The following is a 144,179-nucleotide window of genomic DNA, read 5'->3' as shown; positions in this document are numbered from 1 at the left end:
TCTGAAAGCAGACGGGTAGTGTGTTTTATTTTTCTCTTTTCTTTGTGCATCTACCATTATAGCACTTATAATATGGGAAGATGTTTAGACAGTGCAATTGTCATTTTTAAGGTAGCTAAAAATAAGACTTGGCGGTAGCTGTGTGCACGATTCCATGCAGTATATAATTGTGTGTGTTTTTTGAATGGAACATAATAATAACATAATGAAATAGCCTGCTGCTGGCGGTACATGAGTCAGCAGAAAGAGAGGCCCTGGACATAGTTCACTGATGTAGATAAATTGGTGATGAATACCACATGTTAGCTCGCTGTCGTAGATAAGTCAGTGAGAACAGCCCATGGTGGCACTCCAAATGAAAATGTGGTGTTCCTGAAATGTAAGCCTGAGGCCTCTCTAGTGATCACACGAACAAACTAAACAAAAATAAGGGGTTCTGGATATTGGGGCCACATATAAAACAAAGGAATTATGCTCACCAAAAATACCACCAATAACGCCTACCAACATGATGTATACCAATAAATGTATCTGTGTGCTGAAATAATGTATGTATACTGTAGTACTATATACCAAATCTAATCTGAATGCAAAGAGTGTTTATTTCTGAATTATTTTCATTTTGGCAGTAAGAAAATACCGCTAGGCCCCAAATCTATACAAAATACCCAAAAAAGCATGCCTGAAACAGTGCAATTATTTCCTGTAAGCTTTGATTTAGTTTTGTGAGTGGTTCCTTTAAAGATCCTATCAGTATAAAACTAAGAATAGTATTTCTTTTAAGAAAGGGCTCCACACGGACGAAGCTAGAGAGCCCAGTCAAGATGGCCACAGGCCTGTGAGCTCCTGAGCACCCCAAATATCCAGAAGAAATCCTGACAGAATTTGATGTGCCATGTTTTCAACTGGTACCTAGCATGATGTATAAACAAGTGGGGAACACCCACAGAAAATCTGAGGGACCTACAAGCCCAACTGGAAGAGAAAGAAGTGCCTACATTATCTACGATCAGCAGAAGAGGAGACCTGGCCCTGCTGATTCAGACACGAGGAGCAGGAGATCCGGTTTTGAAGTGAGGGACAGAGGAGCGTGTCCCACAAAACTCAGGGAATATTCCGGGAGCGCAGTGGAGAACGCAGCTTCGAGTTGAGGCACCATCTGACTACGAGGCTCGGCGTGGCCTGAAGCCTAGCGCTGCAAGCAGGAGCACCCCGCAACAACCGCCGGTGTCCTGGGTGCCAAGGGACCATTGTCAAGTAAGGAGAGACCACTGGAGGTGCTCTCTGGGGGCGTGCAGCAGCGCATGCCCCAGGGTGCCAGTCAGCATCGTGCAAGGACCCACTCAGGAAAAGTCTGCGCAGGGTACAGTGGCCCAGCTAGGGTTCCATGTGTTAATATCCCCGCAAAAATATCGCCATACAAAAATATCGCCATATTTTTGCGCCGATATTAAGTCATGGAACCTGCGGGGGACACCCCTGCAACTCCTGTATTATTATAAAAGGTGTAGAGGGGCAACCCCGCAACCCCCGCTTCCAAAAAACCTGAATATTATCCCCACTAAAAATATTGCCTATGGCCATTCCCGACAACCATATATACGGCGATATTTTTGGTGGGGATAATATTACCTGATATCCCAGCTAGGGGTCAGGAGTGTGGCAAGGTGGATTTCTCTGTCCATCTGAGGGCGGGGGCCTCATACAGCGCTACAGGGGAGAGAGAGTTTGCCATCGGGGCTTTCCCCTGCCTCTCCCCCCATAATGTGGACTGGAACAGACGATGTGCGATGGGCTGCATGCAGGGGAACTCGGATCCTCCAGTGGGAGTAAAACTTGCAACTAAGGGAGATGTCCAGACTGGAGGCACAAATCTGCACACACCCAGACGATTTATGGGAAAGTGACACCATGTCTAAATCACAGAAAACTGGCAAACAGCAGACAAAGCTGCAGTTCAAGGATCCCTGCCCGACAAAACATCTAGCCTTGTGGAAGGATTCCCCTGTAGTGCAGCTCAATCCTCCATTCTGGATCCAGGTGCAGCACTTAGTGACATGAAAAAGATGCTGGGTCAGGTGCAGGCAAGCATACAGTCACTAGATTTGAAAATGGATACCCTGACATGCAAGGTGAACCACTTACAGGGACACCTCGACAAATATGGAGAGCGTCTTGATGAGGTTGAGAGTCTGATATCCACCATTGAGGATGAATCCTGCACCTCCACGAGAGACCTGACCTTGGTGAAGAGGGCACTCAAAGAACAGACAAGCAGGGCAACCTTGAATCCCGGTCCAGTAGGAACAACCTGAGAATAAAAGGTGTGCCCGAGGCGTGGACCAATGAAATATGGAGTCAATGGTGTAGGGCCTGCGGAGGGAAATCCTTGGAGGTGAAGATTTTTCAGTGGTATTCATTGTGGAGAGAGCACACTGCATTCCCAATAGACCGGTAGCAAAGTGCAGTCATCCAGGAAGACTTTTATAGATGTTAAGAAAAGACTTCGGGAAAGGGACATTAAATATGCAATGCTGTTCCCCGCCAAGCTTAGCGTGGAGCATGATGGGCGAGTAAAATATTTCCACACCTTTGATGAAGCAAACACATTTTTAGAATTGCTGCCCCAAACATCACATTGTAGAGGAGAGTCCCATCACCTTCTCTCCTGGGCATTGGCATTTCTGGGGTCAAGAAAACACTGGAGCACATCAGCAGACTGAGGCAGAATTTTTCAAAATCAGCAAGTTTATTAGTTTAGCAGGCAAGACACAGGATACACAGGATATAGCATCAACGACATCTCTTGGACTCTGCTAAAATCACTAGGCTCACACTCCCTTATATACACTCTAGGGAGGTGAGGTGATGGCCTGATCAAAAGTACAGCCCCTTTCCTGCCTGTGATTCGTTGCCAATAATGGCATGATCAATGTACAACCCCTCTCCCTGCTTATGATTCGTCGGACTACCTGCCACTCAGACCTAATTTAGACCGGTTTTGCTCACTCATTCTCCCCACCATTGTCCTCTGGTTGAACTTTTATATAAAAAAAAGATCTCCACTGGTGTCATCAAGACTCAGAAATCCACCATTTTCGGAATCGCCTGACCTATCACAAAATGGTGGATCACCCTATTTGTGGTCATATTTTGATACCTGGTCAGTTTCGAGTCTAGTTGTTTAGTAAAATATACTTAAAACATACTACTTAACAAACATTCTATCATTCAAGAAATTCTGACCTCATAACATAGATCGTCCTTTAAAGTGCTTCTCTGTAAAGCACTACATTTCTAATTTCTATAACATTTAAAGTCAGTGATCAACCTAATAGTTTATCATCATTTGCTTTGAGGTGGAGGGGGTCGTGGAGGGGGTCTATATCCCCTACATTCAGTTTGAGGGGGGGAACAATGAATAAGGGGGTAACTCCCCGTAAAATGTGGAACATGGGTTACCAGTGACCATTGGCGAATATGACTATTTACGCAACTGGCAGATGGAGCTATGTACTCTAATAGGGGTTGCAAGGATGACTGTGCCTTTGTTATACCCACATGCCTGAGCATTTGTTTGTTGTTTGGTGGAGTACTGAGGGGGGGTAACTGGCAGGTTGGGGTTGCTGGTGGGAGTCACGGATGTGTGATTGAGAGGGGAGTTGGGAGAAGATAGTGGTTCCCGGAGTTGCTCTTCCTTGCTGATCAGGCGGGCTGTGCAATGTCACAGTTTACACAATAGGGAAATGTCAGAAAAGCAGGGGAGTTGCCACGACAAGATGGCTCAAACAATTAAGAGTATGACATGGAATGTCAGGGGCCTAAACTGTCCATCTAAATGTTGCAAGGTGATAGTATACCTGAAATCTAACCATGCGGACATAGCGTTTCTTCAGGATACTCATTTGACCCCAGGGGTAGAAATGAAATTTGGGCTGGGCTGGGGCTGTGACCGCTATTTTTCCTCCTATTCCTCTTACTCCAGGGAGTTGTGCATTCTGGTTTGAAACACGGTTGGTTTTTGCTTAACCTCGCAGGTTAAGGATCAGGAGGGGCGAGCCTCGATGGTGCACAAGACTATACCTGTCAGAGTATTCACCCTGATTAACTATTATGGTCCTCACTTGAAACCCTTGGGTGGATAATACGTCAACTAGAGGGTACTCCAACTGGGGAGATTATTTGGGCAGGGGATTTCAATCCAGTGATGAAACCTGACCAGGACAGGACAGAGGGTACCCATGGGCCACTGCCGAAAGTGACACGTAAGCTAAGGGATATGTGGTGGCCATGGGAAGTAGTTAATGTTTGGAGGACCAGGCACCTGGGGGAATGGGGTACACATTTCACTCCTAGTCTCAGAATTCAGCCTCATGGTTAGATTATTTTTGGTTTCTAACACAATTGTAGGCTGGGTATCTGAAGTACTCATCCTGGCGCAACTACTGTCGGATCACGCTCCAGTGATGATGGCCTTAGCAGTACCTGGTAGACCGGCTGTGAGGCCATCCTGGGTGTTCAACAGTGAAACCTTGACAGATGTGGTAATCCGGAAAGGGATATTGAGGGCTATCGATTACCTTTTTTAGCTAAATGTGGGGTCGGTGGAATCCCATGCAACACTGTGGGAGAGTTTTAAATGTGTTATTAAGGGGGGATGTATTTCCAAGGAGTCGTGATATTGAATCAGATTCGACAACAGCTGGTAGATAGCAAAGCTCGGATAGGACAACTGCAAGCAGACCAGTCAATGCCCACGCCGGCCATGCAGTCAGAGATTACAAAACAACTGAAGTCATTTGGAGAGCTAGCACAGAGAGAAGTGAGGTTTCCAATGGGGAGAGCAGCAGTGCGGCAATATGGGGAGGGGCAGTGACCCGGTAGGTTGCTTGCGAGAGCTGGGTGATCGAATGTGCCTAGGAAACATGTCTTCTCTATTAGGAATGAACAACTGGAGGAGAAATTCAGAGATGCAGATATTGTCCAAGAATTCTGCGCATTTTATAGTCACCTGTCTTCCTAACATACCCGTGTGTTGCAACATGACCTAAATTGTTACTTCGATCAGGTGGCATTGTGTTGGTGTACAGCAGAGGAGAGGGAATGTTTGGATCGCCCCATATTACTAGAGGAGGTCCTGTCAGCAATCAAATCATTTTCATCAGAGAAAGCCCTAGGCACAGATGGTTATATAGCAGAATTCTATAAATACTTTGTTGAATGTTGGCTCCACATTTGCTGGAGATGTAGCAGCAAAGTCTGAGGGATGGCCAACTACCAAAGTCATTGAGGGAGGCGGTGGTGGTTGTGCTATTGAAACCAGATAAGGCAGTGGATGATTGTTCCTCCTACACCCTACATCTCTTCTTAAAATGGACAATAAGAATCTGGCCAAAATTCTGGCATCCAGACTGGCCCCGCTAATGCACAGATGTGTGAAAGTGGACCAGTCAGGATTCATACCGGGGCGTTTGTAAAGACTGGAGGGGGGTGTCTGTACTTCTGCTCTCTATATGGTAGAGGAGAGGCACAGAGGACCCCAGCCAAGATTCTCTATTATTGGTATGTGGTCGAGCAATCAAGGCCTAGCTTCTCAGGAGGTGATGCAGACTGGTTTTTAAATACAGTGTAGTCCCCAATCCCCCACAAAGGAATGTCCACACACTGTATTAGTTAAAACACAGGTCTTTATATAATGAATGTTCAAGGTTATTTACAATATCACGATAACTCACTTTGTACTCGGTTATCTACAATGGCAAATCTATACAGTTCTATGTGGTACCACAATTACCATTCGATCTCTTTAAAGTGCATCAACTGTACGGTTAAATGTCACAGAAATCAGTTCATAAAGGAAACCAACAATAGATATAAGAGGAAAGCAATGGGTTAGAACAATAGGCAGAATACTGGCCCTGCTACCTAGACAAAGCTCTTTGTGGAGATCCCCCCTCCTGGGCACCCTGTAAAGTAAAGATATATCACAAGCCCAGTCCATATATTGTTCACAAGAATCTTTCCAATAGTTCAGCAACCCCAAAGTACCTGGTGTTGTACAGTTCCTCGTCAGGAAATCGGCGGCCCTTCTTGAGTGCACTCCCTTTAAGGCAGGAGCCACAGGTCATCGAGCGTCCGGCGATGAACACGGTGAAATACGGCGGTGAAGTGGCAGCTTTGTTCCTAGCGGTGCTCGTTGATGGGGAAGCGTAAACGTCCTGCAAGGAAGAGGCGTGCGGGGCACCTCGATGTCGATAGTTCTGGACCGCAAAGAGTTTGAAGAACTGTGGCCCAGCAAGGGCGTCGAGTCGTCGGCATCTCTGTGGTCTTTGGGTGGCGGGAAACCCACCAGCGGATGCTCCTTGGCGCATCAACGGCCTGGCCTTCTCCAGTGGGATAAGGCGGGCCGCGGTGCGGACGAGTGCATCCGTGAATCAAAAGTTCTTAGGCAACGGGAGAACAGTGGCTCCGGACGTCGACGGCGGTTGTCGACTGTGGCAGACAACAGCCAGGGTGCTTCTCTTTGGGATTCCGTGACAGTCCCCGTCTCCGGTCAGCATCCTGACGTAGGCCTGTCTACCAGGGAGCTTTGTCAAAGATCAGCTGGTGCACGATGGTCCCTCGTAGCTCGGGAAGAGGGCGCCTTACCAGGTCCTCTCTGGGTCAGTCCTTGGATACACAGCAGCTTTCAGATTGATGAAGAAGGGCAACAGCAATCCTTCTCTTCCAGCAGGGCTTCAATGTCAAGCTTCAGTTTCACTCCAGTTACTCTTCGTAGTTTAGACTTCAGCTTCTGAACACAAATTCTAGCAGTGAAAGGCCCCCAGATATACTAGTTGATCTCCCATTCATTCTGCGGGGTCACACTCAGGCAACCAATCAGTCAGAAAGGCATCCATGCAGGCAGACATCCAATCAGGTGCATAGTGCATTCAGGACATTCACTTCTCTCCAGACACTCGCAACAATGTATGTGTATTGGGACAAGTACTCAGCCATTCAACACTCCACACTGCATTCATACCAGTTTCGGGCAGGACTCTCTCAGTCATTGGCCCTCATTTAGAGCTAGGAGGTAAGGTAAAAACCATGGCGGTAATGATTTACCAGCATAGTTTACCGCTCCATGCCATTCTGACCCCTCAGACCGCTAATTACGGCACCGTAAACTACAATGCCGTAATCATCGGTCTTGGGTCTTGCGCGCGCCCAACCATGCCAAAATTAGCGGCATGGCGTAAACGGGTGCTGATCGCAAGTGAGGAGCACACGTAAATAACGGCCTCCACAAGGCCGTAAAGTACCTTACCGGCATGGAGTACATACAGGCATCTCAGAGAAGGAGTAAAACCCTGAGCTGTGGTTCCCAGAGCCACAGGTGCCCACATTCATCACTGGTGGAGGCAATGGAGTCAGCCACAGCAGAAAAGGAACACACCCACACACCACCCCCCTCCCACACCAAGATGACACCAATAGAACCAGTAAGGCCACAACCACAAGAACTTCTGCAACAACACCAGGCCCCCCACTGAGGAGACAAAGGGGTAGAAGGAGGGGGAGACAGGCCTTGCATGCAGCACCAGTGCAGCCTCCGTCACCACCCCAGCAGCCCCCATGCACACGCAGCATGTCCGGCCACTCAAGGAAAACCCTTAGCAGATAGACACCCCTGACCACCTTGACTGTGACACCGTTACCACCATATTTTGCCAGAGACACAAAGAGATAAGCGAGCAGCATACAAATATACAGTGCTAACCTGGCACAAGTGACGGTGTTGCCTGTGCCCCACACCCATGCCACAGGCACCTACCAGCACACAGTGGCGCCCATGCATGGCATGTCACAACCGTCCATTAGACGGCCACATAAACAAGTGCTGTTACACCTCCCCAAGCACACAAGGGCCTACCAATCCCCAACATGGATCACCCAGGAGATACACAACAGTAAAGCTGGACCTCATGCAAATGGAGGCATGCCAAATGACAATGGTCCCCCTGACAGCACCCATGGCATGCAGGCGGCGGATAGCAACTGCAAACACTACTACTCCCCCTACGTGCGGGTGGAATGCAATCCAACCAAGAACCGCACACATGGGTGGGCCCAACACCAAAGAACTAGACATGACTCAAAGGGCCAGCAGTTCACCACGCCACCGTGCCACATGCTCCAACATGCAGGATGACGTGCCTGGCTGGCTGTTGAGTCGTCTGACTGTGTCATGCAAGTGCATTGGTGCCATGAGGTGGGTGCCTGCATGAACCAACTGGGTCGAAATGATGAAGCCATTGTACGGTGTTCACCCCAACAACAAACCTGCCACAGAACCAGTGCAACGGCACATATAAACAGATTCCCACTTTCATGGAATAAGGCACTCACAATACACTACATCTCCACCATCTGACAAGGGCTAATCACACTACACTTGCACCACTCATTGGCGGCCACCACAACTGTAAGCGCATATCGGAAGACACACTGCATATGCACAATGTGGCAGCCCCCAGCATGGCACCATATCGGAGACCCATCCCTGGGAGTGGATTGAACAGAGGGCAGCAGGGATACCACACCACGTCACCGGCATGGCACACCCATAGGAATGTTGGGATTCACCATAGTATGTATTTGAACAGGATGATGACCATGAGCCACGGACTACAGCCATCACCCCCAAAAACGAATCTACACAGTACACAGCACCACATGGATCTAACATCAGGACAGCAGCATGCAACAACGAAACATGTACCACGAGATGTCCATGCCATCGTTCACGGACCATCTTGAAGACGCAACCCCCCACAGCATTTCATTGTATTGGACACATGTTGTGTCCATGATCGTGCGGAATGCATCCATGGACATGTACATATGGCCATCATTGAAAGCCTGCCATGACAGCCAAGTACTGTTCTCCACCATGACAGTCCAAACACTCACCTTATTTGGCTAGACATGCAGCTGTTGGTGGCTGTCCCTTGACAACATGGTACATGACCCCTGTCAGTAACCCCCATGAACATGCCCAGGGAGCACTCAAACAATGACCATACCCGTGCATGCGTGTAGATGAAGCAGTCACCTGGCTTGCGTAAAGCACATATGAGTTGGCGCCCATGTCATATGTGTAGCTGAACAAAGAGCACATCCCTAGATTAGTGTCTATCACCCCTGACATGGTACTGCTACGACCACATGACGATGCGGTGAAGGTGGAGGGGGAAGTGGCAAGAAAGCATCATGGAGGCAGTGCACTTGAGGGTCATGTAATGCGCCAAACTAACAGTGGAGAAGATGCCCAGGACACAAGTCAGCAGAGGGTGGCATGACATGGGCACACAGGGCACTGGACGTGTGTATACTTCTACACCATGCACTGGCAGACGTCAATAAACACATGCTCAATGATGAATGTCCACAACGGTTGAACTTTGCGACACCAATAGTGTATTGTGAAAAAAAGATTTAGTGAAAACATCATCAGCAGCCCCCCCGAAACTCAACAACAAACCATCACCCCCCTGAACCCCAACTCCACAACAAACCATCACCCCCCTAAACCCCAACTCCACAACAAACCCACACCCCCCACCCCTCTTCCCCCCAACTCCAGAGCAGTGGTCCCATGTAGGGCGTGAAGCACACATGTGGCAGAAATGCCTATTGTTTTTTGCTCCCCTTGCCCAGGGAAGGTATATCCCTGCGACGCATGGAGCGCCGAGTGCGTCTCTCTGGGCTGCCTTGTGTGGCCTCACTCGATGCGGCCGTGTCCGCCTGCTCTGGCTGGGTATTGGAAGGGCCTGCCTCAAGGGCATTCGCTATGCGGCCAAGGACATGACAGAGACGGGTCGTGCTGTCTGTCAGAGTGTCACCCAACCGGTTGGTGCAGGTGGTGAGGGACTGCCGCAGTTCTCTGACTCCATCATGCCATTGGACCCTGGCCTGGCGGTTGTCCTCCATGAATTCGGCAATGAGGTCTGCCAACTGATTCACTCTGCGCGTGCCAAATGATGGGAAACCATCGGCGAAACCACTTGCCCCAGCATGCTCGGGAGAGGGCTGTACAGGTGGACTCGGGAGATCATCCTCCTACCCCTGCGGTTCGAGTTGGGGACTGTGGACAGGTGCAGGTGCATCCCCACAGTCACTGCATGAGGCCAGGGGTACAATGCAGGGCTCCGGGGTGTGCACAATGTTTTGGCCCTCCTCCTCGGATGCCCCACAGATGGGTGACAGGCTGTCCACACACTCCTCAGGGACGGTAGCAGCAGCCTCACCAGAGATGCTCGACTGTGCCGAGTTAGGGGTTGGCATAGTGGCTTGCGCCGATGCTGGGACGGATTGTGGTTCGGCCGAATCCAGTGGCCTTTCCGGAGCCGGGTGGGCGGTTCTTTTAGGTGCTGGCATTGGCCTCACCCTGCCACGACCCGTGGAGGTGCTTGGCTGGCTTGATTGGGGCTCTGCGCTGTCATGGTCAGTGCCTGTGGGGGTAGAAGAGAGGGACAACATGAGTGAATGTGCGATGTTCTATTTGCATACATGGCTGCATAGACATTTCGGTCAATTAAGGTTTGTGGCATTTTGGGGGTAGCTATGGCAGTGGTACATGTGCATGGCTATGTCATGTACGCATGTTTGGGAGTGACTCATCGTGGCCTGGTCATGTGCAGTTTGGCTAGTGCAATGCCGAGCCGGCTGCACAGTGTGCATGATGGGCTGTGCAGGTTAATGCACTATGGTTGATGTGCGTTATGTACTCGCACTTGGACCTTCATTGCGTGGCACTTGCCTCAGCATTAGTTGGATGGGGGGATGCGTTTGATGGTGGGAGGGCAACACGAGAAGGTGCCTTTGATGGCCCTTGGGTCAGTTTGAATCATGCTATGGACATTGCCAGTGTACACTGTGGACACTCACTTCCATCGGCAGAAGTCGTTGCCCCGCACTCCATGTTCCCCACGCCCTCGATACATTCTGTACCAATGAGAGCCGCACAGGTCTCCTCCCACGGCTCCAGTTGGACAGGGGTACTTGGTCGACCTCCCGCCTGCATTGCCTGACTGCGGTTGCTGGAGAGGAGGCCCCGCACCCGCACCCGCAGGTCATCCCACCGCTTGCGGCAGTCCCTGGGGGTGCGGGGGGTGTTGCCTACGGTGCTCACCCTCTGTGCAAGTTCAGCCCATATGTTCTTCTTGCGGAGGATGGACTCCCTCCGCATGTCATTGCTGAAGACGATATCGGCATGTTCAGCCAGGAAGTCAACCATGGCCTGGAGTTCCTCGGGGCTGAATCTCCTCTTGCTGATGCGATCCGCAGCCTTCTTGGGTGCTTTGGGCATGTTGGGAGTTGTCTGGTCCTGTTCCCGACTTTAGTTAGCTCCCAAAGGTGCTGCCTGATGAGGATAACAATGGATTGTGTTTTTAAAGATGGCCGCCGCTCTCCTTCCCGTTCCTGTGCGATGACGTAATTTCCGGTTCCTTTTTTAGCGGTGGCCGTAATTTACGGGATCAGTAAATTACGGTCACCGTTATGTACTGATGCTACAGCTTCCAAGGCGGTGTTGTTATTTACGTGTAGCAGCATGCCGGTAGGGGTTTTGCAGGTCGTTTTGCGGCAGGACGCTCGGTTCTTTTCCGGCATGGTGAAAAGCGCGTGTCCGCGAGCTCGGAATGGGCCGCATTTAGCGGTCTGACACCAAGCCGGTGCCGTACTTTCCGCCATGCCGGAAAGTACCGGTACTTACCTCCTAGCTCTAAATGAGGGCCATTGTGTCAAACACCAGATACTAGACATCCACAACACAGAATGGATATTCGTCACACACTCCATTCACCCAGGTCCCACCCACAGGGTGTACCCACAACATACAGTAACTGGGAAGGCTCCAGCCAGTCTGGCCTGGACTTCACAACAACATCATATATGGAACTTCCACCCAACAGCCAGTCAGGGGGAAGGGACAGAGTCAGGGCTTCCCAGGACTTTGGGAAAACAAGGTAAGAGGCAATAGAAAGCAAGAGGCCACAGGGACCATCTTGTTTCCTATCAGGAATCAACTGATTCCAATGGCAGGGCCTGGGTATCCCAAAATGGAGGATACTTAGAGCACCTGTCAAATTCAGCCTGGAGCTGCCACCAGCCCATACCCTGCTCTGTGGGCCACACGCAGGTGCCCAAAAACATACACTAGGGGCACAGGGTTGTACCCCCACCCATGGGTGCCAGAAGGGTATCCCATGGGCCTCTACACCAAACCAAAAGAGAGAGCTGCACTGCCAGAAGTCCCACATGAACTCCTGCATGGAAAACACGACAGAACACATGATAAAAGGCAGTAAAGGACAAGGATACGGAGGCCCTGTCCCTCCGATGCATTTCCAGCATCACAGCGTTCCACTTCTGATGGGTTATGCAGGATATTTGGGCTGATGTTGGTGGTTCAACAAGACGAGTCTATAGTAGAGGCGCTCTTTGATGCTATGAAAGCATTCGACTCAGTGGAATGGCCCTTACTATTTACAGTACTATGCAGGAAGGGAATGGGGCAGGGATTCATCGCCCTGGTAACATTGCTTTATACGTCGCCCAGCGCCAGGGTTAGGGTGAATGGTCAAATAACAAATGTTATTTCACTGGAGAGAGGCACGCGACAGGGATGCACTCTCTCACCGTTGCTATCTGCATTAGCAATTGAACCCCTGGCTGAGGTGTTCAGGGAGCAGTACTTCCACAGAGAATACAACTATACAAACACAAGGTAGTCGTCTCCCTGTACGTGGAGAATATGGTTCTCTATGTCACAGACCCAAGGCATAACCTAGGTCCGATTATGGGAAGTGGGGGCTTTTGGGGATTTCTAAGGATTAAAAATGAATGCCACGAAATTGGTGCTCTTTCCTCTTACAGCAGGCACAAGGTAATTCAATGATGTTTGCAGATTCCAATGGCATGAGACCTACACTCGATATTTGGGTATAAATATTGCACGATCCTCGGAAGAACTATACAATCGCAACTATCGACATGTGCTAGAACAGGCTAGGTCATCAGTGGATAGGTGGATGGATATGCCACTTAACCTTTCTGGGAGGACATTGTTGGTTAAAATGGTGCTACTACCACACTTCCTATATGTGTATATGTGTTTCACAATGTGCTCCTGTCACTTCCAAAGGCATACTTCCGAGAGCTCTGATTGGAAATTCTGTGGTTCATTTGGGCAGACAAACAGGCGCGAGTGTCCTGGGAGAAAATGGCACACCCCATTTGATAGGGGGGACTGGCAATGCCAGACTTTGAAATATACTACAAAGACGCCTGTGGCTTAATTCCAGGCACCTGTGTTCATTTACCTCCAAGCTGGAGGTAACTGCACTGTGTTTTCAGTGGTGTTAGCACCGGTTTTCGGCGCTTATCCCTCCGAACATGGACATGGGATGCGGCTGTGTTTCTGCCTTGTGTGGCCGGCTGTAATTGTGCCAGGCTATAATAGCGCAGGCTGATTTTAAAGTTGGCGGTATTCGAAATGGCTCATGATTCGGCAGAGCGGTATTGGTGGCACTAATTCTGTTACCACCACTTTTTAGGGTTACCGCAAGACTTGTGATGAGGCCCATTGATGAATGTAGCAATGTCTGCAGTCATTACAAAGCACTGAAGCTTCTATCAGCCTTGCAGGACAAATTTGGAACAGTTAAGAGCATCAGCAGTGGCTTCACCTGTGCAAAGAAAGCTCTTTCAATCGGAAGGATCCGTGCAACAATGTCTACAAGTTCTGAGACTGAAAAATACTTGTTGATGCTGCATAAGGTTGTTAATTGTCCAGAGAGAAGGAAATATTTGATTTCTGGGTATTTAACAATCATTACAGAGCCTTTCAATGGTTGGTGGAAGAGTTTACTGGAAGAGAACGGAAGGTGGGGTTTGCGGGAGAGTGAAAGAAGGGAGTAGACAGGAGGAGAGTTGTTAACAAATTAGAGTGAGAGTGGTTGTAAAAAAAGAAGATCTGAGTTGGGGAGTATTTGAAAGAGGGAGAGTAGTCGCCGATATTTGGGTCAGAACAATAGCTCAGGGGCAATGTGCTGTTTTGGAAGGAAGACAAGAGGGAGCGGCATGGGTTCAGAACCCAGTCCTTTGCTTAGAGGTTGGACTCCGACATGAAGGGCAATATAAGAACCCAATTTTTTATAATGAGCATAATTAAGGTTGTCAGATTCTATTGCTCATTTGCCTATTATCATGCCTGCTGTAATACTTTAGACACCACATAGAACAAGTATTGATGAAGCCAACAGTTCTGGCTCATCTTTAACATTTTATAGGCATTGTCATAATAACTCTAGGCACTAATGCTAAGTATCAGCTATTTCCATCTCGAGCCCAGAGAGTACCACCGTTTGTCAGGTATTGCCATGAAGTGCTCTGGCACTCACATCATGTACCATATCTTGCTATCCTATACCAAGTAATGACATCAAAAGCTCTGGCACTCACCATTTCAAGGTTTTCTTATCGGAATTCAAAGTATGCACACCATTACCTGATACTGCCTTCAATAAACCAGTTTCTTGCACCCTTATCATTCAATACACATGTACCCACACCATTGTCAAGGCTATGCACAATTAGTATAACAGTGCCAATCTCCATGATTCCAATGAGGAGGCAGTGCCAGGTTCCCTGATGTCTAGATAGCACAGCAGTGAAAGATTCCAGTGTATGAACTATGTTGGCAGTGGAGTGTGCAGTGCAGTGGGAAGCTCTATATGCACAATGCTAGGTGGTGCAAGTGTGCCATGGAGTAGGGTGTATGTGCTGTGCAGGGCAGTGTGAGTGTGCAGTACAGTGGGTTTGTGTATACACAATGCTGGTGAGGTTTGTGTGTGTACGTGGCCGGAGGGGTGTGTCAGCTGGTAGTGGTGTTTGCGAATGTGCAGTGCTATGATCTCCATGATCAATTCTTGGGCAAATGTTGTACCTGTGCCATGCTTTGTAATTAAAGGAGGTCCATAATGGTGAACATATCTCTGCAGACACTTCATTTCAATGTACCTAATAAATCAAAAAGAAAAGCCTTCCTCACACTTTTTAAAGATGTTTTTCGCTTTGCCAACCTTTAGCCAAAATTAAAAATACAAGTATGTATATTCAAAATGTTGGATTGTTTTAATCGCTTCATGACACAATCATGCAGCTTCTTAGCACTCTTGTAATCAACAAATCTTTCTAAGACCCAATCAGTGGCACTCATTTTATCACTTTCAGTAGCATGAAAGTCTGATTTGGCTGTGATGGGATGGGATGCAGCTGGTGCATCTACCCACTAAGCCATGTTACCACCTACATCATGTCAATGTAGTAAATGTCCGGCAAATTTGCACAAGCACACATTTACTGAGCCTATTCACATGTGTTTATGAGCAAAGTAGCAAAGCTGGGTTCTGTAGAATTTGGGTCAGTCTGGCAGGTGGCTCTGGGTCAGGGCCAGCTGAAGATGTATCAAGACTGATGGGGTTTTCAGCATGATGTTTGGGAGCCCCTTTGTCTTACAACTGCTATAAACAGTCAGAGGCACAAATGGGGTGTTTAAATTTTAATAAAGTTAAAAGAATGCAGTGAGATGGTTAATAGCTGCATATTATCACAGGAAAGGCATCCAGCAGGGTACTGAAACACTAAATGTCCCCTGAAAAGCTATTAATTGCTATTTGGCAGCAGGATGCTAGTGATGGGAAGTTCTGAATAAAAAGGCAACAAGGTGCTAAGAACATTCCTAGAGACTGCCTTTAGGAGGTAACAGTGTGCAATGTGCATGCTGCACACATTTAATGTCCCAAAGTAAAGCAAAAAATCCTGTTTCATAAGACTTCTAACCCAGGGCACCTACTCCTGGACCCCGAAGATGCATGGTACATTTCAACTGAGAACATGTAAAGGCTCTGGACCCACCCCTTCTCTGGGGTGAGTGGTGAAGTCAGCAGGCAGCAGCTCCCCTTCAGGGGCAAGCAAGTAAGTCCAGTAGGACATGGGACCAAGAAATAGCATTTCCAGGGATGCAGACTGAAAAGCTCCTTCGGATTCCGGTTGGGAAACTGCAGCTCAACCAAGGCTCCACTTGTTCAGGTGGAGAATTATAAGCATCTGTCTTTTATCTGTTCTTTCAGTCTGTACCTGGGTTGTGATTTGCAGAGGAAATGTCCTCCCAACCAAAATGGTTAGTAAAAGTCACTCCTCTTGTTAAAAATGTGTCTTCCGGTAACAATTGTTGTATCTTCTCTCTGCGACAAACAGTAAAATATCAGTTTTGCAACAGATTTCTGGTCAGGTCCTCAGCATGAACTGCTAACAAGCATTGGCCAATAGTTTTGGAGTTTACTGGTGGTCTTTGCATGTTGCATTTATTGGCAGCTGAGTGCAAGGAGGAGAGTGCAAAGTTTTAAAGGAGGATGCAATAAGGGGTGCAGAATGAGAAGGGGAATAGAGAAAGGGAGGAAGCCATTGTTAGATGGTGTCATTGATGAGGAGCAAGAGGAAATATGAGCAAATGGGTCAGAGTGAGAGGTTAGGAAATAAGGTGTAAGTGGCAGGATAAGAGGGGAGAGGGGTTAATGTGAATGGAGGAATACATTTGTTACAGTGGGGTAAAGTGTGTGGGGGAATAAAGGGTGTAGGGTGGGTAGAGCCAGAGAGAGGGGGAACTGTGCATAGTGGGAGTAAAGAGAAGGGGTAGGGTTGAGTAGAGAAATGGGGTAGGAATTGGTGGTAATACAGAGAGGGGGGCTGTGTTTTGCATGGATTTCTGGGGTGATTTTTTATCTTTGAAATGGGAAATAGGAAACAGGCCCATAATCAAAAGGGAAAAAATATGACTTAGTGGCCTTCTCACTTATGAGCCCTGTGTAGTTTTATATGTATACGAGTGAGACTGCTGAGCTGGGACTGAGGAATACTTGATTTAAATATGTATTAAGCAGATGGAAAACGTGTTGGTGTGGGAGGGGTGAATGTGTTCGCTAGTGCAGCTGAGCCCACCTTCCCCTGCCCCCTCTCAGTGCTCTAATGCTGCTGGCAGCAGTCTCTAACCTCCTTTCTGTACTTGTGACAGTGCCTTCAGCCCTTGTGCATATCTACCTTGTCAGCTCTCCATTCAGGCCCTATCCGACACACAGGCTCTAATTTGAAACCGGGAATATATGATGGCTTGTCACACAGCCGAGGAGATTTGGAGCAGCCTCTATTCAAAAGAAGAACACCATCAAACTTCAGCCTCCTTCAGTTGCTTGAGCATATTTGAACTGCTATTAGACCATGCGTATCATACAAGATACACGGATTCCAGGAACAACTATGTGTCCTTGTGTTACATAACTATTTTCATGTGGAATCTGTTAGCACTAGTTTTGCCATTTTGTTGCACTGTAATGTCCATTTCCAATTTATCAATCTCGGAAGAGTCTGCCCTACCATATTTCAAACCATGGCCCGAAGTTTGCCAAAGGTCTCTGCAGCAACAGGTTAGCTCACTAGGCTGTTCAAGAGAATTAAAGATGCTTTGCATTCTGACCATAAAGGACCTTGGATGAATAGCCAGCAGTGTGGGCTGCACTCCCAGGGACCACACTGGTGTGGCCAATTTGTGATTTTCGGTTAAAGTAATTCACACAGTATCCAAAGTTATGTTTGAACTACTTCACTCAGTGCTGATTTATTAGACTTCAATCAGTATTGTTGCACTATTTTCATGTGGTTGCAGATACATCCATTGCTTCGCCTATGCATTTCGGATGCTGTTGTCCTTCATCAGGGCCTATATCTGGTTTACCAACATATAATGATCCATAATCATAATCAGGTTGCCCATAAATATCAGCCACGTGATTTTCACACACAATTTCAATTGAACCCAAATGTGGCATAATTTGCATTCCAATTCCATAAATGATACACAATTCACCAGCATATGTATCCCATAGCCGTGATCATTACAACAATATCCCAATCATCACAACGATTGACCAAATCATTATATATTGAGAGGTAGATGCAAACATTCCCAGCCATAGTATTTAGACATCCCATTGGAAACCATGCAATATAAGATACATAAGTAGTTACATCATGATCCAGAGAAGGATCATGTAAACAAAAAAGGATAAACAGGACAAAGTAAGAGTGATGCCTTCTTTAAATGACTGTAAATATTCTATTATGCACTTGTGTCTCTGTGCCATATAATAATTATCTTTGGCCACTGACCTGGAATGTATTGCCTGCTCTATATTCTGAAAGGAATAACAGAACACCAACATTACTTATGCCTTACTCCTCAAATACCTCAAGCTGATGGAATAAACGTTCAACTCAAGCTCTCTGACGTCTTCTTCTCCACCTGTGGTGTTCCCCAGGGATCTAATCTCTCTCCCTAGCTTTTCAACCACTACCTGTCACTCCTTGCTCACTGCATCGCCGCCCTCTGCCCCAACTTTCAGTGCTATGCGGACGATACCCAGCTCATTTTCAGGCTACCCTCGGCCTCCTCCTCTCCTTCCCTCATCTCTGACTGTCTGTCTGCTATCCAGGTATGGTATGCCGCCAATGACCTCTGCCTTAAAGCCAGTAAGACTGAGATTCTACTCATTGGCACACCCACTCCCTCCTTCCCTGCAGCTCTCTGGCCGGCCTCTCTTGGCCCTCTTCCTGCTCCTACCTGCAAGGCTAAAAACCTCGGGTTCATCTTCGACTCTACACTCTCCTTCTCTCCTCACATATCTGACGTCTCTAAGGAGTCACACTACCAGCTGCACCTCCTCAGAGGTATTCTTCCCTTCCTCTCCTTCCCCCAGAAGCTCACTGTCTCCTGAGCCCTGGTTCTCTCGAATCTGGACTACTGTAACAGCCTCTATCTTAATCTGCCTGCCTCCACTCTCCGCCCTCTGCAACTCATCCAGAACAGAACTGCGAGACTTGTCCTTGGCCTCAAGCCCAGGGACCGTATCTCTCCAGGACTGAAATCTCTACACTGGTTCCCAGTGGCTGCGAGGATTAAGTTCAAAACCCTCTGCATTATCCACAAGGCCTTCTGGGGCCTGGGGCCAAAATACCTTCAACTCTCTCTCCCTAAATATCTTCCTTCCCGAGCCCTTCGCTCATCCGTCTCCAACTCCCTCAGGGTCAGCCGCTTCTCAAAGCAACGAACTGGGGGTAGATCTCTCTCCGCGGCAGGGGCCTCCCTCTGGAACAGCCTTCCTGCCTCCCTGAAACTTGAGGAGAACCATCTCTGGTTCCGGAAGCACCTCAAAACCTTCCTCTTTGCCTCTGCCTTCTCTGTCCCTCTCCCCTGCTAAATTCTACACTGAAATTGTACTGAATCTGCAACTGGCCCACTCTCACCGACCTCGGTCCTGGGCCCAGCCACTCTCCACTTGCACTGCCTCCCTGGCATTGCATCCCTTGCACTGCGGGACTGTCTCTGTATCCCTACAGCCCCCCCTTCCCAGCACTTGCCTGCACTTACCTTGCACTTGCCACCAGCTGGCCCTATTTATTTATTTATTTTTATTCTACTTACTTGTACTGCACTTCCCCCTCCCCTTCCCCTTGCACTTTTCCCTTCCCGTACCCCTGCACTTGCGCGGTCTGAAGGATACCTGGCCTAGTAGGATCGTTGTCTGTCTTCCCCTTGTCCCCCCCGCCTCGTCGCTCCTTGAAACACTTGTGTATAGGCGCGTTACAAATGCCATATCATATCATATCATACCTTTTAATCACGTGTGAAGTGTATAAGCAAACACTCCCCCGTGTTAAAACTAAAACGAAGCGTGTCATGCGTTCGATTTTGCATCGAGAGACAACTGACGGTTCCATGTAATAATGTCACCACAAAAATCTCGCCATGCAAAAATATCGCCGAAAAATGGCCGTTTTTTGTGGCGACATTATTACATGGAACATGCGGGGGACACACCCGCAACCCCCAATTTTCTTTTTTTTTTTTTTTGCCCCTGTCCCCATATATATGGTCACCCATATAATATCGCCACAACCTTTTCCCGGCGATATTATTTACGGCGACCATATATATGGGGATAATATTACCTGATACCCAACTGACGTGCCTGTAATGTAAAATGGTGCATGTAATTCAGCTTACTTGTCATATCGGTAAGATTAAGAGTATGGTAAATTCATATGTCATGCTGTGCTCTGTCAGCGTTCTCCGCTCACCTCTTCCAGCAACTGGTGCAAAATGACCCAGCGCCTCAAGAGCGTGTGTGTTCGGGCATCTAAACTATGTGTTTATGGTTAGTGAGAGCGGGCCGCCATCTTGGAGTATGTGTCTGCCATACTACAAACCTGATTACTGGATATTGGAAATGTCAAAAGTCCCATCGTGTTAGTTCGCACCTTCTCCTGTTCTGAATAGCCCCTATCTGAAATCAACAGATGGACTGTTAATATTTACAAAACTTATGTGCTTTCTAATGGGTAAATCGGGAATGGCAGCTTTTATAAGGCACCGCATTATAGAGAAATCCTGTCATGGTCATTGCGAGCATGTGTTCCTTTCACCTAGAGATTATAAATTGCTGATCTTTCTAGTGGTATTGCAACTTCAGGATATCGATAGTCCCTAGTGAGAAAGGTAGTGTCATACGTTGAAAAATAAAAATATATGAAATTAGCATTCATTTCATGGGGTCTGTTAGTAACAATGTCATGAATTGATTAGTTAATACGCATATCATCAGAAAAATTAAAGTGTAATCCCTGTTCCATCATTAAAATGAAAGTGTGATCCCTGTTCCATCATTAACTCTCAAATCTAACATAAACTCTCAATGCTACTTGACAGTAGACATCTATCTAATAATATATTGTGTTCCAACACTAAACCCTCAAAAGTGTGTGCTTTTTTTTAAATTGTAAAATTAAATACCAAACAATGAGGAATCTATAAACAAACATTCAACCTAGCACAATGGAATATTCAGTACCCTGTGTGTATGTCTCATATTCGTGGACAATGTAACTATATGAGAAACCTGTAAACCATTTACACAAAACAACTGAAATCCAGTTCTTCATTCATTCCACCTGGGGATAACGAATTAAGCCTATCTATCCAATATGCTTCTACATGTGTTTTACACAAAAATATCTGTTTATTTTAATACATTCAGCATATAAAATCTCTACGAGATAGAGAAAAAATTCATGAGTTTACAGTCTAGAATACATAATAGATTGTTTTTTAGAAATTGGAGATCATAAATGATTTAAATCAAGACCTAATAGGATTCTGTCTATAGGCCGATTTATGTACTGATGTGAGAAATCCATTTGCTGTTTTTCTATTTTTTATATTATTGTGTATAAGTGTTTTGTCTTTATATGTAACGAGTATATATTTTTTGAATGTTGTGATGTTGATAAAGAACATGAATGTTGTCTCTATCTCGTAGAGATTTTTTATGCTGAATGTATTAAAATAAAAAGATATTTTTGTGTAAAACACATGTAGTGGATACTTATGATCACACTCAATCACGGTCTATAGAGAAAGTGGTTTTACTAAACAGATTTTAATATGTAAAAACATTTCATCAAAGCAGTAGAGCAGTACAAAACTTTTTTAATATGTTGATAGTAATCTCCAACATACAGAGGAAATTCAGTTTGATCACTTCCAGCAATTAAAACACAGTATCAAGTGTATAAGTCACAACAAAAGAAACATATAAGGCATTTTACATTAGATAATGCCAATGTACTTAGATTTTTCTAGTGCTATATCTGCACGTCAGTGTATGAATACTTTAATGGCCACTCAGGTGCCAGCGAATAGAAAAATCCAGTAGCTTGTACTGTGAACACGCGACACTTAAATTATAAAGGCACCTCTGAGCGAGGGGTCCTTTCTAAGGATCTAAAACTTAGTGTAGACATATGACATTGTATAATGTCTAAAGTTTTTAACACAGTCTATGGCAACCATTCTACACATAGATCTAAAAACACATGAGTCCTGCTCATGCTATATCAGAGTCGACCGGTTTCATAACCATATATCATTCTAGTTATCTTCGTCAGGACTTTGTTTGATAAGGTCTTGATTGCCTGTTCTGGGAACGCTGTCTTGCGCCCTTACGTGTCTGTTCCTATTCCACACTTTACTGTGGACCATCACTGCTCAGAAAGCATCTTGGAAAAGAGCGCGCCAGTTAGCTCATTGCCTATTTCAGCATTGGCTTATATACAATCTGTTTTGGGTTTTTTGTGCTCACACTCGAACACATTTTGAGTGTAAGCGGCTTCCTTGCCGTTAGTAGACGCTCTCATCCTTCTATTCGGTTCCCCGTCGCCTCTCGTCTGTCACTTCCATGGAGGAAGTAGAAGGAATAGAAGGATGAGAGCGTCTACTAACGGCAAGGAAGCCGCTTACACTCAAAATGTGTTCGAGTGTGAGCACAAAAAACCCAAAACAGATTGTATATAAGCCAATGCTGAAATAGGCAATGAGCTAACTGGCGCGCTCTTTTCCAAGATGCTTTCTGAGCAGTGATGGTCCACAGTAAAGTGTGGAATAGGAACAGACACGTAAGGGCGCAAGACAGCGTTCCCAGAACAGGCAATCAAGACCTTATCAAACAAAGTCCTGACGAAGATAACTAGAATGAGATATGGTTATGAAACCGGTCGACTCTGATATAGCATGAGCAGGACTCATGTGTTTTTAGATCTATGTGTAGAATGGTTGCCATAGACTGTGTTAAAAACTTTAGACATTATACAATGTCATATGTCTACACTAAGTTTTAGATCCTTAGAAAGGACCCCTCGCTCAGAGGTGCCTTTATAATTTAAGTGTCGCGTGTTCACAGTACAAGCTACTGGATTTTTCTATTCGCTGGCACCTGAGTGGCCATTAAAGTATTCATACACTGACGTGCAGATATAGCACTAGAAAAATCTAAGTACATTGGCATTATCTAATGTAAAATGCCTTATATGTTTCTTTTGTTGTGACTTATACACTTGATACTGTGTTTTAATTGCTGGAAGTGATCAAACTGAATTTCCTCTGTATGTTGGAGATTACTATCAACATATTAAAAAAGTTTTGTACTGCTCTACTGCTTTGATGAAATGTTTTTACATATTAAAATCTGTTTAGTAAAACCACTTTCTCTATAGACCGTGATTGAGTGTGATGATAAATTTAAAAATTCCCGGTAAGAATGGAAATAAAAACCTTAGTATAGGTATAAATAGACTTACCCTTGGTGTTTTAGTGGATACTTATGGACAGTAACTGTTGACCAAACCATTTCCCTACCTTCCTTTATACTAAAATGTGCTCTTCCCAAAACAAAGGTAGGGATCCATTCCGTCTAAGGAGTGGATTTTGGGTTCTCCCCCGAAGTTATTGTAGGTTAGTGGGGGTAGCCAGGTATCACAGAAGCTGTCTTGAAATTATACTACAAACCATGCGGGCTCTGTAAAAAACACATTTATGTGTTTAGATGCTCCCTTTAACCATAGCTCGTTCCACCCTCAGTCCTTCTCCCTCTCTCCAAAAAATGTCCTACGTTAGAAGTGTAGGAAAATTACTGACAAGGCTGTATGATGGTTACCCCGTCCTTCTTTGTTGTGAAGTAGATACTGTAACCATATGAAAAGGAGCTGATTTAGTGTCATGGTGTACGGTATGGTATGGTTTAGATATTTCAGAAATACAATAAGGATTCAATTGAGATTCCTGTAACTTTAAGCAGTTCAAACTCACCCTGTGAAGGTGCTTCTCTACGCTCGTGGGTAATGTGATACCAGGTAGGTATATCAGTGCATGGCTTATCCACTGGAGGCTTCAAAGTGGTGTCCGAGAGGCTATTAGATAGTAGAAAGTGGAGGAGATCATTGCGTTTTAGCTCCTAGGTGCCCAGTCAGTGTTTCTATAGAAACTAACACAGGCATGGCAGCATTTCTACCATCTCATAGAGTAAACGGGCATCTGTTTTTCTCTCCAAGAAATGTTGATTCTTTTTGCTTCCTGTCCCAGTTTTAATCCTGGAAGATTGCATTAGTAGTGTTCTGCATGAACCGGAAAAGCCTGGTTGAACCCAGCATTGTGTTCACCGCTAAACCTCTGCTGCAGCAGCTAAAACTGTGACATTCCACGGCTTAGCCTAAACTCCCCAATAAGTTCTGTTTTATTTTGAGTTTTTATTTTATGTAATCACCACACAAGCAGAATATACAATAAAACATAGAGAGCATCGCAACAATTACACAAAAATAAGACAGTGGGAGGGTGTGATTTACTGAGCGTTGTAATAGTGTCCATTCACCTACACCACATCTTTCTGGTTTTGTGCTGTGTGGAGGATACCCTCAAGGACTGTCTGGAATCAGGGGTTTGGAGATGTACACCATATGAAAAGGGGTCACTGTAAGGCATATTCAATGGATCCTTATCAACACTTGGGAGTAGCCAAATCCATCAATCCATTAATCATGCTGTGAAGTGTTTGCAATGAACGTTTTGGGGAAAGTATATAATACACTACAACTGACCATGCGCTCTGGAAAAGGACTCTGGCATCCAGTGCCAGCTTCTCACATCAGCCTTCCTGCGCTAATGAGGACAGATTATTCTGTAAATTAGTGAAATAGGAGCGGAAACCGATTATGTTGCGCTCATCTTGAAATTGTCACTTGCTTTATGTAGTAAAAAATAAAATATTCCTTGCAGTGTTCATTGTATTTTTTGTCAAAAATAAAAGTCTTATCAAACGTTTGCCTTTCTTGACAGAAGGAGCTTTAATTATTAGAAAATACTTCAAACAATGTTCTAGACTTCTTTACTTCAAGTTAAACCTGTGTTAAGGTCCTTGACAGAAGATAACATCCTTGACACGTGTTTCTCTGTCATGTGTTTGCTGGCAGTTCTTCAGGAGGAAAAAAAGCCTTACATTCGGCTTTAAATGTTGCAAAACAACTAAAATAAAGAGCAAACAAAATAGACTCAGTCAAGCCTTTCATCAATTCACAATTTACATCAGTCATGTGATTTGCCTATAAAAAACTCATATCTGTTGCTTGTTGGATTGACTACTTGCCCTTTCAAAAGAAAAGAAACAATACTCACGTGTATGTAAGCAAATTAGGTCTCTGATTTATAAACCACAGTCAGTGTTTACACGTTTATATATTTACTAGAAGTAATAAACACGTTGGGCCTCATTACAAGTTTGGAGGCAGCCATGCTCTTAATAAGGGCATGGTTGCCTCCAAATTCGGATCCGGGTCCGGGTTCCTTGAATGAGGAATTACCAAGCCATTCTGACCTAGGAGGGCCTGGTATTTCCCCATTCAGGGAACCTGGACTCGGACCATCCCCCTTCCTATTTGAGCCCCATAAGGGCTCAATAGGAATGGGGATGATGCTAACATCGGGCCTGATAGTAATGGGCCCGTTGTTAGCTCCCTGGTCCCCTCACGGGACCCGTAAAGAACATCTGGTCTGACCAAACGTTCAGAGCGTGTCCCGCGAGGGAACCTCATAATAGGGCGGAATGGGTTTAACGGCGCCGGCACATTCACCGGCGCCGTTAAACCCATTCCGCCAGGGTCGTAATGAGGCCCGTAGTATTAGCCCAGTCTTATTGTTGTGAACCTAGGTAAAGGGACGAAAATTATTACAGAAAATAGGCTAAATTGAATGCACTTAGAAAAAAGAAATGTGAGTTAGCCATTTTATACCTTGGCATTTCTGGTTGCTATGACAACCTGATATTCTGTCTTCAGAACCCCATTTACCTCTCTCTTTTAAAAATGGTTTTGGCAGATTTGTAGCTGGTGCCACAAGGATTCGCCAAAACCAATAAAGCACCCTCTTTCTTAAAGTGTGATGTTTCTGTATCCTGCAGGTACAAAAGCAAAGTTCTCCTTTCCAACCGTCACATCCAAAAAATAAACAGTATCAGTTTAACCAGAGAGCAATTCTCACGGTGTTAAATCTAAAAAAAGCAATTTAACGGTACAAAGGGGTCAATCTGAAATCATTTGGTACTCCAAAGATGCCCCCGCCTGTGCTTTTGTCACAGATCAGTAGATGTGATAGGGGGGAGGAGGGGTTAAATGGCTTTTATTTTCTTTTAATACATTCCAAAATTACAGCCATTCTATTTGAATGTTAATATCTTTTAAACTCTGAATCATACAAAGAAAATATTACTTAGACTGTGAGCTTAACATTAAAGTCTTCTCGCTATCTTCGAAAAAAGATGCTGCGAAGAATGCATTTGATTTCTCGGATCTGCCCTCCAGCCTATGATAGGAAGTTGGAAGAGGGTGTGAAACGTCCAGCTATGCGCCTACTCACTCTCTACTCCACAGAACAGTGACCTTAAGGGGCAATTCAAAGGAAGGAAAGCATGGTAGTCTTATAAAAAGGAGGCAATGCTTCCCATTTGGAAAGATAACCTTTCTTTTCACTTGCTCTAGATTCTGTGGGGGATAAATCATATTGTATCCCCCATGCTTAAAATTGTGGGGGGGTGAATCCTCCCTGTACCCAACACTTCCTAAACCCATGGATGGAAGGACTGCTGCAAGCACTTGTTCTGTCCTCCTCACCTAAAGAAATAGGTGTATCAGCTACTTTACCTGCATGTGAGCCAAATGTAGCTCAATACAAATCTTCACTCCGGTGTTGCAGTTTGCAGGACTCGGGAGGTGTGCTCAGTTGCTTAGTCTCTGCATGTGAAACGCAGGTCACAAGCATAGCTTATGTAAGAAAAGCAATTTTAAATGCATTTTTTAACAACATGAATCAAAATTGTGGAATAAAAGCTGCTGCTCACTTTTTTTATATGAAATGCAGATAAGGGGAACCCCAACTATCAAGTGAAGAAAATCACTCTCTCTAGATAACAGTACAGCAGAAGAAATCATAAAATAGCTGTGCTTCAAACACCTACTTGCAAAGAAGAAAACGAGCTAGAAGAGCGATGCAGTGTGCAGCCTGTCAGTGCACGCTTTGATCATGTGCTGAAGAGGATTAATTTTTATCAGCATAACTTCGCTTGATGTAGTGATTCCAATTGCGAGGAGTCGGAGGAGAACATTCTGACAATCCATGAGCGAGCTAACGTGCTGAGGTCTTTGAAGAAGTTAAGTGATGCCAGTACAAATGACATGACAGACAGTGACACAGCAAGAAAGGGCTAGATGGGCTGCCCCAAATCCCAGTCTAGCCAAGTAATAAACAGGGGGGGGAGGGAATCAAGTCATTGGGCTGTGTTCATGCTTGTAGAGAGATTCACAGACCCCCCCTTTGTTTCGCATAAATTAACTTTGGGTCTCACCCTAAGTTACTAGGGCAATCCAGACGTGGACCCCTTGCTCACTGTTCTTAGAGAGGCACAGCTTCACCTCACTGATGATGGCCAACAAGGCTGAAACACGTGTATGGGGTTGCTTTTGGTATTCTTGTTCAGAGGAGAATTGCCTAGCATGTCAGTGCTGGACTGCCCCTGGGCAGGATAAAGACTGATATGCAGGGAAATGTCTTCTCTGTGAAAAGGACAGTGAGCTTAAGACTTGATAGAGTCTGTCCCAGGGGTTATTCACCCAAAAACAGGTCATTGGGCTGTGTTAGTGCTGGTAGAGCGATTCCCAGACCCCCCCTTTGTTTTGCATAAATTAACTTTGGGTTTCACCCTAAGTTACCAGGGCGATCCAGACGTGGACCCCTTGCTCACTGTTCATACAGAGGCACAGCTTCACCTCACTGATGATGCCCAGCAAAGCTGAAACACATGTATGGGGTTGCTGTTGGTACTCTTGTTCAGAGGAGAATTGCCTAGCATTTTGGTGCTGGACTGCCCCTGCGCAGGACAAAGACTGATATGCGGGACATTTCTTCCCTGTGAAAGGGCAATGAGCTAAAGACTTGGTAGAGTCTCTCCCATGGGTTATTCACCCAACAACAGGTCATTGGGCTGTTTTTGCGCTGGTAGAGAGATTCCAAGACCCCCCTTTGTTTTGCATAAATTAACTTTGGGTCTCACCATAAAGTTACCAAGGCGATACAGACGTGGACGCATTGCTCACTATTCTTAGAGAGGCACAGCTTCACTTCACTGATGATGCCGAACAAGGCTGAAACACGTGTATGGGGTTGCTGTTGGTACTCTTGTTCAGAGGAGACTTGCCTAACATTTTGGCGCTGGACTACCCCTGGGCAGGACAAAGACTGATATGCAGGGAAAACTCTTCTCTGTGAAAGGTACAGTGAACTAAAGACTTGGTAGAATCTCTCCCAGGGGTTATTCACCCAAGAACAGGTCATTGGGCTGTGTTCGTGCTCGTAGAGAGATTCCCAGACTCCCGTTTATTTAGCCAAGTAATAACACATACCATGCTTGCTTTATCAAGATGCTAAGAAAGAAAACCATGCCACAGTAAGATAGGGCTAGCCTAGCTGACCCAAAATTCCAGTCGTGCCAAGTAATATAACATATAATACCTATGCATACGTGCTTCATGGCTCTGCTGTGCAATATAAAATGTCATGTACCAGTAAGAATCATGGCCAGACCGAATGCACCAATATTTCAGGCTAGCCATGTAATATTGCATGCTTGCCTTCTCAATACCTATAAATAAATACAGCACCTGACAAGCACCTCCCGCATGCACATGTACACTCACACACTTCATGCCCATTTGCCATGGATGGCGTCAGGGCATTTCAGTCTTTTCAAATGAAAGGGGCCTCGGGGGTGCCCTTCAGCATCTGCCCCCATGTTGCCAGTCAGCACTCAGCAGTCTTGGAACAATGCACTATATTAATTTCTCTCTACATAAAATGTGCACTTTGCAGCGCTCACGTTACAAGCTGTGTTTTCTCTTCCTACAGTAACTACAGAAGTATTATTACCTTGTTGGCTTCTCACACTGACAAAGAAGGGTTTAGAGCAATTCCTCTGGCATTTAGCATTTAAGCTCCCTGCTGGTTGGCTGTCTCATGATAATCAGCGACTATTAACCTTATCTTTGTCGACATTGTTATGTATGCACCTCACAGGTGCCTCAGACTTTTTTTGCTCTAATCAAGCCCCCCAACACACAGTGACACAACATAACATTCACAAACTTAATTCCACCCAAAACATACAACAATGCATTATCATTCATTCACAGACACAACAGTCAACACACATATGGTTGCAGACACTCACTCGCACACACACACCCAGCACCTCCACTCACATGCACTGTGTGCACACAACAAACGTGCATATGTGCATACACAGTAACACATACAAACAGTGTTACAATGGCCATTGACCAGGCCAGGCTTTAGCTCCTGCCCCCGAAATGTTGGGCTGTGTTGACTTCACCTGGCTACAAAGCCGTGGCATGACAGGACTTGCCACTGAAAATCAGTGCTTGGGTTTGGGGCTGCACTTTTAACAAAGGCCTGGCAATTCGTAATAATGTAAAGTGTTTCATTGTCAGCACCTGAATGTGGATGCATACATGTTTAGGCAATTGAAATCATGATGGGGGGGTTACTTAGTGCTTGCATGTCAGCGAAGTGATTTGCAGGGCATGGGAGACAGAAGACAGCTCATTCTCACAGCAGTTCTTAATTGTTTGTGAGAGAGTCAACAACTTTTAACATTATGCTGACTAGAATAGTCCAATTAGAATATGTGAAAGGTTAGATGCACCCACAAATAAGTTCCTCCCGCCCCCCCAGTCTCTCAAGTTAGCCCCTCACAGCCACCTGCTCTTCCTTGAGCTCTTCCTTGACTGCAAGCAGCAGTACTTGACCACACCTTCTTCTTTCCAGAACCTCTCCTTCGCTCTGACTGAGCTGCCCAATAACAGGTCATGGACTGGTGGCATTGCTACAGTGGCCAGCCTGGGAAGCAGTACCTCAAGCAACAGTGAAACCTGCCAACTTTTGGGAACTCGCAAAGGAACTTTTAGTGGGAATCAGTTTTTGTGTCTTGCCACATGTTTTTTATCATAAGAAATAGACCCCATTAGCGCAAACGTACATATCTCCACGATTTCGCGCGCCCCTGTTAAAAATTATATTTCCTCTTTCTCCCATTTTATTTTTTTAGAAGACCCATCTTCCCCCAGTACATGCCAAGGGCAGGCAGTGCCCAAAATGTCCAGAGGTTCGCCCCAGATCTCACACATCGATATTGTAAAGTATTTTAAAGTCCTGACAGTCTCGTGCATTAATTGGTGGTTAATGCTCGCGCTCGTGCATTAACCACATATGCTACTTTGTTATAACATAGCAGCAGTCTTTTTTTTTTTTGCAATATTTGTAAAGGACTACAACTGTTTATGAGTCTTCTTATAAGCTATCAGCAGTTACCTAACGCTACCTGGAACGGGTACGTAAGGTAAATCTATAACACATACATATGCCTGCATTTTGCCCTGGTTTAAGAACTGCTGAGTGATTGCTTATGATGCCCTTTTTGAAGCTTTGGCCCTGAAGACATTTTTTATTTGTGAATCAGAGTAGACATGCGGTTTGAAAAGACAAAGTAACCCGGAGGTGATCAAAGGCTCCTTCCAAGAAGGACGTCTAGTTTAATTAAGCTCATGTTTCTGCTATCAGTTATATTTTGCTCTCACTCTCTCTTTACGTTCATGCGTTTCATATGTGACTGCGCTTAAATACAATAAGTTCTATAAAAGGCTTGAGCTAACTAAGGTAGGCTAAAGACATTCCTCCCTACAAGGTTACCCGCCTCCCTTCACACACAGCCCCGAAATGTGTGCCTAGTTGCACACTTACTGCAAACACAAGCCCAGATAATTGGAAAAATAAAAATGTACCTATGTTTCAAAGGCCGGGTGGCGCTCCGTCTTTTTTTGGCCTGAAACTCTCACTCACCTCGACTCCAGTTAACATTAACACCTACCTGGCCCTGTGCTCCAGACAGAAAAGCTGAATGAGCTTCCTGGTTGCTCTGTGTAGCACAAGTGGGGCCGGAAAGCGTTGCTCGACTATGGCCGCAGAAGTGCTACGTGACAGCGCATGCACCGGCCCGCAACACACACTCGATCACCCTGGCGGTAGCTGCTGACTTTTCAGCGCGAACATCCCGGTGTGGAGCTCCGCACGGCAGCCGGCCACTTCATGTATTGGGACAATGCCTGCCAGGTTCGCTCTTTCCAATTACAAAATTGATGCGGCCGTAATGCTGTCACCCGGCCCACCCTGCCCTCTCCAAATGATGGAGGGGTGCAAAAAGACATGCCATAAAAGTTGGGGGGGGGGGACAAACAACTACATGCATGCCCACATCCCTATTTCTCGTGCCACTACTGAATAGTAATCTTACCTACATACTGACATACTTCTTCCTTGTCCCAGTAGTGAATAGTAATCTTATCTCTATATCCGAACATCCCTCTTCCTTTTCCCAGCACACAATGGTAATCTTACCTTTACGCCCAACATCTCACTGACTCGTAACAGTTCGCCACTAACCGGCTTATTCTTCCTCACCACATTCCCCCGCTACCACCACATCACTCTTCCACATCACAGTATCCCACTATCACCAACTCACTATTCCTCATCAGTCACCCACTACCACAACCCTATCACTCTTTCTCGTCACAGTCCCTCACTTCCACCATGTCACTCTTCTTCTTCTCAGTACCCCACTACAACTACATCACTCTTCCTCATCAGTACCCCATAACATCAAATCCCTTTTCGTCATCACAGTACCACACAACCACCAACTCACTCTCCCTCACCACAGTACATCCGATAACCACCAACTCAGTCTTCCTCTTAACAGCACCCGACTACCACCACATCACTCTTCCATGTCACAGTACCCCACTACCAGCACATCACTCTTCCTCATCACAGTCCCCAATTACCACCATCTAACTCTTCCTCATCACAGTGCCCCACTACCAACACATCACTCTTCCTCATCACAGGATCCAACTACCAACTCACTCTTCGACATCACAGCCCCTGACTACCAGCACATGACTCCTCTTCCTCACAGTACTACCTTAACACTACATGACTCTTCCTCATCACAGTCCACACTACTAACATACTATTAGTTATCACAGTCCCCACAACCACCTCACTCTTACTCATCACAATCCACCACTAGTAACATGTCACTCTTCCGAGTCACAGTCCCTGACTACCACCAATTCACTCTTTCCAATTACAGTATCCCACTGCCACCAACTCTCTCTTTCTCATAACTGTCCCCCACTACCAGTATGTCACTCTTCCTCTTCACAGTACCCAGTATCACAAAACCACTCTTCCACTTCATAGCCCCGACTACCACCACATCACTCTTCCTCATCACAGTACCACCCTACACCTTGTGATTCTTCTTCATCACAGTACCACCGTACCACCACATGACTGTTTCTCATCACAGTCACTAATACCACCAACTCACCTTTACTTTTCACAGTCTCATACTACCACCTCACTCTCCCTAATCACAGTACCCCACTACCACAATGTTACTATTCCTCACCAAAGTCCCCCACTACACCACATCACTCTTACTCATCACAGTACGCCAATACCACCAATGCAATATTTCTCTTCACAGTATCCCACTACCACCACCTTTCTCTTCCTTATCACAGTCCCCCACTACAAGCACTTACTCTTCTTTTTCCAAGAACTTAACTACCACCAAATCACTCTTCCTTGTCACAGTACTCCACTAATGCCACCTCACTCACTTTTCCTCATCAAAGTCCCCCACTACCACCACGTGACTCTTCTTCATCACAGTACCCTGCTACCACCAACTCAGTCATCCTCTTAACAGCTCCCCACTACCACCACATCACTCTTCCTTAAGACATTGCCTTGCTACCCCCACATCACTCTTCCTCATCACACCCCTCACTACCACCATCTAACTCTTCCTCATCCCAGTCCCCCACTATCACCACATCACTCTTCTATGTCACAGCCCATGGCTACTACCAAATCACTCTTCTTCTTCACAATACCACCCTGCCGCCACATGACTCTTCCTCAGTACAGTCCCCACTACCACAAACTCACTATTAGTTTTTACAGCCCCCTACTACCACCTCACTCTTCCTCATCACAATCCCCAACTACCAGGATGTCACTCTGCCTCATCACAGTCCCCCTCTACCACCAATGATCTCTTCCTCATCACAGTATCTCACTACTACCACCACCTCTCTCTTCCTCGACACAGTCCCCCACTACCAGAATGTCCCTCTTCTCCTTCACCGTACACCACTACCATCAAATCACTCTTCCACTTCATAGCCCCGACTACCACCACATACATTTCCTCATCACAGTATCCTGCTATCACCAACTAACTCTTCCACATCACAGCCCACAACTACCACTGAGTCACTTTTCTTCATCACAGTACTGCCTTACCACCATGTGATTCTTCTGCATCATAATCCCCATTAACACCTACTCACTATTATTTTTCACAGTCCCCCACTACCACCACACACTTCCTCATCACAGTCCTCCACTACCAGCATGTCACTCTGTCTCATCACAGTACCGCACTACCACAATATAACTCTCCCTCATCACAGTCCCCCACTACTAGCACTCACTCTTCCTATTCACAACATCCCACTACCACCAACTAACTCTTCCTTGTCACAGTACTCCAATAACACACCTCACTCGCTCTTCCTCCTCACCGACCCCCACTACCTCCAAATGACTCTTCCTCATCACAGTACCCTGCTACCACCAACTCAGTCTTCCTCTTAACAGCTCCGCACTACCACCACATCAAACTTCCTTGTCACAGTACCCCACTATTACCACATCACTATTCCTCAACACAGTCCCCCAGTACCACCATCTAACTCTTCCTCATCACAGCCCCTCACTACCACAACGTCACTGTTCCTCGTCACACTATTTCACTGCAACCAACTCTCACTTCCATGTCATTGACCCCGACAACCACCAGGTCACTCTTCTTCCTGGTGTCCGAAAATGTTCGAAAGTAAAAGGATTGAAAAAAAGGTTCAATTTTTTTTAATTTATTTATTTATATGTTTTTTTTAGTTTAGAATGTAAAACAAGTTTTTTTATAAAAAGAAAACAGGGGTTGCTGGGGGGGAACCCCGACCCCCCCATAAAAAAAAAAATGTGAACCTTTTTTTCGGTCCTTTGTCGAGAAAAAGGCATTTGAGCCTTTTGTTTTCGAAACTTTGAATGTGAACCCTTCTTCCTCATAGTACCATCCTACCACCACATGACTCTTCCTCATCACAGTCCCCACTACCACCAACTCACTATTATTTTTTTTTCACAGTCCCCCACTAGCACCTCACTCTTCCTTGTCACAGTCCCCAACTACTAGCATGTCACTGTGCCTTATCAAGGTAGCCCACTACCACAATATCACTCTTTCTCGTCACAGATCCCCTCTACCACCCATTCACTCTTCCTCATCACAGTATCCCACTACCACCAATTCACTCATCCTCTTAGCAGTACCCCACAACCACCAAATCACTCTTCCACTTCATAGCCCTGACTACACCATGTCAGTCTTCCTCGCCGCAGGACTCCACTACCACTAACTCACTCTCTTTCTCATCACAGTACCCTACTACCAGCAACTCACTCTTCCATGCCACAGTACTCCACTATCACCACATCTCTCCCTCTTCCTCATCACAGAATCCTGCTACCACCAACTAACTCTTCCACATCACAGCCCACGACTTCCACAAGTCACTCTTCTTCATCACAGTACCCCCCTAAAACCATATGATTTGTCTGCATCATAATCCCCACAAACACCTACTCACTATTATTGTTCACAGTCCCCCACTATCACCTCACTCTTCCTCATCACAGTTCCCCATTACCAGCATGTCACTCTGCCTCATCATAGTACCCCACTGCCACAATATAACTCTTCCGCATCACAGTCCCCCACTTCCACCAAATCACTCTTCATCATCACAGTCCCCCACTGCTAGCACTCACTCTTCCTCTTCACAACATCCCACTACCACCAACAAACTCTTCCTTGTCACAGTACTCCACTAATGCCACCTCACTCACTCTTCCTTTTCACAGTCCCCCACTATCTCCAAATTACTCTTCCTCATCAGAGTAACCTGCTACCACCAATTCAATATTCCTCTTAACAGCACCCCACTACCACCACATCACACTTCCTTGTCACAGTACCCCACTACTACCACTTCACTCTTTCTCAACACAGTCCCCCAGTACCACCATCTATCTCTTCCTCATCACAGCCCCTCACTACCACCACGCCACTCATCCTCATCAGACTATCCCACTGCCACCAACTCTCTCTTCCATGTCACTGGCCCGACTACCACAAGGTCACTCTTCTTCCTCACAATACCGCCCTCCCACCACAAGACTCTTCATCATCACAGTCTCCACTACGAGCAACTCACTATTAGTTTTCACAGTTCCCCAGTACCACCCCACTCTTCCTCGTCACAGTCCCCAACTGCCAGCATGTCACTCTGCCTCATTAAGCTACGCCACTACCACAATATCACTCTCTCATCTCAGTCCCCCTCTTGCACCCATTCACTCTTCATCTTCACAGTATCCCACTACCACCAAATCACTCTGCACTTCATAGCCCCGACTACCACCATGTCAGTCATCTTTGCTGCAGTACCCCACTACCACTAACTCACTCTTCCTCATCACAGTACCCCACTACCACCAACTCACACTTCCATGTCACAGTACTCCACAACCACCACCTCACTCCCTTTTCCTCAACACAGTCCCCCACTACCACCACATGACTCTTCCTCATCCCATTGTCCCACTACCACCAACTCAGTCTTCTTCTTAACAGTCCCCCACTACCACCACCTCTCTCTTCCTCGTCACAGTCTCCTCACTATCAGCACATCACTCTTCCGCTTCACAGAACACCACTATCACCAAATCAGTCTTCCACATTATAGCCCTGACTGCCACAACATCACTTATACTCATCACAGTGCCACCCTACCACCTACCTGGCCCTGTGCTCCAGACAGAAAAGCTGAATGAGCTTCCTGGTTGCTCTGTGTAGCACAAGTGGGGCCGGAAAGCGTTGCTCGACTATGGCCGCAGAAGTGCTACGTGACAGCGCATGCACCGGCCCGCAACACACACTCGATCACCCTGGCGGTAGCTGCTGACTTTTCAGCGCGAACATCCCGGTGTGGAGCTCCGCACGGCAGCCGGCCACTTCATGTATTGGGACAATGCCTGCCAGGTTCGCTCTTTCCAATTACAAAATTGATGCGGCCGTAATGCTGTCACCCGGCCCACCCTGCCCTCTCCAAATGATGGAGGGGTGCAAAAAGACATGCCATAAAAGTTGGGGGGGGGGGACAAACAACTACATGCATGCCCACATCCCTATTTCTCGTGCCACTACTGAATAGTAATCTTACCTACATACTGACATACTTCTTCCTTGTCCCAGTAGTGAATAGTAATCTTATCTCTATATCCGAACATCCCTCTTCCTTTTCCCAGCACACAATGGTAATCTTACCTTTACGCCCAACATCTCACTGACTCGTAACAGTTCGCCACTAACCGGCTTATTCTTCCTCACCACATTCCCCCGCTACCACCACATCACTCTTCCACATCACAGTATCCCACTATCACCAACTCACTATTCCTCATCAGTCACCCACTACCACAACCCTATCACTCTTTCTCGTCACAGTCCCTCACTTCCACCATGTCACTCTTCTTCTTCTCAGTACCCCACTACAACTACATCACTCTTCCTCATCAGTACCCCATAACATCAAATCCCTTTTCGTCATCACAGTACCACACAACCACCAACTCACTCTCCCTCACCACAGTACATCCGATAACCACCAACTCAGTCTTCCTCTTAACAGCACCCGACTACCACCACATCACTCTTCCATGTCACAGTACCCCACTACCAGCACATCACTCTTCCTCATCACAGTCCCCAATTACCACCATCTAACTCTTCCTCATCACAGTGCCCCACTACCAACACATCACTCTTCCTCATCACAGGATCCAACTACCAACTCACTCTTCGACATCACAGCCCCTGACTACCAGCACATGACTCCTCTTCCTCACAGTACTACCTTAACACTACATGACTCTTCCTCATCACAGTCCACACTACCAACGTACTATTAGTTATCACAGTCCCCACAACCACCTCACTCTTACTCATCACAATCCACCACTAGTAACATGTCACTCTTCCGAGTCACAGTCCCCCACTACCACCAATTCACTCTTTCCAATTACAGTATCCCACTGCCACCAACTCTCTCTTTCTCATAACTGTCCCCCACTACCAGTATGTCACTCTTCCTCTTCACAGTACCCAGTATCACAAAACCACTCTTCCACTTCATAGCCCCGACTACCACCACATCACTCTTCCTCATCACAGTACCACCCTACACCTTGTGATTCTTCTTCATCACAGTACCACCGTACCACCACATGACTGTTTCTCATCACAGTCACTAATACCACCAACTCACCTTTACTTTTCACAGTCTCATACTACCACCTCACTCTCCCTAATCACAGTACCCCACTACCACAATGTTACTATTCCTCACCAAAGTCCCCCACTACACCACATCACTCTTACTCATCACAGTACGCCAATACCACCAATGCAATATTTCTCTTCACAGTATCCCACTACCACCACCTTTCTCTTCCTTATCACAGTCCCCCACTACAAGCACTTACTCTTCTTTTTCCAAGAACTTAACTACCACCAAATCACTCTTCCTTGTCACAGTACTCCACTAATGCCACCTCACTCACTTTTCCTCATCAAAGTCCCCCACTACCACCACGTGACTCTTCTTCATCACAGTACCCTGCTATGCTACCACCAACTCAGTCATCCTCTTAACAGCTCCCCACTACCACCACATCACTCTTCCTTAAGACATTGCCTTGCTACCCCCACATCACTCTTCCTCATCACACCCCTCACTACCACCATCTAACTCTTCCTCATCCCAGTCCCCCACTATCACCACATCACTCTTCTATGTCACAGCCCATGGCTACTACCAAATCACTCTTCTTCTTCACAATACCACCCTGCCGCCACATGACTCTTCCTCAGTACAGTCCCCACTACCACAAACTCACTATTAGTTTTTACAGCCCCCTACTACCACCTCACTCTTCCTCATCACAATCCCCAACTACCAGGATGTCACTCTGCCTCATCACAGTCCCCCTCTACCACCAATGATCTCTTCCTCATCACAGTATCTCACTACTACCACCACCTCTCTCTTCCTCGACACAGTCCCCCACTACCAGAATGTCCCTCTTCTCCTTCACCGTACACCACTACCATCAAATCACTCTTCCACTTCATAGCCCCGACTACCACCACATACATTTCCTCATCATAGTATCCTGCTATCACCAACTAACTCTTCCACATCACAGCCCACAACTACCACTGAGTCACTTTTCTTCATCACAGTACTGCCTTACCACCATGTGATTCTTCTGCATCATAATCCCCATTAACACCTACTCACTATTATTTTTCACAGTCCCCCACTACCACCACACACTTCCTCATCACAGTCCTCCACTACCAGCATGTCACTCTGTCTCATCACAGTACCGCACTACCACAATATAACTCTCCCTCATCACAGTCCCCCACTACTAGCACTCACTCTTCCTATTCACAACATCCCACTACCACCAACTAACTCTTCCTTGTCACAGTACTCCAATAACACACCTCACTCGCTCTTCCTCCTCACCGACCCCCACTACCTCCAAATGACTCTTCCTCATCACAGTACCCTGCTACCACCAACTCAGTCTTCCTCTTAACAGCTCCGCACTACCACCACATCAAACTTCCTTGTCACAGTACCCCACTATTACCACATCACTATTCCTCAACACAGTCCCCCAGTACCACCATCTAACTCTTCCTCATCACAGCCCCTCACTACCACAACGTCACTGTTCCTCGTCACACTATTTCACTGCAACCAACTCTCACTTCCATGTCATTGACCCCGACAACCACCAGGTCACTCTTCTTCCTGGTGTCCGAAAATGTTCGAAAGTAAAAGGATTGAAAAAAAGGTTCAATTTTTTTTAATTTATTTATTTATATGTTTTTTTTAGTTTAGAATGTAAAACAAGTTTTTTTATAAAAAGAAAACAGGGGTTGCTGGGGGGGAACCCCGACCCCCCCATAAAAAAAAAAATGTGAACCTTTTTTTCGGTCCTTTGTCGAGAAAAAGGCATTTGAGCCTTTTGTTTTCGAAACTTTGAATGTGAACCCTTCTTCCTCATAGTACCATCCTACCACCACATGACTCTTCCTCATCACAGTCCCCACTACCACCAACTCACTATTATTTTTTTTTCACAGTCCCCCACTAGCACCTCACTCTTCCTTGTCACAGTCCCCAACTACTAGCATGTCACTGTGCCTTATCAAGGTAGCCCACTACCACAATATCACTCTTTCTCGTCACAGATCCCCTCTACCACCCATTCACTCTTCCTCATCACAGTATCCCACTACCACCAATTCACTCATCCTCTTAGCAGTACCCCACAACCACCAAATCACTCTTCCACTTCATAGCCCTGACTACACCATGTCAGTCTTCCTCGCCGCAGGACTCCACTACCACTAACTCACTCTCTTTCTCATCACAGTACCCTACTACCAGCAACTCACTCTTCCATGCCACAGTACTCCACTATCACCACATCTCTCCCTCTTCCTCATCACAGAATCCTGCTACCACCAACTAACTCTTCCACATCACAGCCCACGACTTCCACAAGTCACTCTTCTTCATCACAGTACCCCCCTAAAACCATATGATTTGTCTGCATCATAATCCCCACAAACACCTACTCACTATTATTGTTCACAGTCCCCCACCATCACCTCACTCTTCCTCATCACAGTTCCCCATTACCAGCATGTCACTCTGCCTCATCATAGTACCCCACTGCCACAATATAACTCTTCCGCATCACAGTCCCCCACTTCCACCAAATCACTCTTCATCATCACAGTCCCCCACTGCTAGCACTCACTCTTCCTCTTCACAACATCCCACTACCACCAACAAACTCTTCCTTGTCACAGTACTCCACTAATGCCACCTCACTCACTCTTCCTTTTCACAGTCCCCCACTATCTCCAAATTACTCTTCCTCATCAGAGTAACCTGCTACCACCAATTCAATATTCCTCTTAACAGCACCCCACTACCACCACATCACACTTCCTTGTCACAGTACCCCACTACTACCACTTCACTCTTTCTCAACACAGTCCCCCAGTACCACCATCTATCTCTTCCTCATCACAGCCCCTCACTACCACCACGCCACTCATCCTCATCAGACTATCCCACTGCCACCAACTCTCTCTTCCATGTCACTGGCCCGACTACCACAAGGTCACTCTTCTTCCTCACAATACCGCCCTCCCACCACAAGACTCTTCATCATCACAGTCTCCACTACGAGCAACTCACTATTAGTTTTCACAGTTCCCCAGTACCACCCCACTCTTCCTCGTCACAGTCCCCAACTGCCAGCATGTCACTCTGCCTCATTAAGCTACGCCACTACCACAATATCACTCTCTCATCTCAGTCCCCCTCTTGCACCCATTCACTCTTCATCTTCACAGTATCCCACTACCACCAAATCACTCTGCACTTCATAGCCCCGACTACCACCATGTCAGTCATCTTTGCTGCAGTACCCCACTACCACTAACTCACTCTTCCTCATCACAGTACCCCACTACCACCAACTCACACTTCCATGTCACAGTACTCCACAACCACCACCTCACTCCCTTTTCCTCAACACAGTCCCCCACTACCACCACATGACTCTTCCTCATCCCATTGTCCCACTACCACCAACTCAGTCTTCTTCTTAACAGTCCCCCACTACCACCACCTCTCTCTTCCTCGTCACAGTCTCCTCACTATCAGCACATCACTCTTCCGCTTCACAGAACACCACTATCACCAAATCAGTCTTCCACATTATAGCCCTGACTGCCACAACATCACTTATACTCATCACAGTGCCACCCTACCACCGTCTGACTCTTCTTCATCACATTACTGCCCTACCACCACATGACTCTTTCTCATCACAGTTCCCACTACCGCCATCCCACTTTTAGTTTTCACAGTCCCCCTTACCACCACCTCACTCTTCCTCATCACAGTAGCCCACTACCACCAACTCACTCTTCCATGTCACAGCCCCTGACTACCACCACGCCACTCTTCTTCATCACAGTAACACCGTAGCACCACATGTGTCTTCCTCATCACAGTCCCCACTTCCACCAACTCACTATTCATTTTCACTACCAGCATGTCACTCTGTCTCATCACACTAAGCCACTAGCACAATATTACTGTTCCTTGTCACAGTGCCCCACTACCACCACATCACTCTTCCTTATCACAGTACCCCTCTACAACAAATTCACTCTTCCTCATCACAGTATCCCACTACCACCACCTCTCTCTTCCTCATCACAGTTTCTCACTACCACCAACTCACTTTTCCTTGTCACATTACTCCACTACTGCCATCTCACTCACTCGTCGTCATCAGAGTTCCCCACTACCACCAACTCAGTCTTCCTCTTAACAGTCCCCAACTACCACCCCATCACTCTTTCTTGTCACAGTACCCCGTTACCACCACATTACTTTTCCTTATCACAATCCCCCACTGCCACAATCTAACTGTTCCTCATCACATTCCCCCACTACCAATACATCACTCTTCCTCCTCACAGTACCCCACTACCTCCAACTCAATTTTCCTCATCACAGTACTGCACTACCACCAATGCATGCTTCCTCATAATAGTGCCCCACTACCACCGCATCACTCTTTCTCATCATGGTCCCCCACTACCACCACATCACTCCTCCTCATCACAGTACTTCACTACAGACAATTCACTCTTCCTCTTCACAGTCGCCCACTACCCCACCCCACTCGTCCTCATCATAGCCCCTCACTGCTCCACCTCACTCTTCCACAAAACACTCTCTAACTAACCCACTTCAGTCTTCCTTGTCACAGTCTCACACTAGCCCCACCTCACTCTTCTTCGTCACAGTACACCACTAGTAATCGCTTCTTATCTACTTTTCACAACAATAATGAAATACTTGTTTAACCAGTTGTGCACAGCTGAAGAACACATATTGTTAACAACTGATATGACATCAGTTATGTTATCAGAAAAAAACAGACTTACGGGTAATGGAAGGTATAGCATAGCAAAACCCTTTGAATTCAGTTAAAAAACTTTAGTTAAGGGACAGTTAAGGTGAATATGTTCAGGGCAACAAAAAAAAAACACTTAGCTGAAGCACTATTAAGATGAAACAATCTGATGCAACATAGCCCTTGACTTGAAATTGAATGAAAAAAGCTTTAGTTGAAGTGTAGCGGGTGATTTAATGCTACAAACCCCTGAAATTCATAGGTGTTCGAAGATGTATCAACTTATCTATGAGGCTTGTATTGCACAGGCTGTAAGCACACTGATGATATCATAAATTACATTGCTGATGACAAGCAGTAAGCAAGGATAATTATTTTATATTGTTTGATAAAATCACTGATATATGTATAAGAGCCATGCATCTTTCCATAGAAAGAAAGAAGCTCTTCCTTAAAGTGCTGCCAGAATGAGGCAGAGTAAGTTTGAAAGGCAATATTTGACAACATTGAAACCAGGAAATCTGAGTTCTAATCTTATCCCTCACAATCGACTGTATTGTGTGCTCCAGTGCAAATGCCTACACCTCTATGGCCAAATTGACTTGATAAAAGTTAGCATAATGTAGAAGGGATGCAGTTCAGTTGGCATCATGACAAAAACACTGGTAATAATCTACAAATCAAAGGGGCGTATGGGAGTCTCTCGACCAGCACGAACACAGCCCATTGACCTGTTCTTGGGTGGATGGTCCCTGGGAGAGTCTCAACCAAGTCTTTAGCTCACTGTCCCTTTCACAGAGGAGAAATATCCCTGGATATCAGTCGTTGTCCTGCCCAGGGGCAGTCCAGCACCGAAATGCTATGGCAATTCCCTTCTGAACAAGAGTACCAACAGCAACCCCATACACGTGCTTCAGCCTTGTTGGGCATCAACAGTGAGGTGAAGCTGTGCCTCGCTGAGAACAGTGAACAATGGGTCCACATCTGGATTCCCCTGGTAACTTAGGGTGAGACCCAAAGTTACTTAATATGCAAATCAAAGGGGGGACTGGGAGTCTCTCTATCAGCACAAGCACAACTGTTAATAATTTAGCCTGAAAATGCAACCCACCCAGAGCTCATGTTCACGTTATTGCAATCTGCCATGGCTTGCGGGGACAAAGTAGGCTTGCCAAAACAAGAGGCTACACTTTGCATATTATGGCGGCATCTATGCATATGAAGTAGTAGCTTAAATATGATATCCATATCTGGCATATGAGATTTTAATTGGTGTATGATGACAGTATTTAATTATTTCAGGCTACGTTTAGCAAAGGGTGTTAGCTCTGGGGCACGTGAGGCTGTAACTTGCATATGATGACCATCCCAACAAATGAGGCTTAAAGCTTAACCTGCATAAGCTGACAGCAAGGACGGTCGCAGACTGTCGGCTGTGTGGGTGACCCAACATCTTCACCCACGCCCTTACCGACAGCCTGCCATGCCCTTTTCAACATTTATGGCCCAAATTCCACCAGAAGAGATAGGCCCTGCCAGGCTCCAGCATTGAAATTGCATGGTAGTGTGCTTTTTGAAAATGGTGCCACCTTTGTCTATCTGCCTCATTGCTGTGTATCTCTGTGCTCTGCATGGGCTGATTGGCCGACTTCTGCATTTTTGGGCCAGTCCTGGGGTGCTGGCAGGTGAAGCGGCCCCCACTAAAGCCCAGATCAAGGCCGTTTGTCTGTCTGATCTCTATTCTGCATGGAACAGCACCGACGAGGGTTGCAGGCTGTCAGCTGTTTGGGCAACCCAACATGTTCACCCATGCCCTTGCCGACAGCCTGCAATACCCTTTTCAACATCTAAGGCCCGGATTCCATCAGAAGAGGTAAGCCCTGCTGGGCTCGAGCATTGAAAATCAATGGAAGTGTACCTTTTGAAAATGGCTGCCTCCTGTGCCTGCTTGCCACATTGCCATGTTGCGCTGTGCTCTACATGGGGCTGATTGGCCGACATATGCTTTTTTTGGGCCAATCCCGGGGAACCGGCAGGCAAAACCGGCACTCACTAAGGCCCACATCAAGGCCGTTCACCTGTCTGGTCTGTATTCTGCATGGAAGAGCAGCAAGGAGGGTCGCAGTCAGTCGGCTGTATGGGCAAACCAACATCTTCACCCTCGCCCTTGGTGAATGGCCTGCAATGCCCTTTACAGCCTCTATGGCCCAAATTCCATCAGAAGAGTTAGGCCCTGCCAGGCTCCAGCATTGAAATTGCATGGTAGTGTGGTTTTTGAAAATGGTGCCACCTTTGTCCATCTCCCTCATTGCTGTGTTGCTCTCTGCTCTGCATGGGGCTGATTGGCCGACTTCTGCATTTTTGGCCCAATCCTGGGGAGCTGGCCGGTGAAGCGGCTCCCACTAAGGCCCAGATGAAGGCCGTTTCTCTGTCTGATCTCTATTCTGCGTGGAAGAGCACCGAGGAGGGTCGCAGGCTGTCAGATGTTTGGGCGACCCAACATCTTCACCCATGCCCTTGCCGACAGCCTGCAATGCCCTTTACAACATCTATGGCCTGGATTCCATCAGAAGAGGTAAGCCCTGTCGTGCTCCACCATTGAAAATGTATGGTAGTTTGCCTTTTAAAATGGCCGCCACCTTTGTCTACCTGCCACATTGCTGTGTTGCTCTGTGATCTGCATGGGGCATATTGACCGACTTTTGCATTTTGTGGGCTAATCCCGGGGAACCGGCAGGCGAAACCGGCTCCCACTAAGGCCCACATCAAGGGCATTCACTTGTCTGGCCTGTATTCTGCATGTAAGAGCAGCAAGGAGGGTTCCAGGCAGTCAGCTGTATGGGCGACCCAACCTCTCTACCCTTGCCCTTGGCGAATAGCCTGCAATGACCTTTACAACATCTATGGCCCGGATTCCATCAGAAGAGTTAAGCCCTGCCAGGCTCCAGCATTGAAAATGTATGGCGTTGTGTTTTTTTGAAAATGGAGCACCTTTGTCAACCTGCCGCATTGCTGTGTTGCTCTGTGCTCTGCTTGTGGCTGATTGGCCGACTTGTGCATTTTCTGGACCAATCCCGAGGAGCTGGCAGGTGAAGCTGCCCCCACTAAGGCCAGACATTAATGCCATTTGCCTGTCTGGCCTGTCCGATGGTGGCCAGTGTGCCATGCCGATCCTCCTCACTTCTCTGTCTGCCTGCCCTCCGGATGCTCTCTCAAGACATGCAGCCTGTTGTTCGTAGCTTCTATCTCTTTTCCTAAAGGTAGGAGTTGCCTCACTCTTCTTTGGCCATGCACCCTGCATTCTAGCCTTATTGACTCTCCCCCACACCTATGGTCATGTCTGTTACCTGACCCTGTTCAGTTCCTGTTACCGTGCTTAGAGCTTCATCCTTGCTTTTGGCTGCACAATTTTCTTCCTGCCTTCGACCCGTCCTCTCCTCCTGTGGGATCCATGCATCCCCCTCAATTGCCTTCCTACAGTAGTTCTCTTACTATATCAGTCTAGGATCCTGATTGCTCTACTAACTTTGACTGAGTTCACTGCTGCCACCTGCAGCCACCTACTGCCATTATCTTCACTCTGCTGCCCTGGTTTCTAATGGCCTATTTCCGTTCTGTGATCAAATGCACCTCAGTGTTTACTCATGGTTGTAATGTTCTCTTTCATTTTTGCTGCTCTTTGTCATTTTATCCTTGCATCCATTTAATACGCTGCTGCCTACCTACTGTGATAGTATACTGTATTTCTTGCATTGATTGCTGCCAATTTCCCTATGCTACCCTATTACTTTCGTTGCTCCTCACTTACTGTTGCTTCTTGTCTCTTTCGCCTTGCTTCCTCCTTCACTGCCCTTCCTCCCCTTCCCCAGTTTTTGTTGCATTTATGTTCAGCACTTGTGCATTTCAAACCATCTCAACCTAGTCAGAATGTTTTGTTTTGTTTGACCTAGTCATAAGGTTTTGTTTGTTTCTTCCTTTCTGTCACTTCCCCTCCTCCTCCTCTTCCCCTGACCTCAGTTTTTAGCACTTGCACGTTCCAAATGTTTTAAGACCTTTTAAGAACGCTGTTTTTATTTTGTACCTTCCTCATCCCTCCCCCCTTGTCTTGATACGCCTTGAAACACAATTCTTGCTGTATAGTGTGCATTACAAATGACCAATAATTAAATAAATATGAGTCTCAAGTATGTTATGGCAGTCCCCGGGCATGTGAAGTTGTATTTAGCATATTTTAACTGTACCTTTCATGTGAGGTTACAGCTACCTTTCAATGTTAGCAGCTAGTCATGTGAGGCAGGAATGGCATATGAAGGCTGTGCCCCGGGCTTTTGATGGTACCTGCTAAAAGTACCTTTGGCATATTAATACCTTACCATGGCATATAGAGACAGCATGCTAATATTGTATGACTGTCAACCAAAATTGTCATTAGTCTGATTCAGTGCTGTTATTGTATTAATTGTCCACTCATAGGGCCTCATTCCAAGTTTGAAAGTGTGGGAAAAAACGTGGCAGTAATTCCGTTAGTGCCACTATTTATAGAATTTGAAACCTTGGGCAAAGAAAAAGAAATTGTGTATGTGTCCAATTGTGAAAATAATCCTGGTACAAACAACAGCAATGGTGGTTTGGCCTCATGGGGTGAAGATTACTCATTAATCTCTCGTGTTTACAATTTTAGTCACACATTAGAACAAGATTCTTGGAACATAGAAAAGTGATAATGTGATTCTTTATATAATGAGTCTATAAAGGGTAAACCATTTTAAAGTTATAATGTTCCTCTCTAAATATTAAGCATAATATTACTGAAAAGACAAATTAATACATTTTGTGGAAAATGTGGCCCCAAGAGAAGGGTTTGTGGGTGCGCACCACTGAAATAACAAGAGCTACCGTTAATTTTAAAGGTATGGGAACGGCTGCAGCCGTGTGGTTAGACTGGTGATTTTCCACTATCACCTTTATAAAACTAAAGCTTGAGAGGGTGCTAACTCATAGACTGCGCTCAGTCATACATATGCCACAACAATGTTGTATTGATTTAGTAGGGTTTTGGATTTGGAAAATGAGTAAGTAAGTATGAGAGACACCTGGTAAGTGTTTAGAAAGTAGGGTTCCTGTATTTCAAATCCAACAAAAGGACAACAGTATTATTTGCATACATTTCGATTTTAACCAAAAAAAGGGTGAAAAGCCACGCTTTGGTAATCAATTAGTCATGCATAGAAGGAAGTTGGTCACACTTGATTTTTTACACATAAGCTAGATATACATTTAGAAAAGAAACTTGTTTTCACCAACACGTGCTTCATCCTATCTAGGCCGTCCTCAGGGCGTAAAGTTTGTAATAATTAGTACAGTTAACATATTCAATCGGCAATCCTGGTTTGCAGAGACAGTCTGGGGAGGGAACAGACACAGGCGGGGAGGGGTGGGGAAAATGCAGGAGAAAACCATGTAATAGAGGCAAACAAAAAAGAGAAAGTAATTGTTAGTGACAGGATAAGTGACAGGATAAAGGTTTACTTGAAGAGTTACCTGAAAGGTCAATATTTTTGTTGCAAGTAATTGCAAATGTCCAACATGATTTGCCGTTATATATTTATGCCGTATTCTGAAAAAATAAAAATTAGATGTGTGTAAGTCATGGGCATTTAGTTTGTTTTACCAGTTTCGTGCGATTATGGATGAAAGAGTGCCCGGCATGTTATTATTCGGAGTTTACCGGCTAGAGTGCAATTCACCGATTGTTATCTTGCGCCATCGGGCCGTAACTGAAGCATCGGCGAATATTTGCCGTTGCTATAGTAGCATGACAAATTCTTCCGGTCACATGATGCATCACGTGTCCCTGAAGTGGGTGAGGATAGCAGTCGAATTGTAAAAAATGCGTGCAAGTTTTGTTCTAAGAGGTAAACTGGTCATGTGATTGGTCAACTGTCCATGGTTGCTAGGCAACTGTAGTTAAACAGGAAGGGTTTGCCAGAATTCAAATTTTCCTGCACGGACTTGTTGTATGAGTTTGACTCGGATACAAAGTGGATAGGACTAATAGTTATTTGTTTGAAAAATAAGGCTTATAATGTCACTCGGCCCATTTTTAGGGAAAAAGTGCTTTAGTAGAAGTCAAACTAAAGTACGGTGCATCAACGGTATATAACGAATTTGCATCAGTTACATATATTTCTAAAGTGCATTTAGCAACCCAGATCTATATTGTTCAAACATATAAATTTTGCGATTTGCGTCCTATTCGGTGGCATTCCAGATATATTTAGCTGTATTTCTTGCATGAATTTGACAGACATTATTTGACTGCAAGTTATCCAAATGAGCGATTCTCTTGATATTTCGAACATTTCTTAGTGCAGTTCCGAGTTAGACATGCTGCAGTGTATGTACATTTCACAGAAAAACATTTAGCTCATGCTCTTTGTTGAGACCGAGTGACAGGCATCAGAGTTTGGAGATCATTTTTGCTTCCTGTTGGCTTAGTTTCAGCTCTCTGTCACCTCCTCTTGGATGTGGTTGAATCGGTTGGAGTCCGACAAATCTAATGTCTTTGGCATTATCCATTTGGTGATGTTCTTGCCAATGAGCTGCCAAAGGTAGTCTAATATCTTGACTGTTCAAGCTGTTTAGATGTTCCCATATGCAGAAGCGTACTTCTCTTATGGTGCTACCAATATACATTTTTTGACAAACACATTGTATTCCGTATATGACAAACTTTGATCGGCAGTTAATAAAATCCTTAATCTTAATTTCCAGGCCACCATGGCATTTGAATGTTTTTATAGGTGATAGTGTATATTTGCAAAAGTTGCGCATTCCACATTTGTAAAATCCTGCTGGCTGAGTCCTTGATGTTAGCCAGTGCTCCTGTCCAATTGGCTCTGATTTGAGGAAAGAAGGGCATAGTAAATTTCTGAGGGTGGTTGCTTTTGTAAAAATGATAATAGGGGATTCCGAAATGTTGTTTGTTAGATCTGTGTCCAAAAGTAGTAAGTGCCAGTGTTTCTTCAACATTTGGTAAATTAGTTTACTATCTCGGGAGTATTTGGTAATAAAGTTTACCAATTTGGAATATTCGGTTTTCTCTCCTTCAGGTTTTGTTTCTAATAACGATTGTCTAGTCACTTTTTGAATCGAATTGGTTGTTTGTCTAATTAGGCGTTTAGAGTACCCTCTTGCCTGAAATCTTTCACCAATGGACTTACATTCTTTTTGAAAACTGGTAAATTGGCTGCAGTTCAGTCTCGATCTGAGAAATTCTCCTCTTGGTATGTTTTCTACAACACTGTGCTTATGACTACTAGATGCATGAAGAATAGAGTTCACTGCAGTGTCCTTCCTATGTGTACAGGTATGTATTGCCTCACCATCAATTCTAATTTTTAGATCCAGAAACACAATCTCATGTGTATCTATTTGGCATGTGAAGTTAATTCCAAAGGTGTTATGGTTGAGATAATCCAAAAAACCCTCAAATTCATTACTTGTGCCTTCCCATATGGCTAGAACATCATCGATGTATCTTTTCCAGGTAATGATATTATGTTGGAAGGGGTTATTATTGAAAATGTATTTCTCCTCAAAGTATGCCATAAATAAATTGGCTAGACATGGGGCGTATTGTGCACCCATCGCTATAACCTTTGTTTGTGAAAAGTATTCACCATTGAAAATGAATTGGTTGTGTGTCAAGGTAAAGTCCAATAGATTTGTGATCATTTGTACATGTGTATAGTGGGAAACAGAAAAAGACCTGAAGCTGAAGTCTATTGTTTCCAAGGTCAGGGTGTGTGGAATAGATGTGTAGATTGCTGACACATCTAATGTTACTAAAGCATAAGTGGTTTTCCATTTGATATCCTTCAAAATTTGAAGAGTGTGCATAGTATCTTTAAGATATGCTGGAATTTTTGGTACCAGGTTTTTCATGCTGCTGTCAATATAGTCAGCTAGTGCCTCAGTGGCCCCTCCCTGTTCACTCATTATCGGTCTTACTTTGGGAGGTGCACATAAGGTTTATAAATTTTCGGCAGAAAATATATTGTAGGCATTATTGGTTTGGTTACAGATAAGTATGCCTTTTCATCCTCAGTTAGAAGACCTTGGTCATACCATTCTTGTAACGTCAGTTGTAATTCTCTCACAGTCAAATTAGTAGGGTTATTAGTAAGTTTCTTATAACAGCCAGGGGCTCGCCACTTAAACCACAGAGGGAATACTTACCAACCCAAATTTGATGGAGACCTATCACTAACTGCAATTCCAACTATATCACCAGTTACCTCTGATGCAGATTCTCAATCAGAAATCCCTGAGGGTACTGAAAACCCAGAACAAGCCACAACAGCTGAACCTTTACAATTCAAAAGGAGAGGTTTCCTTGCAGAAATTAAAAGATATAAGAAAGGGAACCAAACCTTGAATAACACCCAGAACAAACAAGTACTGTTCCAAAAGAATGTCCCTTTAGGACCCAAAACCCTAACTACTCCAACGTCATCAGAGGAGGAAGAGGGAGAGGAGCAAACAGGCGAGGAAGGGAGAAATACAGGTAAAAGATTCACCAGATCAAGACTCAAGAATGTCAGACCAAAACCCATACTGAAAGTTTAGTTATCAACTTATCTGACAAACACCTCTCTCATCAACAATTAGCAGTGCTAAACTATGACCAGTTTATCTCTTAGACCACTGAGCATTAACATTGCGGATATTCGAGCACGTAGATATTGGCTGCATTATTACCAAGTAAATCACTTATTTGCCCAACTCTCTCGAAATTGGCATACTGACAACAAAACTTGCATGCATTTTTTACAATTTGACTGCTATCCTCACCCACTTCCGGGACACGTGATGCATCACGTGACCAGAAGAATTCGTCACGCTACTATAGCAACGTCAAGTATTCGCCGATGCTTCAGTTACGGCCCGACGGCGCAAGATAACAATCGGTGGATTGCACTCTAGCCGGTAAGCTCCGAATAATAACATGCCGGGCACTCTTTCATCCATAATCGCATGAAACTAGTAAAACAAACTAAATGCCCATGACTTACACACATCTAATTTTTTTTTTTCAGCATACGGCTTGAATATATAACAGCAATGTTGGACATTTGCAAATACTTGCAACAAAAATATTGACCTTTCAGGTAACTCTTCAAGTAAACCTTTATAAAATAGCTAAACTCGCTGCAGCATCTATATCTCGCATTTCGTAATAGAGTAAGGACTTTTGCAACAATTAGGCTTACACCAAACTTTCTTGTCCTTTTAGGAAACTGATCTTCAGTATTAAATTAATTCTGGACTGCAAATGTGACTTATATATTAACGCCAGAAGAAAGTATATGATCTAAAGACGTTAGGCATAACTGCACATAAGGTAACTTATCACTATTTACTTTCTCTGAGACACGCTTATGATAAGCATGGTCTTTTAGATCTCTTTAGTCATGGCAACTTGTATGTATGGTGTTTTGACTGATACAAACTAACAATTCCCCCTGTTTTCCATCAATATGCGGAAAGTAAACACTAACATATTGGGAAATTGCCAAATGCCGGTGCTTTTTTTATATACAAGCTCCCTAGTTGAATATTAAGAACTATATTAACTGTTAAAAATAGAGTTAATTATGAAAATGTTAACCTATATGGTCAAGTTCACTTATCCTGTCACTATCACTTAATTACTTTCTCTTTTTTGTTTCCCTCTATTACATGGTTTTCTCCTGCATTTTCCTCGCCCCTCCCCGCCTGTGTCTGTTCCCTCCCCAGACTCTCTCTGCAAACTAGGATTGCCAATTGAATATGTTAACTGCACTAATTATTACAAACTTTACGCCTTGAGGACGGCCTTGATAGGTTGAAACACATGTTGGCGAAAACAAGTTTCTTTTCTAAATGTATATCTAGCTTATGTGTAAATAATCAAGTGTGACCAAGTTCCTTCTATGCATGACTAATTGATTACCAAAGCGTGGCTTTTCATCCTTTTTTTGGTTAAAATCGAAATATATGTGTCAGGAACTGTGAATGGAAGCTTTGGAAGCGCTGGAAGCGTTGACTTGCGCGCGCTCTAGTCCTCACCCAATATGGTGGCCGTGCCTTTAAATGCTGGCTCCTCCCACAAACAGATGCGTTGTATCTGTTACACTACGCTCCGGTTCATGTGTTAACTTCGTTTGTGATTTCCTCCTTACCAATCCTCCTCTTCTGCTGCCTTTGACTTCCCTGTGTCTACCTTCTGTCCTCACGTGCAGTATTTTCCCGGTGTACCTGTTTTCTGGGCTTTTCGCAGCTTCTACCTTGTTTATACTTTTTCCTCCTCGCCTGCTCTGGCGGCTCCGCCTTGCCTGAGCGACTGCCTTCTCTGTCTCTTTGTTTTCTGCCGTAGCATCTATTTCAGTGGCGTCGGCGATTTCAGGTTTTCAGCTACTCAGCGCTGCCATGCTTCTCGCTTGCAAGCATGCTCTTGCTCAGCATGCATCTTCCTTTTCCTTTCTACTTGTAGCCTGGGTATTTTCTTGTGCACTAATTTTCATACTTCCTCTTTTCCAGTCATCCTTTCACTGTTATTTTACGGGCATTCCTGTCTGTTCTTTCATTCTTTTCTTTGAACTTATTATTTGTTATTTTAGTTTACTGATTCATTCCTCTGTGTGTCACTATTGCGAATATCATTTTGAAAAGGAACCGCCATACTTCTTGCTCCGGAAGCCTGCACTAGCTCTATTGGAACTGTCGAGCTTAACAGACCTTCACCCTTCGAAGTTGGAAACCGACTTCCTTCGGTTTAAGCTGAAAATAGACCTCATTGCATTGTGAAGGGAACGGACTGCTCCCAAATTGGACCCATCTGGAAACAGGGTTTTTTCTGCCTTCATGCTTTTTCCCTGGAACTAGGACTGGCCCGCTGGTGTCCCCGCAGATAGGGTTCCATCTCTGCCAAGGTGGCCTCCGGAGGGGCCAGACCCTATCTACACGAAAAGAAGGTCAAGACACCAAAGGACAAGACTCCTACAAGGAGGAAGGACCGTAAGAAGACAGAGTCTAATCCTAAGGAATCCGCCTCTGAAGATTCAGGTGAGGAGGAAGGGGAGAAGGCCTCTAATCCAGACAGCATGCAAATAATACTTTTGCCCTTTTGTTGGATTTGAAATACAGGAACCCTACTTTCTAAACACTTACCAGGTGTCTCTCATACTTACTTACTCTATTTCCAAATCCAAAACCCTACTAAATCAATACCACATTGTTGTGGCATATGTATGACTGAGCGCAGTCTGTGAGGTTAGCACCCTCTCAAACATTACTGAAAAGACGAGTTTTCTCTTATGATGAGGTACAAAAGCATGTACTTGTGAATTGTTTTAACATAAGCAAAACAACTCATGGATCACATTGAGACGATTGTTTTACTACATGTGAATAAGGTCTTCAAAAACCATGTAATACAAAGGAAAAAGAGACACTAATACATCTGTGGCGAGATATTGTATTTATTTAAAAAATGTGCAGAAATATTTGGGTTTGGATGACATTTGGGCAAATTGGAACTATTTCCTCGATCAAAGGAACATATCAGGGTGTGCATAGAGTGCTCAGACTGAAGTAGAATAAAATCAGATTGCACTATCTGGGAGTAAGCTTTGCTTCATCTCCAGATGAAACTTTTAGAGTGGTATGTGAAGAGACCTTGGAATAAGTAATGGCAGTAGGCAATATATGGTATGTCTTAATGTGTGTTTGACTCAATAACATAATAATGATGATCACATGTATTGTACTTTATCACCTATCAATGCTCCTGGAATGCTTCATCATGAGTTCATTAACGATGTAGACTTTATGCTTTTAAAATCTAAATGGTACGTCACGAGGACATGAATCTTTCTGAAGCATTTGCAAATTATTGTACCATAGCTGGAAGAAAATGTATCAGAAAGAGTCAATGTTTCTTTTAACACAAGGCTGGATAAACTGCAGTTGTGATCATAATCACTACTGCATTGTGATCGAAAAACATCTGCTGGAACGTGTGACTCTTGACCTCTTCCCGTCAATGACATGTGGATGCCCCCCAAAATTATATGTGCACTCCACTTAATTTGCACTAAGCTGGAAAACGATAGCCTCCATCAGAACAGTAGATATGGTTATGTGGCAGGCAATGCAAAAATGGTAGGAACAGTACTAAATAAGAGATACTGGAAAAGTAAGGCCATTTTATCTATGCATGAGATTTTTAAGAATCTTAAATCGAGTGACTGTCTGAAAAGGGAATCTGGTTTAGGGACCGGGCAACGAAATAGGAAAATCCAACTTGTGTAATCAGTATCCGACGTTGGTCAGTTACACAAGAAGTCTCACTTAAAGACATATGCACTCCTCCGAATGCATCTGGGAACTCTTGTCATGCGCCGCTTTCTCACCTGGCGTCTTTGGCCCCGCTGCCGCTTACGGACTTCCTGATTTCCGTCACGCTGATGCTACGTTCACTAAGCGGTCTAGTCTTTTTCCGCTAGGGTGACCATAGCGTTATTTAACCACTCCTCTCCCTGGGTCCAGCGCGTTGCAACCTTCCACGGTCAGCTGCTTTTCCTCGCGCCCGCGGTCTTGCTACACGCTGTTTTCCTCTTGCTCCTCGAGCCTTTCCTCTTTCACCTCTCTTACTCTTCCCGGTCCTTCTCCGTTCCCCGCCTTCTGTTCTCTCCCTCCTCCCTACTTTCCCTCCTTTGTGCCCGGCTTTCTGCCTTTGGTTTTGTTTACTTACGCTTCCGGTGTTTGCTGGAGTTTACATATCCTGCTGGGTCCTGTTGCTGCCTTCTCCCATTGTTCATCTGCTTACACGCCCAGCTGCCATCAGGATACCTGCCGGTTCCAGGGGTTTTTTGCCTATTCTGGCTTTTTTCCCCCTTTCTTGTCCCTCCCGGGAGTGGGACACGGTCAGGGGGCATTTACACGCTCTCACTCTGGCTTCCTCTTGTGGGAGACACGCTCAGCCTCGAAAAAAAGAAAAGGACTACACGGCACATCGAGCGCTCAGCCCAGTTGAGGAGGATTTCGACTCCACAGGTGAGGAGGTTGAAGAGATAAAAAAGGGTACTACAACTGTATTAGAAGTTGGTGCTGACAACTCTACACAATCCCTATACTTTGGCATGCAAAGAGATCTTATGGGCCACTGGACTAGCTGATAAAATATCAGGAGAAACAAGTGGTATCTGCGGGACTGGGGGCACTTTGCCATTTGAGATTTGGCTGCATATATATGTTGCCAGTTTGGACACTTTTGTGGGGGATGGTACCTGAGGTCACTGGGATTGATCTGTTAGTGAGCTGGGACATCTATTCTTTCTGGATTTGGGGAAATTGTGACTGCCAAAAGGGATAACGTATGGTGATTGATTCAGAATGTTATAGATTCCACTTTAAGAGTTAAAGGCCAGAAGTGGAAGAAGGTGACCTCAATAACGTATGTAACATGGTGGAATATCTTCCACATATAACCTGGATAGAACATTCAGGAGAAGTCCTGTGAAAAACATGAAATATAATGCAATGTGATCAGCCTGGCAGTCTTCCTTGAGATATCTGGCAAAAGGGAAATTAATTGATGAAGTGCTCAGACCTCTGCAACGATGGGCCTTATTACGAGTCCGGTCGTAGCCGTGTCGATAAAACCGGCAGGCTGCCACCGGACCCCTAGGCATTTACCGGCTCCAGACTTGCTGGAATTACCGGGGCATTACAGCCCTGGTGATCCGATAAATCCAGAGCCGGCATTCTGTAAATCCCCATTCCCATGGAGTAGGACTCCATGCGAATGGGGAAGTGGAAACACCAGCACAATGTTGTAATGGTGCCGGTGTTTCAGCGTCCGTCTGTGGCCATGTGGTGTTATACCCGCCAGGTCCGACCTGGCTGGTCTATCACCACACGGCCACAGAACCCGTAGTATGCCAGTCCGGAAAACGGTGCCAGTACGGTTTTACCATTAGACAGCACAATCTAGTCCACTTAGCTTATGTTTGAACTCTTGAAGCATCCCTTTTAACCCATGATTCTGCTATGTGAAACCCCTTTTTGACTGTTGTTCTGTTTAATCAGCTTCGGGATGGTAGCACTACCTGTGAGGTGACCAGGAGAAGGGCAAACAAGTTGTCACCTGAGTCTTAAAGTAAATATCACACACATGCAGAACTGTCTGTCATAGTATATGAACAATTATTAGGAATTGGCTTCACCTACCAACAGTTAACTGCTGGTAGATACCCCCAAAGGCACCCCCCAATAGGGTAGACATTAAAAGCAATCAGCCCCACTAAGAGGACGATATTATGAACTCAGTGTCAGTTGATTTATTTAAAAGATGAACAGGCCTTAAATTTTGTCAACATTTGCCCAAAGATATATAAATATGTTAAACTTATTATGAGAACTGCAACTAATGGAGCTCTCCACCCTAGCGCAGCTCTATTCCCATGTGTGGGGACGAGGCGGAATGTTGCATTTCCAGAAACGCTTTGATGCATTGGAACAAGAGGTACAAAGAGGACTCCAAAGGGGGGCTTTTCATCTTCCTCTGTCTGATTGCTAAAATGCCCAATTGGGGTCCTCATGAGCATTTGTATTTGCATTTAATTTGCATTTTTGTGGCGCTTTCGCTAAAGCGCTTTACAATATGGTTAAAAAATGCTAAGCAAAATAGGTGTTCATATAATCAGGGATAGTTAAGTCAGAAACAAGTGACAATAAGAGATAGGCCTTGAGACAGGAGCGACATATATGAAGGAGGGAAAAGCACGGGTGTCAGGGGTAAGAGTGTTCCATAATTTATGAGCCAGAAAAGAAAATGAAGGAAACCGTGATAGAGCACAGGGAGGCTTGAGAGAGATGAGAAGGTGAAGATCCAGAGAACAGAGTGGGCGTGAGGGAGAATAAGGCGAAATAAGGGAGGAAAGCGCAGAAGGAGCAAGACCATTGTAGCATTTGAAGGCTATGAAGAGCAGATGAAAAAGAAGTCGGGAATCAAAGGGAAGAAGGGATATTGAAAGAAGAGAGTGCTTAAGAGAGGAGGCAGTTTAAAGAGTAGACGAACTGCAGAGTTAAATATAGAACATAGTTGCCCACCTGCGTCACATACCCAGGTCACCTACAATTGACACTATGTGAGGTGTGCCTATTCGATGGAAACTGGGAACTAGTGGAAGCCCTGAAGCACCTTTATACAAATAAGGGCATCTGCGAGCGGGACGAGGCTTAATATCCCAGGTTTTTGCTGTGGCACAAATTAATAAAAGGAGAAGTACATGGATGCCAGAATGCAGTGGCACTCTAGCCCAGATAACGGAAACATGAGGGGATGCTTGGAAGGTCTGTGAGCTGAACCCCCTTGCTTGACTAACATAAATAATGAGAGGCTCCTTAAAAAAGGCCCGTGGAACTCTCTCCTGGGCAAACATAATAAGGAGGGGATGCTTTGGAGGTCTGTGGAACTCTCTCCTATGGTGAACATAATAATGAGGGGATGATTAGGGAAGTCTGTGGAGTTCTCTCCTCGGGTGAACATAATGATGAGGGGATGCTTAGGGAGGCCTGTGAACCCTCAAACTCAATTAACATAAATATTGAGGGTATGCTTTGAAGGGTCTGCGGAACTCTCTGCTGGGGTGTACATAATAATGAGGGGATGCTTTGGAGGTCTGTGAACCCTCTCACTTGATTACCATAAATAAATAGGGGTTGCTTAGAAAGGTCAGCTGAGCTCTCTCCTCTGGTGAACATAATAATGAGAGCATGCTTAGAGAGGTCTGTTGAACCCTCTACTGTGGTGAACATAACAGGTAAGGGATGCTGAGGGAGGTCTAGGGAGGTCTGTAGTCTAATGGGGTGAACATAATAATGAGGGGATGCATCAGGAGGTCTGTGGAACTCTTTTCTGTGGTGAACATAATCAGGAGGGGAGGCTTTGGAGGCCTGTGAACGCTCTCACTCGATTACCAGAAATAATGAGGGGTTGCTTGGAAAGGTCAGCTGAGCTCTCTTCTATGGTGAACATCATACTGAGAGGATGCTTAAAGAGGACTGTGGAACTCTCTCCTGTGGTGAACATAATAATGAGGGGATACTTAGGGAGGTCTGTGGAACTCTCTCATGTGGTGAACATAATAATGAGGGGATACTTAGGGAGGTCTGTGGAACTCTCTCATGTGGTGAACATAATAATGAGGGATGCTTGGGAGGCCTGTGAACCCTGTCACTCGATTAACAAACATAACCAGGGAATGCTTAGAAAGGTCTGTGGAACTCTCTCCTGTGGTGAACATAAAAATGAAGGGATGATTAGGGAGGCCTGTGGAACTCTCTCCTGTGGTGATCATTATAAGTGATGCTCAGGAGGCCTGTGAACCTTCTTGCTCGATTAACATAAATAGTAAGGGCATGCTTAGGGATGTCTGTAGAACTCTCTCCTGTAGTGAATGTAATAATGAGGGGATGATTATGATGCCTGTGAACCCTACTGCTTGATTAACATAAATAATGAGGGGATGCTTAGAAAGGTGTCTGGAACTCTTTCATGGGATGTACATAATGATGCTTTGCAGGTTTATGAACGCTCTCGCTCGATTACCATAAATAATGAGCGGATGCTTGGAAACGTCAGCTGGCCCACTCTCCTCTACTGAACATAATAATGAGAGGATGCTTAGAGAGGTCTATGGAACTCTCTCCTATGGTGAACATAATAATGAGGGGATGCTTAGGGAGGTCTGTGGATTGCTCTCCTGTGGTGAACTTAATAATGAGGGCATACTTATGGAGGTCTGTGTAACTCTCTCATGTGGTGAACATAATAATAAGGGGAAGCTTCAGGAGGTCTGTGGCCCTCTCTTCTGTGATGAAGATAATAATGAGAGAATGCTTAGAATGGTCTGTGGAACTCTCTCCTGTGGTGAACATAATCATGAGGGGATACTTAGCAGGTCTGAGGAACTCTCTCCTGTGGTGAACATAATAATGGGGTGATACTTGGGAAGACCGTGAATTCTGTTGGTCAGTTAACAGAAATAATGAGGGGATGCTTGGAAAGGTCTGTGGCACTCTCTCCTGTGGTGAACATAATAATGAGAGATGTTTAAGGAGGTCTGTGGAACGCTCTCCTGTGGTGACCATAATAATGGGGAGATGCTTGGGAAGACCGTGAATTCTATCGCTCGATTAACAGAAATAATGAGGGGATGCTTAGACTGGTCTGTGAAACTCTCTCCTGTGGTGAACGTAATAATGAGAGGATGCTTGGGGAGGTCTCAGGATCTCCCTCCTTGGGTGAACATAATAATGTGGGGATGCTCAGGGAGATCTGTGGAACTATCTCCTGTGGAGAACGTTATAACCTCAATCTCCTAGCCATCATGGAAACCTGGCTCCATGAAGCCTCCGGCCCGGCTACAGCACTTGCCCTCCCCACCAGCTGCACCATCCTCTGACAAGACCGTCTGCATTCCAAGGGGTAGGTGGGTTAGCCCTCATTGCAAAGGAATCCATCTCTATTAGAAAGATCAAAAAATCAGTTACAAGTAACTGCAACCTCTTAAACCTCAAACTCACCACCTCCCACAGCTGCACCATCAGACTTCACATAGTTTACCGACCCCCGGGTCCATTTGCGGACTTCCACTCAACACCCACTGACCTCCTCTGAACAACCTGAAGACCTCCACCATGATCATCCTAGTAGGAGACCTCAACCTTGGGCTCTACAACAACAATAACACTCCAGCGAAATCCCTCCCAATAGCTCTGGAAACGCTAGGCTTCTAACAATCCATCTCCAATCCCACACACGTCAAAGGTCGCACCTTAGACTGGCTAGCACACCATAACCCTCCAGTCATTAGTGCTGACACCCCTCTACCTTGGACCGACCACCACCCTATCCTATTCACCCTCTCCATACACAAATCACAGAAACCGCCCGCCATACCACTCCCCTCCTCCTCTGCCAGAAGCGCTTGCCTTCTCACCAAAGAGAGACTACTACCCTACCTACTAGGCCCATCATTAGGGCCCTCTTCTCCAATGACCTGAACACACTAGCACTCTCCTTCAACACTACCTTAACAGAGGCAGTAGAAGCCATTGCCCCACTAGTCACCTGGAAAGCCAAACCCTCTAAACACTCGAACACATGGTTCTCCCAGGAAGTTCTAGACCTCCATTCACTGAAACAGGCAGCCCTACCTTCCTGGCAAGCCAATCACCTGGACTCAGCCATACTTAGCTTCAATAAACTCTCCAAGGAGTACAAAAAAGCCATCATCCAGGCTAAAGCCAACTCCTTTAACACTAGAATTGTGAATGCCCACTCTAACTCTAAAGAAATATCTGCCACCTTCAGGGAACTGGAAACCCCTGCTCCCCCCACCAGGCCATCTTCAAAAATACAGCCTGATGCTCGGCCATAAAATAAGCGATGCTCAGAAAGATTGACACCCTTCACACCAGCATCCTAGCCAACCAACCCCCCCCCGAAAAACCCCCACAGCCTCTCATACTTCTGTCTTCACACATGAAGCCCCCAAATACCACTCTTCTCATTCAGGAATGTTAATAAAACAAATGTTAACTTACTCATGAAGAACATCAAATCCTTCATGTCCAAAGGGGACATCTGTCCAGCCACCCTCATCAAAGAGTGTGCAGACACACTCGCTCCCTTCCTCTTTTCATTTATAAATGCCTCCTTCACATCAGGCTCCGTCCCACCCGCCCTCAGGGAAGCCTGGGTGCGACACCTTCTAAAAAGAAAAAATTCTAGACCTCAACAACCTTAATAACTACAAATCCATAACCACAGTCCCCTTCCTACTTAAAAACCTGGACAAAGCAGCGTATCTACAAGTACAACATTTCCTGGAATCTAAGCACATCCTCGGCTCTCGCCAGCCTGGCTTCCGACCCTGCCACGGAACTGAAACTGCCCTGCTTGACCTCAAAAACAAAATCGATGACATCAAAGTCCTAGGCAAACCCGCTCCACTCCTCCTCTAAGACCTGTCGGCCGCCTTCAACCTGGTGGACCATAAGCTACTTTGCCAACACCTCACCTTTCAGCACACTTCTCCGCTAATGCCATCACCTGGATCACCTCCTTCCTCCAAGGAAGGGTCATGCAAGTCTTCTCCGACCAAGCCTCTGCAAAACCAGTCACCATCCAATTCAGAGGGCCCCAGGGCTCATGCATAACCCCCACATTATAGAACATTTTCACTAGGTCCCTCTTCAGCATACTTGACTCGCTCAGCATTATGTACACTAACTATGATGACACTCAAGTTCTCCTCCCCCTGTCTGGCGACTACAAGCCGGATACCAAGGCCCTTAATTCCACCTAAGTCACCATCCACACCTGGATGGCAGAAAACTGGCTTTGCCTAAATGGCAAAATAAACAGAACTATTCATGCTAGGACCAACCAACACGTTAAAAAAACGTGACCACCGATATTCATCATTCAACATTGACAACACCAACTTCCCTGTCTCGCAGACAGTCAAAACACTTGGGGTTTACCTAGATGCCAACCTATCTATGTCTAGACAAGTCAACGCCATTGCCTTCCCTGCATCTTACTACTCCAAACTCTTAAACGCAGCTAGACCATTCCTCACCTCATCCAACTGCATGACCATTTCTAGAACCCTCATTGGCACTAGAGTGGACTACAGTAAGTTCATCTTTACTGGCACATCGGCAAAAAACCTGGACAAACTCCAAACCATCCAAAATAATGCCATAGATGCCACCTTAGGCATCCCTAAAAGGGAACACATCTCGGCAGCCAGATGGAAGGCCCACTGGCGGCCCGTCAGCGAACATGTCATCTTCAAAACACTTGCCATTACCCATAAATGCATTCACCAGTTAGCCCCGTCCTACCTCTCACAGAGAGTTAACAGACCTCTCTCCTTTAGACCTACTAGAACACCATACTCCAACCTTCTTACTGTGCCCAAAGTCAAGAGTGCCAGTGAAGGGGAAGTCAGCTTTCCTTTCATAGCTGCTAGGCAATGCAACTCCCTGCCTCTCACCCTCAGATCGGAACCCTTACACCTAGCCTCTGGATAGGAGAGCTGTTTTACTTGTACTAAGGAATCTTGTCCAGCTTGAGGCTCTGAGATCTTGCTCTATTGCCGAACTGACTTAAATTCACCAACTTTGATTTAATCATATTGATTTTAAAATTTGTTTCACTACAGTAAATGTACATCTTATCCAGCACCTTTGGTGTTCGTGCAAGAATGACAGAGGCATCTGCATTTAGCAGCATTGGCGTTTCTCTTCCAGTTAATCAAGGTTATCTCCTGTCACCTTTCCCACTCTTCTCAGAGGCTTGTTTATATACAGGGAAACGAGTATTGGGGCCAGCAAGCACCCAAGCTTTGCGCCTCTTGATGTACTGAAGGGTCCTACTTTATCTACCATTCGGAGAGTTGTTTATTTGCGACTTAGTGTCTGATAGAGGAAGTGTATCATGCTTAGCAGGGCTGAGTCTATGTGCATGTTGGTAAGTTTAGTTCACAATTTGTGGGAATTTACCAGGTCAGATGCATTGTTGGGTTCAAGAAATGCGGTGTGTAGCGGCATGCAATTTGCTGTGCTGAATTTCTAGGTGAACTGGAGTAAGACAAATACCTGGTTAATGGCCGAGAAGCATGCACACAATTCTCCCTGCACCCAGTGCAATAAATAGATCTCCTTTAACAAACGCTGCCTATCCTTCAGTATTATGCGTGTGAACAATTAACATTTGACATCAATTAGACTGATTGGTCTATAGGATTTTGGATCAATCGTCGGTCCATTTTTGTACAGTGGGACAATTGCACTGTTATTCCAGGATGCATAAAATGATTGTGTCTTCTCAAATGGCCCAAAAGCAGTGTTTCAAGATAGGAATCTACGAGTCTTGAGTTCACCTAAATAACTATGTGTGTATTATGTTTTTGTCCCCCGGGTATGCCTGCAATCAGTGTCTGAATCAGGTCCTTGATGTCTGCTCCAGAAACCAAGTGTCAATGTTTGTGCACCGTCAATTATGCTGTTTGGCTAACTGTGAAGAATGTCCTTCGTTTCTTGTCTGAGCATCAATTTGTTCGTCGACTGCTTAATCCTTAAAGACGTTTCTGAGGTGAACCACACATTTCGTTCCAAGGGATGTTCCCTTCTATCTGATTTTTGCAAACCTCCATGGCAATAAAGCTTCAGAGCATTTTAAAATGTCCAGATGCGCCTGCTGCAGCTAATTTATCACAGAACATGGGTTCAGAGCTCCCTTTCTGCTTATTTTTAAGGAAAGAGAGTGTGAAATAAATAGTTGGGTGAGAAAAGTGGACACTCGTTTGTCTGCCTTACTAGCTTTACAGGCAGATTAGAGTTGTGTGGCAGAAATTAAATGCCATTTCATGAGCTCAAATTTACCTTCCAATTAGTCTGAGCATTTCATAAATAAGGATTGGTAAAGCCAACATTTTTGGCTTGTGTGTAGGCATGGGACTGGCATTTGCAGACATTTTCTCATAATGCTACTGCTTGGCAATTTGAGGGCAACAGCTGGAAAATTGTTTGATTACCATGGCATACGATAGCAGCGCCTGGAATATTTTCATCTAATGCGTATACAGAAGCCAGAGCCGTTGGCTTTGTCAATGCTTGTTTTTTACAGGAGTTCAGGGCATGGAGCAGATATGAATGAAGTGGCTGAAGGCACACATGTTAAGAAATTGTTATCACACCAGAGGTGCAGTCACAGCTGCAATTAAGACATTACCTCTAAGCAGACTACTTAGAAAAACAGTGGCAGGCCAAATGTGTGATGCTACTGCTTGATAGAGCTAGATCAAAGACATTCCAGGAGGATGGCATTGCATGAGAAGGTGCAGGTATGGGCCATGAATGGGCATACATATTACCTCAGCAATGGGCAGTCAAAGGGTGGGTAAATAACCAGACAACACCCAAACGCTGTGTCACTCTTCACATGGCATCTCCTTCCTAGCTGTACACCAATGCAATAGTTTCAGTTCATGTATACTAAGTGCCATCTAATAACCCAAACTAAAAAGGGAGAGAATACGGAGGGAGTAGTCACCAAGGAAAGCCAGGGAACGGAAGACCAATTATGAAACCTCCACACAAAGAGCTAGGTTCGCATGTATGTAGGTCTTCAGCTTTACGCACGTGATAAGATGAGTATCATTTACATGATAATTTTTACATGCGGATGCAAGATTGTGTGAATATTTGAAAACACATAGAAACTATTCTTTCATGAATTTTGCTGCATGGTGGCAAAGCGTGGGTTGAGGGTGGGCAGTCCAGCCGTGGAGCTGGTGTGCGCCTTCCAGCTCTGCGCTTGCATCTGCACAATTTTGGATCATATTCACCGCATGGAGCAAGAAACACTGCAGGGCGTCAGCTCCATGTACGCAATCTGAACAGGTCTCCACCTGTGGCAGTATTATAATCTGGGTGGAGGGTCAGGGATCCGTATGGGCTCTGCGAAAATATAAGTGTGCGCTGGTGGCAATTCCACTCGCAGCAAAATCAGCGTGTGCCTGGAGTAAGCAGGCCAACATGCAGTGCTTCTGCATGTCTGCTGACCTGCTGCAAACCATCACACCAAAATAAAGTGTGGCTGTCCAGCAACACGCACAGAGACCTTTTCTCCATATGTTTTCTTTATCTCCCTGCAGCAGAATGGGGCCGGGAATGCAGCCGCTAGCGCATTGCCCTGAAGCATTAAATGGACCAAATCAACATTGAATTGTTAGGATGAATATAAGTAATTTATTCAGGTTTAAATCCCTTTTCCAATGTTACTTCTTTAAATCTTTCAATGCTAAGCCGCTTTGCCACATGATTAGGATTTGCATGCTGATGATGCTGGTTTATTAGAGTTGAGTGAAGCTTGTGAGTAAACTGTTTAATTGGACTGACTAGCTACTGACAAGGAACAGAACCGTTAGTAAAGTTTAATTCAAGCCAAGAGTTTAAGAACAGGTAATGAACGCCTTTTCACTGCAGAAGTGGAACTTTTAAACAAAATTTCGAATTCAAATACTTAGGTCATTTTTAGTGTTGGCTATTAGTTGGCGCTGAAAGCGCTGTCTTGAAGTTGAAACTATTGTCAATAAAATAAGAGCTTTAACATAAGAGCTTGGAAAGGGGCTTTGAATCAGGGTCTCTAATGCTTTTCAATGCAGATGACATATGAGGATGGATTTGTATGGTTGGGATATGTGCCCCACCCATATAACACCCATCTCTAAGTGAAATCTATATGATCTTCCTCCCATTCCCAATCATCCCACCTTAAGCCACACCGCTTGTTGCACTTTTCCACCACAGATACACAAGATAGAGGACATTTGCCTTCCGTAAACAGTTGAAGACAATCCTGTTCAAATAGAATAACTCCAGCTCTGCTTCTACCCTACTTCTATCTTTCGGCGCCTGGATGCCTGCAGGCTTTGGCGGGTTATAAACGCAATTAACATAACATAACACTCGTTACCTGCATTTATATTGTGTGCTGAAATTTTCAGCCATTTTTACTTCTAAAATATTAATTAAAAGTTATTTGACTGGATTGATGCTTTCAAAAATATGTACTACAGATTTTAAATAATGTTACATATGTTAATGTATTTTGTATTAAAAATAAACAAGTTACTGTTCTAGATAAGTTAAGAAGAACATTGGCTCTAAAAATGTCCATGTACTTACTTGTGGGTATTTTTCTAGTGTTTAGTGAGGTAAGAAGTACCTGATTGGATGAGTGATGTCAGTTGGATGTGATTGGTTCAGGAGTATGTGTTTTTTCCCCAGGGCAGTCATTTTCTTTCCGCAAGATTGCGTGGTGGCAAGGTGTGAGTTGAGGGTGGGCAGCCCAGCCATGGAGCTAGTGTGTGCCTTCCAGCTCTGCTCTTGCATACACAAGCTCTGGCTGCTGGGGTTCATGGGACAGGCGTCCCCCTCGCTAAGCCTGCGCCTCACATACCTGCTGACCGTGGTGTACGCCTGGACTTGCATCAGTGCCCTACTGAACCACACGGGGGCACTGCAGCAGCTGCTGGCCAGTGTGGCCTCAGGGGAAGACACCATGCAGACCCTGGACACCCAGCTGCTGGCTGCTACGGCCGCCCAGCTTTGTGCTCTGAAGCTATGGGCACTGCCTGTATTGGCGATGCATGGAAGGGCTGGGGCTAATTGCAGTATTAGCCTCACACTGGACTCTGGCACAGCGCTGGAGTAGAGTTTGCCTGCGACTTCAGTATGCAATGCACTGTGAGCCTGTTGCCCACCACCCGTGCACCACTCCGCCCGCATCTGCTGGCTCTTATCATCCCTGTGCCAGTGTATACAGGTGGGTGCAAGTCGTTTCTGCAGGGGGAAGCTGCTAGAAACAGTAAATGGTTGAATACATCAGTTGAACAATAACCCGCAACATTATAGGGGTGCATAATTTCATGATACCTGTGCGTGCCATGTCATCATCTTCAAGAGTCTACCAGACCTGTTCATTAAAAGTACATGTTTAAGATGCACTGTCATAGGACCATGATAAATTCATGTTGTAATGCTTGCATGTCTGGAAGAGGCACCCGGGCAATGCGTCGGTGGATGCCACACTGCAGGCTGGCTGGCTTCACTGGGGAAAGCCCTTTAACACAGTCACCCTTCTGTATCTCTGTGCATGGGTACATATCGGGAGGAGGCAAGAAAGGCTATGTTCACAAACGGGTGTAAAATGCATGCTGTAGTGGGTGTGTGAAAATGAGCTATATAATATGGTGCCGGTGCACAGCCATTTTGGACATTCACTCCCAAACCGCAATGAAAGTCTACATTTCTGCAAGCTCAGGTAGGAGGCAGACATGATTTGTGCAGCGGTTGCAATATTTTAGTGCAAAGTAGATGAGTTCACTGTGTAGAATAATTTGCGTATTGTTCACTCAAGGACGAGCCAAGAGGGGAGTCAGATATGTGCAGGTGCATTGATAAGGGGTGCTGGGAACGAGAACTCAAAAGACGAGCTGGGTTTTTCCACTGTCTGGATTTTTCCACTCTTGCCTCCCATACTTGCTGTCTGTCCTCCAGCCGGGGGCAGTCTGCAACCTAAGAGGGGAGGGGATTTGTACCCCTTAAGAGGAGAAGGTCCCTATGAGGAGACAGAGAATTTGGAACCCCGGGTGTTCAAGTCTTGCTGAGAGGGAGGATGCCCTGCTCCAGGCCCCATTAGTTGATGCGTGATCTCTCTGGCTACCTGCCTTGGGACTGGGTAGTGTTGTCGTGACCGAGATGAAGCTTTGTCCTACAACTGACCTAATAGTGATGTATACCTGTTATGTTCGTTCTTGTGCATGTATTCATGTGTAATCAGTTGCATTTATTCTATAGTTATATGTATGTTCATGAAATGTGAATAAAGGGGCTGTAAAGTGGCAATTATTTCCTAACTAAAGGTCTAATTGTGTATTATTGCCTTCCTGAGACCAAGAACTTTTTGTCCGTGTAATAGGGTGAGTAGTTCTGAGGTCATAACATGAGTCTAAAAAGCAATACACATGCCCAAATCTCACCCACTGCCCTAAATTCTACTGGTAAACCACTATTCTGCCCACCCCGAAAAGGTCCACCCACACTGCGATTGAAAGAAATACATCTTTCTGCAGTGCTTTGAAATGGACAGTGTGAGAAACCTGAGGGTGTCCTCACATTTAGACCCCCTGGATCCTTTGCTCAGGTGACCAGGCAAGGGCCATCGTGCTTGGATCCCAACCCCTGGGGTGGACAAGCGAGGGAGGATCACCCATGTAGGGGATCCGTGGAGAGTGAGAAGAGGATGCTGTTAGGCGAGACACGGTATTTTCCCTACTGGGAAAGTCATATTTCTCCTCATCGCTCTTCCTTTATGGAATACTGTCAACCCTGTCCCAACAGCCCCTCCTTACTCAAACCAGGCATGCGCATCCGAGACATTAGAGATAAGAACAACCTGATAGACCTGTGGAACATTAAATCCCTGAGTGTGGCAAACTTAGGGGAAGTGAGCCGGGTAGGAAGCTCCTGAAAGAAACTATTAGAGAAGGCCTACAGGCAGATTGGAAACCTAACCAGAGAAGAACTGTGAGCCGTTTGTATACTGTGACATTTACTTGGAACCCAATCTTGAAAGCTTATAGAACTTTACTCCATGAGTGTCCTGAACTTGGGGACGATGTACTGTGACATTTACTTGAAGTGAATCCTGAAACCTTGTGGAACTTTACTCCCTCCGTTTCTGGAACTTGGGAAAGGGAGCTGTGTGAGAAGCTCCTAAAAGACACTATCATATGATGTTGGTACACTTATTTAGTTTCAACATTCCAAAACATTGTTAGCATTAGAAGTAAGGGCAAGTTTAGATTGTGACACAGAGAGCATTTGCTTGGAAATATTGAGATGTGTTAAGGGAGACCTTAGCTCTTCTTTAGCATGATGGTCCTGGAGACGACTTTGCAGATTTGTGTGGGAGAGTGGGAGAAAGAGTTGGGATCTGTGGGGGTGGTGAGAGTGGAATACATTTATATTTCTCACTGCACATTACAGAGTAGGACTTTCACACTAGCATTTTCCAAGTGATGGTTACTTTACAAGAGAGGCCGAAAGATGCAGCCTGCGATACGGACAGCAGCCCAGGCAGGATGTCATATCGGTGCCCTGTGGCCCTGCCACTTGGCATGTGCTCTCGCTATAATGAAGGTCATGTTAATAGCGGAGTAGAAATGCACTGCCTCTGTTGGTATATACAGGAGGCAATGGTCTTTCAAAAGTCAGAAATCACAAAACTAGACACAAAGAGAGCTCAGGGAGATGTGTTTTGTTAGTGGAGAGACAGGTAGTCGGTGAGAATGCCCATAGCGAACAGCTGGGCTATTGGTGGTCAATATGGGGGCGAACCCCTAAACAATATAAGGTTCTGACTAAAATCAAAAGGGATGACATCACTGAAAGTGGCGGGATGGATAATTTAACTATGTGACTGCTACGTTGCTCTATTCCCCATCTCATTGCATTGCACACCTGCACTCCTTAGCGCATACTCCTTTAAATTGTTGCACTCCCCTTGCACCCTGATGCCTATAAATGCAAAGAACAGTAAACGCCAAAACTATTGGCTTTGCCACTGCTTGTTTTATTCTGTTTTTGATAACTCTTAATACACTGTCAGTCATATAGATGTACATGCAGTGCTCCTTTGGGGATTTTGGTTTGATGCTGTTTGATTCTGGAGCATACCCATGCACAGCAACGTTCACCAGGTGGGAAAATGATCACACAAGCCTATGAAGTGTAATCTGCCTTTATTATTTTTCCCTGGCAACTGCTGAACTCAGGGATCTGAGCCTCGCACATGCGCAGGGCATCAGTCTTCCCATTGGCTGTGTGTGCCCTGACAGCACAAGCTGCACTCCTTTAGCCGTGTCTCTGATGGACACAACCTCTTCCCCTTTCTGAAAAACAAAAATGGCTCACTCATAGTTTATCGTTATCATTTCTTCAATAAGACGTACAGGGTGCTTAATTCACGTCACAGGTCTTGCTGCGACTTCCGGTATCACTTCTGACTCCTGTTCGCTGGAGTATTCTTCGGGCGGCGCAATACCGCTCTCCTCCACGTCGGTGTCCTGCTCTTCTTCCTTGAACAACTTGAAATGAGACACATTTTGCATGACAACATTGCACAGAGATCTGGTGGTGATCATTGGGCCCTTTATGTGAGCGACCACCAGATGCATAGGATCCAAAATGCAGTCAGTTTTCTTGCCTTGTCTCTGATGCACACGGACTTTGTTCCTGCACTGAATGCTTGACCTCTTGGCCTGCTGCCTGACATAGGCATAATCTTTCATGACCCTTTTCTTGAGCACATCCACCATTCATAGTTCGTCCTCTCCTCTGATTGGGGTGGTTGCATTAAGCAGTAACCTCATTCATGTCTTTCTTCTGAATAACAGTTCTGACAGAGATTGTCCTGTCATTCCATGCGGCGAGTTTCTGTAATGCTGCTTACAGCTGATTGAGTAGTATGGACCTCATTTCATTATGTTGCAGTACCTTCTTAAGACTCCCCATGAATCTCTCGATTATGCCGTTTGCTTGAGGCCATAAAGGTGTTATCTTCCTGTGGTGTATGCCCATGTGATCCCTGAATTGAGCAAATTTGATGCTGCTGAACAGTAGTCTGTTATCTGACTTCAGTACCTCTTGAATACCCCACACTGAGCTGGCTGACATAGACAACAACAGCTGTACAAGAGGGAATCGTGAAAATTCATCCATAATGACTATCCAGTATTTGTTCTATCTGAATGGCCCAAAGAAATCGGTGGAAATAACGAAAAATTGATCAATAGATAAATGATAACAGGATGCTGTATATGTATAGTCGAAAGTGTTTTACCAATACAAAATGTTAATTTAATTTCATTAGACAATTCAAATTAATCATCAAAAAGATCACAAAAGTAACCCAGCCACATATGTCATTGTAGGGATGCTCTGCTGCGAACTGTGTCCTCACGGGATTTGAATAGACATCAATACGTGGTGCTGAGAAGACCGCCTCCATCATAGTGTATGAGATACATTTTGGGAATCCCAAACAAGTAAGTTCAGCAAAAAGGCCATAAAGAGACATATGATGGGATGCCAATTAGTCGTCAATATGTATTCATGTGGGTCTCTCCTATCTTACCAGGATGGGATATCAGTACCTGCATTAACACCGCAAACTCGCTCCACGGAAGTGGGACATTACCCGGACTCTGTGAGCTGGGACCGAATATCCAACCGCTAAGAAAGTGATTTACTTTGAATTAGTAAGTAGCATTCTCTTTATAAAATACAGATGGTTGACTACATAAGAAATTATCCAAATTAGAACATTGCATTTGTTTGTTTCTTCCTACTGTGTAGGATCTGGTACAGTGTACCGTGATCACGTGACACAATCCATTGGAGAGCACATTCATTGTCATTTGCATCACCACTGGAATTTGCACCCTGGGTGAACCAGGCTTGGTAACAATTTACCTCTTTGCTCACATTAATTGTGTTTTAATTTGAGATGACATGGATGCCAAAAATCAAAATTGTAATTAGTTGTTCATTATATTTGTAGATCATAAAGGCCAATTCCATCTATCATAGAGGAAACAACACTTCTTCGTTGTCCTCCGTCCTGAGGAAGGTCAGCTGAACAATTTGGAAAAGATGATCTGTACCCACTAAAATACGACCGAAACATGTGTCGACAAACTGTCACCCTCTATATACAGATAAAGGGATACATCTGTAAAAAGTTGAAATCTAGGAAATGTGTTCCGAATTTTGGGGATGGGAAGAATAGACACCCTGGAAATTTGAATGGAAGGGAACTATACATTGGGTTTGTGATCTTTTGATGATTCATTTGAATTGTCTAATGAAATGAAGTGAACATTTTGTATTAGTAAAAAAACTTTTGACTATACATATACAGCATCCTGTTATCATTTATCTATTGGTCAATTTTTCGTTATTTCCATATAATCTCACCTGGAGGACCAAAGATTTATACCAGGCACCCTTTAACTTTATTTATACCAAAGAAATCTATGCCAAGATGTGTCCAAGGTCGCTTCGGCAACTCAGACATCCGGAGTGGCTCAGGAGTATTAGCTCCCCAGGTGCTTTGGCAGAGATGACATGTGCGGACATGTCCAACATTTCATCTATTCTGAAGAACCACATGGTGTGCCTAATTTGCTGCTTGGTGGCCACACCCCCCTATGTCCTCCATGTGCAAGCTCAATAGAGTGGTGTAGATTCTTCAGAATTATCATTCAGTTCCCTCACATCACAAGGCCATCTGCTGATATTGACAGCTCCTCTTGCACCTGTTTAAATGCGGTTAGATCCACTGTTTCTTCTGTTGTGTCTCTGGTTCCTCTGCTGTGTGCTTCTCTCCACCTTCCAGATTGTATTATATCTCTTAACTTTTTAAGAGACCATCCTGTTGAGTGTGTTCTTGTAGAGTTTCAGTCGTAATCACCTTCAGAGTTCCTTGTTGCATGAGAAAGTTCACATATTCTTCTGCCATGGATGTTTCTGTTGAGTCACGAGGTAGCGGATGCCGCAACATGGAATCTGCTGGATTATACTTGTTGACTGGCTTATGCATTATGGTGAAGTCAAAGTCCTGCAATCGGAGATCCCATCTTTCTATGCAGGGAGGCATCTTGCACTGCAGATTGTCATACATGGTCAGTACTGCTTGATGGTCAGTTATGATGGTGAATGCCTTCCACCATTTGAAAGTGCTCACACACCCATACAACTGCAAGCCCTTCCTTTTCGAGCTGAGAATATCTCGTTTCTACATCTGATAACTTTTTGCTGGCATATGCGACCCCAGTTCTTGTTGTTTCTCTTCCCAGGTGGTGCTGTGCCAGAATGGCTCCTAGTCCTACCAGGCTAGCATCCACGGTTAGATCAGTGCACAGATCTGGATCGAAATACCCTATGTGCTCTGCAGATGCTATGTCCTGCTTGATCTGTGCAAATGCTTCCTGGCAATCTTGAGACCACTGAAAAGACCATCCTTGTTTTGTGAGTTCTCTGAGTGTTGCACTGATTGGGGCGAAATCACTGAATTTCCTGCTGCAGTAACTTGCCACCCCGAAGAATGATCTGACTACACTGACATCTTACTCAGGTCGGGACTGATTGCCTCTTGGCAAAAATATGTGTCCAAAGAACGTATGATGCCTTTTGTGGAAAGCAAACTTTTCATGATTCAGATTTAGTCCTGCTTCCACCAATGCCATACACACCTTATGTAGTGCTTCATCATGTTCCTCTGAACAGCACAATGTTGTTGCTGTAACTAAAATAATTTTTGATGTAGCGAATTACCTTCCTTATGCTTTCCTGAAATATCTTTGCCAACAAGGAGATTCCAAAGCTTAACCTCTTGTACCTGAATAGACCAACATGCGTGGCGAATGTGGTGATATACCTTGACTGCTCATCTATCTGTACCTGTTGATAGCCCTTGTTAAGATCAAGCTTCGATAAAAGCTTGGCTCCGTTCAGTAAACTAATCATGTTGCCCAGGTGCATCCTGGGGTGCCTCTCACGGCCAATGGCTTTGTTCGCCTGTCTCATGTCGATGGATATGTATATTGCACCAGGTGTGCCTTTTTTGGGAACTTCCACTAGATAAGACACCCAGGGGTAGGGCCACTGGTCAGTTCAATTATGTCCTGTTCGAGCAGGCGCTCTATCTCTTTCTCTACCTGTGCTTGAAGGTGAAAGGTTATTCTCCTTGGGTGCTGAGCGACAGGAGTGACAGATTCATTGATGTGTAGTGTTATTGGGTCCCCATTGAGCCACCCCAGACCTGTGAACAATGCTGGGAATGTCTGCAAAGTGAGGTTATCATGCTGCATGGTGTAGGTTACGGTCGCACTGTCCATTTCAAGTACAGTAGAGCGACCCAATAAATTGCTTCCAGGGACTTGACCCTGTAACACATGCAGTTCTGCAGAAGCATGTCATCCCTTATACCATAGGGTGGTGGAGAATTTCCCATGGTTGCGCATGGGGCCTTTTGCTACCCATTGAAACACCCTTAGCTCTGATGGGATTATACGTGGAGAATTTGTCATCTTCTTGTATTCTGACATACACATAACGTTGACAGTGGCACTTGTGTCAATTATGAAGTTTGCCGAGTGATCCCCTATCAGTATGTTGATGTCACTCTCAGCGGATGTTGTAACCGCATTCATCATATAGGCATAATCATGAGGCTCTGTTCCTCCCAATGACGGGGCAGAGTAGACCTCCCCTTTACCTGGTACACATGCCTTACCACGTCTCGCCAGGTATTCATATCCTTTCTCGGCACTGTGTTGTGAGCACTCTTTTCGTGCCTCGTGTGAGTATAGTTGGGCCCTTTAGGTCTACTCGGTGGGGTACTGCATACGACTGCTAGGTGATTTTCCCTCCCACGGGTGGTGCCTCTCTGTCCAAACGCCAGGCATTTCGAACCTTGTTCATGTGGAAACAGAGGTCTACAGGGATTGCATCTGCCTGTCGAGACATAGGGCCTCATTACGAGTCTGGTGGTAACCAGGCGGTTTTACCACCTCCGTACTCGTATTACCATTCCGCCTCCATGACTCCCGGAAATACCAGGGCATCACGACCCTGGTGTCCCGGGAATTCCGGAGGAGGAATTCGGTAAATCCCCATTCCCATTGAGTACCATAGAAGTCAATGGGAATGGGGAAGTGGAAACACCGGCACCATCTCGTGATGGTGCCGGTGTTTCCATGTCCGCCTGCAGGCGAGCTGTGTTAAACCCGCCAGGTCAGACCTCGTGGAAACATCACCTCCCACCTACAGGACTCAGGATCGGGCAGTCCGGAATTAACAGTGGCGGCGGGTTTACTGCCACTGTTAATTCCGGAACGCCCGACCTGTAATGAGGCCCATAGTTTCTTGCAGAATTGCTTGAGTTGCAGCGGTTCTGAACTCCTTGTGTCACTGAATATATATGTGTTCCTTTGCAGGTCCCTTATATCTCTCTATCTGACTCGCTTGCGTGTCGGCGCGCGCTTCCGCCCTGCCATCTGAGTATGGTGGTGAGAAGAAGCTGTTCTCATAGCAGTTGTTTTCTGGACGATGAGGATAGTCAGCCGCCAATGATCCTCAAACATATCGCTTCTTCTCTTGTGAACTTGTGAAAGTTGCAATGCGCCACCAGCTTGTAAAGCCTGGTCGCAAAAGCATCCGTGGTCTCACCTGTGACTTGACATGCACTGTTAAAAGTATCCCTCTCATGATCAATGTTTCTCTGCTGATCAAAACAGGTGCATGGTGCCTCTTTGTGACCGGTGTACGTTTTGACCTCATCAGGCGGGAAAGTGGGATGAGATCTTATACGTCATCTCCCACAAGATATATGAGTAGTAATCTCGCAAATTGATTGGGTGCATGTTCATCATGAGCCACTAGGAAATTCTCAAATCGCTGCATCTATTTCTCCCATCGTGGTCCAAGTGATTGTTGATCTTGCATGTCAAATGGTACCAGTGGCGTTGATTGGGGGGCACTGCAGAGGCCTGGGTCACCTCTGAAATCCTGTATCCCCCCTTTTTTACTCCACTACCGTAGGCGAGCAGTGACTGTGTTCTCTATTCGTGGTGTTATTTGTGACACTCACTAAGGCAAATGTCTGCATATCACAGGGCAAATACTCTCCTTTTGTCTCGATGCAGAGCAGCTTGCAGCCCCTCCTATCACAATGTAGTGCAGGAAACTGCTAATTATGGGCCATTAGTCACTGAATGGTTTTGTGCCTGCATTCTGATGGGAGGGGAGATGCAGCGGGGTGTGGCTAGTTGGTGTGAACAAAAGCATCACTGTAGGAGTGCTTGTGATGTCACACATTACCTTCCATAGGCAGCCCCCCCCACTTTTGTCTGTGGCCCTTCTAAATTTAATTCCTGGAGACGCCACTCAATGGTACTGGCCTGCGAAATACGCTCACACCTGGCATATCATCTTCAGGGAGTTCTTGTCCATGCTCTAACATCTTGCAGGTGGATTATGGGGTGATGTGCAGCTCCTATCTTCTGTCATTTTTTCTTTTTTTTCTTTTCTAACACAACGATGCTGTGACAGGAATCGAGAGAAAGATCTCGCATTCGTCGCAATTGTCTGATTCTGGAGCACACCCATGCACAGCAGCAACGTTCACCAGCCGGGAAAGTGATCATACAGAGTCTAGTGTAGTGTAATCTGCCTTCTTTCTTTCGCCGCTGCAACTGCCAAACTCGGGAATCCGAGCCTAACGCATGCGCAGGCCATCATCCTTCCCATTGGCTGCGTGTGCCCTGACAGCTGGAGCTGTGCTCTTTAAACTGTGTTCCTGACGGCCATAACAGATGTCACGTTGACGCTCCCATGGTTACGCAGAGGCGGGAGCAAACGGGGAAAAGGGAAGTGACGTGGGCGGGCTCGAGGAGTTCGGGGAAGCACAGGAATAAAGAAGACGTTTGCATGAAACGCTCCGTGTCCCGCGTATGATTCCCGCGCAGCGAGCCTCCAGTACCGAGCAAGGCGCGACAATGGCGACGAAGGTGGGATTAGGGGCAGGGCCGCGCTGCTAGGAACCCAGCAGCCCACCCCCGCCCTAACGCAGGAGAGGCGCTCGCAGCTGCGGGCCCAGCCAGCAGGCGGAGTCATACGCGGCCCGGGCCGCGACGGTGGTGCCGCATCAGGACGGACGCTTCGGTGCCTCGGGCGAGGCCCGGCACCCCACAGACGGACGCTTCAGTGCCTCAGGCGAGGCCCGGCACCCCGCAAAGAGGAGTAGCAAACCTCACGCGGACAGTTGGCCTGAAAGCACGACCAACGTGTCCCACGCTGCAGGGAGGCAACGCCGGCTCTGCAGGCCCACGGAGGGCGGAAAACACGTGAGTCCAGGCACCCAGCCCAGCAGGCAACCATAGAAGCCACAGTGCACCAGGCTGAGTGCCAAGGAGCCCCTGGATGAAGTAAGCAGGGTGCCCCCCCCCTCTTTGATGGTGCTCGTGCCCCGTGGGGCGGCCATCCAACACCAGAGAGCGGGGCCACGCCCCACAGGAAGAGCAGGAACTAGCCTCCCAGGCAAACCACGCATTTAAGGGCTCGTGGAATCCACAATAACAAGCACTATAACGCCACCATGTCAGGACAAGATGATGGCCAAGGGGGGCAGGCACAAGGGAATGCCCTATCATCTCCTGGACACCCTGGCGGCCCAGATGCCGGGAGCATTTGACGTAACGGACACAAGCAACATGGGCCCCCGGTGGACCAAATGGATCAGAGATTTCGACCTGTATATGGGAGCCACAGGCCCAGTCGCCGACGCACTCCAGGTATGTCTCTTAAAGCTAGCGGTGGGCCCGGCAACCTGAGACATAATCGATGAGATGGCCCAAGACTCCATAGACTCGATCAAAGACCTCAAGGAGGCATTAGCAGCATATTTTGCACCCCATACCAATGTAGATTATGAGAGACACTTATTTCATAGCACCAAGCAGATCAAAGGGGAATCCATAGATGCCTATGTGATGCGGTTACGCACCAAACTAAAGCACTGTGATTTTGCCAACTATTCAAATACCGAAGCACTACGATCGCAAATCATCTCAGGGTCCGAATCACAGACCCTCCGGCTGTTACAGAAGTCCCGCACGCTAGAGGAAATTCTGGTGCTGGCACGTGTAGAAAGAGCCATCGACTCCCAGGTCGAAAGTTTCGGCAACACCACCATAGGGGAGAACGTCAACAAATTGCAACTAGAAAGGAAACCTGAAGAACTTTTCTGCTACAAGTGCGGATTTGAGTACCCGCATGAGGGAACATGTCCAGCTATAGGCCAACGGTGCACCTCGTGCGGCAAAGAGGGTCACTTCAAAGCAGTCTGCAGACTATTTCGGGATTGCGGCAGAGACAGGCCCAAGGAAAGCACCTCTCGCCCTCGAAGCAGGCATGGAGGGTCGACAGGCAACAACCCAGGCCCCAACACGATGGCTGCTCAGCATCAAACCGCAGGTGACCAGAGAGACCGAGAGTCGGGAGAAGATCGGCAAAGGAGAAGAGAAAGAAGAAAACTCACCATGCGCCCAAGAACGGAACGCAGATCCCGGCGCCACGTGCAATACTTAGTGGAACAGTCCCCCACAGAATCCGACCCCAGCTCATCAGGGAGCGACCAAAAGAGGAAGGCCTACGTTTATGCCTTGGGAAACCCCACTGCAACCGCCCACAGCCCAACGCTCATCATTAAACTACAAGAGAGACCCACGGAATTTCTCATAGACACTGGAGCCACTGTCAATGTGGTAAGCGAGAAGGTCTATAACGACCTCCCACAAAAACCCAAACTGCACCCGGCAACCGTGAACATATACGCATATGGAGCCAAGACACCTTTGAGATGCCTGGGACAGTTCAATGGTCTGTGCAGATACAAGGGCCATGAAATGTAGGTGCCAATTCATGTACTAGCCACCGAGACAGATAGTGGTTGCGTTCTGAGTTTTAAGTCAGCCACGGACATGGGTGTAATTCACATTCTGTACAACATCATGGTGCACAAATATATAGACCCAGTGGAAATGGTGAACAACCTTTACCCCAAGATCTTCAAAGGAATAGGAAAGCTCCGTAACAGACAAATACGGCTCCACATGGACGACTACGCATTTGAGATTGTCCACAGGCCAGGGAAAGGCGAAAACCCGGCTGATTTTCTTTCCAGAAGGCCGAGGGGGGAAATCATGCCAGAACCGTCAGTGGCCGACAGATATCTACGATATCTGGTTCACCAGGCCGCCCCGGAGGGGATCCACATGGAGACACTAGCCAGGGATACGGAAAATGACCCAGCCTGCCGCATCATCTGTGAAGGTCTGAATTCAGGACAGTGGCGAAGGGCTAAGGAAAAGGGGAGAGCGGCAGGTGGCAAAGTGCAGGAAGACGTGGAACGGCTACTACAAGTAAAAGATGTACTTGCAGTATCAGAAGATCACATGATCCTAAAGGACTGCAAACTGTTCATCCCAGAGGCAATGAGGGCAAAGTTCGTCAAACTTGCACACAAGACACACCGCGGCATGGTGTCCACGAAAGGTGTGGTTTCCACACATGGATGAGCTAGTAGAGGCCACCCTGAAAGCATGCCCTACATGCTGCCTGATCACGCCAAACCGACACCCGGAACCACTGATCATGTCGGAACTCCCTCAGAAAGTATGGGAGGCTGTGGCAGCGGACTTCTTCGGGCCCATTGAAGGAGGGAAGTATGTTCTAGCAGTGATGGATGAGTACTCAAGCTATCCCGATGTGTGGCTCATATCCTCCACTGCAGCGCATCACGTCATCCCCGTCCTGGACCACATGTTCTCGGCCTACGGGGTACCGAAGGTACTCAAGACCGACAACGGGGCCCCCTTTTGTGGACATCAATTCACCCAATTTGCAGAATAAATGGGGTTTCACCATAGGAAAGTCACTCCATTATGCCCCCAAGCCAATGGGATAATAGAGAGATTCATGGCCAATCTGAAGAGAGCCCTTCAAATTGCCCGGCTCACTGGCCAGCCTTATGAGCAGGTACTGAATCAGTTGATGAGAGATTATAGAGGAACCCCTCACAGAACCACTGGAAGGACACCCGCCGAACTGATGTTCGGACGCAACACCCAGACACGCATCCCCCAAGCAGAAGGCACCACACTGTCGCCCACTCTGGACCAAGAGGTACGAGACAGGGACGAAGCAGCAAAGACTTGAATGAAAGAGTATGCTGACGCTCGCAGGCGAGCTCAGCCCTCCGCCATTGGGTTGGGTGATGTAGTAGCGGTCCGACAACCAGTGACGCACAAACACACGGCCCCTTTTCGAGAAGAACCCTTGCTCGTCACCCAAAAAAGGGGTCCATGATCACTGCCCAAGGGTTAGAGGGGTCCATCACGAGGAATTCGTCCCATTTCAAAGAGCTTCCACCCAGCGGAGCCAGGAGACTGAGCTGCAGGGTGCAGATGCATCTGGACTACGAATCAGATGACGCCTACCAAGCGGATCAGTGGGACTCGGAGGACGCTGAACCGGAAATAGCGAGTGCCAATGTGGAAGGCTGGCCCTCGCCCGGACCAAGTCAGGCTCGTCCGCAGTGGGCTCGGAACAGACCTCGCCGATGGATTGAGGAAATGGACTAGAAGCCCACCAGACCCTCGCCTGTTGCAAAGAGACTGGTAACTGTTTAAAAAGGGGGGAGATGTCACGTTGACGCTCCCATGGTTACACAGGGGCGGGAGGGAACGGGGAAAAGGGAAGTGACGTGACGGGGGCGGGCTCGGGGAGTTCGGGGAAGCACAGGAATAAAGAAGACGTTTGCATGAAACGCTCCGTGTCCCGCGTATGATTCCCGCGCAGCGAGCCTCCAGTACCGAGCAAGGCGCGACAACAGATACCTACATAATAAAACACCATTTGAGAAAGAAGCGTGCAAAAGGGAAAACATGAGCAACTCTTCCTGCTGCCCCCATCCAACGGTTTCACTTGGATGAAGAATTTACACGTGCACAATCGATGGCTCCATGCCCTTCAGAGCACAAGGAAACTCATCTGTTGATTAGCACTTGTTTCATATCGTTAACATCTCGAGAAACCGCCTTCCCTACTTTAACAGTCACCTGTTGCGGTAGCGCGTCTTCTGCTTTATCATCAACAGTAGATGACTGAAACTACTTCTAGCTCGGCTGTCCTGCGTAACTGACTGCACATTGTCGAAAACGCTGTAGCGCCTTTTATTTCACAGATTATTCATTTTCAAAGACATTTCACGGAGATTTCATTCGATGCATGGATTATGACTGTTTTTCGCGGCTTCTCCGGCTGCCTGCTTTATGCTGAGTGTGTTTGAGGCTACTGTGCCTGCGTGGCGAATCGGGCGTCCGTGAAACTGCCCCACATTTCTGATGGGGAAACTTCGGAAGTACCGCCAACGTTTCTTTTTGATATCTGGCTCTGCACATCTCCTGAAGGTCCCTTATAGTTTTGTAGGAAAGATTTAGGGGTCACGGCATTTTCAGTTCTTGCTCCTTAACTCTGCCATACTTTGTATTTTGGAATTTGCATCATGCCAGAAGCTCACAGGGGAGAAAACGTGGAGCCAAAGATTGCCAAAAAGGTACAGATTGCATTCAGGCAATATACTTTGTAATCAGCAGACCCCCCTGGACTCACGTGCACCTTAAAACCACGTGAATAAGACTCACTGATGCCTGCAGGGTTTGTGGTGCAGATACACGGTCTCTGAGGCAGCTATTGTTTGCCAGCAAAGGAGTAAAGGATTTCAAGCAACGAGTTCTCTTGGCTATGGAAAGGGTGACTGTGGTGTCTGCCTTGCATTTCAGATTTCAGAGTTTTGGTGGTCTCTTCTAGATACAGTGATAGAGTTAAGAAATCGTGTTTCACAAAATCCATGCACAAATCAATTATGGAGAATCTGAATACCTAAATCAGCATACATGCCTAATGACAGCTGCATTACTAGCGAAGTGTTGGAAGAGTGTTGGACGGACAAAGAACCTTGATGCTGCTGATTCTGCCGCTATTACTGTGTTGCTGGCGCTGAGTCTGATTTCCATTGCCCTTCAAGAAGGAGGGGCTACAGCTTTAAACACTTCACTCCTGATGCAGAGCATTGCGGAGTGTTGCCAGAGTGTTGGCCGTACAAAGAACCTTGGTGCTGCTGATGCTGCCGCTATTACTGTGTTACTGGCGCTGAGTCTGATTTTCATTGCCCTGCAAGAAGGAGGGGCTACAGCTTTAAACACTCCACTCCCAACGCGGAGTGTCTCAGAGTGTTGGCAGAGTGTTTCCAGAGGGTTTGCGGTGGGAATGGAGCCGCTTCCATGCCAGGAACAGTGAGCCCTGTCAAGGACTCACAGCCAAGCCGGGACCCAGCCGAATGGAGGTAATGGGGTGTGGGGGGGCACCTCTGTATCATCTGGGCCTCACTAAATTGATGCCACTAAAGCCAGCTGAGGGAAGTAGAGTGCCACCGTCTCCCGTTGGCACACACCCCCGTCCACCTGTCATGGCACTGCTTTCAGCGACCTCAGGAACGGATGCCCCGTCTATTTCAGCGCAGTCGACTTGTGATGACACGGAGCCCGCACATGCATGTACTTTTCTCTTACTAGCGGCTCTCAATGAGGATAACCACAAGCGTCCCACCAAGTTACCAGAAACATTTTCTACTCGTAGTCGTGGGGACCTTGCTTCGATGGAGGTTATTATTCAAACTGATGTTGATGCAGGTTTCATTAAGGAGCATGCTGATTGTGTGGAACGAGTGGAGGGTGGGGCTTGGGTTGCTCTTGATTTACCATCCAACACATTACCTTTGCTACCTGAAGTAAATCAACGAATCAAGTCAGGTGTTAATGCCCGGCTGAGTGAGCCTAACACCAGGGCAAGCAAAACAGTGCCAGGGGTTTCCCTGGGTAAAAAGAGTGGCAGCGTACAGCTGAAAACAAGGAGCAAATCTCTCTCAGAAGGTAAGACCATCAAATGGCACTTCAGTGAAAGGGACTCCGGCCAGTGGATTCAATTTAGCAACGAACCGAGGGGATGGGGGATAACAATACCGTCCCTCCACCCTTAGTGGAAGACTTGCTCAATGTTTCAGATGCAGATTTACTGGACAGTACACAGCAGAGCGTTGCTCCATGGGAGGAACACCACCAAACTCAACCCTCTGAAGGAAACACGGGAAGCGGAGGAATGGCCCCTTGAATAATGATGTTTTTACAAAGTCTGCAAGGGGACCCCTGCTGTCTATAGTAATGGAGCCCCGCTGTGCTTTTTAGAGGGGGGGCACAGCATTTGATAAACTTGAAGACCATCCGATGTCCCCGCAGAAGAATTTAGCGGCCCTTCATCGGTGAAACAATGAGCCTGAAATTGCCCTGGAGAGAGGTGAGAAACCTGTGTGACTGAATACAGCCCTGGCTGCTCACCTGGTAAAAGACATTGCAACATTAACTTTACAACTGAGTGCGAACATTCCGACAAGGTCTATCAGGGATGTCGAAGATGACATAGTCCTTGCCCTCCCGGCACTGCAAAAAAAAAGTTGAAATTAGACCGTGATCCCAGCATCCTCTTTAATCTGTACTGTCTAAAACCATCCCAGTGTGACATAAAAAAGAGGAATGTGAAAAATTGGAAGCATACATTTTGTCCCTGGAACCTGGTAGAAACAGGCTCCCGATTACCCCCAGGACAATTCCAGTGCTAAAAGCGTCCTTGAGGGCATGGCAACAGAAGCTGGAAGTGGGAATCGAATACGATACCTGTCTGGTCGCTTTTAGGGAAGAATCAGTTTGAGGTGGTAAAGCATGTCTTAAGGGAATGCATGTTTATGAAGAAACAATTGCAAACAAAAAACGTCAGCTATTACATGACCTCGGGCGCCTAAGATCTCTCTCATTAACAACAAGATGTTGGGAAAGGAAGTTTAGAAAACAACAATATAGGAACTGGGTCATTTCTCATAGAGCCATTATTTACCAACATGGTGCAGAACACATGATGCAGGCTTTGAATACGAAGAATCCGAAAGAATTTTTGGACACTGCTAAACGGTAAATTACAACTAAACCCCATACATGAATCTGGGTGGGTTGATCACTTGAAAACCTCCTTGGTCAAAAGACTGATAAAAAGACCACCTGCCTATCTGGAGTTTGAAAGAGATGAAATTAGAAACATCATCTCTAAGGCAAGTACCACCCGTGCTCCGGGCCCGGATGGCATGACGAACACCATGCTAAAAGAAGCTCCTGAAATATTTTTAAAAATTGCTCAACTTGGAAGAACAGCAGCCTCTTGGAAAAAGGTGATAGTGGTGCCTATTTACAAGAAAGGTGACAGACTACATCTTAAAGACTACTGGCCTATTTCCCTCCTGGATGTCCTAGGAAATGTTTTTGCAGGAAGCAGGGATAATACTGAAGCGACTAAAGGAGTGGATAACAAAACCAGAAAATGATGACCCTAGGCAAACCGGTTTCATTAATAACATAGATTGTGGTTTGAACATTCTACTTATTAGCCTTCTCCAAACAAGGATGCTGAAAGGGAACAAACGTATTTATAAGGCTTGTATAGACATGGAGGCATCCTTCGATTTTATTGACAGGGAGAGCCTATGGGCCAAAATGATTGCTAGAGGCTGCCCCAAGGATTTGGTGGTGGCTATCAAATATCTTTAAACTGGTACTACCTTGCAGATTAGACTGGACCAAGATGGGAACTTAACAAAGGATATTGAAACTTTTAGCGGCTTGAAAGCAGGGCTGTCCCCTGCCCCCAATAATTTACAACATATTTATCAGTGACTTGAAAGAGGTTCTAGACGTCCCCAGATCGTGTCCCCCAAGGATCAATGGAAATTTGGCGGGTTGGCTGCTGTATGCTGATGACCTGGTCCTTCTGGATAGAACTCTGATGGGTCCCCAAACCCCAAAATGGCCTGAAAATTAACACAGAAAAATCTGAAATTCTGGAGATTCAAAACTCAAGAGGGAGGAGAAAGAGAATCCCATGCTGGAAGCTGGGAAACAATCGAATAACCCCTACGGCATCAACAAAATACATAGGCATCATGATCCGTGCTAGCATGGGTGAGACAGCATGGATATCAAGACTGATCCTGAAAACAAAACAGCTAACAGCTCAAGGTATATTGATCGAGAGGAAATGTAGCACATTTTCACTCCTCCTGGCCATCAACTTCTATCACCAGAAAGGGGTGCCAATGCTAACTTATGCAGGAGAAGCAGGCCTGGGGTGCCCTGGGAAACCTGGGAGAAACTTGAGTGTACATTCTGGAAGAGGATATTAAGACTCCCAAACTCGATCCCGATGGCCATTATTATGCATGAACTGGGCCTCCGATCCCTACACATGAGAATTGCTTGAAGATCCCTGTCCAACTTTGGTATTGTCCACCACAACATCAGATCATAAAAATGAAGGAAGTGGGCATGAATCATTGGCACTTGAATCAGTGGAGAGATAAATGCCTAGAAATCTTGGCTAATTTTGAACTCTCTGTGGATTCCCTGTGTCGAAATCCTGTTCGGGGTAAAATGGCCTTATGGATGGCAGATTGGAAAGAAACAGAAGCTAAAAGATCTGCCTCTAGGATTCACATGTTATCAATATATCTCACTGGTCTCCCTAACATTACACCAGAGTATTTAAAAAAATCTCCTAATCCAAGATAGATATCTTGTTTTGATATTTTGCCTGAACGTGTTACATACAAAGGCAACATTATAGCGATATGGAATGGTATAAGGATGATAATTGCTGTCTTTGTAATGCTCAGGGGGAATCATTGCAACATCTGATCCTGAATATGTCTGTTAATGTTAAAGGATATTTATACCGCGTACTATCACCACCGGAGTGGTCCCCTGGAGGGAGGGATGGGGGTGAGTTAGTGGGAACGACCTGGAAAAGTGCAAGGGAGCAGTGATGTGCTGTTGGCAGCCTCAACCCTGTAACTCCGTTGGCTAGGCTTGGGGTGTTTTCCAGTCGTTAGTCGTTGTGTGCTGTTGTGCGAGTATATGTGTGGTTTGTTTAGTTGTTGCAGTGTAGTGAAGTTTGTGCGGATTGTTGTGTTATAGGCTTGTGGTTGTGTTTGGTTTGAGTTTGAGAGGTGTATACAGAAGGGTGAAATTGTTAATGGGTTGGTTACTTAGGCAAATGCTAACAATCACAGTTTCATTCAAGCGCGGCACATGCTGACCTCCATTATCCCATTCAGATGCGGCGCCGGCCAACGTTCACGACAACGTCCAGATGCGACGCCGGCCAATGCCCATGACCATGTCCAAGCGTGGCACATGCCAACACCCACCACTCCATCCAGGCACGGCACAATGCAACCTGAATACCAGACGGTGCAATTTAAGGAAGGATAGAGCTAAAGAGACCTGTACAGTGGGAGAGAGGCCCATAAATGCAACCTGAATACCAGACAGTGCAATTTGAAGAAGGATACAGCTAGATTTGAGAGACCTGTATAGTGGGAGAGAAGCTTATCAATGCAACCTGAATACCAGACAGCGCAATTTAAAGAAGGATGACAAAATGGTTGTGGTTCTTGGGGTTTCTACCTTGTTATAGGTCCCCATGTCATACTGGGCTCATCCCTAATCCACTATGCCACATCCATCCAGCAGTTTTGAGAGACCTGTATAGTGGGAGATAGGCCTATCAATGCAACCTGAATACCAGACAGTGCAAGTTAAAGAAGGATACAGCTAGATTTGAGAGACCTGTATGGTGGGAGAGAGGCCTATCAATGCAACCTGAATACCAGACAGTGCAATTTAAAGAAAGATGACAAAATGGTTGTGGTTCCTGGGGTTTCTACCTTGTTATAGGTCCCCATGTCATACTGGGCATATCCCTAATCCACTATGCCACATCCTCGCAGCATCCAGTGTAATATCTCATTTTGGACATCCTACTTTTGTGGTGCTGTTTGCTGGGTCACATCATTATGTGTGTGGTTTGCCACACTATGGCATGTTTTATGCTACGTGGCTGTGCTATGCTGCACTATGGTTTTTTGCTACGGTCTATAAGGCTTTGAAATGCTATGCTTTCTTCAGTTTGGTATGCTACTGTATGATATGTTATGTTATGCTATGCCATGTTATGCTATACAATTGTAGAGGAGGAGTCAAATATCCCTACATAAAGCTCAGCCCCCATGTTGCCTATATGTTGGGAACCAGAAATTATGACACGTGCAGTACCAGTGAGAATGCCTGTTCCACAAATAATCCTTGAAACAAGGTATCCATTGCGAAAGCCCTACATGCATGCACGAAGAAATAACGTTCTTCTGGAAGAAGTCCCGGAAGAAGTATGAAAATGAGTGAGAAAGAAGACTGGTGACGTCACGTGAACCAGAACTGACGCACCCAGAAAAGATATGCAAGACGAAAGAACATAGACATTATATAATATCTGAAGTGGAGATTTCAAAGATGAGCAACATTTCGGGCTCGAGAAGAAGCTGCTCATGCAAAGAAATGCTGAAGAAAATGCAAAGTTGTTTTACACTTGTACAGATGCAATAACGCAAGTAGACAAAGTAATTTTAAGGCTGGCTACGTAGTGAATAGTTTGTGGCGATGTGCCAATGTATATACATAGGAATGTACAGAACCTGGATGTTCCACGATGCACTATAACAAGTCTTGAAACCCAGTGATTGGAAAGGGTTTTTAGTGTGGCGCAGTTTGGAAAACAGCTAATGGCAAAGGAGAGATCCAAGAAAGGCTTGGCTGGCCCAGCACCAAGAATCGAGGCAGCCGTGAACCTGGTTGTCCATCAAGTAGTTACAATAAACGTGAGAAAGAAACTTCTGTTTGATGTGAAATGGAAAAACACTGAAGGTGCCAAAAGTTCATCATTCAATAGTATTACATTCAGCAAAGAGCTCGAAAACATGGTCTCCAGTCACATGGTCTGATGAAAATAGTCATTGGGTCGAGCTACACCAAAACCAGAAGCTAAGACCATGACATACTTGCTTTAATTCTCAGGCAGAGAGAGCCTCTGCAAGGCCAAGTTCAAAGCCTTAATTGAATGGAAAACGGCAAGAGTGATAATAGATTTTGGGCTAATTGGGAGGTGAGGCATGACCACGCCGATCCTCCCTGCACCTGGAGTGGTAGCCTGCGTGATGCTAGCGTGTGGAATATTTCAGAAGGGTACAAGCGTGCCAACCAATTGTAGAGGACTATGTATCAAGAGAGCCCTATAGTTTGTGTAACCAATGGAATTGTCGTGCATTTTATGACGATGAAGATGACTTGTACAAGAGGAGGGCTTAGTTGTCCACCTGATGTTAGAGATCCAAGCAATACCCCGTTAGTATGGAATGTATCCTTAGAGCTTCCCTGAGAGCCTATCACATCCTCAAGTAGGTTTTTGTAGTTTGCCACGTAGTGTGATGTCATTGGTGACAATTTTTGACTATAAAAGTAATGTTTTTTATGAAATGTATTGAGAACTCCAGAAAGGGATGTGATCTTGAAAGTCTTACGGGACAAAGAGAGACGTGAATGGCCGAGTATGACTATAGATATAGAATGAGAAATTAAGAGATGGAAGGGAGAAAAGAATAAAGCTGACGAGAGAGTGCTCATACATACCGAATGGGTGGGCGGTCAGAGATTGCTATGACTTGATGGGAAGAGCATCGAGGAAGTATGGCAAGGGGAAGATCAAGACGAGCAAGATAAAAAAGACCGGGAACGAGAGAAGCAATTGAAAGAAGACAAGTATAAAAGAAAGAGTAGACAAAAACGAGAGCAAATGTATCAGGAAGAACAGTTAAGAAAGGAAGAAAGAGCCGAAGAGCAAAGAAAATATACAATAGGCAGAGAACAATCGAAGAACAAGACAGGCTTGAAAAGAAAAGAGAAGAAGAGGAAGAACAGAAAGTAAGAGATAAAAGAATATAAAGAGGCAGACATGATGAGGTGCGTATGTCAAATGAGAGAAGGGAAGCAAAAAGACAGGAAGAGGAAAGCATTAGGGAAGAAGCGAAGAAACGAAGAGAATTTGATTAGGAAATGAAAATGAAGTGAAGGGAGAGGGCACGGAACATTGATTGCATCGAGAAAGAACTAATGGAACCAAATCCAGTAGTGGCATGGGAGGACATAGAGGAGTTCCTCCCATCACAAGAACCTATGCAAGGACCATCTAGAGTAAATCTAGAGGAGAATTTTGAGATAGGAAAGATTGGAGACGGAATTGAAAAAGCCTATCAGGAGATGAGGACAAAAAGTGAAATGAGAAATAAAGGGAAAGATGATCGATTTGAAATTGCCCAGTTACAAGGTAAAGAGGGAAGTCTGCTTAGTCTCGAGAACAGAGCTTTGTCTTTGGACAGGCTGACTTTAAACAGGGACAAGAAAGAGGACAGCCATACAAGTTGGGGAAAGGATATGACAGACGAAGACAGGGAAAGCTTCCGTGGGGAGGAATGAGCTAGTGCATGCTGTCCCAAGGGATGCTTTCAGACAGACAAGGAAGGGAGATGGTCAGATTTGGACTTGCCTAAAGAAAGGTCGCCAGAGTCGATAGCGCGCCCAGAGCAACCTAAAAGGCGACCTCTTAGTGAAAGGGGGGAATCGCCACCATATGTGAAGAGACTGAGGTCATTGCCAGGAAGAAGGCGATCAGGAACCATTGTCCCCACTATGGATAGGCAGATGATGGAAGATGATTGTGACTTTGGGATTTTGCAGTTTCCTTTGTTAGAAAAAGTAGGTGCCAGACCACAGTATATTCCGTGGCCCCAGATGGATAAGGATAATTTAAGGTGTAAGCTCCCGAGCTGGGAAATGGATCTATGAAGTGGAAAAAATGACAGGAGGAAACATGTTATCTATAGGGGATATTAAAGGTCTGCTAGCAGCGATCCTTAGGGAAAGGGCTGGTGACATTTGGACGAGAGCAGGATACGCAAGTGCCACAGCACAGAACACAGCACATGATGGTGCGCCATTTAATATTTGTAGAGCGGTTTAGGGTACAATAACCTGATGTGTCAGATATGGGTGGAAAGGTGCAAGAAGGATCTGCTTGCTTACATTTAGAATTTTCAGGAACAGTGGTCTTTGGAAACTCAAGAGCCTTGGGGGAAATCGATACCTGTGTTCTATCACATTTTATGTCAGGGGTTGCCAGACCAGGTACAGAGACAGCTCAAGAAGCTGGTGGGTATGGAGGTAAAGCCATGGCCAGAAATACAGCTGCCCATTGTGCACCATTGCTGATTGATGCAAGAGAAAAAAATCGAAAGAGAGAAGATGCTAGGATGATCGAGGAAGCTAAACTAGTGCAAAAGAAGCTGTCGAAATATGCTATAGAAGGGCTATGTTGACCAGTGGAGAAGGGCTCGGATCTCAGCAGACAGCAGGTATGATGCAGGTGAATAACCAACGGCAGTCGGATCAAGGAGGGAATGGATTTATGTGGAGAGGCAGGGGAGGCTCCCATGGAAGAGGAGACTTTCAGAGTAATCAGGGGAACTTTCAGAATAACAAAGGCGGCTTTCAGAATAACTAAGATGGTAATCCAGGCATGCAGGAAGGGCAGGTTAGGAGATTCACTCCTGTGTGTTGGACATGTGGAATAACAGGACATGTTGAGTGAACATGTGGAAGCCAAGGGTATGTGCAGAATGGGCAATTCTCAAGAGGGGGGACATCTTATCCTCCAGAATATAGCCCACAAAGTAGGGATGGGTTTGCCCAAGATCAGAAAGCGTATCAATCACAAGGACCAGGAACACAACAGGCTTTGCAACCACAGCAGGCACCATTAAATCCACCACAAGGGCAGTCACAACACACACCCATGCAGATACAGCAGAGTGCAAACACAGGACAATTGTTGACTCCTAGTGTAGGGGGTGTCACCAATGAGGGTGGGAATCCTTTTACAGTTACAGGAATAAGTATGTACCCACAATAGGACAGCTCATAGGGTGACTTGATGTGTTCAGTATTATCGGTGACGCAAATTCCTCAAGAGGAACGGAGTACCATAGGAGGCAAATCCTTTCCTTATTTAGTAGACACTGGGGCAACTCGCTCATGTATACGAGAGGGAAATCTTTCATTATTGGGAAATGCCATGAATGCTCAAGGGTTCTCTGGAGCTACAAGTAGTATTCCTTTTACTGAGAAATTGACAGTCTCTATAGGAGAATGTGATATGTCTGTCCTATTGTTGTATTCAAGGCAGACACCAGTTAACATGCTGGGCTGAGAGTCAATGACAAAGTTAAATATGACGATTTCCTTCACTGATGAAGGCATAGTGTGTTCAACTCCAGGAATACATTATTTAAATGTGGGCAAATAGCCATGCGAGGAACGCTGTTAGAGCCAGAAGTATTTCACTATGGGGTATGCATTCTGTTAACATGGCTACCCAGTTTAGTGGGCAAGATTATGAGAATACCTGATGAATTTCTGTTGAGGCCACAGATATCCATGGACGAAGATGGGGGATGGGTTCTTCCCTTGGAGTTACAGGCAGCCATAGTGCGAGGGGAATTGGCCATGCACGAAGATTGGGATAAGGGCAGGCCATGGAGAACAGTGATTGCTATTGGGGAAGGATGTAGATTGACAGATGTCACTGACAAGGATATGTTCAGAGATGACCCGTCTGATGACAAAGTAGTCTTCAAAATAAGCATTACATGCTGGATCAGGACAGAAAGATGAGAGGTCCCACAGAAAATGATGATAGTACCACAACGTTCCACATTTTTTGATAAAGTCACAGAGAAAGTGCCAATTTCTCTATGGACTACAGGCCGCTTTGATGTAGGCCTGTTGAAAGGAGTGGCAAAAGTTAAGATTAAGCTTAAACCAGGAGCAATTTTACCTCGAGCAAGACATTATCCCATGTATCGAGTCGCAGACAAAGGTCTTTTTAAGACTATATCGGCTATGATGGAACAAGGCATCTTAGTGACATCACGGTTACCATGTAATACTGCAGTGTATCCTATCAAAAAATCAAAGGGTGGGTTGTGGCGTTTAATTCAAGACATGAGGCCGATTAACCAGATTATAGAGGCAGAGTTTCCCCTAGTTCTGAATCCTGCGACAATGCTATGTAGTATCCCTGTTGAGGAGCGATATTTCATGGTGATTGACTTGAAAAACTTTTTTCTCAATCCTGTTGCATAAAGATTCCCAAGATCTTACATTATTTACATTTCATCAGACCAAGATGAAAAGTACACGTCTGCCCCAGGGGTACTGTGGGTCTCCATCGATTTTTCAATTGGGTCCTGCAGATGGATCTGAGCAATATTGATTTGCCAAGTGTTGTTCAGCAATAAGTAGATGATATTTTGGTCTGAAGCACATCAGAAGAATAGTGCAGACGAGACTCAATTCAGCTAATGATTATTTTAGCAGACAAAGGAAATAAAGTGAATAAAGAGAAATTACAGTATTGTCAGGAAGAGGTATTGTACATAGGACAGTTAATCTTGCATGAAGGAAAGAAGGTTATAACTGAAAGATCTGAGGCAATCTTGAAAATGTCAAAACCCCACAAGATAAAGCAAATGCAACAGTTTTTAGGACTGTGTAATTATGTCACAGCATGGGTTTTTGATTATAGTTCATATACAAGACCCTTGTTTCAACCCCTGAAGAAGGCACAGGTGAATCAGGAAAAAAATTGAATGGACTGAGGAAATGGAGGAGGGGTTTGATGAACTAAAAAAGGCAATTTGCACATCTCCAGTTTCAGGAATTCCCAATTATTCTGAGGAGTTATTTTTATTTTCGCACATCAACGAAACAGTCATGACAGTGTGCTCACACAAAGAACTACATTGCGGTACGAGCCCTTAGCATATTACAGTGGGATTTTGGACCCACTAATGAGGGGTCACTTCCATTGTGAACAATTGTTGTCAGCGGCCGCGTTTGCTATTGAGAAATCTGCAAGCATGGTGATGGGATATTCCATGACTTTATTTGTTGAGCATGCTTTGTTTGCTGTTTTGGAGAAACCTAAGGGTACGCTGACGTCTCAAAGAGCTTCCGCTTACGAGGTGGTCATATAAAATATAGAGATCAAAACAGTCAGGTGTAAAATTGTGAATCATGCCACGGTTGTAGCCGAACCACTGGCAGAGGATGAGCATGTGTTTGATTGCTCGAACTATGAGGAATTCTATGATGAGATCCCGAGAGTGAAGGAAAATGCTCTAGCAGCTGGGGAGGTTCTCTTTATTGATGGTTCTTCGAAGATCAATCAAATTGATGGAGAAAGGTATTCAGGCTCAGCTGTGGTAAAACACAGAGCGAATGGGGAATTTGAAGTGGTAGAAAGTGTGAGACTACCGTCTCATTTCTCAGGACAGGCTGCAGAATTGTTGGCGCTTATTGTCACGCACAAGAAACGCGCAGACCAGGAAGTAACAGTGTACAGTGACTCTGCCTATGTAACGGCAACCTTACATGCAGGATTAGCACATTGGAAAAGGAAAGGCTACCTCCGAACGGACGGCACTCCAGTGCAACACGCAGCGTTATTGGATAGGCTTATTAAAGCACTACAACTCCCAGTAGCCATCGCCATAGTGAAATACACAGCACATACTAAGAGAATTGACTTTATTTCACACGGAAAGCAAGCCACAGACAAAGAGGCAAAAACGATTGCATATTCACCTTATATAATGAGTTTCGATGTTCCTGATGTGAAAGAGAAAATGGTTGTGATAATGGTTGTGAATGAAAGCTTTGATCACTTATCACAAACACAGATAATGGAAGTTCAAGGTGGAGCTCCACAGGAAGGGAAAGAGCTGTGGGACACAGACGGGGTGTTCTTTTTCCCCTTCTGAATCAGTGTGGTGACAAGACAGCACTGGTAAACCGGTGATGCCTGTAGCCTTATGAAAGGTGGCGTTAGAACAGCTACACTACCCCGTGCATGTCACTAGGGAGAACCTCACACCAACCATTGTGGAGGTCCTTTTATGTAGTAAATTGCATCGTATGTCAAATGTTTACTTCTGTGCACATGCTGCAAACAGTCAGAGGAGTAATTCCTCAACCAAATGGTCCTTTTCAGTATTTGCATATCGATTATGTTGATATGCTACAGGTCTGTAATGGATATAGGTATATGATAGTGGCAGTGTGCCCCTTCTCAAGGTGGATTGAAGCTGGCCCATGCACACACCTTGATGCCAATTGCGCTTTTAGGTTTTTAGTCTGAGAAGTATTTCCTAGATGGGTAGTATGTGAGGTGTTGAGATCATATAATGGCCCCCATTTTGTAAATTAGGTATTTGAGCAGATTAGCTTATTACTTAGCATTAAACACAACTTTTCCTCTGCTTATCACCTGCAAGCGAACAGGATATGTGAGAGACTCAGAGGCCTGCTCAAAGAAAGAATAGCTAAGTTGAAACTAACACTGAAAAAGGGGTGGCTGCATTGACTGCCCCTTGCATTATATGCATTAAGGAATCAGCCCAGCTCTGACCACCACCTCATACACCACAAATGAGTTACAGGGAGGTGAAAAAGAACGCCTCTGACACCTCCCTCAAGGACTAGTAGTGACGCCTCCATCGAGGACTAGAAGTGACGCTCAAACAACTGCAGAATTATTAGTAGATGAGCTACATGGCTACTTAACATGTATGATGGCTAGTATCTCTGTCATTTCAGATCAAGTCAAGCGGACGGGGTGTCGGTCTCAGAACACACAGATGAAGATTATACAGCAACCAGAGTTAAAGAACTATGTTTACCAAAACTATTTGCTGGAGATAAGGTTTGAATTAGGAATTTCACAAGAAAGTGGCACAAGCCCCGTTTCAGTGGCCCTTTCATTGTGTAGGATATTACTCCATTAGCAGTCAAGGTCCAAGGGAAGCCAGCTTGGGTACACCAACGAAATGTGAAAGTCTACACTGGAGAGGCCGACATACCCCCAACCAATTTGGAAGCAAGCCAAGGAGAAGAGGTTCAGCATGTACAGACTAGATCGATGACGAGGAAGAAGGATGCAGAGACTGTCCAGCAGACAGATAACAGTGTAAATTTGGACAGTGGCTCCCCTGAAACACTCTTTGTAGCCTGCTATAGCAAGGAGAGAGAAAGCTACTGTTCTTGAGTCACAGGAGTTTGCTGACATTGGACTGTGGATTGCAGAAGTAAACAAGACATGCCAGATTTTGACTTTCTGTTTGACGACTGGAAGAGGGAGCAGTTCCCCGACTCGTTTCTCACTGAATTTCTCTTTGGAGGTGCCTATGGTGTTAACCAATGTAGACGTACACAGACTACTTCTTGCTGTCTTCATATTTAGACTCCGAGCTTACCCTGCTCTTGTTGGGAGGAGCACTGATATACGTGCTTTTATCCAAGATCCTAACAATGACCCAGCCATTAGACGTTTATTGGCAGCAATTTTACCACAGATAAGACAATTATCTGAACATCTTTTCGAGCGTACCTATGGTCCTATCCAATGATGATGCCCACAAACTACTTGCTATGGTCTTTTATAATTTGCTCCAAGTTCATCCTTAGCTTGTTTGGCGAGACACCAATACGTTTGTGTTTATGCGAGATCCTATAAATCGTCCAGCAATCAACCGATTACTTGTGGAGATCGTAGAACAGATTCGACAACTACCAGAGCATGTGACGAGATTGCCTGAATAAAACAAGATTTCCTTCCTTAATTGTAATTACAGGCAATGATGTGGTCCAGTGAGCACATAGAAGTTCCAGAAAGTGAGCAAGGTCAACAACGCATGGAGCGACATCAATGGTGGAACATAATCTATGCCTGTTCCACATTCATCATTGTCTTTCTGATTCTGCTAATCCACACTGTGTATTTTATTGGTCCTAAGAAGGAAGGTGTTCCATTAATCCTTCCCACTCCAGTCACCTTGACAGAACTAGGCATTGTGAGAAAGCCAAGGCTTCATGTGATTGTCCCTACTCCAGTAGCTCACGTGCACGTACCTAGTTCTGTGACAAATGTCCCTAGAAATCCTTTTGTAGGAAGGACTCTTTTAGATATCCTTACTGAGCGCCAGATACAGGTTCTTAGAGAGAAACAAAGTAAGAGGTCTAAGAGAAGTGCAAGCGGGGATGATTACAAATTAAATGATTATATAGACAGCACAGCGCATTTGGGGAACAACATGCGGTATCAGCACATGAAACAGGTGGAAAAAATCCTCTGAGGAGGATTGCTCTGTGTGTGCACTCCTGCCTTATGCTATGAATATGTCTAAACTATTCATAGCTATTGAAATAGATGCTCAAATGGCTCATTGCCTTACTCACCTTGCACTCTGCCATACAAGAGGTCAGTTCCAGGGCTTAACAGAATGGACATCCCCAGATGAAGATGATTATGTCCAAGACCTGAAGACAAGAGCGAGAGTACATACCAGAAATCATGCCATAAGATATGAACAACCTGGAAAGAGACCAGATGTGAATCTGGGGAATAGTACTCTCTCCAGATGGCAGGGAAGAAGGAATCGTCATATGCAGAGCTGTGGCAGTAACTGGTCATCACAAGCCAGTTATTGAGCGAGTGGAAAATGGATGCAAACCTCTATGGCCGAAACAACTGAAGCTTCTGAAGCTTCTGATGTGGGTCAAAGACAAAGGAGGCCCTTTGCAGAGGTACCTTTGGCTAGTGCAGAACTATGCTTCAGAAACAACGGCACAAGAAAATATGGAGAGAATCAACAGTGAGGATGAATCTTTGATGTACAACGAATGAAAGATGGGACGGTGGTGTAATTTGTATTTATCTATGTGTATAACGTGTCGGGCCCAAAGGCATCTGGGAGCATTTCCTGAGGTTACAGAGACATAGTATGCACGAAACATAACACAGTACATATTACAATATACTTACAAGACATTTACAAGATAATTACAAAGTGATGGTCATGAGGGCCACCATGGCAGGGCAGGCCAGTAGGAAAACAGTGTAGGTTATTACAATAAATTTGACAAGTGGAGGCAGTTCCATGTGTTAATATCCCCGCAAAAATATTGTGATACTAAAATATCGCCATATTTTTGTGGCGATATTGACCCATGGACAGCCCCGCATTATTTTAAAATGTGCGGGTAATACCCCCGCAACCCTCGCTCCCACAAATTATCTCCCCCAAAAATTTCACCTATGGCGAGACAAACGCCCATATGTATGGCAATATTTTTGGTGGGATATTGGGTAGGGATATCGTGGAGGCTTTGCGAGTCCTGCGCTAAGAGCCATATTTTGGCTTTACTCTTGAATGAGTGGAAAGAGGGTGCAGATCTGAGTGGATTGGGAAGTGAATTCCACAATTTAGTGGCTAGAACTGGAAAACTGGACCCCCCTGCTTTCTGGAGCTTGAACCTCAACAGTGATAGACAGTGTGCCTGGGCTGATCTCTGAGGGCAGATGGAGGTGAGGGGTGAGAAGTGGATTGCCAGGTATTCTGGAGCCTGGTTGGCCAAGCATGTATGCATGAGTGCAAGAGTTTTGCAGGAGATTCTTTGGGAGACCGAGAGCCAGTGTAAGCTATGTCTGGTGTCAGAGATATGCTGGTTCTTTGGAATATTTAGAGCTGCCCTGATAGCATTGTTCTGGGCTACCTGTAACTTGCTTAGGTTCCTTTGACTAGTCCCTAGATAAAGGGCATTGCAATAGAAAAGTTTTGACATGATGAGGGTTCTAGCAAGGATGGTGCAGTTGGAGGTGGTGAGGAATGCTCGACATGCTGTGATAAGTTTGCATGCGTAGGCTAATGACGAAATTACGGCATTAGTTTGTCTCATGAGAGACAGAGTCGAATCAAGATAAATGCCTAGTGTTTTCGTGTCATTAGATACCTTGATGGTATTGCCATCAATGATGAAGGATTTGAATGGATCATTAATGGGCCTGTGGATCCAGAGCTTACATGAAGCTGGCCAGAGATGGGGAAGGATTATGTTCTATAGTAATCATTCATGTTCCAGCATTGGATATTCCAAAGAGTGACCTGAACATTGGCACATTTCCAAAAGCAGATGCGCACCTGAGGAAGGAGAGATCTGACAAACTCTTGAATTGAATGAAAATTATTTCTCAGCCAAATCGATAGAAGCTTTTGATGCCATTCCATATGAGCACCATTTGTTCAATCAGACTTCAGCAATATTCACAACAATCTTTATGCCTAGGATCCAAGTGATGAGGAATGCCAAATGGCTAAAGATAACCAAATGGGCTGCTGCAAACAATCAACACTACCATAAAGGGATTCAATGCTACCAAAGAAGAAGTGAGAGCCACACAGATGATTACTCTCCTGAATAGATATGTCCTGGAGTTGAATAGAGCAATGGATGGAGGTGTTTGTGCCAGAATTGGAGAATCATGTGTTGCACATTCATACCTTCTCACGGTGATGAGAATGGCACCTTGATGGAGGCCATAACGATGCTGACAAACCTACATGTCCACAATGGATGGCGAACATTTTCAAGCTCCTTGGGGCCCTGTTGGTGACGATCATGTTTGGATTCCATGTGATCAGGATAATAATCAGTGCAGGAAGACTGTGAAGAAAGCAGTAGGGATGAAGATTTTTATTGATGTCGGATCTGGGTTCAAACCCAAAGAGCTGACAGATGAAGAAATCAGAGACTACGTGAAGGCCAGTATTTATGCACCTGAGGGAATGAAGTTCCTGTATCCTAACCACAAGAAGTATGTGGGGAGATGGATATACTGCAGTCCCAATGGAGAGTGTATGCTTATGACCTGGAGTGTTGATGAACATGTAAAATCAGCAGGATGCCTGAAAGGAGTCATAAAGATATGGGTTCCGAAGAAGCACTTCTTCAGACGAGGATGTTTTGGTGTGAAGATTGATGAGAGAGTGGTTGATGAATCGCCCAGAGGGGGGAGTGTAGAGGGGGAGTCAAATACCCCTACCAGAAGCTCTGCCCCCATGTTGCCTATATGTTGAGATCCGGAAATTGCAACATGTACAGTACCAGTGAGAATGTCTGTACCACAAAGAATCCTTGAAACAAGGTGTCCATTGAGAAAGCCCTATATGCATGCATGAAGAAATAACGTTCTTCTGGAAGAAGACCCGGCAGAAGTATGACAATGAGTGAGAAAGAAGACCGGTGACATCACACAAAGCAGAATTGATGCACCCTGAAAAGATATGTAAGATGAAAGAAAATAGACATTCTATAAGATTTGAACAAGAGATGTCGAAGATGAGCAACATTTCGGCCTCGAAAAAAAAGATGCTCATGCAAGAAAAAAAAGCGGAATAAAATGCAAAGGCGTTTTACACTTGTACAGATGCAGTAACGCAAGTCGAAAAAGTGATCTTAACGCTGGCTACGTAGTGAATAGTTTGCAGCGATGAACCAATGTATATAAATAGGAATGTGTAGAACCTGGATGTTCCATGATGCACTTTAGCAAGGCTTGAAACCCTGTGATTGGAAAAGGTTTTTAGTGAGGTGCAGTTGGAAAACAGCTAATGGCAAAGGAGAGATTCAAGAAAGGCTTGGCTGGCCCAGCACCAAGAATCGAGGCCACCGTGAGCCTGGTTGTCCATGAAGTAGTTACAATGAATGTGAGAAAGAAACAAACTTCTGTTTGAGGTGAAATGAAAAAACACTCAAAGTGCCAAAAGTTCATCATTTAATAGTATGATATGCAGCAAAGAGCTTGAAAACGTGGTCTCCATTCACATAATCTGTTGAAAATAGCCATTGGTTCAAGCTACACCGAAACCAGAAGATAAAGACCATGCCATACTTCCTTTAATTCTCAGGCGCAGAGAGCCTCTGCAAGGCCAAGTTTATTATTATTATTGTTATTATTATTATTATTATTATTATTATTATTATTATTATTATTATTATTATTATTATTATTATTATTATTATTATTATTAAAGCCTTAATTGAATGGCAAACGGCAAGAGTGATGATAGATGTTGGGCTAATTGGGTGGGGAGGCATGACCACGCCGACCACCCCTGCACCTGGAGTGGTAGCCTGCATGCTGCTAGCATGTGTAATATTCCAGAAGGGTACAAGCATGCCTACTAATTGTAGAAGGCCTTGTATCAAGAGAGCCATATAGTTTGTGTAACCAATAAATCATTGTGCATTTGATGACGATGAAGATGACTTGTACTAGAGGGGGTCTTAGTTGTCCTCCTGATTTCAGAGACCCAATCAATAACCCTGTTAGTATGGAACGTATACTTACATGTTCCCTGAGAGCCTATTGCATACCCAAGTAGGTTTTTGTAGTTTGCCACGTAGTGTAATGTCATTGATGACGAGTTTTGACTATAAAAGTTATGTTTTATATGAAATGCATTGGGAGCTTGAGTGACTGTTGGAAGATGTCTATTGTAACCTCCCTGTTTTAGACAATTGCAAATAAAACAGAACAAAGTTTTGCCAACCTCCTGAGTTGGTTTTGATTATTGATGTTTGAGTTAATTCTGCATCCCCATCCATCTCTAAGTATTGCTACCTTGTCTTAAAGGGCCCAAGTCTATGGGTTCACAATGTTCTTCTGTTAGAATCTACGGGATTTGTTGCTAAATTAATATTTTCCAGAAACGTTAGTATGAAATTGTGCTTTTTAATGTATATCTTAATTTTGCATTAATTGGGGTGTTCGACTGATGCACCCTTCTTGGACTTCCAATTTCTTTCCCACAGATTCAATTCATATTCGTGTGCCACTGTTGTGTTTCTGATTACATAATTTGACCATACCAAATTACATCTTGCAATCAAATTACATTTTTTTCAGTTTTGAGGATGTTTTGCTCCTTTTTGTTTTTATTTGCATATTAATCTCCCCCTTCATTTAGTGGAATCAACACCAGTTTTGGTCTACTACCTGGTTATGTTATGTTTTGGTATGCCATTTCATATTAATTTGGTATTTCTTTGTACAAGGGTAACAAGCCCTATGTAGCAGCTGGGAGGTGACATGGAGCAATCCAAGTAGTGCCAACATACATAAATAATACATGTAAATCACATTCAGTTCATGAACATAGCAATAACATTCAAAGTAGACTTGAACATGTAATCTGGTAAACAGATTTTACACCCGTGTTGGATCTCAGATTTAGCCTTTTGTGCTGTTTTAAAAGGTCAAGGTAATTGAAACCCAGTTCAAGAAGGGGAGACAAGACTCAATTATACAGATTAACTCCAAGAATATGCCAGCCTTAGGCCAAGAGGAATACAGTCTCCCATCCCATAGCCCTATGAATGTCCCCATGTAGCTCCCAGCATGCCTCAGGTAATCTCCAGGTAGCCCAGTGCAGGGAATTGCTCCTAAATTATCTAGAGTTCAAGGCCATACGAATACCCTTAGATCTGCACCGCTTTCCTGTCCATAGAATCTGGATGTTTGTGGTCTAACGAGTACATAGAAATGCAATTGATATGTTCCTGTGTGTATTGTCTCAACACAACCATGCTAGCAACAGCACACAGGCATTGCTGAACCCCTCAAAGCCCAACTAACCCACACCCAAAGACATACTCCTGTCACTAGAATATTTGACACAAAGGGGGATACACTTTCACCGCATACAGAAGCAGAGATATCTGACCTAGCTTTGTCTACTAACTCTATGTGTGGCCATTCAAATTCACCCTTCACATAGTCTACTCTTGACTTGACGACTCTTGGCCACTAGACTTGACAGTCCCAGAATATCTCTTCTGTTATTTGTTTTGTAGGAGCCGGGTCCACGCTGAGAAACCTCTTCAGTATTAAGCGGGTAATAAATGACCAATTATATAATTAATTATAATTATATACACTGTACTAAACTCTGGGAAAGCTCTTCTGACCTGGTCACAGAACACGGGGGCGGGGAGGCTCGGCCATGCTGGCTGAATAATTTGAAGATGAGGTGTAAACCGATTTACTGGCCGTCTTGGGCTCAAAAGTGCTTACTATATACAATACACATTTGGGCCAACTCAGGACTGAGTCCTTTTTCGCGCCTCCAGCCCTTATACAACTTGCCAATGGGGGGACAATTCTGAGATAACTTCAACTAGTGCATTGCAGCCACAAACTAGAACTGCCTCCCAATAGAGGACTATTTCGTCAGTACTAGAAGCACAATCTCAGCCTCTTCTGATTAGAAAGTGATGATGTCCAAAAGCCAAGCACACGCTAATCTTAAATGTGAACTCGAGTGGTCTATGGCCCGTGAGGCTGCTATCCCAGCTCTGCTGGGGCTTAACATTTGGAAAGAAGTCAGAAACACATCTATCGCAGTCTTTGTGATCCATACCTTTTAGCAAAATAGCAACTTAATCATGGGATGAAGGTGAGCTGCAGTTACTTTAATATGTGTTTTGGGAGCGGGTGAATAATTTACAATTCAGTGAATGTCATGAGCATTTTTAGGAGGGTTATGCAAATGAATGATACACGTTTCCTTTCGTTTTTGGGAGGAGGGGATGTGGGTGGTCTCCTAAAGTCAATTTTAGGACTTGTGTGGAAGGTTTTCTGGATGGTGTGTGACGATCTCCGATGAGTACAAGGAGGTGACATGTGCCCTCATAATTGAGATGTAGGCCCTCGCATAAGAGAGAGGCTGGGCGCCCATAGAGGGAGGTCAAGGAGCCTTGTGCTGGACAGAGATGCAATAGCATCCTGTCAATGTGAGTGAGAGTTTGTAGGGAGCAGGTGTTGAGCTGGGAACATCATTTCCATCTCGAATATGAGGTGCGATGGGCGTGTGTCTTTTGATACCTGCACAGTAAAGGGTCATCCGGCCAAAATCGTTTAACTGTAGGCTGATCACGTTCTTTATCTTGGCAATGCCAAAAGCTGATCCGTGATCACTCTGCTTAAATCTGCACTCAACCCTGAATCTCCCTCTCTAGAGCTCTGCCTTCCCTTGCCTCGCCTATCTATCCCAGCTCCTCTGCTACCCAAGAAACCTCACCTTGAACCTCCTGGGTGCATCCCCTTTGCACAGTGCTCTGCTGCTTCCTAGCTACGTTCATTGCTTTAAAAATACCATACATACATACAATGGCCCTCATTACGACCCTGGCGGAATCCGCGGTGCTAAATGCACCGCGGAGCATGGCGGAAAGCCGCCGATAGCGCCATGGGGGTTGGCGGATTTACCACCCCATGCCGACCTTGGCGGAGCGGTAAATCCCCAATCCCCATTTTACCCTTCCCCATTCCCATTCTTGCCCCATAGGGTATAATGGGAGTGGGGAAGGAGTTAATTACGCCGCCGTAAAGTACGGCGGCGTAATTAACAACGAGGTCCCTTAGCGCCATGGTTTTCTCCGCCCGGTAAAACCAGGCGGAGAAAACCTCCATGGCGCTAAGGGAACTCGTAGTACGGCGGACGGGTCCGCCGCGATTAGCGCTGGCGGAAACCCACTCCGCCAGGGTCCTAATGAGGCCCAATGAGGGTAACACTTCTTACATTAGAATGGGATGTGCTCATAATACGTTGTTTTGGTGGGTTCTGGTTGTTGCTGGCAGCATATTGCCCGCACCTGCTTCCTTCCAGGGCCTACATTGTTTCGCAGGGATTAAGCCTTCCCCCTGGGTTGTGTCAGAGATCAGTTCACTCACTTGTGCTCAGAGCTCCAAATCATCCGTGGGCTGTAAGGGGAAGAGGTAGACTGGGAACCAAAAGTAGCCACATATTGCACCCTTAAAGCAAATACAGCAAGCAAGACCAACCCCTCTATAGAGGTATAGATCATTTGAAAGTATGTGTCCAAATGATATTGCAAATCACGGTTGCCTGTGTATAGGTATTAAAATGTAGTGTAACATAGCAAACACCAAACATATAACATCTATTTGGTAAGCAGTGGGCAAAAAACTTGAAGCTTTATAACACTTTCTTTACTCGAAAGGACTGTGTGGCTTAAGAGGAGAGGAGGCAAGGAAGGGGGTGGAAGGGCCTATAGACAGGGTAAGAAGAGCAGAAAAGCAGGCACCATTGACCTTAGTTTTCTGATCTAACATTTAAGACTGGTCCAGAATCTTCCCCAAAGTGCTAAAGGAGAACAGAGAGCAAAAGGGGAGTCTCAATGCTATTTGCATGTTTCCAGTAGATTTGCAATGCACTTGATCTCGTGCACACCCAAAGTCAAACGGGTAACATTAGGCCACATTTTATATCCAATGCTAGTACTTGTCAAAGGCGTGGGTAGGCCTCGGACGCTGCGCGTGATGCGCACAGAAAGAGACAGACACTTAGCGATGCTGATAACGTCTTCCTTTATCCTCTCTCGTACAGAATCTGCCTGGCCCCACTTCCTGCCACCCGTCACATCCCGTTCCCCGCGTCACTTCCCTTCACCCCAACGACCCACCCCCTATAACTATGGAAACTTTAACATGACATCTCCCCCCTTTTTAAAGAGTCACCAGGGCATTCACAACAGGTGAGCATCTGATATAGGTCACTAGCACATTTCTTCAATCCAGCGGCGTGGCTTGTACCAAGCTCGCTGAGGACGTGAACTCACGAGTCCTGGTAGACTTCCACTGACCTCACACTCCATGGGACCTTCTTGGTCCGAGTCATCCGTGTCTCCATGATCTCCCTGATACGGGTCATCTGAGGCATGGTCAATGGGAATGACCACACGTCCACTTAGTCGGTGTGCTCCCAGCGAGGGGATGCTCTTGAAATGCGATGAGTTCCGAGTGATGGGGCCTCCCGGGTCCTGTACCGTGATTATGGATCCCTTCTTCTGTGTGACCAGCAGAGGTTCCTCTTGGAAGATGGAGGTGTGCTTGTGAGTCTGTGGTTGTTTCACGACCACAACGTCTCCCACCTCGATCTGGGGTAATCTCGCCCCTCTCCGCCGATCTGCATATTCCTTTATGCGTTCCTTGGCAGCTTCATCTTGTTCCCTCAGCTCCTTGTCAAGGTCGGTAATCAGCTCCCATGGCGGAGCTTGGGAAATCCTTGTCCGAATGTCTCTCCCGAACATTACTTCCGAGGGTATTCACCCAGTGGTGCTGTGGGGAGTACTCTGGTAGTCCCTCATCAGCTGGTTCAGTACTTGTTCATGGGGCTGCCCCGACAGTGTGGCTATCTGGAGCACCCTTTTTAGGTTAGCCATGAAGCGTTCTATCATCTCGTTGGCTTGAGGCCACAATAATGTTATCTTGCGGTGATGAAAGCCTAGATAGGTTGCAAACTGTGTGAATTGGTGCCCATTGAATGGGAGCCCATTGTCGGTCTTGAGCACTCTCGGGATGCCATAGGTGGAGAAGATGCGGTCTAGGGCGGGTATGACGTGATGGGCGGTTGTTGAGGATATGAGTTGGGCCTCCAGATATCGGGAGTACTCGTCCATTACCACCAGCACATATTTCCCTCCTTCAATGGGCCCGAAGTAATCAGCTGCCACCGCTTCCCATACTCCTTGTGGAAGTTCTGACATTCTCAAGGGTTCCGGGTGACGGTTTGGCATGATGAGGCTGCATGTGGGGCATGCCTTCAAGGTTTTGTCCACCATGGAGTCCATATTGGGAAACCAGACCTTCTGGCACAGCATGCGTTTAGTCAACACCATTCCTCTGTGATTCTCATGAGCCAGCTTGATGATTCTTGCTCGTAGGGATGGTGGAATTACCAGTTTGCAGTCCTTAATAAGCAGGTGATCGTCTGATAGCGCCAGTTCGCCCTTGACCTGTACCAGCCGTTCTACCTCAGAGTGTACCGGGACCCTGACCGCTCTTCCCCTCTCACTGGCCCTTTTCCACATGCCTGACTTAAGACCCCTGCAAATGAAATGACAAGCCGGGTAATTTTCTTTTTCCCGGGCTATCATTCCAACATCTATCCCTTCTGGGGTGGATTGGTGTATAAGGTACCAAAGAAACATGTCCGCCACTGAGTGTTCTGGGATGCACCCCTCCCGGGGTCTTCTGGACAAAAAGTCGGCTGGGTTGTCCCCTTTTCCCGGTCGATGCACAATTTCAAAGGTGTAGTCCTGCAGCCGCAGCCCCCAGCGGGCTATCCAAGGTGGCATTGTCACCTATGGGTTCCCCTATAGGAATAGTAGCGCTTGGTGGTCTGTGATGACTCAGAACGGTTTGCCGTACAAGAAGAGATGGAAATGTTCGCACACTCAGACCACGGCAAGGCCTTCCTTCTCTGCCTGGGAGTAGGCCTGTTGCATGGCAGAGAGGCTCCGGCTGGCATATGCGACTACATGTGTTCGCGAGGGGTCACTTGAGTCCACTTGAGCTAGTATGGCCCCCAGACCTACCGGGCTGGCATCCACTGTGAGCTCTGTTAGATGACTAGGGTCATAATAAGACATGTTCTCTGCCTTGGCGACTCGTTCCCTGATGACTTTGAATGCTCACTCATCTGTCCAGTGGAAGGTGGTGTCTTGCTTGGTGAGCTGTCTCAGTGGCTTGCTTACCGTCACAAAGTCCTTGATATAGCGTGTACAGTAGCTTGCAAGCCCTAGAATGGAGCTCAGTTCTGAGATGTTGGCAGGGAGTGCGGTGTCGTTCAGTGCAGCCACTTTGTCGGGGTCTGGCGACATGCCTGACTCCGAAGATATGTGCCCAAAGAATCTCAGCCTGCTCTTCTGGAAATTGCATTTGTCATGATTTAGGGTGAGGTTTGCTGCTTCCAGAGCCTTGTACACTTTCATTGTGTTTGTTGACATCGGAGCCAAAGACCAGGATGTTGTCACTGTATTTAAGGCAATTTGGTATATGCTTGATGACGTTGTGCACCTTGACCTGAAATATTTCTGCGACCGAGGACACCCCAAAACCTAGCCTTTTGTAGCAGAATAGGCCTAAATGGTTGACAAATGTGGTGATATTCCTGCTTTCGGGCTCAACACCAGTTGCTGATAGCCTTTCTGCAGATCCAGTTTCGTGAACACTTTGGCCCCATTCAGGAAATGGATCATGTCGGTAATGCATGGGGCCTAGTATCTATCCCGCTGTATGGCTTGGTTCGGGCACCTCATGTCCACGCAGAGCCTGATTGCCTCTGATCCTTTTTTTGGAACCGGCACTATCGGGGACACCCAGGTTGTAGGGCCGGTGGCTGGCTTGATGATGTCCTCTTTGAGTAGCTTGTGCAGTTCGTCCTCCACTTATTTTTGGATAGGGATCCCTCGGTAGTGTTGAGCTACAGGGTGTATGTATTTGTCTATGTGCAGTTTTATAGATCTGTTCTTTAGCTTTCCAATGCCCTGGAATATATGTGGATAGAGGTTGCTGATCATTTCCACGGGGTTGATGTATTTGAAGACCATGATGTTGTATAGGATGTGGATGAGTCCCATGTCGGCCGCTGCTTTGAAGCTCAGCACACATCCACTGTCTGTTTCGGTTGCCAGGACGTGAATGGGTATCTTTCTCTCATGTCCCTTGTATCGACATGTGCCCTCAAACTGTCCTAGGCACTTGAGGGGAGTCTTGGCACCATAAGCATATATGTCTACTGTGGCGGGGCTCAGTTTTGGTTTTGCGGGCAGTTCCCGGAAAACAGCTTCTCCGACGACATTTACCATGGCACCTGTGTCAATCAGGAATTCGGTAGGTTATTTGTTTACTTTAATGATCAGCGTAGGACTGTGTGCTGTGGCTGTGGGATTTCCCAAGGCATGGACGTATGCCTTCTTCTTTTGTTCGCTTCCCGAGGAGCTGGGGTCTGAGTCAGAGGGTGATTGTTCCACTAAGTAGCATACATGACGCCTTGATCATCGCTCGGGTCTCGCTCTCATTATGGATCGTCTTCTGTCTCTCCTCTCTCTTCTTTGTCTTCTCCTGAGTCTCGTTCTCGAGAATAGATGGGTGCCTGATTTGATCGCCCTTGGGAGGAGGTACCAGGGTGGCTCCTTGAGGAGGGTGGGGTTTTGCTTTGTGTCTGGATGGTGTCTCTCTGGCACAATCTTTTCCTCTGTCCATGAAGAGTCTGCACACAGATTTGAAGTGGCCTTCTTCGCCACACGTGGCACAGCGCTGACTGATAGCGGGGCAAACCCCTTCATGTGGGTACTCAAACCTGAATTTATAGCAAAAGAGCTCCTTCAACCTTCTCTCTGGTTGTAGTCTGTGGAAGCTTTCTCCTGGTGTGGGGTTATTGAAACTCTCAACCTGTGCGTCTATGGCTCTCTCGGCACGGGCCAGCGCAAGTATATTATCCAGGATGCACTGTTTGTGGAGAAACTTCCTCCTAAATGTCTGAGATTCGCACCCTGCTATGATTTGGGACCTTAGCGCATCTGTGTTGGAGTAGTTTGCAAAATCACAATGTTTCATTTTTGTGCAAAGCCGCATGACATAAGCATCCATGGTCTAACCTTTGTTTTGCTTGGTGCTGTGGAACAGGTGCCTCTCGTAGTCCACATTGGTGTGTGGAGTGAAGTATGCAGCTAAAGCATCCTTCAGGTCCTGAATGGAGTTGATAGAGTCAGGGGGCAGCTCGTTGATGATGTTGCAAGTGGCAGAGCCCACTGCCAGCTTCAAGAAGCATATTTGGCGAGCGTCTTCTATGGGCCCAGTGGCCCCGATGTATAGGTCAGAGCCTCTGATCCACTTGTTCCATCTTGGACCCATATTGCTGGTGTTGGTAATATCAAATGCCCCTGGCATCTGGGCTGCCAGCGTGTCAGGTAGCCTATATGGTACCTGGTCTACCACCTGGGGGCCTTGTCCTGGTTGTCCTTGGTCCTGAACATGTGCCCCTTGGTCATTGTCCTGACCCAACAATCCATCTTCCTGGGCCTCCCCTTATTCTGGGAGAGTCTAGAGGGTTCTCTGACCCGGATTGCCTTTTTACCATTATATCGGGAGATGGCCGCCTCTCTGGGGCACAAGCACCTTTACCTGCAGGACCTCCTGTCCCTGGGAGTGTCAATAATCCTGTAGGAAGTCCCAACAAGCGCTTTTGCACTTTCAGTCTACTGGGATGGCCACCCCTAATAGGCATGAGCACCATCCGTGGCCCTTGTAGACTTTAGGTGGGCCTCCTGCCCGGTGGCATCTCCTCCGTGTCAGGGCTGCTGTTCTCTGGCCTACCGTGTTGTCAGCTGCTTCTCCCCTTTTCCAGGTCACGTGTCGGCTTGTTGTAATCCCCCCAACTATACAAATCACCACTGTGGCCCGGGAATGGAATGTTCGGGTCATCGGTGTTGCCATGGACCAGGTCGTTTCACTCCACCCCTCCAAGGCGGGCCCACAACTGTCATTCCGCACTCTGGCGCTTGTCGCGAGAGCATGCCTTCCTTACTCCACTTCGTGGGTGATGGGCCATGGTGCTTCTCTGCACTCATCCCTGTCTCAGCTTCTGTTCCTTGTGTGCCCCACAGGAGGCCGCCTGCCTCGTCGTCAGTGTCAAAGGAATGGGTAGGCCTGGGACACTGCGCGTGGCGCACACAGAAAGACACAGACACGGAGTGATGCTGATAACGTCTTCCTTTATTCTCTCTCATACAGAATCTGCCTGGCCCCACCTCCTGCCACCCGTCACATCCCGTTCCCCGCGTCACTTCTATTCACCCCAATGACCCGTCCCCCATAACTATGGAAACGTCAGCATGAACGCACTGTTATTGCCATTTCCCCTGAAAGCTTTAGATAATATAAATCATGAAATCCCACTCGCCCACTTTACGGAAACTATCACCGAGAAACTCCATTAGTTTACCTCGAGTATTCCTCTTGCAAGCAGCGTTGTACTGAGGCCACCCATGTGGGCCGTTTATTCTTTAGTTAAGTGTGAACCGGTCTTGAACTTAACTAATGCATGCATGCTCCACACTGCACTAAAATCAATAAAGGGCAATGTGGGTTCTTTGCTTTCAGTGGGTGTGCAGGTGGATTCGAGTGGGGTCATTAAAACGCACGAACTGGGACCTCCTGGTGCATCTGTGGGACGTAGCGCACAGCACTTGTTTTCGGCTTGCTGTTGCCTGTGCCAATGAAAATCACTTAATTCTAGCTCCCTGTTGCGCAGTGTGTCCCTATTGGTCATCCACTGCGCTGTAAACACACCCACACACAGTCAATCATCAGCACCAGGAGCGCAGAGAATTGTGAGGTGGCGATGCACTCAGATTGCTTACTGCTGCCATAAGGGTGAGTAGCAAAATATTATAAAAATCGTGATGTGTATGTCACTTATGTTTGACTAGCTTGCTCTTACTGATGCAGTTTGTAAGTGTGCCCTATGTAGATAGATGTTCATGCAGTGGCATTGCCCGCTGTTTCACAACAGCACTTGTTGTATGCTTCACATGACTGAACCTGAGTACTAGTGGCGAGAAGCCAGTGGCATTTTTCTGTCTTGGCTAACCTGCCCAGCTCTAGTTTTGCTTGTCCACAGTGTCGGCTGCAGGCCGAATTATATATTTTAAGTCTTATGTCCATGCATCACCGTTAAACAGGAAGGCAGACCTCAGGCATGCAACACAATACTCCTCGTATGTAGGGCTAAAGCAAGTACAGATGTCCCTATAACCTACGTATGTGAATATGGTTGGATAGCTCAGTTGGTTGAGCACCCGCCCTTGCAGCTGGCTCTGTGTAACCAACATGTCACAGCTTTGAAATCCTGTTGAGTCAGACTTTCAGACCCCTGAGTAATGGTTATAAAAGGAGTACTACTAGTGAGATTTGCAAGGCAAACTGTTATTTAAATGACTAGATAGTGCGGCTCCTAGTGTCACTGGTGGATTAATTTGTTTTCAAAGTGGAGGAAGTCTGCCCCTGTAGCAGGCGTGTCCACTGCCCTTTTGAATGGTTTGCCTAATTTTGCCAAAACACTATAATTATGAGCAGTATAGTGTCCCTTGTTATGCACTCAGGGAGGGATCTTGTAGAGACGTACTCTTGCGGGCCAACTCTCGCGAGAGGGGACGGAACAGGAAGCGGAGTGCGGCGCGGTCCAGAAATGATTCACAGCACGGGCTAGAAGTGGATAAGACCACAGCCCCAGTTCCCCTGCAGAGGAGGCAAACCCCCAGACCCCACTTGCCATCCACCCCTATTAAAGTCCCTCCTGAACACTTGTTGTGTGCTGCCACATGCCATGACTCACAGTGAAGTAACTGTGCTGACCTGGCTGCAAGCTGGTAATAAATGCCACATTCACTCCAGTTGGTGTCTGAGTAATCATTGTGGGGCCACAACAGATCTGCCATTGTGGTATTTATATGTTGACTGCTGGCATATGGTGCTCCAATGTGCCGGAGTACAGCTCACAGGGAAAACTATCACACATATGTGACATCCTGATGGTCTGGCGTCACCAGGTTTGAAGTTGAGCATAGAGGACAGGGAATTTGTTTTGCTGCGCGAAATGGATCCTTTCATTAGATTGGGATAGATATTTTTCATGGACAAATGCTGGTGGGCAATACCCAGATCTGCATCTTTCTCTACTATAGACTGAAAGACCAGATGGAAATCCCCACTGAGGTTCCCAAACACGTTTACCCGCGATATTGGTTTGTTGGCATAAATACTTTTTATAAACATGGATGAGTGTCTATGATTTATTTCTGTCCTTTTTTGTAAACTGCAACCTTGAAATAGAACACATGTGAGGCCTGAAAATGGATGAAGATACACAATGGTTCTGGAATACAAGTAGTTGGGTCTAATCTTCAGGTCAAGCTGTGTAAATATTTGAGACTCAAATTAATATTTAGGAAAGTTTTGATTGTTAATATGCATGTTTGCCATAGGAATTAATGTGTTCATTGCTTGAGAACATTAAGTCCTCTCCCCTTTCTTTTAGCTATTTCTTTTGCACATAATATATTCCAATTGTTGCATTCAGCTGAGCCTTTGCAGAAGGGGAGGTGGCTGTCTGCAATATCTTTACTGTGTTAGTTGTCTTGTTACAAAAAGTTGCGACGTGTGTAGTAGTATTAGAAACGTTTATTTTCGGGAATACAAAACGTTCCCATAAAAACAACAGCACTTAAGAACATGATTATACATTAACACATTTAAAATTAGAAATCACTCCACAATCATTAAAACTTTGAAACTTGTTTAAAATACAAAAAAGAAAACCTACATTTCAGACAATTTTCATAAAGAATTTCCCGAAAGTTGACGCATTCTTTAAGAATGATAATAAAGCCCAAACTACACAAAAGTAGTCCACCCATAACAAGTAACACAAAACAGGTTCACACTGAAGGTATCTCTCACCCTGCAAGAGTGGTTTAAGCGTGCGCTCTCTGATGAACAAAAAAGCTGGGCAAAACAATAAAAAATGGGCCAAGTCTTCCATGCACGCATCACACAAAATGCATGATCGATTTTCATTGCCATTGGACCAGGCCGCCACTACTGCATTTAAATTGATACAAATTAAAACATGCCCTGGTAAATACAATGCACTGAGAATGGTTCTGTGCGCATCCCAAATACGTCTGGAGACCTGTGCTCTCAAAGATCGCATGCTTCCTATAAGCGGGCCTCAGGATCTCAGATGACTGCCTGTTATCCAGAATACGCTGGAATACCCTTACTATTATAGATTTCAGAACATTACAAGGCATAGCATCTCTCATATTCAAACATTGAACCATGCCTGCTTCTGACAACATTGCTTTCACATGCTTCAGCCAGGGAATCTTCCAGTGGGGGTTCCTAAGAACCAGATATTTCATTAGCTAATGAGTTAAAACAGCTTTGCTGTTGCCCCAAACTCTTAGCCAATGTGTACTTCTTCACTTTGTCTAAAAGCAATTCGATGAAATGGGTAAAAACTACAGATGCTGCAGAAATGGGTAAAAACTACAGATGCTGCAAAAATGTCTTTGCCCAATGTTTGCCAATTCCTCTGACTGACCTCTATGCAATGGCAAAAGGGTCACTTAATAGACCTATTTTGAGGTTTTACATGGACCTCGCAAACCGTCACATGCAGAAAGTACGCTGGAGCCAGAGTGCCTTCAACTGCTCTTTAATTTAACCTTGGCAGTAACTGCCGGAAGAACCCCGACCCCCTCTCTAACCCAACGTCATTTCCCTTGCCGGGTAAAGGACCGCAACGGTGGTCCACCCACACAACAATGTGGGTGGGTGATGTTTCGGTAAGCAACCTGACATCTCCCCCCTTTTTATCATACAGGTCCTTGCCTCTTCTCACTCCATCTCTTCAATGAGTCTGTGAGGTTTCATGGGACTCCTTTGGGGTCTTCCCCACCTCCTAGGAGAGCTCTCAGTCTCGGCCTTGTGCGTCCTGTTGTCCTCTGCCTCAGAGGCCTCACTATCCCCTAAGTATGGTTCATCTCTTTGTCTTCCTTCATTGCTGTGCTCACTTCTGTCCCTGTTACTTTCTGGGTTAGTCTTCAGGCGCTTGAAGTGTGATACGTTGCGGGTCACCGATGAGTGGTCTTTCCTCTGTGCCGTGATCATCGTTCCTTTCTTCTGCATCACTGTCAGCGGTTCCTTTGCAAACGTGGCATCCTCCTTGCGTTGTTTTGATTGGCGCATCTACACCTGGTCTCCTAATTCCACTGTTGACTCCTGCGCCCTTCTTTTGTGATCCGCCGTGTCCTTAATTTTGACCTTTGTAACCTTGTCTCTTTCTCTGGCTTCCTGTTCTAGCGGGGTTGTGTCTGCCTCGCTGGGGTCTTCAGGTAGCCAGGTTTTAACTGGTCTTCGGAACATCAGGTCGGCCGGACATATCCCCGTTGTGCTGTGAGGGGTATGTCTGTAGTCCCTCAAGAATTGGTACAGGGCTTGCTCGAATGGCTTATTGAGGATGGCGGCTATTTGCAGTGTTCTTTTAATGTTGGCCATGAACCTCTCGACTATGCCATTAGCCTGTGGCCATTGGGGCGTTATTTTTCGGTGTTGAAATCCCATGTATTTGGAGAAGTTCTCGAAGTCCTGGCTCATGAATGGTGACCCGTTGTCGGACTTTATTAGTCAGAGGATTCCATATGTGGATAGCATGCGATCGAGTGCAGGGATGACACTTGAGGCGGCTGTCCTCTCCACGATTTGTGCCTCAGGGAAGCGTGAATGTTCATCTATTAGCACTAGTACATAGTTGTCGTCTCTCAGCGGTCCGAAGAAGTCCACCGCTAGTTCTTCCCATATATTTGTCCCGGTAGTGGTGACATCTGGAGTGGGTTTGGGTGTGGAGGGGGCGCTTTTTGTTCACACGTCGGGCAGTTTCCCACTATCTATTCCACCATGGCGTCTAGCCTTGGGAACCACACTTTTTGTCTTAGTAATCTCTTAGTGGTGACCACCCCCAGTTACTTTCATGTGCCGTGTGTATTGTTTTTGCTCGCAGAGTCTCTGGAATGAGTACCTTGCATCCTTTTAGTACGACGTGGTCGTCTACAATGGATAGTTCATCTCAGACTGGGTCTATCCACTTGATGTCCTCTTGCACCGCCTCCGGTTCCTGTTTCGCCTGTTGCCTCATGTGCGCTCTCCTTTCTTCCTGTATGCAGTGTTGGACTATTTTGAGAGCCGGGTCTAATTCTGACTGTGCAATGATGTCCGCCCATCCTACGGGCAGGGGCTGCAGGTGGTGCATCACGTAGTTGAGGTACTCATCCGCTATGGATGGCTGGGGGCTTGCTGGTCCTGTGGGGTAATGAGACAGGTAGTCTGCCGGGTTGTCTTCTTTTCCGGGGCGGTGTTGGATGGTAAATTTGTAATCTTACAGGCGCAAGCCCCACCTGGCTATCCGCGGGGGCATCCTCGCCTTGGGGTCCCCGAATATCGTGAGCAGGGCTTGATGATCTGTCGTGATGGTGAATTCCTTCCCGTACAGAAACAAATGCAAGTACTTGCACGCCCATACCACCGCCAAGTTTTCTTTTTCTGCTTGGGAGTAGGCTTGTTCTGTCGGGGTTAGCCTTCTGCTAGCGTATGCCACTATGTAGAGATTTATGGGCGCCTTGGGGGCCTTTTGTGTTAGGATGGCTCCCAGTCCGACGGGGCTGGCGTCTACTAGGACCTCTGTATCACGTTTCGTGTCAAAGTAGGCCATGTCCTCAGCTTTCACGATGGCATTGCGTATAGCTTCGAACGCTTTCTGGCAGTCTTCTGACCAGTTGTACGGTTCATCTTTGTGTGTTAACAACCACAGTGGGTTGCTGACCGTGGCGTAATCCTTTAAATATCGGGCGCAGTAACTGGCCAACCCGAGGAACGACCTCAGTTCTGCTGCGGTTTTCGGAGGTGAGGCCGAGTTGAGAGCAGCCACCATATCGGGTCCGGCCGCATGCCTTTGCTGGAGAAAATGTGTCCGAAGAAACGTAAGGAGCCTTTGCCAAATTCGCATTTGGCCTTGTTAAGTGTCAGCACCGCTGCTTCCAGTGCTGCGCACACTCTGTGGAGGGCCGTTTCATGTTCCTCCTTGGTTTTTCCAAAGACTAATATGTCGTCTGAGTAATTTAGGCAGTTTGGTACGTGCCTGATAACCCTATGAATTTCTTCCTGGAAGATCTCGGCTGCGGATGAGATTCCGAAGCTAAGCCTATTGTACTGGAACAGCCCCAGATGCGTTACGAACATTGTTATGTACCTTGATTCAGGGGCTATCTCGATTTGATGGTACCCTTTTGTGAGGTTGAGCTTTGAGAAGGCATGTGCTCCATTGTGGGCCATTCCCCCACAGGTGGCGCATTGTTGTCCGACTGCCAGGCATTCTACCGTGTGCGGGTATTCGTACCCGCACCGATAGCATGTGGCGTCTGCTCGTTTCCCGCCTTGTGTGTGCGCGGTGTATAGCTTGTTGAATACATCCGTGTTGGGACTCTGATGTGGTATGGTGACTTTGCCCATACTGTCTAGCTGTGACTCTACCGCCGCCTCCATTCTGGCTAGTGCAAGTATTTCCTCTATTGATCTTTGCTTTTGGAGTAGTTGCTTCCTGAAGGGTTGAGATATGCAGCCTGTGATGACTTGTGAACTTAGCGCCTCTTCGTTGGAATATTTGTGAAATTCTCAATATTTTAACTTGATGCGTAGGCGCATCACGACGTTGTCCATTGATTCCCCTTTTTCTTGGCTTGTGGTGTGGAATACGTGACGCTCATAGTCTATGTTGGTGTGATGGGCAAAGTATTCTGATAATTTGCCATGAAGTTCTCCATAGGTTACCGTGTCAACGTTTAAGAGTTCACCTGCAATGTCTCTGACCTTGCATTGTCTGTTAGGCCAATTGCTCCTGGGTAGAACTTAAAGTCACGTAGCAATATGACCCACCTGGGCCCTAGATTGGAGGTGTCTCTGAGGTCAAATGGGCCTGGCATGGGCATGTTTTGCGAGGAACTTCCTGCCCCTTGCGCCTGTTGAGTGTCATCTGCCACTGTACCTGCTCCTCCTGTAGAGGATGCCACTGGGCTTGAGGGTTTTGACATGGCGCTGTGTGCGGAGCCTGTGTGTCGCGCCTCTGTTGTCCCTGGCGTGAGATGTTCCTACACGCCTCTTGATGGAGTGTGTCCTGTGAGTCCTCGTGTGCTTCACTGCGTTAGGGGTGAGCGCTGGCCACCTCTGTGGGCTGGCGTGTTGCATGCACATGTGAAGCTGCTTATTTGGGCCCCTATGAAGCCCCCTTGGCGGGGCCACCCTGGGCTGCTGTGGTGCTCGTGTGGGGGGGGGGGTTCCTAGGCCTCAGCAGGGCCTCCCTGGGCCTCGTTGTAGTCCACGTGGCCTCCTGGTGCCGTCCTGGGTCGCCGTTGGGCCCATGTGACAGGGCCTTCCCTTGCCGTTGTGAGGGCGTGTATGGGAGGGTCTCCTTGGGCTTCCGTGTCGCCCCACGTGTCCCCACAGGTCACGGCGGTGGTGGGGGGGGTCGGCGTGTGGTGGCAGTGCTCCGGGGCTGGCTGGGACCTCTCACCTGAGTGTCGTTGGGCGGAGGTTCGCCGACGCGCCAAGCCGCTCGACTGCAGTCCTCTGCGTGCTCCTGGGGTCGAGGTGTGCCGACGCACTGTACCGCTCAACCATGGGCCTGGACTGGCACGGGTGGGTGTCAGACACCCCTCATCGCCAATTGTGAGGTTTTACACAGTCCTCGCAAACCGTCACATGCAGAAAGTACGCAGGAGCAGGGGTGCCATCAACTGCTCTTTAATTTAACCTTGGCAGTAACTGCCGGAAGAACTCCGACCCCCTCCCTAACCCAACGTCATTTCCCTTGCCAGGAAAACACAACGATGTGGGTGGGTGATGCTTTGGTAGGCACCTATGTCATTGGATTTTGTGGGCCAGTTTGCCTTTGGTTACGTTCTAATGGATTGTTTTGGCCAATGTTATCAGTTTAAAATGTGTTAAGAAACACAGTTTTCCACACGTCTTTAAGAACATGCTACCCCTGAAGCACTTCCCAAACAGTTCCTCCTGAAAACGAACAATGTGTAATTCACACGTGTGCCTATTTTTTATCTCAGTCCGACCTTGCTCACAAGGCAGCTGAAATTAAGACAGACTTCCTGAGCAAGTTAGAACTCCATCCAAAGATAACTGCCTTTCTTGCAGGGCTTCATATAGAGAGTTCCGAATGGAACCCCGGTTCTCAGCCACCGGCCTCCTTCTTCTAACTAACCTTACGAGATATGTATAGTGCCAGTGCTTATACATTGGAATTGAGTGCTAGTGGTCAAGTCTCCCTTTTTCAAGAAACAGTCATAAATCTGTGTATCCCAGCTGTTGTAGGATAACAATTGTGTGCTATGACCCCTCAGGCACCTGAGCTCTGCTTATTAGCATATCTCTCAACTCACCCGCTTTTGGCGGGTGTCACCCGCCTTGTAAAGGGCTGACTCACCCGCCAAGCCTCCTGCACGCCCATTCATTCCAATGGGCGTCTCACCCGCCAAAAACAAAAACGGGTGATTTCACCACCTTTGCAACACAAATGGTTGAGAGCTATGTATTAGTGGGTGCTCATATATCGACCTCGGAAGGATGAATGGCTCTGTTTGGCCCGGCAGGAATTTGAACCTGCATAAGCAGGCTCTGGATTGATGTTAAATCAAGCGCTCTACTCGCTGTGCTATCTGACAGGCTTAACAAGGTGTTTTTTTTGTTCACATCATCCTTGTGCATGCACCACGCGGTGATGCAAAAACTGGAGACTTACCCACCCAAGAGCTGTCCCTTAAGCAGAGGCGCACCGGCACATCTCCAGATAACCCTGTGGGACAGTCCACCACTGGTAATGGGCTAATGCTGCAATTATATCCCTCTTGAGGCACGTCCTTACTGTGCAGGGAGGAGAAGATTTCTTATTCAGGGCAGCGATAGGTAGGTAGGTGTCCAATCCACGCCGTTCTGATGGCCGGTGCCAGTGTGCTTGAGATGATTTCTCTCAATTAAAAGCGGCAGCTATATGAATTGTCTAGAAACAGAAAAGAATGTGGAGGCATACAACATTCTAGGCACAAAAGAAGAGCAACCGAAGGGATGGACACAATGACTGGCCAGTTTACAGATCCTGAAGGTTGCTGCTTCTTGGCAATGCGCTGCGATGCATAGGGTAACTAAATAAGTTTGGGATGAGGGAAAAAGCAATATAAAATCTGCATTAGCATTGCCGGTGGATGGTAAACTGCGTCACATGATAGCAGACATAACTTAAAAGCCTTAGGGTCTTTTAAAAATTAAAAACTTATTCTTCTCTCCACAAGTAATTCAAATAATACCAACAACTGCAGTTCTGCACAGTTGAAATGAAGCTCACGCTCATTGACATTATAAAGAAGCATTGGTAAGCATTTCCATATACTTTTTAAAGCCCTGTATGGCTTAAGCTAGGTAAGGTACGGAAATAGTCGCAGTAGCAAATTAACACAACACGCATTGGCAAAGTCAGTAGCTTCGGCTTTTGCATATGTACTGTATAAGCATATTGTCAGTTAGGGCCATCATATGCTCAACAACTCGCAGCTTTTTGCAGTTATTGACCACATATGCCCAAACACTTGTATCGTCACTGGGGATTGACTTCAAATGTCCATGTACACAAACCATTGGCATGAATTTCATTGAATTTCATTTGCGGCATGGCTGCCTCCAAAATCATTCCGACTCCTCCCTGGTGAATGGAGTAATTACCGGTCCATTCCAAGGTTGGAGGGACCGGTAATTCCCCATTCACCAGTGCCCTTCCCCATTCCCAATTGAGCCCCCATAGGGCTCAATGGGAATGGGGAAGGCGCTAATAACGGTACCGTAAATTACGGTACCGTTATTAGCACTAAAGTCCCTTTGCGGGTCCCGTCCTTAACGCCTGCTAAAAGCAGGCGTTAAGGAAGGACCCGCAAAGTGAACTCGTAGTAGAGCGGTAAGGGTTTAACGGCACTGGTCTCGTTACCGGTGACCATTAACCCTTACCGCCCTACTCGGAATGAGGCCCACTGTCTCTGTGGGGACTGTTGATTATCACACACACTCTCTGTGGAAAATGTAACTTTTCTAAAATCAAACATGAGTCCTATAGGAAAGTTAATTCCACTATTATTATACACATTCCAAAAGATGGAAGCAACATCATTTCCATTAAACCATTTCTAAAGAGGAGATATGAGTTTGATGGGTAGATGATGCCTGTGAAAGAATGAGATCTGAATTTGAATGTTTTATTTCGTTTTCCCCACAGTGTGTCAGCCTGGGTCAATCAAGTCATCTCCTGTGTCGCAGTTATCTTTTCTGGAACATTTTGAGTGCTTATAATAGTGTTTAATGCCAGAAAATAAGTACCCTTTTAAGTTTCACATGCAAATAAAAAATCTTGTGGGAAATGCCAAACCAGCAAAATCCATCTGGTGTGATGCAGGCAGGTACTCACATGTAGCAATACAGTTGTATAATGTATATGGAGTACTATAAAGTAAGCATTTTTCCATTTGCTTTTGGAGCAATCATCCCAAATAAGAATAATAAAGTAAGTCCCCACAAGGATGGTAACACGCGTTCAAGTCCCCGCAAAGATGGTACCGAACACGCGAGTAAAAATACACATTTTTGCAAATATGAAGTTGGATTCTGTATTATGAATTTTTTCTAGATATAGTTTTGCTATTAGCCCATTTGTGTGTGTGTGTGTGTGTTGTATCTGTTGGGCCAGTGTTTTAGGGGGACAGTGAAGTGGTGGACAGCGCAGGTGGGGCCGTGTGTGTGTTTGTAGTAAATGTGTGGGGCCAGTGTTTGTGTGTGGGGGTGCTGTGTGTATGGGGGTTTCGTATCTTTCTGAGGGAAATGTTTATGGAAGCACAGGACCTGGGTAGAGTGTGTGAGGCATCAGTGTGTGTTTGTGGGGGCAGTGGTGTGTATGGGGTGAGCAGTTTGTGAGTAAGAGGGCAGTGTGTTTTTGTGTGGTGGCAGGGTTAGTGTGTGTGTGTGTGCAGTGACTGTGTGGAAAGTGTGTGCAGGTGAGAAGTGTGTGAGGAACATGTGTGGGGTCAATGGGTGTGCATTGCATGTTTGGGGACGTGCATGTATTGGGGAAGTATATGTGTTGGGGCAGTGTGCATGTGCAGGGCAGTCTGTGTGACCAGTGTAAGTTTGTAGGGGCAGTTTGTGTACATAAGCGGGGGTTAGTTTGTGTGTGTATGGGGCAGTTGCCATGGGGGTGCACTCTTACTGTGTGTGTGGGCAATGATTATGAAACACTGGCCAATGTGTGTGAGGGGAATTCTTGTTGAAGAGCAGTGTGTGTGTGGGTTGTATGTCTGGTAGACCCATGTGATGGTTGTGTATGTGGGGGGGTTCCATGTAGGGACAGTGGTAGTGTGTGTGGGCAGTGTGTGTGTGGGGGGAGTGTTTGGTGGCAGTGTATGTATAGAAGGTTTGTGGGGCAGTGTGGGGGGGTTTGTGCTTGTGTGAGGATAGAGTCTTCATATATGGGAACAGTGGGTGTGGGTACATTGTGAGCAGGTTGGGCAGTGTGCATTGGTGTGAGTGTGCATGGGGCAGTGTTGGTATGTGTGTTGGGGCAATGTGGCAGAGCATTGTGTTGGGTCAATATTTCTGGGGTGTTGTGGGGAAGAGCCAGGTGTTTGCATGGGGGGGTGTTATATGGGCAGTGTCTGTTAGTCGACAGTGGGTGCATGTGCGTTTTAGGAGTGGGTAGGGGGGCAGTGTGTACAGGCAGTGGGTGTGTGGAACTGCGTGGGCAATGTGTGTGTGGGGGGACAGTGTAATGGAGGTCAGTATGTGTTTGGGGGTCTGTGTGAAGTAAGGCAATGTATGTGTGGGGATTGTGTGAATGAACAAATGGTAGTTTTTTGGGGGATTGGCAGTGTGTGGTTGGGGGGTGGCATTGTGTATGGGGAAGAAATGGCAGTGTGTGTGTTGGGGAAGTGGCAGTGTTTGTGTGTGTGGCAGATGGTGTGTGTGTTGATGGGCAGGCGGTTTGTTTGTGGGGGAAGTGTGTGGTGGCACTGCTTGTGTGGCACTGTGTGTGCCTGTTGGAGGAAGTATGAGCGGACAGTGCAGATAGAGGAAATGTGTTTGTGTGTGGGGGCAGTGTGTGAGGGAAGTATGTGCATGGGGCAATTTGAAGTTTGGGTTAATGTATGTGGGAGCAGTGTGGCCAGTCAGTGTGTATGGGTGGCAGTGTGAGTTGGGTCAGTGTGTGGGGGAAATTGTGTGCAGAGGCAGGGCATGGGCAATGTGTAGGGGCAGTGCATGTGTGGGATGAGTGTGGATGGACAGTTTATCAGTGTGTAATAGTAGAGTGTGGGGGCAATGAGTGGAGAAATGATCAGTGTTTGGATGGCAGTGTGTGTGTGTGTGGACAGTGTGCATGTGGGGCAATGTGTGTAAATGGGATGTGTGTTTGGGAGCAGTGTGTGTATGTATGGTCATTGAGTATGACCAGTGTGTGTGTGTGTGTGAAAAGCATGTGTAGGAAGTGTGTGTGGGGTGGTCACAAGGTGTGGCGGGGCAGTGTCTGTGTGTGTGCTCTGGGGCAGTGCATGTATGGGGGCTTTGTGTGTGGGGTGATTGGCAGTGTGTGCCTGGTGAGCAGTGTGTGTGTGGGTACGTTTGTGTTCATTGTTTGTATTTGCAGTGTGTGCCGGTGTGTGGGGGAGCAATGTGTGTGTGAGGGAGAGAGAGAAAGAGAGCATTGTGTGTGGGGACAGACATTGTGGGCGGGTCAATGTGTGAGGGAGCCAGTGTGTGTGGGGCAGTGGATGTTTGAAGGGTGCAGTGTGTTGTGTGTGAGTGTGGGAGCAGTGTTTGTGTATGTATGTGATAGAAATTGAATGAGCTCACAGCTCCGTAATCTAAACAATCGCAAGACCTGCTCAAAAAAGCTCTATCAATTCAGAAAAAGCCCAAAATAACCCAGCTTTCAAAATGGAGCAAATAGACTTCATCATTTTAAAACAAACTGGATGGGACTTAGCTTGCCAGTGTCGGCTTCCAGGTATGGGTGGTGATGTGCAGAGACCTCACAAAGGGGAGTTAGTTGTTGGCCATGGGAAGTCATATTTCTTTTTCGTGTTTCTCCCACTGCCAAATGGAATCGGCCAAAATGACCGAGTTGAAAATCCCGAATGCGTGATTTGCCCGAATTTCGGCCGAGTTGCGGGGGTGTCCCGATCACGGTAGTGAAAGGGAACAGGCGTTACAGGGACACAGCGAGTCGGCAGCAAGGTAAGTAGGGGGGTGGGGTGGGGGTGTTTAGGAGTGTGGGGTTGGGGGTAGGGGTGTTGATGGGGGTGTGGTCAGCGGTGAGGCCCAAGTCAAAAATGTTCAGGGGAGAAAAGACAGTCAGAAAAATGATCTTTGGTCTTTTCTTCCTCGAACATTTCTACCTCAGTTTTTCAACCCTGATCCTTGTCAATGAGCAGTACACCACAGGCTTGCTGATGAGCCAGTGAAACATGCAGCTGATTGACAACACGTAGAAGAGTTTTCAATGGACGTGGTTTGGATCGAGAGAGTAAGGGTTGAGGAGCGAAGTCACATAGGCCCTTACATGGACATGGGTGTCGATGAGGAAGAAATATAACCAAACAACATCTGCAGGCCATGTGTCACTCTTCACATGCCATTGCCCCTATATCGTCCATTCCCATGTCAATAGTTTCGGCTTTGCGGCACCAGATAGTCAAAACCTACAGAAGCTTTCACGTCATCACACTTCAAGGCCTGATAATATAAATAATGGTCCGAGATCACTCATGGCAGTGAAGTCCCACTGCAGGTGGCCAGTCTGCATTGATAGCACATATTCCATAAGGAACAGTCTGTGCCACCCTGATGGCTGCTTTTTCAGTCACCATGACAGGGGATCCATGGCACGAGTGTGTCTTGGTTCCTATATGGCATGCCATTTTGCAACTTACTTACAGTACATTCCGCATGTTTTGTTAAAAGGATTGCAGTTGTTCCAAAAATATGAGTGGAATGGGCAGATTCCATTCCCTTTCCAGCAGCATGTCGGGAACTGGGGGTTGTTGTCTGAAACAATCTTACATCCAGAGATGTGACATTAAAATTCCCTCAGTAAAGGTGCCTTGAAACTTACTGGCCGTCCCGCAAAGTGTGATTCAGTGACTATGCCTTTGTGGAAAGCATGGGTTCTCCTGTCAAAGAACTGAATGGGAATATACCGTTTTTACAAATGTCTGACTGATAATGATTAATCTTTTACCTGTTGCCCAGACAAAAGTTGTCCCTGTCTATCTTATTGTCAACATTTTACTATGCATTTTTCCTGCTATGTTTGTCCTCCATTTTGTGAGCTGCTTTCAAGCCCTTGAAGAAGAAGTGACATGAGAGATGGAAAGGAAGTGCAGCCGGTAAACCAATTATAGCAGCAAAGGGGCAAAGTAAAAGGTTGCATTTTATTTTATTTTACACAGAGTGTATTTACCTACGAAAACTGCACCACCAAAGTAGAAATACCTGAAATAGTAGTGTTACTTTCATAGTGGTAACAGTTCTATCAAAAGCAGTAGCACTAGTGCCAGCAGTAGTTCCATTACTACCAGTGGCAAAAATACATCTGCTACTTCCAGTATTACTAACTATAGTAACAATATCATTAATGCTAGTTATTCTGGCAGTACTTCTGCCTATAGTTGGAGAGCTGCCAGTAGTAATAGAACTCATACTACTGGATCTGGTATACTATTATCACTGCTAGTAGTAGCCGTGATGATAGTACAATCAGAATACAATACTACTGCAGGAAGTAGTAGTGCTACTAATGAGGCTGTTTGTAATACTGCTGCTACTTCTACTGGCAGTGTAATGGTATTTGTAGTAGCAGTAGCTGTAATAGTGGTATCACCAACTGTAATAGTAATATTACTAGCAGTAATAGTTGTGCAGGTAATATTAGTAGGTATAGTAGTACAGATAGTGGCACTAACAATTGTGGTAGTAATGTCTCATGGACTATCAGTAGTACCACTAATTGTATGGTTACTACCATTAATCACATTAGTGCTGTTAATACTACCAATAGTGTTAACAGTGTTACTGGTACAACTAATATATGATCACGTAGTATGAGTACCAGTACTATTTGTAAAATGACTACTCCCAGCAGTACTACCACTGCCAGTGCTGTTTCTATTAGCTTAGCACTATAGTATTGGTAGTACTTATGCTACACGCAATAGTGGTACCAGCACTGATAGCAGTACTACTGCTAGTTTCATACTATTAGGGTTAATCCTTTCAGTACTGTTAGTACCGGTGGTAGCAATGCTAGTATTGCTGCTGGTAGTAGTGCTAACACTGCTGGTAATGTTCCTACTACAGAGAGTGGTACTCGTTCTACTACTATTGGCAGTAGCACTGGCAGACATACTATTGTTACTGAAAATACTACTACCAGTAGTAGACAAAATATTACAGCTACTGGTAGTAATACTATTACAGCGGTTAGTGTACTACTTTTGGTAGTAGCACTAGTATTGCTTCAAATTATAGCACTACTACATCTGGTACTATTGCTGTTGGTGCAACAGGTAAGTAGGGCCGTCCCCCCGAAATCAGGGCAGCAATCCGGTGACACTGCGTACGGTCCCCGGTAACTCCTAACTGCACTGTGATAAAATGAGTTACATGTCACGTCACTCAAGTCAACCCCCAGTAAATCTGCGTGCGATCCCCATAAAAGACAGCTTCACTCCACTAATCTGCATATGTGCACCCCTAACTTCAATCGGCACCTCAACTGCGTGCCAGCACCCCTGAATTCCTGACTGTACCTTACCTTTGCCCATTGTTTCCTATGCGATTGGGACTTTGCGGATCCTTTCATGTGGTGAAAGGATCACTAGCTTTACGTGCTTCCTCACCCGAAATGAAGTTACGTGGTCAGATCCATATATATGCTTGTGTTTGCCCGTTGCTGGGCATGTAATTCCTTTGCGTATCCCGTCTCTCAATACGCCAACGTAAATCCTTGTTCTTCCTCATTCCGCGTAGGTAATGGGGATGATGCATGTTCTGCCCCCTATTTATTTTCTTGTGTAGGTCCGTCCCACACTTTGCATGGAGTCTCGCGCGGAGCGCCCCATTGCACGCAAAGACGTGATGGACCTTCGTGAACTCAACTCAATGTCCCAGAAATGCACGAACAGTCGGTTCCATGAATCGACAAAGGAAGTTTTGCACACTAATAAGTGCAAAAAGTCACTTTTCAGCGAGCAAAGAATTCTGTAAATCAGGACCTGTGTCTAGAAGCAGGTCCAGTTCTTTAGGTAGTTCCCTGATAATTCTCCAATGCAGACATGGCGCAATATATGTCAGTTAGCCAAACCCTGAGGGCCGCATGTCTACGAGGGACATTATTTTCTGTGATTTTATTATTTATTTTATTTTTCTTATTTTTTTTATTGGTTTGTTCAACCTTTAAAAGAGAAAATATATATATATATACAAGCCAACACATGCGTCTCTCTCATGTAGGTTCTTCTCATGGAAGTTCTCCTCTCCTCCATTCCACGCTCCTCAATAGTAAATGGTATCAGAGAAAGTCAGCCAGGCTTCCTTACGTCTCGTACCATACTTGACTATGACTCTAGTTCTAGCCGAGATTTTAAAAATTGTAGAAAGTTAATTAGGGCAAATAGAGCTGCTCTGTTAAGTCCTTCACAGAGAACTTGCCACCACTTTTCAGTGCTCCTTGTGCGATAGAGGTTAGTCACAGGGGCAAAGCAACGACCCCTTTGCTGCTCCAAAGACTGGCAAGACATAGTCAGATGTTTCAAGGTTTCCTTGGGATCATTACAGAATCGGCAATTGAAATTAAAGGTAGCTTGTTTTGACCTCGTTCCAATAGGATCTCGTGACAGGAACACATTCAATCTGAAGCGCATATACAGCGCGCTTGCATGTTGATTCGGGAGGCACATTAGGTAGTTTGCACGATGGTCGTATGCTTTGGCCTCACCTGGTACCTCAGCCTTTGATGAAGAGCGCGCTCTTCGGTTACAAGTTTGGATCCAATCCAGTTTCCACAGCTTTTTTTGCAGCCTCTGGATTGTCCACTAGCAGTGCACAAGTGATGTTGTATTCTTCAAGCAAGTCTTGCGACAGCTGGTTCCATTTTGCAAAAATGGTATTTGCTTTTTCCAGGACGGGCCTGTGCAGGATGCCAAATTGGGGAGCCGGCTCCGTCATTATTGTTTTATGATATAGACTTAGGAGATTCCATGCAACCCTAGCGTGCATCGAAATCAACCCCAGTTCATTTTGTATACAAATAGTTGAGGTACCCTTTGGCAGTTTTAGCACACGTGACCAGAAGATGTTTTCTAAAGTATTCCAGAGATCATAGGAAGCCCCAAAAGCGTTTTCCCCTCCATATATCAAAATGGGCACCACTTTCTGCTTGTAAAACAGGATAATTGGTTTTAGTGAAAGTTTTCTGTATTTGTTGTTGATCAGGGAAGCTTGAGATGCCAACTGACGACACTTATTTTTAGCTACTTCAGCCCAAGGAGCATCGTTTCGACTTGCGCTAATTTGCATACCCAGATATGTTGAATATTTAACGAGCTGGATCTTATCGTTAGCAATGTACCAGGATGGTTTCTTACCCCTGCCGCACAAACCTTGTAGATTTCCCAAGATCAAAATTTCGCTTTTTTGGGCGTTGATAGACAGACCATTTGATGTTATATATGCATCTAATAAAGTAATTTTACGTTCCAACCCAACTGGGGTCTGATCTATCAACACAAGGTCGTCGGTGTATACCAGATAATCAATAGGTGCACCATGTATTTTAGGGGGTAAGGTATTTGCGCCAAAGAATATCTCTTGGAGGTCTGATATGAATAAGTTAAAGATAGTAGCAGCCAAAGGACACCCCTGCTTTACGCCTTTATGTGTATTTATTTTGGCAGATAGTGTACCAGACATGTCAAGCCAAATCCTGATGGACGTTTCCGTGTACAGTTCACGGATTACACTAACAAGACTCGACGGGCAGTTCCATTTGGCTAGTTTTTCCCACATCAACTCCCTATTTATGCTGTCAAATGCTTGCGAAAGATCTATCATCGCTAGGTACAGCTTGGTGTTGAGTCTGAGGGCCTCCATCTTCAAGATGTTCAATATAAGTAGATTTAAACTGCAACCGACCCCCTTCACAAAGCCTGCTTGCCTGGGGTCTATGTGGTTAGAGTCTTTGGCCCATTTCAGAAGTTTCTGTTGAAGCAGTGTAGCGTATACTTTCCCCAGAACATCGAGGAGCGCTATGGGTCTGTAATTTTTCGGGTTCGTGCGATCCCCTTTCTTGAATATTGGCACCACAACTGCACTCTTCCAAGACTTGGGGGTTGCACGAGCCAAGACAATCCGCTTGAATAAAGTGGCACAGAAGTCTGCCCATAGCTCCGGATTGCGTTTGAGCGTATAGTTGGTTAGGCCGTCAGGCCCTGGGGCTCTAGATTCATGTACACTTTTAATTATCAAGAGGATATCTGTTCTCTCGAACTCCAGATCCCACTCTGTTGAAATTGGCGAAGCACAATTTGTCAGTGGGACTCCTTTGGTGAACAGGGCGGAGTTATGCTCTACCCATGCATCTCCAGTCACTGCAATGGCCTGGATGGCATTTTGAGGCGCTAGATTACTATTGATCAGTTTCCAAAATTGAGCCAATTTCTTTCCCTCCATTTTGAGTAACATATTCTCGCCGTCGTTTTGTAACATTATTGCTGCATGAGACTTGAGCCAATTCTTGTAATTTTGTTTACGTTTCCTTATTTTTTGTTTAATGTTGTCATTCATGGGCCCCTTAAGCTTCCTTATTTCTTGTCTCATGAGTCTTTTCCGTTGCAAAACATAGACATCGAATTTATGTTTTGGTCTTAGTTCACAGTGGCGTAAGATGTGTTTATGTTCAGCGAAGTTCGACAACAGCAGTTGATATTTGAGGCCTTTTGTGTCTCTCACAAAGTTCTATGTTATCTCCTCCACTTCCGTGTCCAGGAGATTTAAGCGGATCCTACTGGACCCAGTGCCGACGACATGAGGCCAGCAAACGCTTGCATGTTTGTTCGAATTTTCAAGCGTAAGCTGTACCATTTTGTGATTACTATGCAACATTTCAAGTACATCTAACTGAAGAACTCTTTTGTGAATGTTTTCACTGATGAATATATAGTCTAGGATTGAGGTTTGCTTTAGCCTTCTCCAGGTGGGCTTAGCTGGAATGTCTCCCACCGTGTTTCCATTAGCATGTGCATTTCTCGAGCTTTCATTTCTTTGCACCGTCGGGATGCTTTGGGCGCTAGATGTCTTTTCTCGTTTAAGCATATGAGATTTCAGTCGCCACATAGGATCAAGTCGGGCGGCTGCGGCATTTCAAGAAGTCCATCAATCGCTGTTGATACTGTATCTGCAAACTCATTGGCTTCTTTTGCTTGATGGTTCCAATAGACATTAATAATGCATAATTTGTCAGTCTTGCAATTCACTCGAAGAAGTCCACATATTGTGGTTAGCTGAATGTAAGGCGACACGTTGGCTGATTCAACTATCCCAAGCCCCGAGGCCTTTCTGACAGCCGTCAGTAGACCAGCCATAGGTCTACCCTTCGGTTGGCGTATCGCTGGATTGAAGGCAATTTCAGTGTTTCGCTTAACCATGTCTCTTGTAGGCAAATAAGATCCACGTTTTTTGCCCAAGGAATATTGAACAGGTGATGGAACCCTCCAGTGTTCCAAGATGCCAATGTGCTGATGCTTCTTGGCTCCACGTCCTGGTGTTAGATGTTTGATACTTTATTTAAGGTGACTGCAAGCCAGGACCAGTCGGACACTGTGTGTGGGATTAGCAGCATGTGAGACATTTGTCATTAGTAGACTCTGGTTTCCCTTAATTGTGATCCTTATTGGTTTATCCTCAAGAGGCAATGCCACACAATCCTCAGTCCAATCCTCAGTCGAGGTAAGATCCATTATTGGAGCCTTTGTTATTGGGGCTGTTGGCCTCGATTCTTGCTTTTGATGTCGTTCGCAGGTGGTCTCTGACTCAATTGTAGAGTTGTTCTCTTCTTTTGTGATCGACGGCCGCGCACTAGGGTCAACCCTTAATATGTCAAACCCTAATGACATCAGCACAGGACCTGTGTCTAATAGAGCATCAGCAATCAGTTTTGACTGTAGATGTAGGATTACAGCATCATTTTTTTTCTCATTGAAAAATTCGACAATTGTAAGGTCCTCGGAGGCGATTGATCTCAGAGTTGGTATCAAATGACATAGCCAGATTACATTGTGGCGATTTAAGATTAAGTCGTCCGAGGATACAATACGTTCTAGTAAGAGGCGATGTAATCCTTGCTGGGAATTACTCATTGAAGGTCCCATATTTTTCTCTCCAGATTGAACATTTCTTTTAGGAGGGCCTTGTCTGTTCCGATACTCTTTAGGATTACGGGACCAGGCAGGCACCAGACTTTCAGGGTTGTTAACCCTAGAGGGATTTTTTAGGGTAGGAATCACACAGACACTTGGCTCAGCCGGTAACATCTTGATGTCCTGTTTGGATACAGGTTTATTGGGGTATTGTGCGTCACAGGAGATGTTAAATCTGGCTTCCAACAATTTACATTTGTCTGCCAGAGTTAAGAATTTAAGGCAGTTGTCCAGGTTTCCAGTAGTACGGACACACTGAGGTTCGATCAATTGGCAAACTCTCATCGGACTTTTTTTGCCAATGGCGTGCTTGGGTCATACCAGGGTTGGACACACTGCAGAGATGATCGGTTTCATGACAGTGTCCGGGACCGAAGTGACAGCCGGTTGTTGGTTATTCAATGACTTAAACGCTGATGGGACTTGACTCAGCAATTTCTCTGCAGATGTGTCAGTCACCACTACAGCTAGCACTGTAGGCAGAGGCAACTTTCCGGCGAGGGCCGTCTTTGCAGTGTCGAGACTGACCATCTTCGCTGTGTTAGTTTCAGAGGGATTCACAGGGGAAACCTCAGCAGCCACTGACTCTAATGCCACTGAGCCAGGCACTATCGACGTGGGAGCGTCGGTGGCGTTACAGGGTATCTCCGCATCCTCGTAGGTTGATACATTCAGCAGCGAGTCAGAGACATCGCTAATGCACGTGTGGGAGTCTTCTAAGTCTATCGGTAACTCCTTGGAGACTTTCGCCAACTGCTTATTTTCAGTTGGTTTACTTTTTGGAAGCAGACCGGTTACTGTGACATTCAGAGTTTTCAGGTTGCGTAGAAATTTTTGTGAGTTTGTGGCAGCTCTCTTTGCTTTCCATGCTGGTACATTTTTCGTTTTCTTACTAGGGCCACTTGCAGCATGTTCAGTACTTTTATTAGTTTGAAGTACTTCAGACGGGTTCTTAAAGATGTCATATATCACAGCCGGACGTTCGGCGGCATCCAACAACACTCTGGGTGGAGATGCTGGCCCCATCTCCTGGCAAGGCGTGCTTGTAGAAGTTGACGGTATTTGAGGGTTTAGTAGAGCTGGATTCGACGCATCTTGAGCCTCTATTACAGCTTTCGCGACACCACTTTTAGCTGTGCAGTCAGGATTCATTTCCGGGATAATAACAGTCGGACTGAGCTCCACACTGCCGATTGGAGCAGCCGACCCAGCCTATATCAGTGGAGCCGCTGCTAGAGGATGTGGGCCAACTGTGCATTCCGTGGGATCCAAGTTTTTTTTTGCTAATGGCAAAGGTCCCACAAGTTGCGGTATATTAGAAGGAATATTGTGATCTGGACTGGAACTCGGCCGAGGAGTGTCAGGAACTGAGGCTGGGCTACACTTCCAACACTTAGAAGCAATTAAAGGGCCGTTCAGTGTGGTATCTTTTTGGAATATGTTCAAAGCTTCTTTGGCAACCTCAGCCAGCAGTTTTTTGTCAATGTTGGTGTTCTTTACATTGTTCCACAAAGCTGTGAAAGTGTCGTCAGTCTTCTTATTTAGCTCTTGCAGAACCATTTTACCGCGAAGAGACTCTTGCTCGATTTTGCCCATATTTGTTGTCAATATGTGTATAGCCGAGGCCATTTTTTTAAAGTTATCGTTGAGATGCTCATACATTTTAAGGAACGGTGCAATGGACATACACATGGAAGACATAATTAGCGCCTGTAAGTCTTGAGGAGATTGAGCAATTCTTGGAGCAGCATGCTCAGACTCACCACAATGCACACGTCTTTTTTTACGAGAAACCCGTCATCTGATCTTAGGAAAAGGTCGTTCCATGAGGGAGGAATCAGAAGATACCAACTGTAGCTCTTCTTCGTTTGTTGACACAGATATTTCACTCTCACTTTGTTCACGTTGCAGTACTTCCATTGAGTTAGGTGCATTTACTTGATCATTCTGGTGCAAGCTTTTTGCTTTTTTGTTTTGGGAGCATCTAAGACTAGGTGAAATGCTTTCATCCATTCTTCAACGTTTAACGAGACAGCGGGCACTGTCCAGTTTCTGTGGTACAAATGTAGACGAAGACGCCTTTTCAACAGGGAATGCTCTGGGCAGTGGATCTACAGTCAATATACTGTCCGTTGTTGAACCTATGTCGCATTTCCGTGTTCTTTGTTTATTCATGCTAGTGAGGTCGGCCAGTAGTTTGTTCACAACCTCAAGTGAGTTTCTGCGGACCAAATCAACTGCACCAACATTGACCCGGGGGGGAACGGGGTCCCTTGGCAGGGGCGTACAGGAGTCGACCGCTAGATTTGTTTGCTGATCTAGCTCAAGGTCGTCAGTGCATTTGAAGACTACATCATCATCTTCACAGTTGGAGCCACAAGCAGAGGCGCAATGAAAGTCTAAAAGTGTGGCTTCACCTACGGAACCCATTGTAGATATTGCATTGAAAAAACGCCCATGAGGGAAGTCTCTGCAGGGAGATGAACTTGAGGCAATGTTTTTAAACGTGCAAATAATGCCATTACAACCAGTCACTGAGGGAGAAGTTTCCAGGTGACAGGGCACGGTACACGTTTGACTCGTGTCAGTCACTATAGCAGAGAGAGATTCAGCAACGTGTACAGTACTTTCCGTGGAGCCTTGCCTGGAATCTCTCAGTGGTGTTACGGTACTGTTACTGAGGACGGCCACAACGTCGCTCGCATGATTCTCACACCCCCCTGAAGCGGCCAATCTAATCAGTGCACAGCCCGTGGGCGCGACCTTACTTACAGCCAAAATGGATTAGGGGGAACAAGTCAGTGTAAGGAGTTTTGAGGGGGCGTTTCCAACACTGTTGCCATCATTGCCATCATTGTTGCCAGAAGAACCCCCCATACCAGCCTTCCTACAACTAGATGCAACTCTTAGTATTAGGTCACAAACGTTCATAACACTTACTTGGGACTCATCGAGAGTTCGGCAAAGTCTTGAGGAGGTGCCGGCTCAATAGTAAGAACACAGTCCAAGCCGGCGGAGCAGTTGTGGACGGGAGGCGATACGCACACCGTGGACGCAGGTGTCAGAGGCGCCCCTGCCTACAAACGCTGTTGTGCACGAGTTTTGGCGGCAAGAACGACTTTCGTTGCCGCGTAAATGTGAGCGGCCTCCTTAGACTTCTTGGACTTCCTTCGACTCAACACCGGCTTCTACAGGAATTCCGCAGTTCCCAACGCCTTAATCGCCACCAGCGCCAAACAGCCACACAACAGCCAGTGGGCTTGTCTTCGACGGGTTTAGCGCCGCAAGGGTGGATGGCAGTGCTTTTTGAGGCTGGGATGGATCACGTGATGGGTCATGTGGTGTGCGTAAGCCCCGCCTCCTCAACGCAGCGTGCTGGATGCTTGCACCTGCAAGAGCCCCGTCACAGCTCGCAATGCAGGTCAGTTAAACAAAGTAAAAACAAACGTTATTCCCAGTGGAAAGCACTTTTCTCAGTCAGCATACACCGACTGAGATTTTATTTGAATTGGGGGCCTCAGTCTATAGTTTACAGAACTGGACATTGCAATGTCGCAAGCACATAACACTGCTCAGCTCACAGACCTTAAAAACAATGTGTAATGTGCAGATGGCTTTGTTTTGTGTTAGTACAATGTTTTAGATTACAAATAGTATAATTTTTTTTACCAATGATATTAACATAATGTGTTTTAAAATTCATTATTTTACATTAATTTGCTTACATTTTACTTGAGGGGACACCCCACAAAAGCAGTGTATGGCCGGGGAACGAGAGGACAATTTTCCCAAAGCATGAGTTCCAGAGTGGAGAGAATTAGGACATTTTGGACATTGTGGAGCAATACAGCATTTACTCCCACCTTCAGCCTCTGTGAGAGACATCAGGAGGCTCCAGTGAGTCCAGTGAGTGGTAGTATATGGCCCTAATCTGGACTCCTCAGAGTCAAATCCCTTTTTCATAGTTTTTCTGTTTTCACCAACGCACCTCTAGCTGGCAGCAGTTTAGTTAATGGCTGAAGCAGACATGGCAAGCAGTGTAGGACTGATCCTTTCCCTCTCAAAAGTCTCATATTTCATTGAGCGTTACTTTGGATTGTTTGATGCGCAAATGTTGTGTACATCATGCAAAGCAAGAAGATGCATACTTTTGTCAAACAATGACTAGAAGCAGATTGGTTTATCACAAAGGTTCTTCTGGTGGTGTCTACATCTTGAGCTTAGTAGCTATAGGACAGTCTAAAGAAATCTCAAGGTTTGCAATATCATGTGTGAATTAACCAATTTTAGATTTTAGGCTTGTAAAAATGGAAAAGGAACATTTTTAAAATGATGTGTATTTGCAAGAAAGTGTTTGTGTATGTGTCTAGGCACTGAGACAACATCATGCATAACTGGATAACTGGGGACTGTGCAGGCCTATATTGAGATAGGCCTACATAACCAGTATTATAGGGGTACATAACACACAACTTTATAGAAAAAATGTATATTCATTTTATATATAAAAAATACTTTGTATATATATTTTCATATAAAAATATAGATTTTTACATACATTTTTATGTATATATTAATATAAAAATATGAATTTTAATATACATTCGTATATATAAAAAATCATTCATGTACGTATTAAGAAATATACATTTTTATATTTGTATATACATTTTATATAAAAAAATATATCCACTTGTTTATATCATTTTGATATAGAATCTATATTAACTGTATGTCAAATGAATGTCCGTCTATACTCACTAACTCTCTAGCCTGTGTCCTTAAAATGATAACATCAGGACGTCCTCTGTACTCTCTATAAAATGTATATCCACGTCCTATCGCATTAAAGGACAAACCCTGCTTTGACATCATCACCGCGTCATGCCGCAAAACCCTAAGTTCACAGTTCCTGTCTCCAGAGCTCACTTCGCTCTCCAGAGTCGACCAACCAGAACTGTCGCCGGCTGCTCCCTTCTTTCTATACATTTGATATCAAATCGATATCAAATATTTTTTGAGACCCTTTATGTATCAAATGTATATTTTATATCAAACTGATATCAAATCAAGCCTGTTTTATATCAAATAAACATTTGTATATATAAGAAATCAATAATGTACATATTAAAATATATACATTTTTATATCTGTATATACATTTTATATAAAAAAAAGATATCCACTTTTTATATCATTTTTTATATAGAATCTATATTAACTGTATGTCAAATCTATATCCATCTATACTCACTAACTCTCTAGCATGTGTCCTTAAAATTATAACATCATGATGTCATCTATGCTCTTTTTAAAATGTATATCCGCTTCCTATCACATTAAAGGCCAAACACTGCTCTGATGTAATTGCCGCATCACGCCGCAAAACCCTAAATTAGCCCTCCAGAGTCGACTAGCAGCACCATCTCCGGCTGCTCCCATCTTTCTATACATTTGACATCAAATTGATATCAAAAAAACGTTTATACCATTTTTATCTAAAATGTATATTTGATATCAAATTGATATGAAATCATACCCGCTTTATATCAAATATACATTTTATATTAAATCAATATCAAAACAATTTGATATCCTTTTAATATGAAATGTATGTTAAGTTTATATGAGAACATTATATAAAAGGGGGTGGGGCTAAAGACACAGCGGGGGTGTGGCCACCTGTCAAAATTAAGTTGATGTGAAAGGGGGCCCTAGTACTACTGTCGTGGCTAATAAAACATGTATTGTCAGCTTCTTCTTGTTTCCCATCTGCCAAGTGCAAAATTACAAATTATTTTGTAAAGATAAAGTTTACTGCATTCAGAATGTAAAAATGTAAATTTAATACAGTTTGCTATGCTTAACAGCAAAAACAATGTAGAATGCAATGTTTGCCTTTTTATGAAAAAATGCATTTTATCACAGGTGTCAATCGAATAAAACCATACGATATCATAAGAATGATAATAATTCTTCTATGCTAATAGGACCCACGCGTACACGCGTTTCACTCAATGAGCTTCATCTGGGTTTTTACTTATGAGGTCATCAGTAAGGCACAAATAACATAGTTGAACGATGCATGATGGAAAGGAAAACAATAAAAATAAAATAAAACAAAACAAATGACTGATTAGTGAAAAAGCCTCAACAGACTGAACCATGCCGCTGCAATAGAATCTATTATGTATTGATGTGAATGCAAGAGGTATTCCATTGTGTTTACATTGTGCTTGAGAACATGTGCTGACATGATAGTTCCTACCAGATAATTTACGAAATAATTACTAGTGATTCAGTAGCTGGTTCAAACAACACAGAAAACCTCTTACAATTACATAAATACACAAACCAGTCATATTTTCTATTTTACTAGAATTGACTTGTTTGTTGAGTATCTTTTCATGAATTGTTCATTTGTTTTGTTTTATTTTGTTTTTCTTGTATCATCTATGGCCCTGGCTAAAGCATTTGGGATCTGTTATAGAAAACGGTTTCCCCCACCTATCATATCACCCAACAGGGTTGAACAGGGTTGGGAAAGGAATGCTTGGCTTCGGCTTTCATCCTCAGTTTATGGCACTTTTATAAATACTTTATTGTGGTATAATCCAAGTAAAGGATTTTACACAACACATATTTAAACACATATTTAAACACATATTCATAAATAAATGAATATATATATATATATATATATATATATATATATATATATATCTATATATATATATATATGTATATATGTTCAGAATACAGAATATAAAGGTATAAAATATATAACATATAATACAACATAAACATAGTATCTAATACAACAATACAATAAAATAAAAGGGTGTAGTCTGGTTCTACTAGTATTAGTACCAATATTGCTATGATACCTGAGGTAGTGGCATAATTTGTGTCCGTACTTTGAAGAGTGCAAGCTGCAAGACAAGAGATTCAGTATTCAGACACATGTACCATAATTCATCCTCCTTAATTGCCTCATAATTATGGACCCATTTTTCATATGCATTCATATACATGGGGCCCATCTTTTGGGCAAAGGGTTAGTACGTGTCTAGAGGTTTCCAATGCTCCTGCCCCCTGGCAAATTCGGCATAACCTGGCCTCCCGAGGGATCTTCAATCGAGGGCCTATGATAGTGAGAACCGGTAACTGATTAGTTCTCATTCTTAATAGGAAATGTCTTACCTCAGGGGCCGGGCTTAGTAGCAGATAGGGCTGTGTTTTTAAATATCTATGTGAGACATACCTGACCGCCTCATATCTCTTCAATTTGGACAAGTGGTCTGAGTTGGCACACCAGTCCCACTTGTTCAACTTGTCCTCAAATGCCTTTTTTGATGAATATATGGTAGTTCACTCAGTTTTGCGTAGGGCCAATCAATTTCCCTGAAAAGTGATTTATTCAGGTCTTTATAGTTCAAACCGCGTGGGTGATTTTCTATCTCATAGTCTTTTCCTGCCAGTCTCAATAATTTACAGCAGGGCTCTGCACGAGATTTTAGATAAAAGGCACCCCGAGCCCAAAGTGCCCTGCCTCTCAAGGAAATGAGGCCCAATTCTAAGCTGAGGTGTTGTATCGAACATGAAGGTCCCAAACCAAGCACCATACACCAATAATGACCTTCTAGTATGTTTAGCCAAGTGAGATCTTGCATAGCTAGGGCCTCCAGACCATACAATACTGCAGGTACAAAGCATTGATGGCAGAGTTTCAATATGCCAGCCATACTGAAACTTGCAGTGCCCTTTGTAAATTTGCAAGCCTGGAGGGTGAGTAATTTTGCTCTCCGTGTCTTATATCTTTTTATGGCGTCATAATCTGTAGGTGCTCTAAAGTCTAGACCCAAGTAGGGATATTGCTCTGCCACCTCAATTTTTCCCACCTTGGTGTATATCCCCGTACGGCGGGGTCCCTTTCGTGCTATTGTCGTTATTTTTGTTTTCTCCACGTTGATTACAAGTCCTATCTGAGTTGAGTACTCCACTAATCCATTCATCATGTTCTGTATACCAGACATCTACGATCCAGGAGGATCAAATCATCCGCATACAGCATTCCTGTTATGGGGATCTTTCCTAGTTTAGGAGGACAATTAGATTTTAGTGCCCTACGGTCCAACAAATCAGCTATATATATATTATATAGCATTGTTGCAGTTACGCAGCCCTGCTTGACCCTCATGTTGGTTGTGATTTTGGCAGTTACATCGCCTTGGTCATTTAGGCGGACCCTGGTAGAGGTATTGCTATGTAGGGCTATTAGTATATTTAGGATCCACTTCGGGCAGTCCATAGCCTTTAATTTAGTCCATAGGATGTTCCGCCCCACCAGGTCAAAAGCGCTACTGAAATCTACAAAAGCGGTGTATAGCGTAGCATCTTTACTGCTCGTGGTGTTGTTAATTAGTTGATCGAGTACCCTGATGTTATGGGTAGTACTGGACCCCGGTCTGAAACACGTTTGTGCATAATTTAGGATGTGCTTTTCAATGACCCACTTTTCTATTTCCTTAAGTACCAAGGTGTTGAAGATTTTACTGGTAACATCCAGCATAGAAAGTTGCCGATAGTTGGCTGGTTTAGTCCGCTCCCCCTTTTTATATATTGGAATTAAAACAGATTTCTTCCAGGTGGTCGGTATCTGGCAAGTTCTGCATATTCTTGAGTGCAGGGTGAGTAATAGCTGGGCACAGTTATGTGGGTCTTTTTTTAAAACTGCATTGGCTAATCGATTTGGGCCAGGGGCATTGGATGTTTTTAGGTTCAAAATAGATTGCTTTATGATCTTATAGCTAAGAGGGAGGGGCCATGTCCTTACAACCCCCAGGCTACTGGTGGTACTCATATTCTCTTTATAGAATGTATTATCTATGTGTTCCACCCATATATCCCCTGGGATGGGATTGAGAACCCTCAGTTTCTGTTCAACCCCCCGCCTGGGCCAGTATCTACCAAACTCTGCGGCTATTTCTACTACATAGCGCTACAGCAAAATTCTGCCATTGTTTTCTTTTTTGGGTTTGGCGATACATTCTAAGCCACCTCTGATATTTTCGTTTTATTTCTGCTATCTCAGCCTTTACCTCATCCTCGTCCCTTTGGGTGGTTTTATGCACTCTCATACTTCTAAGGGCTCATTGCATAATGCGTTTCTGATCTCTTATATTTATATCAAAATTTGGGGCACCCCTCGTATTCCAACTCAGCCCCAGAGCAGGGCTACCTTTAAACAATGAATGGGTAAGGTGTGTTATCCAACATTCAATGTCTTCAGGGCTCTTTTCCCACATTAGCTGTTTAATGCTAGAGCAATTTGGGAAAGTTATACTGGTCATCTTTTCGATGTTTCGCTGGGTCCATCTATGGCACTTTTGTGACATAGCATTGCCTCTTGCATCAGCACCAGCGCAGTGGGAGCTGTTTTGGAGCTGCTTGTGTCCCTGGCACCTCCTGCTCAGAAGCACAGAAGCACATCATGCGGGTATAGGAGCATCAGAGCAGGTGGAAACCATGCGCTTTCAACATATTATAAACTCAACACTAGCTAAGCCTTTCAGCTTTTCATATGAAAACCAAACAAGCTTGCTTGCTTAGTGGGATTCTTGTAGGCTAAACCCATGGAAAAATAAAATGGCGGCCTCGTACCGATGGAAAAATAAAGTGGCGCCCTCGTACTTCAGCACAGGCAATCTACATTTTATTCTGAAGGTATCAGTATAGGCAAGTCTAGAGCGAAATACACTGTAAAGCTCAGAAGGGCCATGGTCGATAATCTGAACCCCACCCTATATGGCTCTAACCCAGGGCCGGCATTTGGGCAGGGCCGTCCCGGCGATTGCCAGGGTGCCATTAGCTCCCTGCCACGCCAGCTCAGGGGAGACTTTCAAGGCCTCCAGAGAGCTGGCGTGGTGGGAGAAGGTGCGGCAGGCACCCTATTGAAATTAAATGTGCCTGCTCTCAGGAGCGGGCGCACTAAATATCAATAGGGCGCTGAAAAAATGTGACACCCCACCCCAATTTTTATTGTATATTAAGCGTGCCACATTGTTGTTTTGCTGCCCGGGGAGCTGCCACCTCTAAGGCCAGCCCTGCTCCTATGACATCACCTCCACAGAAAAAAAGGAAACACATTCACCATAGAATAGGCCACTTCCCCGTCAGAGAAAATGAACCCCCAATCCGCTGCCAGTTTCTCATCCACTCATCCAAGGATGAAAGAAAATCCAGCATCGAGGAAGCTGTATGTCCAGTCCTTCTACCTCACTGGTTCATTCAGAAATGTACTCAGCCGCGGTTTTACCTACCATTAGATGAAAGAAGTATGTGCTCCCCTGGCCATCCAACAGCAGCAGCGTTACACCTCTTTCCATGCCAGCTACTACTGCACTGCAACCAAAAGAAAGAAGCACCGGCCTTCAGGTTCCAGAATCCTGCAAGCCCGTACAGCCGCACCGCAGGAGCTGGTATTGTGGTACAGACACATAAGCCTGTTTAGGATTTTTCTAAGCAGTTTTTATTGTCAGTGTGTTCTAGGGTATCTTTTTATGTCTTCCTTTATTGTTTCAGTAGTCTACCTTTGGATAGAAATGTCTCTTAGGAATAGGGTATGGGTAGAAGGAATTTAAAAGTAAGCTTAAGTGAAAAGGAAATGACCTATTTTTGCTAAAAGTGTCATTGTGCCGGATCGGCATTTATTTTTAATTTATTTATTTAATGTGTTACAGTTTACAAGTAAACTTTTCACATTACTTAAATATAAAATGACTGAATCATAAACATCAACAAATATAATATCACGATAAAATTTAGAATATAACATTACATAAATGACATACATGTTTAACAAGATAAGCAACTAGTGCTAAGTAAACATCAGTTGTGCACATATATAATAGTCTATACCTAATAGCTCTACAATACATGTGTACCTCATTCTATTTAATTCAATGTCGCAGGAGAGCAATGGATCACAATTATTCACAATTCCCGCAGAACGCATGATGTCCCTACCTTTCTATAATTGACATAATAAGATCTGCATTTACAGAGTTGCAAACACAGGGCAGGGGAAAGGACTCCATGATCCGGTGGGTTCATAGGAGGGCGGCACAGGAGAATAGAGTGTGGAAAGAGACTGGCTCTGGTACTGGGATTGGACTGTGAACCTGTGTGCACACTGTTCAGCTCCCACTCTCTGTTGAGATAGTTATAGCCAAATGTAGTGTCTATTTCATATTTATGAACGGTATCTTATCTAGTCTGACAAGGTAACTTTTGTTGTTTAAGATTACTGTGTGTATTTTATTGTCAACTCCCCCTGAATCGACGAGAAGTGATTTATGTTTACATAACGTTTACCGAAAGAGGTGTTTGCAGAGAGCTTCAGCATGGAATTGTTGTATCGGCCATTATCTGTCTACCATCTCACTGATTTCTCACTTGCGCTTGTGTGACTGTTCTTGCTTATCATTTCAGCAGGGGCATCCGGGAATTCCCCCCCCCCCTATCAGTCACTCCTGGTGGAGGCGCTACATGGTCCCAGGTGTGGAGTGGTGGTACATATTTATCTAGGCTATAAAAATGCATTTGGGTAAACTTTTAGAGCGGCAGAACCCGTCTCCATTCATTCCTCCTAATGGTTGCTTCTGTCACCAATTTATTTCCAGGGGACTCATGTAGCACGAATTCTAAGAGAAAAGGAAGGAAACCGGCGCTACAATAAATACGAGGGAGCCCAATGGGGGAATGGGGAAGATTGATCAGTCAACGTTTTTGACTGGTATGTTTTTCTGAGTTGTAGTGCTCGCCCCGCAATGGTGGTTTTAATTGGGGGTGTTCTCCCTGTAATGAGAAGATATGTGGCTAAGTGCCTTTCTAAGATGATATTCCCTTTGCCAACCTTTCCAGATCCCACTGGATGACTTAGGCGTTAGAGTGGCCAGGACCAGGTTTCCCAAAGCTGTTTCTTCGCTGGCTTGGCTGAATAGACAGCTACCGACTCCTCTTAGGCTGGACTTGCAGAATTGTCCAAGGCGCTCTCAGCTCCTTCACTTTCAGTTTCTGTCAATAGATGTTTCCAGTTGCTTCACTTGGATTTCTATTCTATGAGTGCCCAAGGTGGTGGTGCGCATAATGTTCTCGTGAACAGCAAGCAGGACTCCAAGTCTTAATAATAATCGCCATAGTTCTCCACTTCTCACTTAAGGCGACTGAGCATCTGTGTCCAATTTAGAATTAGAGAAAAGCGTACATGTTGTCTGACTCTTCGTCTTCCCTTTTCCAGACATGTCTAAGAGTTGATCTGTAAGTGCGTGCGTGCGTGCGCGCGCGCGTGTGTGTGTGTGTACAGATGTGGGCAGGTCATGATCCAGGTGCACAGATTTGTCGGAATCAGAAGAACAGGACTGGAGGCAGAGGAAACTGATCCAGGTAGGCCTGTTAGTGAATCCCATAATGCTGAGCAGGATGCTGAGGGTGGGCGTGGTTTATGGAGCCCTTCCAGCAATATGGCCGCCAGAATGTTCCCACTCACAGTAATTCACAGACACAGGAGAATTGCAATCCTGGTCTCCCATGCCTATGTTCAAGTGCTAGACCACACCAAAAACCCATCTAGAACATCAGTGGAGTGTTCTGGGCTTCCATTATGTCTTGAGTGGTTGAGTGGGCGCTGTTTGGGCTACGACTGTCAACTCATCTTGAATTATGGGCTGAGTGGAAACCCCAAGGATCATCAAATGAGGTGCTCCAGAAAATATCATGACATAAAGAACATTAAGAAAGCAACTTGTGTCATAGTGCATTATTCTCCACTCACTTTCTACGTTCTAAGAGCTTGGCTCTCACAAAACATACGCAGGAGAGTCAGCAATGTTTGGTCCTCAGGTCCCAGCTTCAGTAGCCTTGTGGCACAGCGTGCTCACTAACATTTACTAGTCTACTTTTGATCATTTCTGTATGCAGGAGACACAGTACAGTTAAAGGTCATGCAGCTGTGGCAGCTGACGACCCAGAGATTGTGGCAGTGAGCACATAAATAGCTCAGGTGGTGATTCTTCATTTGATTTGCACGCTCACAAGGTTAATTTGGCTACTTTTTAGTTTTGGTTTATAAGTATTCCTCTAGCTACACCAGTGAGGCAACACTAATGAGACGGTATGTGAGAATGGACACACACTTTTGCCATGTCTCTACAGAGTGCACACACATTTGATGCTAAAGGGAATGCTGTTTTACACCCATTTGCAACCCATCGATGCCTGGCTCATGGCACAAGGGTCGCATTTCACAGCAAACTATGTTCTCTAATGGGACTGCGTCTGTTAATGTTGAGCAGTCTTCTGAACATTGATGGATTAGTGCAGCTGCAAATCAACTCCTGCTGTAGTACAAATGTCTTACCCAAGAGTTCCTTCAGCCACTTCAGTCATCAGCAATGTCTTCCTTCCATTAGTTCAATATTAAAAACTGCCAATGTTCCTGTAATGTGGCACACTGCTTGCAAATGTTTGATGACGCCGTACCTGAGCACGCACTGGCAGCTAAGGAAACTGTGTTCATCTCATGTTCCAAAAGATTCCAGTGGCATTTTCCATTGGCCAGTTCCATTTGTTCATCACATCTCACTGCATGACTTTCCTGCGCGTTCTTAGCAAGTTCAATGTGTCCATAGAATGTCTGCCTTCCTCTTCCACTAAGGATTCCCTACTGTTTAAGTTTATATTATAAAATATATGGCCATAGTTCACACAGCAACATAAGAACATCAGTGTGAACTGCTTGTGCAATGCCCATCCTGCACACTTCCTATTGGTACCTGGAGCTGATCGTAAGGTTTCTGTGATTGCTGTATGGACAAAGATGTCCTGTTTAAGCTTTACTGCTTAAATAATGCAAGACACGTGTATAGATTTCACTGTTTTTTTTCCTCATGTTTACAGCGCTCCACATTTCTGGAGATGAAGAACTTGGCAAGCGATGACCAATGCAGCAAGGGGGCCTGTCCTGTCTTTTTCAATCAACACCACTTTAGTCTAGGAAAACCAGCTAGGACTGGTTCAAGATTCCACATGACATGGGTCCACTTGCCAGCCATCCACACTATGAAAACCTATTGTTTCTATTTTGATAATGCAGCGCACCGCCTACCTTTTTCATCCGAATTAGGCCCTCTCACTAGTTGCATGGGGACATTCGGTGCTTTCAGGAGCTTTAACCTTTACCCTTATGAACTAGACAACACTGATGTATGCTCGTATCCTTGAACCCTGCCCTGTTTCCTTTAAACAGCGCGACCCAATGAATCCCCTATCACAGCAAATAAGATGTTGCTCCATTAGAATTGTTCTACTGTGCGGTTGGCGCAAATTCTCCTTTTTTCTGTGGCATGTACATTCCATCTTTGATCACTGCCTTTGTTTCTCTATTGCCCCCCAACTTTACCTGTCCCATCTTAACTCCCTGCACCTCCCTTCCCCACTCGGTGTTCCTATAAACACCAGAAACGTGT

The sequence above is a fragment of the Ambystoma mexicanum genome, chromosome 1p (assembly GCF_040938575.1).
Source record: "Ambystoma mexicanum isolate Mex_15411 chromosome 1p, UKY_AmexF1_1, whole genome shotgun sequence".
Taxonomy (NCBI): Eukaryota; Metazoa; Chordata; class Amphibia; order Caudata; family Ambystomatidae; genus Ambystoma; species Ambystoma mexicanum.
The sequence above is the reverse complement of the archived record's forward strand: the minus strand, read 5'-3'. Positions refer to the sequence as shown.